This window comes from Trifolium pratense, linkage group LG1, assembly GCF_020283565.1.
Source record: "Trifolium pratense cultivar HEN17-A07 linkage group LG1, ARS_RC_1.1, whole genome shotgun sequence".
Taxonomy (NCBI): Eukaryota; Viridiplantae; Streptophyta; class Magnoliopsida; order Fabales; family Fabaceae; genus Trifolium; species Trifolium pratense.
The window spans coordinates 22207580-22351758 of NC_060059.1; the positions used below are offsets into that span (position 1 = coordinate 22207580).

Sequence of the window (144179 nt, forward strand, 5' to 3'; positions counted from 1 at the left end):
TGTAAGTCTTACGAGTTGGGTACGTCAGAAAAAGAAAAATTAAACAAGGTTGCAAGGCCTTGGCGTTACCTGTAAGTCTTACGAGTTGGGTGCGTCAGAAAAAGATACAGCAAAGAAAGGCGAGATTATCAACACCGCCAGAAGAAGCTTACACAACCAAAGCAAGGCGATTCATTATAACGCCAAATCATTTGCAACCACCAAAAGGCATAAGGTATAAAGTTATTCATAAATGATATATAATTATATTTAAGGTGCTAAAGACATTGCAGGTGCAAAGTCAAAAATTTCAAAGGCGAGATTATTTTCAACACCAAGCACAAAGTACAGTGGAAGGGCGACTCCAAGCAGCGCCAATTCTTTCTAAATCGCCAAGGAACATGAGTTACAAAATAAGGCGTGCAAGCCTGACAGTACGAAAATCAACTACAACAAAGAAGTTGCGAGACGGATTACGCCAGAAACAATGAAACAATGACAACAATATTCAAAGCCACAAATGGCGTACATCAAGATGGAAGGACAAGGCGACAAGCAAACAAATAGTATGAGTCAGCAACAAATAGGCGACATAGAACCACGCCGAGACATAATAATCGCCAAGTTACTTCATTCAAAAGCACTTCGCCTTCTTGAAGCCTCGTGCTTGGGGGGCTGTGTACCGGGCCATGGACCAGGGTGTGATTTGTTAAGGCCCAACACGAAAAAGCCCAATGGGAGCATCTAAAGGAGAAGCGTGAAAACAACCATGAAAAACACATGATAAGCATGATCCACCATGACTTGGAGAAGAAGGAAGAAACTTGGAGAAGAAGGAAGAAACTTGGAGAAGAAGGAAGAAACTTGGAGAAGAAGGAAGAAGCTTGGAAAAGAAGGAAAAGAAACCGCCCACTACCCATGAATTCCTCTCCAAGCAAGGCGGTTATCAAGCAACAAGAGGGAGATGTTTTGCCTATAAATAGGATCTTCTTCAAGAGAACAAGGGGGGGATTCTGATACTTTCATTCTTGTAAAGAGACTCTCATTCTGAGAAACCACCATACTTTCATTCTTGTAAAGACACAATTCTTTCAATCTTGTAAAGAGAAAATATTTTTCCTCTAATCATACTTGTATCCATTATCAATCTTGAATAATACAAACCCCCTTGTTTTTTACCAGAACACTTACTATATATAAAGATGATATAAAAAATTTTGGTGTGGATTTTTCATAATACCAACAATATCTTAATTTTTTTTTTTGAGATTGCAAAAATCTTTTATTAACAAACTCACCATTACTTAAAAAAAAAAAAACTCACCATAAGTCCATAACATAATATTTTTTTTTTCGCAACAAAAATCTTTTATTAATAAACTCACCATAAAACATATTTTTTTTTATAATTTTTTTTTGACATAAATTTATATAATATACACATACAGACGCGAAATGTTAGCTAGTAAAGTACAACAAGATACAATTAAGAAAAAAAATTAATGAAATCAAATTATTGTTATTAATAATAAATCCATAGACAAAACAGAAGAATGTTATGTACCCTTTGTCACGTTTCGGAGTCCTACCTAGTGGTTCCTCTCCTCTTCCTACTAATCCTATTTTGGAAACAATTCTGCAAAGAACATACAAAGATAAAAAAAAAAAAAATCCCTTATTTTTCGTACGAATTTGTTCTTGTCACTCTAATTACCTCTTTCTCCACGCAACCAAACATCAAAAACAAAACCTTGTTCTTCTTCTCCTTTTCCTCCTTTGTTTTCTCCTCTTATACTCAATCACTTTCTCAACTTGTTTCATTCTTTCAAATTCTTCAACTTTCCCTGCTTTTTCACCTAAATTCCTTTCTGGGTACCCTCAATTTTCATCCTTCCATGTTTTCTGCTTAGTCCAAGGTACCTTTTTTTACCCCTTTTCATCTCTCTTTTTGTTTTTGCTTCAAAACCCATCTTTTAATTTATTGTAATTTTAACATTTTTTTTTTGTTGAAAAGCGTTTTTTTTTTTAAATAAAAAAGTAACCTTTTTTTTTAGTTTTGTTTTGCTGTGTAGTTTACTTTAGTCATGAAATTCTGCTTAAAAGTGTTTTTTTTAGCAATACATTGTTTTGTAATGCAATTGTTATTTGATGCTTCATTGGATTATTCAGCTCAATGCCACAACCATAGCTTTTCATCATGGACTATTGTTTATTTTTAATGTGCAGACAAAAAAGTTCATTGCTTTTTCACATGTTTCTCTTAATGAAATATAAAAAGAAAAAGGAAAAATAAAATTTCATGTGCTTATACAGTTAAATTTGTTGCTTAGTGAAATTGAAATTTGAAATTTTTACCTGTTTCTTGAAGTTTGGTAGGGATATTGTCTTATTGATTTAGGTTTTATTTGGCATGTTGTATAGTTATGTTCCTTTGTAGTGGTTTGTGTGTCTCATCATGATATGTCAGAAGAGCATGTTATTGATTTTTAGACAATTTACTTGTTAGTAAGATGCTAGTATTGAACTATTCTTTGATAGATTGTGCATAGAAATCAATATCATTTGTTTTTGAGGCTTACTCGAACCACATGATATAAGTGTGTAACTTTCTAAGACCTTGTTGAGCTGAAGCTGATCATATTTAGCCAAGTTTGTAATTAGAAGCCACTTATGGTTTTAAATTACGGTTATGGTCGCGTTTATACTGTGAACCATTACACATTGCAGTAAAATGCAGGCAAATGTGATCAATACGCCCAGAATTGTAGTTGCAATGCCGTTGTGGAGACCTCTAAGACCATTACATCGTGGCTCACAATTTGGAACTATGCATTGATTATGACGTAAAGCTTTAAATTTTGTGATCTATGTTCAGTTTAATTGTTCATTAGGGTAAAATGTGAAATACTATCTCTTTCAATGCTGCCTATGGAAGATACTAAATATTGATTCTGTCGTGTCTGTAGAGCTTCTTCATAATATTTAGGTCTCTGGGGCATGGACTGGCTGTTTACGCCAATTTTCAGTGTCTGCAAACAATGTTTACAAGGTCAAGAGATGCTAGTGCTTTTAGTATATTCAAATGGAAACGTCATGGTGAATCACCGGTGACGGAAGGTTTACTTCAGAATGTTCATCAAGAAATTGAATTGTCTGATTATAGAAGGATCCCAAGTCCAGGTAGTGAGAGCCCTTCAGGGCTTCTTAATGGTGAGAGCCTAAATGTCGAGCCAATTGCTGACTTGGATCTCTTCTTCGAACGACTTTACATCTACTACTGTGAGAAAGGGCTGTGGTGCATCATCGTCAAGTGGATTGTTGAACTTCTTAGTCTAGGATTCATCATATGTTTTTCAGCATTTTTTTTACTATTTGTTGATTGGAATGGACTCCGTAATGCAAAATGTGGAATGGATGCAGTTGAATCTGGAATGAAGCCCTGCAATCTTGCTAAAGAAGCTCTTCATCAACATCCTTTAACACCGTTAACACTTAGCAAAGCTATTATTGTTGGATACTTAGGAATATTTTCTATCTATTGGATATTTTGCTTCTTAAGATTCTTTGCTCAACTGAAGTACACTCTGGAAATCCGAGAGTTTTACTACAATAGGTAAATGTGATAAAATGTATTGACGGTATTGATGAATTTATTCATGAGTTAAGCTTTTATCTGACTTGATTTACTTTGATCTTCTTGCAGTCTCCATGTTACTGACAGTGAAATTCAAACAATGCCCTGGGCTACAGTTCTTGAAAAGGTTGTTCTTGCGCAAAACTCAAGACAACTATGTGTGGTAAAGGATCTTAATGCTCATGACATCGTGATGAGGTTAATGCGGAAGGAGAACTACTTGATTGGAATGCTCAACAAGGGCGTGCTTGCTTTTCCCATTTCTAAGTGGGTTCCAGGTGCTGGTCCAACAGTGAAATCCAGAACTAATGGAACACAATATCGTCTAGTACTAACCAAGACTCTTGAGTGGACTTTGAATTGGTGCGTCCTGCAAAGCATGTTTGATCGGTATGTTAATTATTGTAAAATTACCAGTTCTTTTACAATCATTATATTCAGTATCATTAGGTCCTGTAACTAGTAAAGATGTGGCATTTCATCATCGTAGATGTAGTTATCAAATTTTCTTTTAAAACCAGTTTGAGAAAAATGATGTGTTGGGATGTAATGATCGTGTAGTTGTAGGATTGTGATTCACTTATATAAAACTATATAGTTTTTTAGGCTTGAAATTTTTCCGAGATATACGTTTCGTTTCTTCTGTGTATTTCATGTATGATAATGATAATCATAGTATCACAATTCCAATGAACATGTTTTCTCTGCAGAAATTTTCACCTGATAAGGGATTTTGTGTCAAATCCAAGGACATTAAAGAAAAGGCTTATGGTAGTTGGGCTTGCAATGCTTTTACTTTCTCCCTTTCTTGTCATATTCATGCTGGTATATCTCTTTCTTAGGCACGCCGAACAATTTTACAATCACCCAAGCACAGCATCATCTCGAAGATGGTCAAATTTGTCGAGATGGGTCTTTAGGGGTTTCAATGAGGTATATCATTACTCCTTTCTTGGTCAGTTTTTGGCTGCTCATTTACTATTTGCACTGGTTTCATGTTAGCATCTTAATTAATCATAATGCAAGAAAGATTTAAAGTTATAAGTGACTATTGCTGAATGCTCTGGCTTTCCATGCGCGCCTTGCCAATGGCAAAATTCTAGCACAAGCCATCATAATAACAAACCTTAATAGAAAGTTATGAGATATCACTGATAGAATAATGATATTATTAATTTCTTCTAGTTATCGGTCCACTTGTCCTTGCATATATTTTGAATCTGGCATTTACTTCAAGAAATATTAATGGATGAAATGTCATTTCAGTTTCTTTAACAGAATTGTTTTACTTGTTTATCACAAGTTATTCAAAGAAATCAATATATTATTAACTATACGACATTATTTAAATGTTGTACATGCTACGGAGATTGATGAAAATATATTAATGGAATAAAAAAGACCTACACATGGTTTTTGTTGATTGGAAAAGGCATAAGATAGTCTCTATAGGTTTTGTGGGAGCCTCTAGAGAATAAAGGAATTTTGATTGGTTACATTTGAACAATAAAAATATGTTTAAGGAGGTCATTATTAGTGTGACATCACATGGTGATATGTTGAATATTTTTCTATAATAACTAAACTTTGGCCCTTATCTTTGTATCCTAGTTCTAGATGAGGTTACCGAACATGATGGTGTCACAAGGCATTTCTTGTAAATGATACTGTATATTTATAGAAAATAATAAGTGAATACTGTTGTATGTTATTCCTCAGCACAAGGCTGGTTTAAATAGGAAGAGTACAAACATAAAAGGAAATAATAGATAAGCTTAGAATCTCCTAGAAATAACAAACTAGGAAACTAAATATTTTCCAACACCCCCCCTCAAGTTGGTGCATAGATATCTATCATGCCCAACTTGCCGATCAAATGCTCAAAGGTGGGTCTTGCTAAGCTTTTGGTCAAGATATCTGCAGTTTGCTGACTCGAAGTTACAAAAGGTAGACATATGATCCCGGCATCTAACTTCTCTTTTATAAAATGTCGATCGATCTCAATATGCTTGGTTCTGTCATGTTGAACTGGGTTATGAGCTATGCTAATAGCGGCTTTACTGTCAGAGGATAATTTCAATGGAAGCTCAATTTTCATCTTAAGCTCTTCTAGGACTCTGTGGATCCATAATACTTCACAAATACCTTGAGCCATAGCTCTAAACTCAGCTTCTGCACTACTTCTTGCTACAACTCCTTGTTTCTTGCTCCTCCATGTCACAAGATTACCCTAAACATAGGTACAATATCCGGAGGTTGATCTTCTGTCAGTGACTGAACCTGCCCAATCAGCATCGGTAAAGATAGACACATTTCTTTCACTAGTCTTCTTAAAAAATAATCCCTTTCCAGGATTTGCTTTCAAATATCGCAGTATCCTATAGACTGCCTCAAGATGTTCCTCAAAAGGAGAATGCATAAACTGACTTACTGCACTAACCGAGAAAGCAATGTCAGGTCTAGTGTGTGACAAATAAATCAGTTTCCCAACCAATCTCTGGTACCTTCCAGTATCAACAGGAACACTACCTTCTTCCCAAAGTTTTGCATTAGGATCCATGGGAGTATCTGCTGGTCGACATCCACTCATTCCTGTTTCTTTCAATAAATCTAGAATGTATTTTTGCTGGGAAACTACAATACCATCTTTTGATCGAGCAACCTCCGTACCAAGAAAATATCTCATGGATCCCAAGTCCTTGATTTCAAAGTCTAATGCTAATTTTTCTTTTACTCTTGCCATTTCAACTATATCATCTCCAGTAAGGACGATATCATCAACATAAACAATTAGGACAACAATTTTTCCATCTAGGGAGAACTTTGTGAACAAGGTGTGGTCAGCTTCTCCTTGAATGTACCCTTGTTTCTTCATGGAATAAGTGAATTTTTCAAACCAAGCTCTAGGAGACTGCTTTAATCCATACAAAGACTTATTTAGTTTGCATACATTTGATCCAAACTTGTCTTCAAAGCCAGGAGGAATGTCCATATATACTTTTTCTTCTAAATCACCATTGAGAAAAGCATTCTTAACATCCAACTGATGTATGGGCCAATCTAAGTTAGCAGCAAGAGACAAGAGAATTTTGACAGTGTTCAATTTTGCAACAGGAGCAAAAGTCTCTGAGTAGTCTATACCATAGGTTTGAGTAAAACCCTTAGCCACCAATCGAGCCTTGTACCTTTCGATTGACCCATCTGAATTATACTTCACAGTAAACACCCATTTGCATCCAACCGTCTTCTTGCCATCCGGTAGTGTCATAACACTCTAGGTTTTGTTCTTTTCAAGAGCTTTCATCTCCTCAAGTACAACTTCCCTCCACTTTGGAATTTCTAGAGCAACCTGTACATTTTTTGGAATCTCTACACTAGACAATTTTGAGGTGAAGGCATAAAAAGACGAAGACAAATTTGAATATGATATAAAATTGGACAATGGGTATTTAGTGCAAGATCTAATAGGTTTTCTAACAGCCACAGGATCATCGATATCAGGATACAAAATACGACTCTCAGAAACAGAGATAGACTTACCTTTTCTTTTTTTAGGAAGTTGATCATCCCCGGTTCAGATTCATGACAGTGTTGAGATGTGGACTCATCACTTTCTTTGTGATTCTTTCTCACAAAAACCTTTCCTTTCCAAGTTTTGTTTCCTGCTTCAAACCTATTATCTTTATATGACTCATTATTTTGTGGCATTTCAATTAGATCATCATTATCATTGTTTTCAAGATTCTCATTGTTTTCTTCATGAGAAAATGTAGGCTCGGATTCACCAAGTTCACTACTCATAACAGGAGTAGGATTAGATAAAGAATCATGGCCATTTTTCGTTGGTGCAGAAGTATAAGTCTTAGAACTTTGTGATACCGACAAAGATAAATTATTAAAAAAACTCATGTCCTCAGTTTGAAACGAATCTTCATTTAAATTTCCCCCCTGAAGATGCGTGTCAAAAAAAGGTTTGTTTTCAAAGAATGTAACATCCATGGTGACAAACATTTTCTGGTTTTTTGGATCAAAACATTTATATCCCTTCTGGGTTGGAGAATACCCAACCAAAACACATTTTATAGTACGCGGTTCGAGTTTGCTAATATTCTTATGTTCATGAACAAATGCAGTGCAACCAAATATTTTTAAGGTCAAATCGTTTGAAACACGATCATTAGGAAAACATTCTTTGAAAATATGAATTGGAGTTTTAAAATTAAGAACTTTGGAGGGCACTCTGTTAATTAAGCATGCAGCAGTTAAAACTGCTTCACCCCACAAATAATTTGGTACTTTATTTGCGAAAAGTAAAGCTCTAGCCACCTCCAACAAGTGCCTAATTTTTCTTTCTGCAACTCCATTTTGTTGGGGAGTGTCCTAACACTCAACATTGTGTTAAAATATTCTTTGCCGTTATCACTTCTAAATACTTGAATATTTGTTTGAAATTGATTTTGCACCATTTTATTAAAATCTTTTACGGCCTGACAAACGTCAAATTTCCCCTTTAACAAGTACACCCAACAAACTCTTGAGTGATCATCTATAAATGTGATAAACCATTTTTTATGAGAAAGTGTACTCGTTCGGTTAGGGCCCCAAACATCACTGTGAATAACAGAAAAAGGTTTTGATGGTTTGTAGGGCTGTAATGGAAAATGAGAACGATGATGTTTTGCAAATTCACATGCTTCACATTTAAACAAAGACAAATCCTTATTACGAAATAACTCAGGAAATAAGTGTTTTAAATAAGGAAAATTAGGATGACCTAATCGTGAATGCCATAACATAACATCATTATTATTATTATTATTCAGAACTAAAAAAGATTCAAAGCATGAACTTATTGGTTTGGAAGGTAGTTGTGATTCAGGTTCAATGTCGAAGTAGTAGAGTCCTTCACTCTCCTTAGCACTACCAATCATCTTCCCCGAGTTCAAATCCTGAAAACACAATGAGTACGGAAAAAATTAGTTTGACAATTTCTATCTTAGGCTAATTTACTGACAGACATGAGACTACAAGATAGATTTGGGACATGAAGAACATCATTAAGGGTTAGACTTGGAGATAACACAACCGAACCTTTACCCGCAATGGCTGAAAAGGATCCATCCGCAATTTTTATTTTATGGTTACCTGCACATGGACTATAAGAAGAAAACAGAGTAGAATCACCTGTCATGTGATCACTTGCACCCGAATCTACTATCCAAGCATGACTGGGACTGACACTAAAAAGGACAGAAGTACCTTTGGGGGCAACAGAGCCAGAAAGAGTGTTAGATTCAAGAATTTTGTATAGTCTGTCTAGTTGTTCCATCGTGAATGAAAGCTGAATTGAAGAAGACTGATGCTCTTGATCAGAATTACTGGCTTGGAATGTATGACCCTCACCTCCACCTTTGTTCTTCTGATTTGAAGGTCGCAGAAGACCATGTAATTTCCAACATTGAAAAATAGTATGTCCCAAACGATGACAATATTTGCATTCACGACGGTATTTGAAAGTGGATGATCGTCGTCGAGAATAAAAAAACGTCATAATTAATAATCTTAGCCAAGTAGTACCGGAAGCAGCAAAGAAAAAGTAACGCCGGTGAACAGTACACGTGAACAGTAATCCATTAAACAGTACGCGTGAACAGTACCGGTGAATGAACAGTGCGTGTGAACAATACCATGAGTGAACAGTGCCGCACACAAAATCAGTTGTCGTGGTCAGATTGTAAACACGATGGCGGCTAGGGTTTTGCGGAAGCGAGACCCCCAAAATCGGGAGCTCTCGATACCATATAGAAAATAATAAGTGAATACTGTTGTATGTTATTCCTCAGCTCAAGGCTGATTTAAATAGGAAGAGTACAAACATAAAAGGAAATAATAGATAAGCTTAGAATCTCCTAGAAATAACAAACTAGGAAACTAAATATTTTCCAACAATATTCTTAGTTGGAAAATCGAGAGAAGAAATAAATGGGAGTTTGAAATATGAACACTAGCCTTGGAACTTACAACTTTTGCTTAAGTAGAAGTAAAATAAGTATATGAGATGCCAAGTTTAGCTAGAAACCTAAATCCTAGCCTAGCGGTGAAAAATGGACAACATACAGAACTAGAAGTCTCACATTTGAAGCACCTTGAATCCATCATAAAATCACACGGGGAGATAAAGTTGTCAACCATAGGATATAAGTTAGGTGGATGAAGACTCAACAAGAGTAGTTAGTGGACTTGGTGTTGCACAAATGAAGAGTATTGCAATGAATGATGGATAACTAGTTTCACAAGACACGGTAGGATTAGAAATTGATACATGTGATCCCACGCAATGGAAAAGACTTGGTTGTTGTAACTATCACTATATGATTGTTTTAAATTGTATCATATATTAACTATAATAAATAGTTGAGACCAGCACCTAGTTATATTTTTAGCATAATGTCATTGTATTTCTTTTGATTTTGTGCTCAAGGCTGAAGCTTACAAATAAAATTTGTTTTATAGGTGGACCATCTCTTCAAGCATCGGATTAATAGCAGTGTATTGCATGCTTCTGATTATCTCAAGCAATTTCCTTCACCAATCATATCTATCATTGCAAAATTCATCTCATTTGTATCAGGTGGCTTTGCTGCAATTCTGATCATCATTGCTTTTCTAGAGGAATCTCTGCTAGAGGGCCATGTAATGGTTTTTCTATGCCTCCGTTAAAGATAAATTAAACAGACACGTTATAATAATCATTAGCGAAATATATCTTTTTTTTCTTTCTTTCCTAATATTTTATACAAAAATCAATGCAGATATTTGGTCGGAACTTGTTGTGGTATGCTGCTGTTTTTGGAACTATAACTGCCATCAGCCGGGCTGCAATTGTGAACGAACTTCTGGTCATAGACCCTGAAGGAGCAATGTCTATGGTAGTTCAGCATACACATTATATGCCAAAGAGATGGCGTGGAAAAGAAAGTAATGAAATGGTTCGAATTGAGTTTGAAACCTTATTCCAGGTACCTCTTAGGTGTTGATGTAATATAACTACATTAAAATTGCCCTACCGTTACGCTCTTCAATGTTTTCATGATAGTAAAAGGTTTGAATACTACATCTTATGCTAATCGGTTTTTGGTTGTGCAGTATACTGGGATGATGTTACTTGAGGAGATGGCCTCAATTTTCCTTACTCCATACTTACTCCTGTTTGTTGTCCCAAAGGTCATTTGCTGTATTTTGACGTTACTATATTTATACGGTATCTTTATATATATCTATAGTGTAATTTATTATGTTTCTTTTCATTTTGCAGCGGGTTGATGATATCTTGCAGTTCATCAAAGATTTTACGACGGATGTTGAAGGTGTTGGTGATGTATGCAGGTTAGAATTGATTGTTATAAATTATAATATTCATATTTTTTAAGTTGAATCCTTTGTCTCGCAATTCTTTGGACCATAATAATTATGCTTTGTTGTATGATACTATTACAGTTTTAGTGTCTTTGATTTTCAAAAGCATGGCAACAGTAGTTATGGTTCACCATTCGATTCACCTCACAACAAAAGGAGTTGCCAGGGGAAGTTAGAGAAATCATTTTTGAGGTATGTTCATGACAGATATCATCATAGTTTTGAGGCTGATCTTATGAAGTTTTATTTCAGTTTATTTTCTTTGTACTTGTTTTGAACCTCTCAGGTCTGACATATGGGTGTGCAAAAGAAAAGCATGTAATAATTTTTAAAAGGGTTAAATAAGTTTTTAGTCCCTACAAATATCTCAAATTTTGTTTTTAGTCCCTATAAAAAATTTCATCAAGTTTTGGTCCCTTAAATATTTTCTGTCATGACTTTTTGGTCCCTGCTTTTAGTTAAATTAATCACTTAGTGTTGCCTTCATGATTTTTTTTTGATCTAACATCTATTATCATTACAGCTTCCAAAGTAGCTACCTTTCATGGGAACCAAATGCTGAAGGGAAGCAGTTTTTGCTAAATCTGAGAACATTCAGAGAGCAAAAGTTATCATCAAGACGTGTAAACAGACAAGGATATTCCCCTCTCAGAATGTGGAGAGGCAGTCCCAACATTAACACAAGAACCAACGGAGACAACAGAAGTCGGTTCACCTCCAGAGAAATGTCGAACAGCACTTTTGTAACCGGCAATCACTTAGGTTCATTGTGGTTAATTGAAGCCAACAATCAAAACAATCATCCATATCTTCTCGACTGGTACTATACTTCCGGACCACATGATGCGACTTCAAGATATGTTCCAACAGATCCGTTTGAAGAAACTCGGCATCACTCTAGAGATTGGATGCCCTCCAATAATTTAACACGGAATGAACCTGAGTACGAAGAATACATAAATGAATATCACGACGATCGCACCGCCTCCAATCTCGGGGCTTCCACGTCTGCTCCCATCTTCAGGGAAAGCATAATTCAAGATCAATATTCCAATGATCATCTAAACCACCCTACCAGAAGTCATTGGTGGGCTAGAAGTCATCATCAACAAGGTGGACATGATCAAACAAGCTTTTTCGAGCCTCCGAATTTCAATCACGAAATAGCATACAATAATTACAATGATAAATTATCTGATATAGGGTCAGAGAATCAAGAACAGGAACAACAGTTGTACTGGAGAGAATCAGGAGAATCATTTCATACAGCACATATAGATGACTTAGAATCAGGAGAATATAATCTTCATTTTGATGATATTTATAGCAGACCTTCTCCAGAAAATTCCACTGTAAATCCAAACACTAGAATCTTTTGAGTGATGAATTTTTTTTTCTTTTCATTAATTGTTTGGGAGGGTAATGATTTCAAGGATCTAAATTGCATGTGTTTCCTAGTCATGATTGTCCCTTCTATATTGTGGAAAGTGGAAACTCTATTCTTTTGTTGTATATAGATTCATTGACACGTCTTTAGTTTGATGATGACCCTCAGCATGAGGTTGAAGGGCAGATATAGATTTTCACTTTGGTGTCTTTTAAACTTAGCATTATACTTATGCCTACCCATGGGTCGCGGCATTGTCGCGTAATTTTGTAATTTTTTTTTTTTTTATGATAGAGCAATATTATGGTAAGTAGAAATAAAGATTAATGTTATATTATATAATTTAATTTTGTTTTTCACTTTTCTTTTATTAAGATAATGCAAAATAATATTTAATAAATTATAATAGGTTGAATATTGTATGTGCAAAATTAGTTCCATTATAAAATTATTCGTTAGTGAAGATTGTTGTTATGTCTATGATAATTACTCGTAAGGGCCGTTTCTCTGTGCTTGAAAACTATTTTTATATAATTTTAAAATAGAGGGAGTAGTAATTTGGGTTCCTACTACATCTTGCAAATTTTTACAAAATAAAAAAATTCATTAGCAACAACTCGTGTATAATAGTTAGTTTAAATTTTTATTAATAATATTTGCATAGTATATTAAACATGGTGGTCCTCGTAGGTTTTTGTTTTTTGTTTTTGGTACATGGCTTTGTTTTTCTTCTCTATTGTAACCAAAACGACAGCGTTTACATTGTGTTTATTTCAGTGTTTACCATGAAAGAGGGTTTTGGAAAGGTTTAACCCAAAATTGAAAACGAAGCAAAATCAACATGAGAAAACTCTTGAAATCGATCGCGTTGTTCTCTCACATCGCTCGTCGATCTTCACCTTCTTTCTCTTCTCTTCGTGATGCATCTTTCAACCCAATTATCATCCCCAACAAATTCGTATCCATCCCATTTCAACGAAAATTCTCCTCCAGACAACAAAAAATCGCTGAAAAATCACATCTTGAAGAAGCTTTTGAGTCTGCAGAAACCACCGAAGAAATGCTCAAAGCGTTCAGTGATATGGAAGTTGCATTCAATGAGAAAGAGCTTGGTTTAGCTTCTTTGAAAATTGGACTTAAACTTGATCGAGACGGCGAAGATCCTGAAAAAGCTCTTTCCTTTGCTAATAGAGCTTTGAGAGCTTTTGATAATGATAATAAACCTTCTTTGCCTTTTGCAATGACTTTGCAATTAATGGGTTCTGTTAATTATGGTTTGAATAGGTTTAGTGATAGTTTAGGGTATCTTAATAGGGCTAATAGGGTTTTGGGTTGGTTGGAGAACGAGGGTGTTAGTGCTGATGATGTTAGGCCTGTGCTTCATGCTGTGCAACTTGAGCTGGCTAATGTTAAGACTGCTATGGGAAGGAGGGAAGAGGCTCTTGAGAATCTTAGGAAGTGTTTGGAGATTAAAGAGATGACTTTTGAGGAAGATAGTAAGGAATTAGGTAAAGGGAATCGTGACTTAGCAGAAGCTTATGCTGCGGTTTTGAGCTTTAAGGAGGCGCTTCCTTATTGTTTGAAGGCGTTGGATATACATACCAAATGTTTGGGGACGAATTCTGTGGAGGTTGCGCATGATAGGAAACTTCTTGGGATTGTGTATTGTGGGTTGGAGGAACATGAGAAGGCGTTGGAGCAGAATGTTTTGGCGCAAAGGATTTTGAAGAATTGGAATCTTAATTCTGATTTGTTGCGCGCTGAAGTTGATGCTGCTAATATGATGATTGCTTTGGGGAGATACGATGAGGCTGTCGGTGCTTTGAGGAATATTGTATATCAGACTGAAGAGGACAGTGAGACTCGAGCTCTTGTGCTCATATCAATGGCGAAAGCATTGTGTAATCAGGAAAAGTTTGCAGACTGCAAAAGGTGTTTAGAGACTTCTCTTGGGGTTCTCGACAAAAGAGAACAGGTTGCGCCGGTGGAAGTTGCTGAGGCGTACTCGGAGATATCCATGCTATATGAAACCATGAATGAGTTCGAAACTGCAATTTCATTGCTGAAGAGGGCACTGGCTTTGCTTGAGAAACTCCCGCAAGAGCAGCACTCTGAGGGAAATGTATCTGCAAGAATCGGATGGTTATTGTTGCTCACAGGTAAGGTGAAACAGGCTATTCCTTATTTGGAAAGTGCCGCTGAAAGGTTGAAAGATAGCTTTGGTCCCAAGCATTTTGGAGTGGGTTATATCTACAACAATTTGGGGGCAGCATATTTAGAGTTGGATAGACCTCAGTCAGCAGCGCAGATGTTCGCGGTAGCAAAAGATATCATGGAGGTTTCTCTTGGTCCACACCATGCAGATACAATTGAAGCATGTCAGAACCTCTCGAAGGCTTATGGTGAAACGGGAAGGTATGTATTGTTTTATTGGTTTCACATCATACCATGATATTGTTTCTCTTGGTTTGTTGATTCTTAAAACAAATCCTTTTGGGCACACTTGTCATAATACATGATGCACTTCATTTTATGTAGCTCTAGCAGTTTAAAAATTTAACTTTATGGAACTATACCAATTGGATTGTGATCCAGATTCCATTGGAACAATTTTTGTGAAACTACTGAATTGCTTAATTCTCATGCATTCAACTTTAACAATTCTGACCTAAAAAAGAGTGCAGTGTATAATTAATATATCTGCTTTTTTGTTTCCTCATTATGTTGATTGGCTGCTTTCTAAAGAAAAATTAAGCCGTGTTTGGATAAACAACTTAATGAAGCGCTTATGTTTAAGCTACTTCTATAACAAAAAGTAAAATTAAGTTAAACCATTTTCATATCTTGGAGAGCTTATGGAAATAAGCTAAAAACTGTTTTAGACATCTCATAAGCTGTTTCCATAAGTTCTCCGAAACCGTTTCACCAGTGCTTAGACATCTCATAAGCCATCTGAACAGGCCATTATTCACGCTAGGCTCATAACCCTTTCGTTTTCCGTGTTTACTGCCTTCTAAGAATGAGTTAATTGTTAAACCACTATCTTCTCTTCTGTACTCACCAACAGAGTTCTGATTTGGTGACTGAAGTGTTGTACAATGCAGGTTTTTAATCTTCAGATATTAGATAAAATAATATGTATCTGAGTTGAATTCGAATTATAAAATTCTTGAGGGTAGATCTTGAGTATAGATAATTATGGCCATTACATATGATTACTGCTAATGTAGTCAGTCAGCCATCAATGTTTTGCTTATTTTTGGAACTTTATGCAAACTTATTTCATTATATAGATTGGTCCATTTTGAGCTCATTTGCAGATGTTATTTTGGCTGTAGTCTACACAAATTTTATTTGTGAAGTTACTGTATACATGATCTTATCTTAGGAGAGAAGTGCTAGCAACACCCACTCAAGTACTTTTTTCCCGACACTCTTTTATTGGTTGAAATTCATGTCCATTCCCGAAGGACTTGCATGAATTTTATCCAATAAACGGAATGTTAAAGACAGTGTTAGAGTGATATAGCCACATTTATCTAAAAGTTTGAATATTGTAATTGCAGCTATGCCCTTGCAGTTGAGTTTCAACAGCAAGTCATTGATGCGTGGGAAAGCCATGGAGCAAGTGCAGAAGAAGAACTTAGAGAAGCTTTACGACTTCTTGAACAATTAAAGAGCAAAGCCCGTGGCGCCTCTGCAAATGAGATTCCATTGAGGGCTCTTCCCTTACCTAATAATAAACCTGCAGCCTCTTCAAAAAAAAATAATAAACCTGCAGCATCCAATATCTCCCAGCCTGACATACCGTTACGTCAATCCCGGAAAGTTTAGCAGAACTCCTCTTTCACAACACCATTGCATATTTTAATGACTGTCTATGGTACTGATATAAAGTTTGTTTAACAACACCAATAAGATTGCTTATATAATTTATTTGACTAGTTTATAAGTTTTGTTTGACCGAATTGGTTGCTGGTTTTGAAATTTTCATACAGATTGTGTAAAATTACACCGTTGCTATACCAAAATCACATATTTTGGGTTTGTCATTATGTTATTTGTATTTTTTTTTGAAGAAGTGTTATTTGTATTTTATTTTCTTTTATATTCTAATTAACTACCCAAAAGTTTGTCATAATACATTAAAATGTAATTTCCTCTTCAGATAATATAATACTTCCCCTGGACTTACTGAAGTATAATAGGTTTATGCTTTTGGGAATAAAGAGAATTATTGCATGTATTGATGCACACATTATTCATAAAGAACCAACTTAAAACCTAAAATAAACGTAAGAGAGCAAAGACAATTAGTTCAGGCAAGGACCAACTGTATGGAGACTATGCTTTCTGTTAGAGAAGGGGATGCTTGCTGTCTTCTCTCTGCTCTAAGGTGGGGGTGTGGAGTTGGGACTGCAAAATCTTATTTTTGAGCTTGATTCACCAATAGTTGTAGACATTGTCAGCAGCAATAAGGACGATGTTACTTAGTTCGGAGAAATTATTAGAGGGTACCCCGGGGATTATTAATTTAAACAATAAGTCTTTAGTTACTTACTTTTGTATCATTAAACGACAACTGATATGGTTGCTCATGCTCACTTTTTATCTCAGATGTCTATATTTTCTTTGCTGCCATGATCTGGACTATGTTCCAAATTGTCCCAGTTACATTCTACAGAGGAAGAGGACATCAAATTTTAAATTATTTACTTATTAAAACTGTTATCTTGATTTGATTCTTGGCATCTCTACCATACACTATTGCCAGTACTCTTCACGAGTTATTTTGGCATTACAAAAGGTCTAATAATACTGTCTGACAGGGACATAGAGGTGAGGTACCGACTTTTGTGTAAGAGTATTGTCTGACTTTGAATTTTCTACCCATAGTAGGGACATATTTATTGCAGTTTTATTATGTTGTTGTCCAATATCTATAATATCATTGTCTTGGTCACTAAGCTCTTTGCTTCTAATATATAGCTTCTCCTAAGTGTCATGCTAACTAGTTAAGAACCTAAAATAGTAAACTTCACATTGAAAAAAACATGTTTTACATTTTAAAAAAGTTTACTACACAAGTTCCAAGACAATTTTACTACTTCTGGTTCCTTAACTAGTGCTACGTGTGCACTAGTTAGCATTTTTCAATTAATCTTACCCCACTTGCTCTGCAGTCGGGATATCCTGTATCCACCATCACTATATTGGTGGCCGTTGGATCAAGATCGTACAATTTAGAAAAATGTAGATTTTGATTTCTTTTCCAAAATCCAAAATATCGAACTTGAAATCTAAACTATGTGTTCTTGATCAAACATTTATCAATATATTGACCATGTGAATGCAGATATCGTGACGGCAGGGACCCCAGAAACATAATGTTCTACAACTTGTCAGTCAATTACTTGTTTGTTCCTAGTAAAAAGAAAGAAACATAGAAGAGATAATGTGTTGACAATCATTCATAATCATTTACATTCACCTTTGAGTAAAACAAAACTTCAGAAAGGTAAAGAACCACACACCCTGTAATTCAAGCAATGTCTAAAAGCATTTTTTTTCTAACAATAATCAGTGTCAGGCTCTCACTAAGTCACTTGCAGAAGTCTACATTCTGCATTTGCCTCTGCTGTTTATCACTGCTAAGATTCAATTCAAAGATCTAACTTCATTTGGATAATAACTGGAAATAAAGAAATAAAACAAAACAGAAAAAAAAGTGAAAATGGAAAATCATCTGACATTAAACATTAAACATCATTCACCTAAGGGAAGGAATGCATTTTTGGATTCCTTTCCATAACAAAATGGAAAGAATGCTCTTTTAGTTCTGCTATTACAATCCTCACTTGCACTAGCATCATTCTGGTTGTGCCTATTTTGTTGTATACTGGCTTGAACATCCGTAAAAACTTGTCTATCATTTGCAGAATCCATTGAGAAAGATCTTCGAATTGGCTGAATCGAAAACATGTCGTCTTTCTTTCTGATGATATCAATATACTCATCTCCCATGATGGAAATATGGTGACACTTAACTGGTTTCATTTTCCTTGTAGAGTGATAATTTCTACTATGTACTACGCTTCCCCTTGAATAATTTATTTCTTGTTGAACCTCATTTTCTCTTCCACCTAATTCAATGACCACAAACTCTTCATCATTACCTAAGTTAGAGAGCAACTGAGAATCCTGAGGAGAAGAACTTGGTGCTATGATAATGTCAAATGAAGTGTTTGTTGTGTTGCCTGAAATGCTTGATCTACAAAGAGGACAATTAGAATTGGTTTGAAGCCAAATATCAATGCAATCCAAGTGAAAAGCATGGTTGCAATTAGGGAGAATTTTTATCACGTCCTGTTCTTGAAACTCTGTCAAACAAACCACACAGCCATACACACTTTGATCCTCACATTCTTCTTTTATAAACTGAAAACTTGGGATTTCTCTGATGACTGCTTCGTCTAGTCCTCGGTTCCATATCGTAGGAGACAATGCTATGAAGTGATCTTCCTCGTTCTGTCGAGCTCGAAGTACCGAAGTCCATCTCATCGGGTTAACTTGATTCCAGTTTGAACAGCATTTGGTTACAAAAGTGAAGTAACTAAGGAGCAATAAAATGGTAGCCATGATGCTGAGAACAACAATGGCAAATATTGGAAAAGCATAGTCTGAAACAGGTTGTGGAGGGTGGTGATGAAGTGTACTAGCTTGAGTTATGATAGGTGGGAGAGCTTGATATCCAAGCTTGTAGAATTGGTTCTTGTTCATTGCCATTAGCAAAGCTGTAAATGTGAGATGTGGTATGGCCTTAAAAGGTTAGGTGCATGGAGGTTTGACTAATAGGGTTTGCTATGTAAAGAAATCATCTTGTATTGGACGGAAAAGGAGCCATTTAAGATAGGAAAGCACGAGATGATTCAGATCTCTTTTAACGTAAGTGGAGGTCTTGGATTCAAATTTAGCCCTGAATATGTAACAACGTAAAATCTCTCGAGGGAGAGTTTTGCAGTTGATTATGGTCATACCCGACTTGAGGGATTAGTGTCTATAGTTGCGCGTAGAGATATCTGATTTGCACAAAAAACCTATATTAATATGATAGTGATGTATTTGTTAGTCAAAGATGACTTGAGACTTGAGGAAAGTGAAAAACTTATGGATGAAATGGATTATTTCATAGTAAAAGATTGACATGTGCATGTGCTGATTACAAGGAAAAGGAAACACTTGAAGAGAAGCATATGGGGGGCCAAGATTTTTCTTAATGAAGAAGGATAAAAAAGGGTTTGGACTAATGTAATTGTACGTTGTTGTTTTTTTTTCCTTCTTTCTTATCTGAATATTGCCTTTTCCTCCACGATTCTAACTACTCAGTTCAATTCTGATATGTGTCTTTGATGGTCCTACCACTCTATGATAATCTCCAAACATGTGGTCAGATCACATTGATTATATTAGCATAAAACTAGATTATTTGTATAGTGGTCATCTCACATATTTAACTAGATTATTTGTATATGTGCCAAACTGTTTTGAGCCTTACAACATTTTGGGACCTAAAGCCTTGCTTGAGTTGCTTGATCCTTAGGCCGGCCCTAAAAGTGTCCAGTGTACATCATGGCCATTCAATTATCTTTTAATTAGGTTGACTATACATTCAAATGGAGAGGATATGCTCTCCTAATATATACATTCAAATGACATATGCAGGTTTTGTAGAAAAAGAGAGACACATGAGCAGGTTAAGCATAAAATAATATAATTGTTAGGTATTAGATAATGACCCCTTAAAAAAATTATTGTTATAGATATTGAAAATCTAGCAATCTTTTTTATCCTATTATTGGTTCAAAATTTTCACCGCCGTTAATAATGATTAATCTCTGTCAAAGAACTTTTTGGATACAAGGTGAATTCTCTTCTCGCAATAAAATTTTCTCGATACGTAAGTGTCAGAGATCAAACTCTTAACCACTTGTTTAAGGTCAAATCTCTTGCCACTTACATGAATTCATAGTTGGTAAAAGCAGCAACTTAACCAAGCAAGCCGGCAACTATATACTGATTAAAGATATGAAACATATATATAAAACAAACTGTGACTAGGCTGAAGCTTATAAAATAGAATGAAAAGATATTAACACTATCATGGTCCCAATTGTTAAAAGATATAAATATCTTAATCAAAAGATATACTAATGTACCACATTCATTACTCTTCTCCATCGAGATACACCCTTTAATCTCATTGTGTAACAATGGAGAAACTTATTACAAGTTGTTGGTCAAATTTCCAATCTGTCCCTGAGGACTACATATTCCCACCAGAATCAAGACCAGGGAATATCAGAATCCCATTCAACAGTAGCATCCCAGTGATTGATCTAAGTGAAGCACAGAAGGATGATAGAACCAATATAATTCACAAAATTATCAAAGCTGCTCAAGAGTTTGGATTCTTTCAGGTTCATAGTTCACACCAATTTTTTTTTAGTTAATACTAATTTTGTCCTGATTTTTTTTTTTAATCACAACTTTGTCTTTTTTAATCAGGTTATAAATCATGGAGTCTCAGTGAATCAAATGAAAGAAACAATGAATGTTTTCAAGGAGGTATTTCAGATGCCTGATGAGTATAAGCAAAACTTGTTTTCTAATGACCCTTCCAAGCCATGTAAGATGTTTACTAGCAGTATCAACTATGACACTGAAAAGGTTCATCTATGGCGAGACAATCTTCGCCACCATTGTTATCCCTTGGAGAAGTGGCAACACTTATGGCCTGAAAATCCAACTACATACAGGTAAACAATAAAGCACAAAATTTGACACAAACGCCTGATACTTTGACACTGCTAATATAAAAAACATAGGACACCGACCCCTTGGACGGTTTACAAATTGATATATTTTTATATAATTTCATATTATCATGTTTTCACTAATTGAAATTTACGATTTCTTCTTCTTTTGTCACATGTAATAGTTCATTCTAATAGACATTTTTTTTTTGCAGAGAGTGTGTTGGAGATTTCTCAACTGAAGTTAAGAAATTGGGTTCAAGGATCATGAATTTGATTGGTGAAGGACTTGGTCTGAAGTATGGATATTTTGATAATGATCTTACTGGATCAATTCTTTTGTCAGTTAATCATTATCCACCATGTTCTGAACCAAGTTTGACACTGGGAATTACCAAACACTCAGATCCTAATCTCATCACCATTTTACTACAAGATGATGTTTCTGGCCTTCAAGTATTCAAGGATGGAGAGTGGATTGCTGTTGAGGCTATTCCTCATGCTTTTGTCATTAATGTAGGCTATCAATTGCAGGTACGTTATCAATCACTCTCTCTAACACACTCTTTAGTCGGTTGAAATTCAAATGGTTCTCATTAAATCATGTAAGTTCGACATAAACTTAGTGAGACATATTTGAATTTCAACCAATTAGCGACGCTAAACTATATTTATTGATATATGTTAAGAGTCCCATATCGGTTGCGGAATGACCTGAATATATGTTTATATCTTACAAGTCGGTTTTATTGAGTTGAGTTAGGCCCAACTCCCAATTCTAAGATGGTATCAAAGTTTCCTCCACGATCTGTTGGCCCACCTATTATCGGGTTCTGATTGAGCCACCCACAATTTATATCAGTGCATCAAATCCAATAGTGCTAGGCGTGATCATTTAGTTTGGGATGTGCTATTTGAGTTTATCAGTAAAAATCGAATGAACCGATCTAATCCAAACCACAATTTTGATCGAATTGAATATTTTTCACAAGAGATCCAAAATTTTTGCATATATGTGTTTTGACAAATTTTGTTGACTTGTGGTTGGTTACAGATAATCAGCAATGGTAAGCTAAAAAGTGCAGAGCACAGGGCTGTGACAAATTCAGATCATGCTCGAACAACTGCTGCTTTTTTTGTAGCTCCTTCAGATGATTGTAAAGTAGAGCCAGCACAAGCTATCACTGATGAACAAAATCCACCAATATTTAAGTCTTTCAAATACAAGGAATTCAACTCTCACTACTTTAACAAATATGCTGACACAGATGTGGTGCTAAAATCATATGAGGCACCAAAGAATTAACTGTATTTTGAAAGGAAAAAACAGTTGTATTGATGGTGTAATGTTGGGACACTTCAAATCTTTCTAATTATAATTAAGGATTTTTCTTCCATGAAGAAAAATATCGTTGATAAAATAAATGAAGTTTCCCTCTTTTGTCTTTTTGGTACACCAATTCTACAAACTTGTAATAATGGTATTACAGCATTTACAACGGTGGTGCTTTATCTATTTAGCACTAAGCTAAGTAGGAGAATGGATTCTCTGTTTGAAAAATAAATTGAGGAAATAATGTTTGTATATAAATAATTGGATTAAAAATATGTGTTAATATTTTAATTATAAATAAATAAAGAAAAGTTGATCAATGGTTAAGAATGATGTATAAATTAAGGGAAATTGAGGAAAAAAAATTGAAGATCCTTTTTTGCTAAATAGATACCTATCGTGAACAAATTTGAGGGCTTATAAAAATGGTGGTTATGAAAGTAACTAAACTAGGCTTTGGCTAATGTGCATAAGTTTGATAGGTCTTTCATTGTGCAAGACCTTTTTAATCTCTTAGATTAAAAAACTCCACAATAAAATTTAATACACCCTCTATAGCATAATTTATTCTCTTTCCTCTCTCCCCACTACACTCTCTTTCCTCTCTTTCCTCAACCGTAACTCTATTCTCATGTTCCTTGTATGTTATCTTCTACCTTCACCTCTACATCAAAATCTTCATCTTCTAAATAAAATATAACATCCTTAAATTCTAGGATCAAAGCCACAAATAAAACACAACACCCTTAAATATTGATAATATAATTAATAATAATGTACAATCCAAATGGTCATTTTCTTCTCCATTTCAATGTCTATCACCATTGAAGCTTTCTCCATCTTCAACAATTTTTGGTGTTTTAAGAGATTTTTTTATCTATCAAACACACAAAGCCAGAAAATTGTGTTGCAATTCTTTTCAAGAACCCTACAAATATTAAAATTGATTACTCCCTACTCGATTTTTTAAAATAAAAGTTGGGTTAGGGTTTTTGTGCTTCGGATCTAAACGGAAAAAAAAAATCAAATTATAGATCCAATAGTAAAGCCATATCTGGGAAAAATGTTTTGATGTATCTGTCGCACGTGATATAATAATTAATAAAACAATTTTTTCTTGCTCTCATGTTCCAATGTTTTTTGTAAGCTTTGTTTGTTCCATTTAATCTGGATTCATGTTGTTCGGGGAAAGTAATGCTATTTGTCGTGATTTTTCGTGATTTGTTACCCAGCGATGAGGAAGAAAGGGGATCTAGTGGAAAATTAAAGTTGATGAAGGAGACAAGGAGTGATTAGGTGCAGAAGGTGTACTGTATTATTATGAGGAAGCAATAATCCAATGAATAAAAATGCTTATGCACCGTGAAAGATACGAGTAGCTCTTGCACGGTAGAATCCGCCACTAAACTAAGCGTGTGTTTGGTTCTGCGGCGGAGAGAATTGATTTTGGCAGAATTGATTTTGTAAAATTGATTCTGGCCAAAATTGATTTTAAGCTGAAGTGGTTTATGTTTGGATATATTCATGAAAAAGTGAGTTGAACAAAAAATTTGAGTGTAAAAATCAATTCTAGAATCAGAAGCTACGATTTCTAGCTTCAAGTAGAATCAATTCTGGAGGCAGAATCAATTTTACTTTTGAGAAACCAAACAAGTCAGAATCAATTCTACACGTTCAGAATCAATTCTGGATGCTCCAGAATTGAAACCAAACATACACTAAATAAATAGAACGAGAAATGTGCCAATTTTTTTTTAAGAGACCATTTTTACTAATTAAGCCAACTATATATTATGTTACATCGTTAGTTGGTATTAAAATATCGTTGATAAAGGTACGAAGTTCTCACAAAAAGAATATGGTACTTTTGTTTTTTTCGTTTACTATGATTTTTTCCCACACAAGAGAGAAAATTCGAATAAAACTAAAAAAGTGTGTGGATATCATTAGTTTAAATAAAATGAAATAAAAAAAGGTCTTGTTAACATGTGCATATAAGACACATGATAAGATATCTTAATATAGAAATTTAACATTTAATGATACAAGACATTTAATATTTAAAAAGTTAAAATGCACAAATTTTAAAGCATAATTTTTATTTTTATTCCCTTAACATGTGCCATATATGCACATGTTAACATTCTCCAATAAAAAATAATAAAAAGGGGTGATTACGGATCAAAATTGATCCTAAACCGCCCCTCTCTAATCGATAAAAAAAATCAACTAAGAAGGGTCCAAATATCATTTATATATATTCAAAAACATTTAACTTTTTTTTTTTTTTTATCGAAAAAATATTTAACTTTGATAATGGAAGAAATGTAAACAATAGAAAATGTAGAGGATCCCAACTCCACTATTTGGAGAAACTCTCACTCCAACCCAACGACGGTTTCAGAAAGACGATTCCACCGCCGCGGATCGGAAATTTCTCCGCCGGAATCACAACTCACAACTCGATCCAATCCCTGCCTCCATGAACAATCCTGGCACCTCTTATCACTACTACTCCAGATCGGTTACCCCGTCGACGCCGATTATCTATCCCCCCGTTTCCGATTATTCAACGCTTCTCCCCGATGTCGTCCGTTCAGTTACATCGTTCTCTGATTCTCCTCTCTCCGTTAACGGTAACTCCTAAATCCTTCTGTTACAGTAGTTACATTGCTAGGTTTTTCTCATTTCACTTCAACAATTCAACTCCATCTAACTCCCGAAAACGCAAGTATATTTTGTCAATTATAGAAGGTGCACGAATTTTCTGTATAATTTAACTATTTAATTATTTATTTATCTAATTTGATTTTGTGTGTGTTTTTCCGGTTGTTGATTTGAGATTTTGGTGATAACATGTGGAAGAGATTCAAAACGAGTTGCAATTGGTGATAAAGTTCCGGAAAATTTGGTCAAGGTATTGTTCTTTATTAACTGTTTCTAGTCCGCAATTGAATCATAGGAATTTGGTGTTGATGAACTTGATTGATACATGACACTGATAGTGACAGTGCGTTATGAGTTGCAGAATTACACTGTTTTTTTGTTATTTTGAACGTTTTTGAACTTGATTTCATTCTGGGTTTTATATTGTGTTTAGTTGAATATTTTGTGCATTATGCGCGTAGAATCATAGGAATTTGGTGTTGATTTTGAATGTTAATAAACTGGATTGCCTTGTGTATGTGGTACTGTATTTGATATGTAAGATTGTCAGTAACAGTAACGTTCACTTGATTTAGTGTGATCATCATTTTTTTGCATTTAGAATGATGATAAAAATGAAAGAAAAATGCAGCCATTTAGTTTGACTGATCATTGTTCGTAAACATCTATTTCTTGTAGTACAATTTATTCCTTTCGTTTTTCTTCAAAAGCTTTGTATCAGTGATGTGGTATATGTCTTTTATTTGTCAATTATTGTATTTCATGTTGAGTTAAGGTTTATTTTTTACAGACTTTTGTTCTCCGACTAATATTTGAAGACATGTGGTCTAATAATTGATCTACGAAATTCCCTAGGTATATGACTTTGTTAAAAATTCTGCTCTGTAATGAAAAAAATTAATGCCTAAGAAATGTCTTTGACATAGCATGAAGTTGTTTGTTTAGTTTCTCTCTTTTATTTTCTATTTCATATATGGTGATATGGTCTAAGGCGCACTGTTTATCCAATATATAAGCTGAGATTTGTTGAACTATGCTTTAAGAGTCAGGGTAGTGTGACCTCTTCCACATTTTGTACACTTCTTGTTAACTTAAGCTTTGTAACTCACTAGTGGCAGTGTGGTCGTATGGTATTTCATACAAGGTTATAATTATCTGTAGAGATTTATGTGTGTATAGGCTTGTATCTCTATTTTAAAAATTGCGTATGACCTTAGCATTTAAACGGATGCAACTTCTGGAATCTTATTATATTGGATAGAGTGCTAACTTGATTAAAAATGATTTGTTATGAACTCAAACTCATATAGGTTGTATAGCATCAAGTGCAGACCCAAATGTTGTTCTAGATGTTTCTGAATATTTTGTTGTCTGATAAGGTAATATAATTTTCTCATGCAATTTCTGGTTATAAGCAAAAGATGAAATGAAATTGTTTCTCATTTGACCTTTGTTTAATGAAACAATTTTTAGATTAGATGAATATAATAAGCTTAGAAGGCAGTGGAGCTGCAGTCAGATGGTTGAAGGTATGCGCATAATCTGTTAGCAAAATCGTATAATTTGCTGAGATAGCATTGACTCCCAAATTGCTTTGTGTATGTTTCCTGGAGTGTTTTCTGATATTTTGGTTTCATAAAGTGTAATAGTATATCTGATCTTTGATATGAACTAGACTGTACATGAATAGAAGTTGATCACTCTTAACACAACTTATTTGACAGAAGCTAATAAAGATTACAATTTCCCCGAATATTTGGAGTCAATTCATGAATAGAAGTTGATCACTCTTAACACAACTTATTTGACAGAAGCTAATAAAGATTACAATTTCCCCGAATATTTGGAGTCAATTCATGAATAGAAGTCAATCACTCTAAACACAACTTCCAAAATCTAGTTAGGGTTTAACCCATATTGCAGACCAAAGTCTTGTATGAATATGATGACATTGTAAATTAATCTGCAGACCAGAATCTAGTTAGTGAGTACTTGAGGGTTGTACATTTTAATTTTAGCTTAATTAAGTTTGTTCAGTATCGAGTAATTATTACTTTAAAATTGCTTTCTAGGTTTGTTCTCATTTTATTCACGTACTTAGTTCTTTACCATATAGTTTAATCAGTTTTGATTAGGAAGGTTTTTTTTATATAATTATATAAAATAAATAAAAAATACCAAAATGCTTGGACATTGCTGCGATATTGCTAGGATATTTAGCTAGTGTGAAATCGTTGTTACAATGTACTAGCGATTTAGTTAGGAAACACAAACTTTTGAACATTATTTAACTAGGTATTAATTGGGAACTAGCTAGGATATTCTTTATATTAGTTGCAAATTAGCTAGGAAATTTTTTGATAGATGATTTGCCGCCCAAACCATGCTACGCCCTATACGACATCAAATTCACAACAAATCGGTAGCTAAGTCCTTTTCACTAGAGATTAGCTAAGAATTAGCTACAAATGCGGTTAGGGATGTCAACAAAGCGGGGAATGTGAGGAGGAAGTTTCTCCGTTCCTCGTCCCGAAGTGCCTGCGGGGGAGTTTTTGCCTCCATCCCCGTCCCCACGGGGGAAATATTTGTCTTCATCCCCACAGATCTCCACGTACCCGCGGAGATCCACGGATATCGAATATTAACAAAATTTCTATATTTTTTGGTCAAAATTACGACAGTAGTATGACGTTATTTTTTCCTATTTTATTTATAAAAACAAATATTTTGCATCTTTCTTTTTTGAAAAATAAAAACACCACATAATGCATTCATAACCAAAAAACATTGCAAAAATATTTGACTACTAATAATCATACAAAACCTATTAGTCAAAATATTCCATAATGTATAGCAAAATATGCATAATCATACAAAAATTCATAACCAAAATATCTCAAAACTGTTGATAATTGGTAAATATCAAACTAAATTAGACAAATAAAGTTTTTTTTAACAAAATATTAAGCAATTATCCAAAAAATCATGTCCATCTTTCTGAGTTAAGTATATATGACCGGATTTAGGGAATACGCGGGGACGGATGCATCTTCCCCGATCCCCGCCCCGAAGTGTCCGTGGGGGAGTTTTTGTCTCCATCCCTGTCCCCACGGGGAAAAAATCTCTGTTTTCGGATCTCCGAACGGGGCAATCCCCGCGGGGATCCACTCTGACGAATGTAAATTGACATCCCTGAATGCGGTCGTAGCAAATCCCATATTTTCTTGTAGTGAGATATGGTTGAATCGAAATCTTAAAAGGGAAGAGCATGTTATACAGTTGATATGTTTCCTTTAGATAGTATCTTTTGTGTAATAGTTGTTGCTTGGCCAGATATCCATTATATTGATGTTCCCATGTTAAATGTTAATGTACTGGTTTTTGTTACAGGAGTGCATCACAAATAATTTGGTTTGTCCCAAGCGACGGTATGGATTGACCAGTTGCCAACTCTGTGGAAAGGGAACCGGTAAGTTCACTTTCTTGTAAAAGTAAAATGTAAAAGTGCATTATAGTTTCATGTTAATTAATCAAAACTTGCCACATCTTAGATTGGTCATATGGTTCAAATATAGAAACATAACATCATTAACTGGGTTACTGCTTCCAGAAGGGTATTTCAGCAGTCCAACCAGGGACGGATCCGGACCGAATATATTGGTGTGGCTAAAAAAATTATGTTCACAAACTTTATAGTTAAAAAAAAATGTTTGCAGATTAGTTGAAGAAATAGTTTTATCTCTAGAAAACACATTAAAAAATAACAAAATAACAAACAAAAAAAATCATATTTGTAGTTGTAGAGTTGAGAGGAAAGTAAAAGAATAAAATTTAATATGTTATTGAGATCGATTAAAGTTAACAGTATTATCAATAAAAGTGTATAAACCTTTAATGATAAATTTTAAATTATCCGATAAATTTAAAATTAAAACTTTAATGTTGGTGAATTTCAATAACATATCAAATTATTTTAAATTTCTGTAAAATTTTACATGAATTATCTAGATGATATGAATTTTAAATTTAACGATAAATTTTATAAATTTTATATTCGTTAAAATGTTACCGGTATAATTTAATTTCTCTAATACTGATCACTTCTTTATAAAATTTTTTTTATATATATTGATCACTTCTTTATAAAAAAAATTACCACAACTATTATTCTTGATTCTTTTTAGTTAACTAGCAACAAAGCAGCAATTTCTTTGTAAGAAAAAGAAATTAAAAGCCAAAAAGCAACCTATATAGGACTTGAACTCAGGACCCTTGAGTAAATGGGGGATACATAACCACTAAGCCAAAAGAATAACTGTGATAATATTAGTAGTTATACATATATATATACAATAATTCTGGTGTGGCTATAGCCACAGCCAGCCCCTACATGCATCCGTCCCTGAGTCCAACTCATGTTATTTTTAATTTCCTTTATTATTTTATATGCTCAAGTATAAGAAAGGATGGGAGCCATCATGTCTAAATAGGTGAAGAAATTAGTTCATTGATATGATTAAATAAGTTTTACTTAATAATGTTCGTGTGTCACTGTAATCATTTATATTATTTATTTAGTTTTTGAATTGATGTTGTGGTTATTGAATGATGAATTTTTTGGGAAGGGTTCTTGAATTGATGTTCTTAATAATGTTGATGCATGAATCAAATATAATTGTTGAAACTATGTTTCTTCAGACATGGATATATAATTTACACATTCTTTTCTTTTATGGTAAGTTTTACTTAGTTGAGAGATGCTTTCATATAAAAAACAAATGATGCTACGATATATCAATTGTTTGGCTTTAGCATCATACAAACATGTCATTCCAATATTGTTAGAAACTGACTATTGTGAAAAAATAGTGGTGAGGATCAAAATCATAGTGGCGAGCATCTGGAAACCTTATTTGTAAATATTTTATTGATCTCCTTCTCGATTTTGTCTTTGATTTTTCCTTCCTCTTGATTGCTTTTATAAGTTTGCTTCAGAATTAGCCTATTGATGGCGCAGCAGACAATCTCTAACGGAAGCCAAAAATGTAAAGAAATCCTATCTCAACTTAGGTAAGAATGCTATTCATTACTAGATTACTTTTCACATGTGAGGGTTTAGTGCCACGTATGAACGTGAATCCTTATCTTGTCTCATGTTTTGGTTTTCTCTGGTATAGCGTACTGTTTTTCATTAGGTTGCAGTTTTGGTGGGTATAGGGCCGGTCTCGAGTATTTGGAGGACCTTTTGAAAATTAAAAATCGATCTTTAATAAAAATATAATTTTTTAAGAAAGTCATTCTCTATTTAAATTGTGCATAACATAAAAAATAGTCGTCATAGTAAATAACATCTAAAAGCGATATATTTTAATCATTGACATTAAAATACATATTCAATATGATATCATTATGAACTTTACATTTCCTTCGGGGGGAAAAAACTTTTTTGTAATATTGCTTCTTTTTTTACAATCAGCCGCAAATTACTTATATTTTTTATTTTTTTATTTGAAAAGAAGTTACTTAGGGGGCCAATAAGTAGTAATAAAGTCATTACTTTTTTTACATATATAAATTTTTTAATAGACCGATATAAACAATTACAGGCCCCTAAATGTTTGAGGCCCTGCGCGATGGCTCACCTTGCATGCCCACAAGGCCGGCCATGTGGGTATGGTTTCATTCTAATATATAGTTTCATGAAATAAAACACTATATAAGCTACAGACATACCTATTAGCCTTATAGGTTCATTTGTTCATTGATTCACATAATCTCTGTAAACTTTAGTCAGTTTTAGTAGTGATATTCATTAAATGACCTTTAAGAAACATCCAAATTGTTTGATGGACCATTAGGGTATTGGTGTGTAGTTATCTTTCCAATATTATTTCTGTTTGGTTCATCATCATTTACTTGGTTTTTAAAGTTATTTTTAGGAGAATTTAGTTTATCTTTTTACTATGTTTAAAAAAAATTGGATCAGAAGGATATTGTGGGATATTGTGGTTTATGATATTGTAGTTTATCTTTTTACTATGTTTAAAAAACAATTGGATGTGTTTTTTTCTGTTTGTATGAAATTTTTTATGTGTTTGTCTTACTCGAATTGAATGTGTTTTATGTGAATACTTCTTTACAAACTAGCCTAATTAGATTTGATTAGAAAGGCTTTTTATTATTATAAAATATAATTATAAAAAAAATTCTTTAAAAGTTTGGATATGGCTGCGAATTTGCTAGGAATATGTAGCTAGAGATTTATTGCGAAATTGTTGTGATAATATCCTAGTGATTTTGTAACCCAAAAAAAAAAATCCTAGTGATTTAGTTAGGAAACACAAACTTTTGAACTTTATTTAACTAGGTATTAATTGGAAACCAGCTAGGATATTCAATATATTAGTTGCAAATTAGCTAGGAAATTTTTTGATAGATGATTTGCCGCTCAATCCGTGCTACGCCCTATATACGACAGCTAATCAACAACAAATCTGTAGCTAATGCCGTCGTAGCTAATCGCGTATTTTCTTGTAGTATTATAATTTGGGACGAATGGAGTACAAATATTTTTTATTGGTTATTGCTTATTGATAAAAGTGGAGAGAGAAAATTAAATGTAATTTGCATTTAATTTTATGAGAATAAGTAAAAATAAATAATTCTTGGAAAAGAGAATTTTTGGTTTTTCTCTTATAATTTGAGACAAAAAAATTAAGTTTTTTTTTTCCCTTATAATTTGGGACGGAGGAAGTACACTATAAAAATCATTTTAAATAAAAGTTAAAACAAACGCACTCAGCAATGATTTTTAGTGTATGAACATATCTAAAATTTCATAAATAGAGGGACTTGTAAAAATATCATTGACCTTGAATTTTCTTGGCATTGAAGCAACGTCTCTAATCTCTATTTCCAACGGTAGATTCTTGTGTACCATACGCAACTCAAGTTGTTGCTTATGCTGGTGAACTAGTTTGTTTTTTTCTATTTAGTAGAATCCCAAAATATATGAAATGTAGATTTAAGCCAACAAAACTCCAAAGGGCAAAGTCCCCAACGGCACACTAACTTTCATCCACACACAGAATCAAACAAATTGGTAAGCCAATATCGTAGTACTATTTTGGCGGATGGTGTTGGCATTGATATCGAATGCAGAAGCTCACTCACAAGTCACAAGTTTGTGGCAGTGATATGATGGACCCAATTGTAAAGATAAAGTTCCTTGCTTGAGTGGTGACCATCAAGAAATCTCTTTTTGTCATTTTGATTTGAACATTACTACTCAATACATAGTCTTTTAAAAAATAATATAAAGTTAAATTAGACAAGCTAGAAAGATACAAAATATAATTGTGGTTGTTTGGTTTTAGGGGCGTAGCTATGTGTTAGGATGGGGTTTCTTCAGGATTTGGCCCGAACTGTTCCACAGATTCCATGAAACATCAATTTCCTTTTTGTAGGATACCCACTTTGTAAATACATAAATATGACACTAAACTTATTAAAATGTATTCCCTCTTGTCTTTATTATAAGAAAAAATCCACCTTTTAAATTTATAGGATAGGATGTTAGATATATCTGGTTCATATTATAGGATAGGGGAATATCTTTTTATATATCTTGATCGGTTGAAATTGAATGCCAGCAGTAAAGAAAAGTTTGAAATATTTTGAAAGAATCGTTGGCATGTACTATATATTACTTGTTCTTTTATGCATATATTGTCACAAACTTAATATTCTCACGAGGAAAGCGTGCTCTTTTCCCTTGATATTTTATTATTATTTATTATTATTATTAAGTAAGCAGTGGTATGCTTAGCCTCTCATGTCTATAACAATCTCTCATATATAACAAACTCTACATTCTATAACGTCTCTATTAGGTATGAGGTACTCTAACATATATACTATAATATAATGCAAAAATTATTTTAATTTCATATATTCTATCAATGTTCCTACATAATTTGGACATTTTTTTTTGGAGTCTAGGAGGCACTAAGAGAAATTAATAACATGCCAACGCTCATACCACAAGGTTAAAAGACAGAAAGACACCATATCTTCACTTATGTATACGAGTCACTTCTCTTATATTTAATATTTTGCTCATTCATATATAGATGATACAAGACTAACAACTCACATTTGAGTTCTGAGCTCTATACTTGACCCAAAATCATACCCACTTCCGTTCTCTCACTAAACTGAATGAGAGCCTTGATATCACTTGTTGAAAAGTTCGGAAAAGCGCCGAAAACAACAAAAAATCAATGCTCCAAGATTACAAAAAAAAGGGATACCGCATTTTTATTCAAAACTTTAAGTCATTAGGTATATGAATCACCTCTATTATACATCCAATATTTTGCTATGATACCCAATTTTTATCTTTTGATTTTAAAGTTTCTACAATTTTCTTAATTAATAATGATGTCATTCCACTTCCTATTTGGTTAATTAAAACAAAGTAGTATAGAGGTACACGTACACCCGTGATAAACAGTACTATATTGGTTAATAAAAACAATGCATACGCAGGAACCCGTGAAAAACCATACAATGTATGTAATGCACCAAACCAACACACCATGAGAAAAAAAATAAATTACAATTTTCAGTCACTGTCTCTTTTTGTTTTACTCACGTTCTCTTGTAAAATAATAATAATAAAAAAAACAGAATCATTTTTACTTAAATAGATATAAATGCACCACATTTTTGCTCAACTTCTTAGCCTTTAAAATCCCATTGCGTGGAAGTGGAGTCATTCTATACTACTAACAAAAAACAATGGAGAAACTTATTACAAGTTGTTGGTCAAATTTTCAATCTGTTCCTGGGAACTACATATTTCCACCAGAATCAAGACCAGGGAATGTCAAAGTCCCATTCAGCAATAGCATTCCGGTGATTGATCTAAGTGAAGCACATAAGGGTGATAGGACCAATACTATTCAGAAAATTATAAAAGCTGCTGAGGAGTTTGGATTCTTTCAGGTAAATATCTCTTCCCAATTTTTACTGTCTTGTTTTTAATACATTCTTGTTGTTGGTTAAGGGCTAAATTAAGATTTTTTATGTAAGACAAGAAAAAGAGGAACAACATAAAATGTCCCCAATTAAATTTGGGGACAAAACCGACTTGTATGGTCAAGACTCTTAACACACCTTCATACACAACATTATTGGTTTTGGTTTATAGGAAGAATAGGAAATAGCTCCTCTTTTACTTTTTCTGACTAGTGTAATGCTACGTTAGGTTGTTTACAAAGCATCTAATGAGGCTCTTTTGAATTGTAAGGGTTGAGTACATAAGTACTCCTTATAATTCAATTTTTGTTTATAAAAAAAAAATGAAAACATTTTTCTTAATTACAGTTAGTAGACTAATTAAATAAAGTTAAATTTAATAAATAACAATATAATAGTAGATTAAAATAATAAATATAGCATTAATATTTTAAAGTTACAATTATTTAGAGACACAAAAAAAATACAAATAAGAAAATGAGACACTTTTTATGAGAAATAAGGAATATTAAATAATAGTGTAATTTTTGTTCAGAGGTCTAAAGATTTAAAAAGATGTCAAAAACAGAGGTTTTCAATCATTGGATGTTCCTAGATTGGTTAAACAATAATATTTTCAATGCACAAGTTAAATATTTATATATGCTATGGAGTTTGTTTTATACTTGATTACTTGAATAATGTTCAAATGGAAATTAAAGTGGGATTGAAACAGGTTATTAATCATGGAGTTTCAGTAAATGAAATGAAGGAAGCAATGAGCGTCTTTAAGGAGATTTTTCAGATGCCTGAAGAGTACAAGAAAAAGTTGTGTACTAATGATCCTTCCAAGCCATGTAAGATGTTTACTAGCAGTTTTAACTACGCAACGGAAAAGGTTCATCTTTGGAGGGACAGTCTTAGGCACCCATGTTATCCTTTGGAGCAATGGCAACACTTATGGCCTGAAAATCCAACTACTTACAGGTAAGCAAAAATGGAGAAACACTTATTTAGGCACAATTACAAATTAAATATATTTAAACATACATACAAAAATTAACTATAATTTTTTTCTTCATTTTTTAGTATACCAAACTAATTTTTTTTCTTCATTTTTGGAGGTCCGAAACTTCAATCTCCAACGGTGATGCATATGCTACTCCTTGAAGGATTGTGAATAATTTACCTAACGATTATTAAGAATTAGCTACATAAGCAAATTTGCTTATGTGGCTAACTTTTATCGCTTGTTGCCTAACATGATTTTGGGTGTGCAATCTGCACATTAGCATAATTTGTTTCTAATAGACCTTTTCTTGCAGAGAGTGTGTAGGGAATTTCTCAAATGAAGTTAAGGAATTGGGTTCAAGGATCATGAATTTAATAAGTGAAGGACTTGGTCTTAAATGTGGATATTTTGACAATGATCTTACAGGGTCGATGATTTTATCAGTTAATCATTATCCATCATGCCCTGAACCAAGTTTGACATTGGGAATGAGCAAACACTCAGATCCTAACCTCATCACTATTTTAATGCAAGATGATGTATCTGGCCTTCAAGTATTAAAGGATGGAAAATGGATTGCTGTTGAGGTTCTTCCTCATTCCTTTGTTATAAATATAGGCTACGCATTGCAGGTATTGTTTCAGCTAGAATTTGAATTTAGACTTTTCGATTCGCCCTTATACTACATGGACAATGGATCATATGCAGTCACTTTTCTCTGTGCAGTCACACAGTCATGACATTTGTGGATCAAACCAAATACAAAAAATTATTTTATTTTATTTAATAATTTCAAAAATAAAAATACTTAAATCAGGATCGTTCGATTTTGATCGGACGGACAGTCAACGATGTTTGACTGCATGACTGCACCTAAACCTGGTCCGAAAATAGGTGTTTTTTACTTTTATGTATTTTGGATTTTTTTTTTTGACTTGTGGTTGGTTAAAATATTGGTTACAGATAATCAGTAATGGTAAGCTAAAAAGTGTGGAGCATAGAGTTGTGACAAATTCAAGTCAAGGTCGCACAACTGCTGCTTTTTGCTTAGCTCCTTCAGATGATTGTACTGTAGAGCCAGCTGAAGCTATCACTGATGAACACAATCCACCAATTTTCAAGTCTTTCAAATATAAGGATTTCATCTCCCACTACTTTAACAAATATGGAGACACTGTAGTTCTAAAATCGTTTGTGGCACCAAAGAATTAACTGAGATAATATTTTGGAAAGTAAAAGTGTTGTATTGATTGTGTAATGTTGGTACACTTACAGTTTGTTTGAGTGCTATGACTTTTCATTTTGATAGTAGATTTTGTGTTGGTTTGGTGTTAGGCTGTTAGCTTATTTTTTGTTATGCTTTAGCTATGGTTTAATTTTTATTTTGTGATTTGTAATTGTAGTGTGTATCTTTAGCACACCTTGTGCTTCAGATATCTTTCATCAGTATGGTTTAGTAAATAAATAAATGCTATATGAAGCACCGACACATATACGGACATCTGACACTACACAGACACTGATACGTCTGTTAAACAATGGTGAACATATAGAAATAAAGAAGAACAATAAAGGAGAAGAGAACACCTTTTAGCTTAGGGTTTCAATCATATGAGCAAAGCTTAATGAAACAATAGTACAATAGAGTATATAAACTAGAAATTAGAAAAGACTAAACTACCCTATATAATAATATAATAATAATAATAATAATATAATTATTATCTAACATCTCCCCTCAAACTCACGATGCATTAACAGAGAGCATCGAGAGTTTGTCAATCAAGAAACGAAAACGTTTAATAGAATGTGTCTTCGTGAACAAATAAGCAATCTGCAAGGAAGAAGAAATAAACGGCAAAGTAATGGTGTCATGCTGAAGATGGTGACGTGTGAAGTGACAATCAATCTCAATATGTTTTGTACTTTCATGGAAGACTGAGTTGTGGGCAATTTGAATTGCACTCTTGTTATCACAATACATAGGAGTTGGTTGAGAAAGAGAGATACCCATATAAGAAAGTAGCCAACGCAACCAAACTATTTCAGTGGTGGTGGATGCCATAGCACGATACTCAGCTTATGTAGAAGAGTGGGAAACAATGTCCTGTTTTTTACTCTTCTAAGAGATGAGAGACTCTCCAAGAAAAATACAAAATCCTGTGGTAGATTTGCGGTCAGTAGGATCACCAGCCCAATCAGCATCAGAGTAAGCACATAACTCCAAGGAAGAAGATGAGGGGAATAAAAGGCTCTAAAACTGAGTTCCCCGAAGATAACGCAAAATACGAAGCACAGCTGTCCAATGTACTGTAGTGGGAGAAACAACAAACTGACTAACAACATGCACTGCATAAGCAATATCAGGTCTAGTAATAGTAAGATACATCAGGCTTCCAATCAAAGTACGATATAAAGTGGGGTCTGCTAGAGGAACCCCATAAGAGGGAGCATATTTCACATTCAGCTCAAGCAGACTATCTATTGCTCGATTATCAGAGAGGCGAGCTTGTTCTAGAATGTTGTCAATGTACTTGCTTTGAGATAGAAGATAACCTTTACGAGAGTAGGCAACTTCAATCCCCAATAAATATCGAAGAGGGCCCAAATCCTTCATCTCAAATCTTTCAGCTAACTGTAATTTTACCTCATCAATTCCATCAACATCATCACCTGTAATAATCATATCATCAACATATAAAGATAGTATGATACGTCCATGAGAAGTTATCCTAACAAATAAACCAGAATCATAATCACTAGAGCGAAATCGAAGAGATGAAATCACACTTGAGAACTTTTCAAACCAAGCTCGCGGAGCTTGTTTCAAACCATATAAAGCTTTCTTCAACTTACAAATTTCCCCCTGATTATGAAAAACACCTGATGGAGGTACCATATAAACTTCTTCTTTAAGATCACCATTTAAAAAAGCATTTTTAACGTCCAATTGAGATATATGCCACTGACGAACAGACGCAACAACAATAAGAGTGCGAATGGTAGTCATCTTGGCCACAGGAGCAAATGTTTCTTCATAATCCATACCATATTGTTGTGAGAATCCCTTAGCCACAAGACGGGCTTTGTAACGCTCAACTGACCCATCAGATTTGGTTTTAATCTTATATACCCAACGAGACCCAATAGCACGTTTTCCTGGTGGAAGAGGTACTAAGTCCCAAGTATTTGTCTTGTGCAAAGCAACAAGTTCCTCTGCCATAGCCTTTTGCCAAAGAGGATCAAGACTAGCTTCTTTATAGGAGGACGGTTCAGACAAACTATGAATAGAGGTTAAAAAAGAAGCAAAAGTAGCAGAATAATTTGAATAAACAAATCAGGCAATCGAGTAGACTTACGTTCACGAAGAGGGTAACAAGGAGGTGGGGGAGGTGGTGGTGGAGGAGGAGGAGGTGTAGGAGGGACAACAATCATAGGAGGTTGTTGAGTGGCCATTGGGACAGAAGGGACATCTGCATCTGGAGTAGCACTAATATCATCGCTAGAGTTCTCAATATTAGTTAGTTCAGACCTGCTAGGAGTATGAGAAAATGAGGAAAGAGAGTAATATGAAATATGCTCAAGAAACACAACATGCCGAGAAACATACAATTTGTCACTTGAAGGATCATAACAGCGATAACCCTTTTGACCAACTTCATAATAACCAAGAAAAACACATATTGTAGAACGATGAGACAATTTATTACGATCTACTTGAGGACGAAGTACAAAGCAAGTAGAACCAAAGACCTTAAAAGAAGAATAATCAGGACAAGAACCATACAATTTTTCAAAGGGAGACAAACCTGAGGTGACAGATGACGAAATTCTATTAATGGCATGAACGACGGTGAGAATTGCTTCGCCCCAAAATTCACGTGGAACAGAAGCAGACAACAAAAGGGAACGAACAGTCTCAACAATATGACGATGCTTCCTTTCAGCAATGCCATTTTGTTGAGGAGTATCAGTACAAGAAGTCTGGTGAATAGTACCATCATAAGCAAGTAACTCAGAGAATTTATTAGAAGTATATTCACCACCTAGATCAGAACGGAAACATTTTATAGTAGCATTATGTTGGGTTTTAACCATAGCACGGAACATATGATAAATGCTAAAAAACTTTGAACGATTTTTCATAAGATAAACCCAACAATAACGAGTATGATCATCAATAAAAGAGACATAATATTTAGATCCACCTTTAGTAAGAATCGATGATGGACCCCAGACATCAGAATGAACCAAGTCAAAAGGTGCACTGGACACATAAACACTTTTATTAAATGGCAAGACAGAAAATTTAGCAAGTTTGCATCCACAACAATCAGAAATATCACTAATTTGCAACTTTCCTAAAGCTCTAGTAGAGACTAAGTATTTTAATCTAGATGCAAAAACATGACCAAAACGAGAATGCCACAAATAAAAGTTAGAAGATGATAAATTGAAACGAAAAGACGATAAATCAACATTGGAAATTGAAGTTGATGCTGCAGTATCTGGAACTCTCAACTCATCCAGAACATAAAGCCCCCCTTGTCTATGACCTGTCCCAATCAACCTCCCAGATTGTGGATCCTGCACATAACAATGAGTGGAAGAAAACATAACCGAGTAACCAGAATCACATAGTTGACTAATAGAAACAAGGCTCATGGTGAGATTAGGAATATAATAAACATCAGAAAAAGACAAATTAGATGTGGACACTGACCCTATTCCTGCTAACGACATAGGAGTGCCATCAGCAGTCATAACCGACATAGATGATGTAGGATTTAAAGACAAAAAAGACTTACAATCATACGACATATGATGTGATGCTCCAGAATCAAATATCCATATAGAAGAAGATATACTTGACAAGGTAGAGGGATTCAAACCTTTAACATAAGAGACAGATGTGGCATGAGGCTGAGCAGCAAGAAAATTTTGGAACTTCTCAGCAATATCAAACACTAGTGAAGTAGTCTCGTGTGAGTATATAAGACCAATACCATAACTAACAGGGAGAGGAGCAATAGAAGCAGCCATATCAAATACAAGAATTCACAATTTTTCAATCCGATGTCTTAGAACAAAATAAAGTAGTGCTTAATTGCTAACCAACAATAAGCCTTCAAACAAATCAGCCTTCAAACAAAATCAGCCAAAGGAGTTTAACATCACCCACCAAGTTTTCAATTCCAATTGAAACAATTAAACAAACACTTCATAGGCAAGACAAATGATGTAGTGGGGTTACCAAGTTTTCACAAACAAATCGAATTGAAACAAGAAAATAAATTCTTCACCAAATTGAGTGGAATTACCAAGTCTTCACAAAAAAAAAATCCAATTGAAACTACAAAACAAATTCTTCACAACAATCAGTGATTTGGGATTCTCATACTATCATGCTCTATTTTTTTTATTGCATATTTTTTTAACACATCACTTTATGAGACAATCAACCAAGCTCTTTGATACCATGTAACGGTGAACATATAGAAATAAAGAAGAAGAACAACAAAGGAGAAGAGAACACCCTTTAGCTTAGGGTTTCAATCATATGAGCAAAGCTTAATGAAACAATAGTACAATAGAGTATATAAACTAGAAATTAGAAAAGAATAAACTACCCTAATAATAATATAATTATTATCTAACAAAGTCGACATCAATAATAATTTAAAAAATGACATAATTCAGTGTAATCATAAAAATCGATGTTGTGTCAGTGTCTAACATGGGACACGACTAATATAAAGAGTGTCCGTGGTTCGTAAATGTAGTTTTCCTCTTTGGTCCTATAAACCTCTATGTATTTAAAGCACTAATTTTACAAGTAGTTTTATGAGTGTATTAAGTATAAGTTGGAACTTGGAAGTACTACATTGAATAAAAAGGAAAAAGTCTAGCAAAATATAAGTGATAGATGAAGATGTGATGTTGCATTTACTTGTATGGTTGTTCAAATGTCAATATGATGATCCTTATACTCTGATGAATATGGGAGGAGATTGTCTCCATTGAAATTATTCTCCCATGAAATCAGAGCCATTGATTTTATTTTTTCAAGTTTGTTATTAATTAAAAAAAATAAAAATAAATGGCAAAGATCATAACTTTATTCCCTCCAGCGGAATACTCACGGAGACAATCCATACCCTATGAATATGGATCACAACGACACCAATTTTTCTTCTTCTTTCCAATGGATCATTACGAAAGGGGATGAATCAATGATATAATGATTACCTCTTGAAGTGCATTACAAAAATGGATTTTAATTTTTGTTTCTTCCATAATTTTGTACATAATTATAACTAAAACATAGTTTCATCGCAACCATACACTAATCAAATATTTCATACACAACCATTAATACAAAATATCATAAAAAGTATGATGGAATTAAATATCTCTCGGCAAATTGAAACAATATTACCTACCAAAACACTAACAATATATAACGAGACACTTGTTAATAAATATATTGTTGGTGTAAGCCCTATAGGCCAATTATTTATGATTGCATGATACTTGTATTGAATAATTCATTTATTAAATAAAGGCTCTTTTTTATTATGTTTATGTGTTAAAATAATAAAGTCCCTAGAATAGTTAGTTCGTTAAGTGGAACGTTAAGTATGACTTAATCGTGAGAATTCATTAAACATAAGAACACAATTCTTAAAGCATCCGTAGTCAAGCTTTAAAGTGAAATGGGATAACATTAAAGCATAGAGGCTATTATGTTGGTAGACTGATGATCACATCTCACGGATCATAGATAAAGAGTTATCAAGTCTTCACATAGATATAAATGTTAAGGGTAACATTTGTATCGGATTGACCCACCGTGAGAATACTACATAGTGTGTTATGAAATGTCATAAGATATTCTCATAGTGATAAGTGGTGTATTCCACCCTTCGACCTGAAATCACTATGTACCCTAGATGTAGGAGTGTATTACCTTGTTGTCATTCAAACGTTATCCGTAACAGGATGACTATAAAGTTGGTTGATGGGTATTCCACGAATCATGCTGAGGGACATGAGTGACCTAGATGAAATTTGCCCCTCCTACATAACAGGAGATATGTCTATGGGCCCAATATTGAACTTAGCAAGGGTGACATACTATGCCTTGTGTTCAATATAGACATAGGGTAAAAGGGTAATTATACACAAGATATTTATCACGGAAAGGTTTGTCAGATCACGTGAAATTCTTGTGACTTGGGTAGCAGTGATGTGTTGCTAGATACCGCTCACTGTTTATAATATTGAGATTAATATTATTGCCAATGTCATAGGAACCTACATGGTCACACACATAAGGACAGTTAATGACGGGAGAAATAAGTATGACTTATTAGTGGGGTGCGATTAGTAACAGTAGGTTATTGGGCTTGCGAAGTCCAATAACCGCTTTGGCCTGAAGACAACATAAGAAGCTCTATAAATAGAGCCTTATGCAATTCAGTCTTTGTGTTACACACATAATCCGAATTTTGGAGAAACCCTAAAATTCTCTAAAACCCTAACTGCACTAAATCTCCCTCTACCGTCGTCTTGCAGCTAGCACTAAGAGGTGAACGAAAACTGTTCGTGTGGACCGGCTAGAGGTGCTGCGATCGTGCGGTGCTTATGATCAACTCAGAATCGAGGAATTTGTTCTTCAAAGGTAATAACCGAAACCCTGATCATGTCCATTCGCAAGGATCCATCGAAGGAAAATTTTAATTTCCGCTGCGTTTTACATCTCTGTTTTGCTACGATTTTCCTTCAGTGGTATCAGAGCCACTTGTGAAACCATGAATCGGTTTGTTGCTTATTACTGTTTTATTAATATGGTTTTGAATCGGTATTAATAATAATAATAACAAGGATTAATAAAATTTGATTGATCGGTTTTAAAATATATATGTGATATATAATTCTGATACGACGCGTCGGTGTATGTGATACACTGATCGTGTCATTCATTTGAATGTTTAAGTGATTGGCGTTTAATTTGGATGATTGTGAGCGTGAGCTTCGGAACCGTTCACGGTGAAGCATCATATATCCGATCGTCCATCTAGAACTAGCAGTCCTGAAACGTTTTGATGTATGACCGTTGTATTAGGGTTCATAACAATGTAAGTGTTATGTTGTTATGAAAACAGAAACGGCTAGGGTTCATATCCGAGCATCAAACGTTGATGCAATTAGGGTTTGTATCCTGAAACAGAATACAAGTGTTGTGCTCATTAAGTGATCAATCATGGTATTTTATTAATTGGGCTGATTTAATGATAATAACTATGTGTTTATTGTTATTGAATTGCATGATGAATGGTTATGGCCTTAGTCCTTTTATTTTGTTTTGTTTGGGATTTTAAATACGGCCTGCGTGTCGTGCCTCTCTTATATCTCTTGATGTAATTCTCTTCTCATCTCATACTCACTCGCATGTAACGCGAGTATTCTTATAGTAATGTAATATAAAATTAGTAAACAGGACAGGAAGGACAGCCATGGAGATCTAACTCGGAGAAGCATAGATCGTTCTTAGGAATAGCATAGGTTCTCTCATTGGCTTGAGGGAACAACATTTCGCTAGGGGCCATAACCATGTCATTTTATTATATTATGTATGTTGATGCATGTTATGATTGGAGTGACGTTATTGTATGTAAGCCGTGGTGAGGTGAGATCTAATTAAATAAAAACCCTCAAAAGAATCTATATTAAGTTTTATGCTTTCCAAATAATAGCACCCTTCAAGATCAATATCGATCAATGTAGGTTTTGCCAACGTAAAGTGCATTGTCTATATTGATAAGTTGCGGTGAGGTAACCAGTTTACCAGATTGCTATTCATTGGGTCTAACTTAACTAAAAGAAATATAATATGATTATATGATTTTAGAAGCAAGTGTTAGGTTACTCCATATGATGGATTAAAATAAGTGTTATTCACCCAACGGAAAGGATATGTGAGTTGTATGAGATACAATTGGAAATGAGTTTCCTACCTAAAATAACTATGTTTTGTGTAATCAGTCCAACGCTGACTTAGAACATAGTAAAATATGGATCTTATTCCCACTAGAAAATCTTCCAACGGGATTTTCCGAATCAAATGTCGAGGGTCATTTGTTTTGAGTAAAATAGTGGGAGGCGCATGTTTAATTAAAGGCCTAATTAAATATGACTTAAAATTATTTAATACTTATATATTCACTTTCTTATAATGTAGATCACCATGACAAACAACAACACATCAAACAGTATTATGCGAAGCATTCTTGACAAAGAGAAATTGTCTGGGACAAATTTTCTCGATTGGCATCGTAACTTGAGGATAGTCCTCATGCACGAGAAAAAACTGTATGCTATAGAGGAACCTCAGCCTGACCCTGAGGAGGAACCTGCTGCCAATGCTCCTAAGACTCAAAGGGACGCTTATCAGAAGCGTGTTGATGATGCCTTGGATGCAAAATGTCTCATGCTGGCTACCATGACCTCAGAGCTTCAGAAGCAACATGAGGAAATGAATACGTTCGATATGATCGAACACTTGAAAACGCTTTACCAAGAGCAAGCCAGAATTGAGAGGTTTGAGGTTTCCAAAGCCCTTTTTCAAGCTAAGCTAGCTGAAGGATCTCCTGTAAGTCCACACGTGCTCAAGATGATTGGGTACGTGGGGAACTTGGCAAAATTGGGATTTCCACTCGGTGATGAGCTTGCAACTGATCTCATCCTGCAATCGTTGCCGGAGAGCTTTAATCAGTTTGTGCTGAACTTCACCATGTCAGACATGGAGAAAACTCTACCACAACTATTAAACATGTTGAGACAAGCTGAACAAAACATGAGATCAAAAGGGAAGTCGAATCAAGTTCTAATGATCGGCAATGGGAATCACAAGAAGGGCAACAAAGGAAAGGGCGGAAAAGGGAAGGGCAAGGAAGTTGCCAAACCTAAACCTAACCCTAAAGCTTTGAAGCCTAATGGTGGCATTGCAAAGGAGAGTAAGTGCTTCCACTGTAACAAGACTGGACATTGGAAGAGGAACTGCCCAAAATATCTGGAGGACAAGAAGAATGGAATAGAGAGTTCCAACTCAGCAGGTATCTTTGTTATTGAAATTAATTTATCTACTTCTTCTACATGGGTATTAGATACCGGATGTGGTTCTCACATTTGTACTAATGTGCAGGGGCTGCAAAGGAGTAGAGATTTGACTAAAGGAGAAGTCGACCTACGAGTGAGAAATGGAGCAAGAGTTGCCGCATTAGCTGTAGGAGTTTTTAATTTGACTTTACCTTCTGGTTTAATAATACAGTTAGAGAACTGTAACATCCCAATATTTTTATACTTATATGTCCTTTTGGTAACTTTTATTAAAGAAATATAGTCTATGAATTTTAACTAATTTTAAGTCTATTCTATTCTAATATATCTTATTCATTTATTTATTTAGGCTTAATTAATAAAATGGTCCCTTAAAGACATTTTTGGTTTCAAATTGGTCCCTTAAAGAAAAAAAGGTCCAAATAGGTCCCTTAAAGAAAAAAAAGTCCGAATAGGTCCCTTAAAGACATCTCCGTTAATCAGTTTGGTCCCTAAAAAGAGGTCTAAATAGGACCAAACTGATTAACGGATATGTCTTTAAGGGACCTATTCGGACTTTTTTTTCTTTAAGGGACCTATTTGGACCTTTTTTTCTTTAAGGGACCAATATGAAACCAAAAATGTCTTTAAGGGACCATTTTACTAATTAAGCCATTTATTTATTTATATATGCTTCTCCAAACAAGTCCATTCACGGTATACCCTCTTCTAGATTGCATCTAACATCTTAAGAAAAAGAAGAGACTAATCTCTTTCATTGTATCCATAAAAAAATAAATAATTGGTACTATTTAAATTCTTTTTAATTGCTTTCATCCCTCATAATACAGTCAACATATATAGCAATTACCTCCTCACACTTGATGACAATTATTTTCCTTATTTCCGCAATCGCAATTACAAGTCATGAATCATTTATTCATTTAACGTTTTTTTGGGCAATGGTTTTAAAGAGCATTTGTTACCTCAATTAATTATTTTAATCACTCTTCCTTACACAGCTTTCACATATTCAAAGTCTACCTACTTCCTCTAATTTAAATAGCATAGGATATATCATGTGAGCATTAAGCCATGCTCAAACCCCTTGTACGCATAAACTCTTTCTTTCTAAGTCCATCGGTTCTTCTTAAACAGAGAAAACCAATCCCTTTGATTCCCATATATTTTTGGGTACCAAACTAAAGGTTAAACCGTTCTTTGTACAAGCAACGCGTGGAATGCCAAAGAGTTTTGTGTTAGACTAGGAAAACACCTAAGGTAAGGGCAGTTTCCTCCATACAAGTTACTATGCATGAATTTGGTTGTATTGAAATATTGTATGATGATAGCCATGTGTGTGTGTTTTTTTTCTTTCAAATATTTGTGAATACATGATTTTTGGAATATTAGTGATGGTGTGAGTAGACATGACATGAACATTCATTTTTGTATGTGGTGCTCCAGCCTTGTGCGTAAGGGGGTACGTGATTATCTTATTTTTTGTGGTGCTCCAGCCTTGTGCGTAAGGGGGTACGTGATTATCTAATTTTTGTGGTGCTCCAGCCTTGTGTGTAAGGGGGTACGTGATTTTCCCCATTGGTATGGGTGACTATATCCGGATCATTTAGAATAAGAGCATGCATTGTGTTATTCTTTTTCAATGGCGTTTATGTGTGCTTTGATTTATGCTCTATTTTATACAGCTAAGTTGTGTTTGGTTTTCTTGATATGGGCGATGGGAAAAGAATACTGACCCTTACCACTACAGGTACAAAGCTTGAAGATGAGTATTGTTGGTGTGACGAATCGTTGCGTGCGCGGGGAAACAAAAGAGGGTTTTTAATTAAATGTAATATAAATATTTGACGTTGATGACTTGTAATATTTTTGTATCCAATAAATATTCTTTACTTTTAATTCAATAATTTTGATATCTCTAATTTTTTAATAAAATATTACTGCTTTGTTTTGTGATAAATTATAAATATGGTTAAAAGAAAAGTAGTATTTTTTTTGAAATAATATGATTAGACGTAATGTCTTGGATCAAAATCCGGGGCGTTACAAGAACTGTTTTTATGTACCTGTCATTAGCAGGAATATTATCTCTGTTTCTTGTTTGGATAAACTTGACTTTTCATTTATAATAAAGAACAATTGTTGCTCTATTTATTTAAATGATATCTTTTATGCCACGGAACAAATGAGTAATGGATTATATATTCTTGATCTTGAAATGCCAATTTATAACATTGATACAAAAAGGATTAAACCTAATGAGTTAAATCCTACATACCTTTGGCACTGTCGTTTAGGCCATATAAATGAGAAACGCATTTCCAAGCTCCATAAAGATGGGCTCTTGGATTCATTTGATTATGAATCTTTTGAATCATGCAGATCTTGCTTATTGGGAAAAATGACAAAGACCCCATTCACTGGTAAAGGTGAAAGGGCAAGTGATCTCTTGGCTCTCATACATACTGATGTATGTGGACCATTGAACACACATGCTAGAGGAGGTTTTCAATACTTCATCACATTTACTGATGACTACAGTAGATATGGATATGTGTATCTAATGAAGCATAAATCCGAATCCTTTGAAAAGTTCAAAGAATTTAAAAATGAAGTACAAAACCAACTAGGAAAGAAAATCAAAACCCTTCGATCAGATCGAGGAGGTGAGTATTTAAACCTAGAGTTTCATGACCATCTAAAAGAGTGTGAGATCCTATCCCAACTCACTCCTCCTGGAACACCACAATGGAATGTTGTATCTGAGAGAAGAAACCGAACCCTTTTGGACATGGTACGGTTAATGATGAGTCACGCTGATCTTCCAATCTCCTTTTGGGGACATGCTCTATTAACAGCAGCTTATACACTTAACCGTGTTCCTTCTAAAACGGTTGAAAAGACACCATATGAGATATGGAGTGGCAAGAAACCACATATGTCTTACTTAAAGATTTGGGGTTGCGAAGTTTATGTAAAACGTCAAATTTCTACTAAACTTGAACCTAAATCTGTCAAGTGCTTCTTTGTGGGATATCCAAAAGAGACGAAAGGATATCACTTCTACAATCCTTCTGAGGGCAAAGTGTTTGTCGCTCGAACAGGAGTATTCCTAGAAAAGGACTTTGTTTCCAAAGGAATCAGTGGGAGGAAAGTAGATCTTGAAGAAATTCACGATCCACAAAGTAATGACACACCAATGGAGGAACAAGAGCAGGATGCACAAGATGTTGTGACAGAGAATCCTGCTCATGTAACACAAGAACCACGTAGGTCCAACAAGATACGTCAAGAACCTGAAAGATATGGACATCTCATATCGGAACAAGGTGATGTATTACTCATGGATCAAAATGAGCATGTGACTTACCAAGAGGCCATTACTGGCCCTGAATCTGAGAAGTGGCTTGAAGCCATGAAATCTGAAATGGATTCCATGTACACAAACCAAGTTTGGAACTTGGTGGAAGCTCCTGATGGGGTCAAGCCCATAGGATGCAAATGGGTCTTCAAGAAGAAGACGAACATGGATGGAAAGGTACAGACCTATAAAGCGCGATTGGTTGCTAAAGGTTTCAAACAAATTCATGGCGTAGACTATGATGAAACCTTTTCACCAGTCGTGATGATTAAATCCATTCAGATCTTACTTGCCATCGCCGCATACTATGATTATGAAATTTGGCAGATGGATGTAAAAATTGTCTTCCTTAATGAGAGTCTCCTTGAGGATGTGTACATGACACAACCTGAAGATTTTTGCATTCCAGGTGAAGCCAAATAGATATGCAAATTACAGCGATCAATCTACGGATTCAAGCAAGCTTCCAGAAGTTGGAATCTTCGTTTTGATGAAACTGTGAAACAGTTTGGATTCATCAAGAATGAAGATGAACCTTGTGTTTACAAGAAGGTTAGTGGGAGCATAGTCGTGTTCCTAGTATTGTATGTAGATGACATATTACTTATAGGAAACGACATCCCTACATTGCAACAAGTTAAAACTTGGTTAGGGAATTGCTTTTCTATGAAAGATCTGGGTGAAGCAGCCTATATATTAGGAATAAGAATATATAGAGATAGATCTCAGAAACTGCTTGGCTTAAGTCAGAGTACATACATAGATAAAGTGCTAAGACGCTTTAATATGCATGATTCCAAGAAAGGATTCATTCCTATGCCGCATGGCTTGTGTCTTTCGAAAACACAATCCCCTTCGTCTAAGGAAGAAAGGGATCGCATGAGTAAGATTCCTTATGCATCGGCTATAGGATCTATCATGTATGCCATGATATGTACTCGTCCAGATGTTTCATATGCCTTAAGCGCAACGAGCCGATATCAGTCTGATCCTGGTAAGGCTCATTGGGTAGCTGTCAAGAATATCCTTAAGTACTTAAGAAGGACTAAGGACTCATTCCTAATATATGGAGGTCAAGAAGAGCTAAATGTAATTGGTTACACTGATGCTAGCTTCCAGACAGATAGAGATGATTTTAGATCGCAGTCTGGCTTTGTGTTTTGCATAAATGGTGGCGCTGTGAGTTGGAAGAGTTCAAAGCAAGATACAGTTGCTGATTCTACAACGGAAGCTGAGTACATTGCCGCATCAAATGCAGCAAATGAAGCTGTTTGGATAAAGAAGTTCATTACTGAACTTGGCATATTCCCTAGCATTGTGGATCCCATTGATCTGTTTTGTGATAACAACGACGCAATCGCACAAGCTAAGGAGCATAGATCTCACCAAAAGTCCAAACATATACTCAGGCGCTATCATCTTATTCGAGAAATAATTGATAGAGGAGATGTGAAGATATGCAGAGTACCAACACTCGACAATGCTGCTGACCCACTTACAAAACCTCTTGCTCAGCCGAAGCATGAGGGCCATACTAGGAGCATAGGTATTAGGAGTATGCCTGATTGGCTCTAGTGCTAGTGGGAGATTGTTGGTGTAAGCCCTAGAGGCCAATTATTTATGATTGCATGATACTTGTATTGAATAATTCATTTATTAAATAAAGGCTCTTCTTTATTATGTTTATGTGTTAAAATAATAAAGTCCCTAGAATAGTTAGTTCGTTAAGTGGAACGTTAAGTATGACTTAATCGTGAGAATCCATTAAACATAAGAACACTATTCTTAAAGCATCCGTAGTCAAGCTTTAAAGTGAAATGGGATAACATTAAAGCATAGAGGCTATTATGTTGGTAGACTGATGATCACATCTCACGGATCATAGATAAAGAGTTATCAAGTCTTCACATAGATATAAATGTTAAGGGTAACATTTGTATCGGATTGACCCACCGTGAGAATACTACATAGTGTGTTATGAAATGTCATAAGATATTCTCATAGTGATAAGTGGTGTATTCCACCCTTCGACCTGAAATCACTATGTACCCTAGATGTAGGAGTGTATTACCTTGTTGCCATTCAAACGTTATCCGTAACAGGATGACTATAAAGTTGGTTGATGGGTATTCCACGAATCATGCTGAGGGACATGAGTGACCTAGATGGAATTTGTCCCTCCTACATAACAGGAGATATGTCTATGGGCCCAATATTGAACTTAGCAAGGATGACATACTATGCCTTGTGTTCAATATAGATGATAGAAATTTAGCAAGTGTACTAAATAGTCGTCAAGTAGTATAATAAAATCGTTCTTTCCGCAGGGATTGTTGTAAATCAATTGTAAATTGAAGACATACTCATGTAAATTGACATAAATTGTAAAAGGGGGGTCTTGTTTGGTTTCAAGTTTAAATTTTTAAACTTTGGAGTTGCTTTGGTGTTTAGATTGATGTAAGAAAAACGATTGGTCCTTTTTGGGTCATCTAATTACTATTTCTCTTGGTAGTGTCATGTATGATAACGAATTATTCAAATTAGTTTCATGATTTGATTAAAACATAATTGATTATGCCCAATGTCTTGGTAACATAATCCTCTCTCATGATCATCAATCCCTAATTTCTTAGTAAGACCTATGATCATGTGAGGAAGAAAAACTTTAATCTTTTAATCTCAATTAACAATCCGAAATGTCTTAAGTGAAAGTTAATTGATTAATCATTCATAGATCGATGATTTATTCCTATTGTCATAGTAAAACAAATCATTGCAATCATCATATAAGTCGCGAATTCATACAAAGCATTAAGCACAAAGAACAATCAATAGAAACTAACTTCGTAATTCATTAATCATATCATATGACAATCACATAATTCAAGATCAAAAGTAATTAGAATCACCTAAGGACCAATCATGAGAATTTAGCTAGACATTGCAAATTCAAAAATTACATCAATTAAAATGAAAGAAAGCATGATTACAAGAAGAATCTTGATGTGTTTCCACACTGGAATCCTTGCTTGGTCGCTCTTGATCCTCCAAAATCGCTCCAAATGCTGTTCTTAGTGTCAAAAATTCGATAATGATCCAGATCTGATGTTTCCCTTTTATAAAACTGATCAAAAATAACGTTTTCCGCTTGAGGCACAGAATTTCCGCCCCAGGCGTAAGAAGTTTCGTTTTAGGCACAAGAAATTCGCCTGAAACGGCAAAACAGTGAGCAAACCAGCTTCTTCAGCAAAATTTCCGCCCCAGGCGCAAAAATTTCCGCCCTAGGCGTAAAAGTACTATAAAATCCACCAATTTTCATTTGCTATCTTCCTTCGCATGTAGCTTTGAGTCAATGTCTTATTCTTCATGATTTAAGTCAAAAACCTCTAAAAACACTTGAAAATGGTCTTTATTTCCATGTAATGACTAACGTCATCACAACCCCAAACTTGAACTTTTCCTTGTCCTCAAGGAATATCTCAATCTCTAGGAAAACAAAACACTACCTCAATCCATTTGGCTAGACAAACTCAAACCCAATCAAGTTAGACGTAATTTGCATGATATTTCAATGATCAATTTCGTCATGATTCAAATACACACAGTTTCAAATTTAGGCAAAACAAAGAGCATCAAACAAAGATTGACCATACTTAATTTCTTCACACCCTCACCGACTCTCCTGTTTAAGGGTAATATAATCACTCAATCAACACATCATAACTAGACTACTATAAATTTGCAGACATTCTCAAAAATCAATCACCATGTCATGAGCACACACATTAGAGGACTTTTAAAGGTTATAACGTGGCCTGGTTAAAAGGTGGATGGTGGCATTTCTGGTAAGTGAGTAAAAAAACTTGAAGTTAGATACCACTAAATTGAATAGATACACACCCCACCCTACTTTGTAAGAATTGATACTAGAGAACAATTTTCTTTCACAAAATTTTCTTTCAAGGAATTCTTTTTGTTTTCAAGAAGATCACCATGATTATTATTATTATTATTATTTTTTTTTTTCGAACTTCTTTTCTCGGTGAACTTTTGAATTTTTTTCTTTCATAATAATTTTTTTTTAGTTCTCTAGTATACCCACCCCAAACTTAAATTGTTGCTAGTTCCAAAAGCAACCCCAAACTTAGTGACATGCATTGTGCAAAAACCACTAAAGGTATCTAATTCTCCAAGAAAATCATTTTTTTTATTTTTTATATTATTTTGATAACTTGGGTCAGATAACAAACAAACATTTTTCTTTAAGCTCAAAAGGGGTTAAACAAAGGATAAGCAATGATAAGGGTGGCTAGAACAGGCTCAAGGTACCAAACAACTTGCCTCGTGTGTACATCACAACAATAAATCAATTAAAGAGAACATGCGCAAATTCTAGAGACATAGCTAAGTGTGGAATTCTCATAATCATCAAAAGAAATCAGTGTTTGGGCTCAAAATCTCACGGTTTTGCTGAATTAAACTATGGTCAAAATTTGTGAGAGTCCCTAAGTCTTGCCTAAATTATCACTATGATGCATCAGAAACAATCAAAAACATCACAAATTCATATCACGCATTTGGTCAACAATTTTGAATCTAAGATGATAGCCAAACAAATTTCAAATAGTGTGAGGTTTTCAGAAAGACTAAGACATTCAAGGAAAACAAAACGACTAGCTCAAGTACTTATTATAGACCAAAATCAATTATGCAACAATTTCAACAAAAGAATCATAACACACAGGCCAAAAAGAATTCATAGAGGAGGAGAAGGAAAGTAAAGGTGAATGGCACAAAACCTCAATCCTGCTCAGGCATGTTATGATCATGATCAAAACGAGGCAGATTTCCAGGAAATTGCATTGATGAAGACCCTCCTTCATCTGGAAGGCCAGCTGCCCTCCTTTGGCGAATGTAGGTAGCACGGTTCATTTCATGTGTAGCCGCCATGCTCCTAACTCTTTGATTGTAGGCTTCATTAAAATCATGCATTGTTGGATATCTCGGATAGAAATATGCCGGACCTTGCTCTCGGTAACACATGGATTCTTGCCATAAGGCGGATGAAGTGTCATAGTGGTCCGCCATATCAATGCCCTGTTGAGTACTCATATCCATCTTCCACACCATATCAGCAATAACATTCGCATCAAATTGCGGAGCTGGAAAACTCTCCATTTCCGGAGCTTGTGGCATGTCATGGTGCATCATATTTTCAACATTCTCCTCCCTTTCTTCACCTCCTCCCTCAACCGTGTAATCCATCACATCATCCACATCAGCAAATGGAATAAATATCTTCCCGAAAGTTTTTCTTCTAACATCTCTCACAAAAGCCGTAGTGACTTTTCTAGGTTCTTCAATATGATCATCATTAAAAACAGCAACATTTTGATCAAGACAAAGTTTTGTGATCAAACAGAGATGTGTCAGACTATATGAACCGGGATCTTTCTGGATAAGTGAAGCCAAATCATCACTCAAAATTGTGCCCAAATCTATGTCTTCACCTAGCAAGATAGCTTGAAGTGCTAGTCCTACATCCATAGCAATCTCAGAATTGTTCCCACTTGGCTCCACGTTGTTTAGCCAAAATTCAGCCCAAATCCGTGGAATATCCAACAAATGAGCGGTTTTAAACCGCTGGGGTGGGAGCTGTCTAGATGGTCTCACCCATATACTTCCAGGTGCAGTCAACTGAGATTTTAATGCCTCACGTTTATCCGATGCCATGGTTGCCCTATTCTCACGTCTATGTTTCAAAACACAAAATTCAGGAACAACAAAATTAAACACCCTATTGATAGCTTCCGGGGAATAGTCTACATCTACCCCGCGTACTTTAGCAATTCGCGGTGAGACATTTTTCACTCGCCATGCATTACTCAGAAATTCTAATGCCATAGTACGATTCCCAGACCTAAGACAAAAATTAAATTCATACCAATGCCTGTTGCGGAATTCTGCTTCAATTAACCGATATGCTAACACTTCATCCGTGAGGCGCCTTTCGGGTTTAAAATCCTTACTTTGGAGAGTCTGATACCGATTGAATGCCGTTTGACGAATAAAGCGTGACCGAGGAATTTCAGTCACAACCGGTGGTGGAGGAGGCGGTGATTGCTCTCTAGGCGGTGACGGTGGAGGAGAAGGTGAAGGTGACGGTGTAGGAGTTCGGGCTACTCTCCTTTTTTTCACCACCTTTGATCTTGATTTTGAAGACCCAACTTCAACTTCTTTGTCTTTTGAAGATTTTTTGAATATGTTCTTCATGGTGAGAAAGGTAAAGATTGAGAAGGGTAATGGTTTATGGGTGATTGATGGAAAAGATGAAGATTTATGGTGGTTTTGGGTGAATTTTCGTGTAGGGTTTTGAAGGGTATTTTATGGTGAAATTTTGGGAATTATGGTTTTAGGGTGAAAGATGTAAGGATTGGTGAGGGTAGTGGTTGTTAGATGAGGTTTGTGGTGGTTATTGATGAAAAAGATGAAGATTTATGGTGGTTTTGGATGGAATTTGATATAGATTTAATGGTGGGTTTTTGGTTTTGGGTTTTGGAAAAAAAAATCGAAGAATTGGTTGTTGTTGATGATGGGTTTTGGAGAATAGAGTTGGATGGAAGAAATTTTCGTGGGTTTGGTGTTATGGGTGTGAGAGAGGTTGTTGTTTTAATGGGGTTTTGAAGGATTTGGGAGGTTTGGGTTCAAGAGGGTTTTGAGATTTGAGGGTAGAATTTGTGAAAAAGAATAGGTGAATTTGTTGTGGTTGTTGTTTTAATGAAGGATTTGTGTTGGGTTTGAAGGTTTGGATGGTTGTTAATGGAGGATTTGTGTGAGGAAGAAGATGAAGTTTTGTGAGAAAGGATAAGATTTGTTGAAGGAGATGATGTTTGAGAGAAAGAAAGAGGGTTTCACGTTTCCTTTTCGCCTAAAACGAAGCTTTTTACGCCCCAAACACAACTTCTTCCGCCCCAAACGGCAAAACAGTGAGCAAATGATTTTTCTTCAGAATTTTTACGCCTGAGGCGTAACTCTTTCCGCCCCAAACGGCAAAACAGTGAGCACCACTTTTTATTCATTATTTTTGCGCCTTAGGCGTAATTTTTTTCGCCCCAAACGTAAATCACTCAGGATTTGAATTTTTCTGCTCCTTTCTTACACCTTAGGCGAAATTTTTGAGTCCCAAGCGTAAATTCCTGATTGTGACACTTTTCACACTCCTCTTTTTTTCAATTTGACCTGCAAAACACAAAATTTCAAAAGAAAAACTATTACGATTAAATAAAACCTTGGGTTGCCTCCCAAGCAGCGCTACTTTTAGCGTCATTAGCTTGACGGTCTCGAAACCTCAAGGGTCTTCGAAAAGTACTGCCACCTTGTGGCGATTAAAATCTCCTCCCTTATAAAACTTGAGTCTTTGTCCATTTACTTTGAAAGATTTCTCCTCCTCTCCTGGTGTAAAAATTTCCACAGCCCCGTGTGGAAAAACTTCCTTAATGACAAATGGACCAGACCACCGAGACATCAGCTTACCCGGGAACAACCTTAAACGAGAATTGAACAACAAGACTTGCTGTCCTTTCTTAAACTCCTTTCTTACCAACCCTTTATCATGATACTTCTTTGTTCTTGCTTTAAAAATCACGGCATTTTCATACGCTTGCATCCGCCATTCTTCAAGTTCATTCAGCTTAAGCAATCTTTTCTCACCTGCAAGACCTGCATCAAAATTTAAAAATTTCACAGCCCAATATGCCTTGTGTTCTAGCTCAACCGGTAGATGACATGATTTGCCATAAACTAGTTGGTACGGAGAGAACCCCAAGTGTGTCTTGAACGCGGTTCTATAAGCCCAAAGTGTATCATTAAGCTTCATTGACCAGTCTTTCCTTGAAGTAGAAACCGTTTTTTCCAGAATTTGTTTCAGTTACCGGTTAGATACTTCAACTTGTCCACTTGTCTGAGGATGGTATGGAGTAGCCACCTTGTGCTTGACATTGTATTTCTCCAGGACATTCTCCAAGTATTTGTTACAAAAATGTTTGCCTCCATCACTAATTAGAATTCTAGGAACCCCAAACCGAGTAAAAATATTTTCTTTCAGGAACTTCACCACGGTATGAGAATCATTTGCTTGGCAAGGAATAGCTTCCACCCATTTTGTAACATAATCTACACACACCAATATATGAAGGTTAGACCGTGAAGATGGAAAAGGTCTCATGAAATCAATCCCCCAACAATCAAAAGGTTCTACTTCGAGCATTTGGTTTAGAGGCATCTCATCCCGCTTTGAAACATTGCCGGTCCTCTGGCAATTATCACATCTTCTAGCAAACTCTACACAATCCGCAAACAGTGTTGGCCAAAAGAAACCACTTTGAAGAACCTTTGCTGCTGTTCGTGGACCACTGTGATGACCACCATATGGAGAACTGTGGCAATGCCACATTATGCTTTGCGCCTCTTCTTCATCAACACATCTATGGATTAAGCCATCTTGTCCCACCTTAAATAGGTATGGATCATCCCAAAAATAGAAGTTAGCATCTCTAAAGAATTTCTTCTTTTGTTGATAGGAATAGTCCTCCGGAATTTCATTTCCTGCTTTGAAATTAGCCATGTCAGCAAACCAAGGCCTTTTAGAAACCATCAGCAATTTTTCATCCGGGAACTCTTCGTTAATGCACTTCTCTTTTGTGGTCACCATTGGATTTTCTAACCTTGACAAATGGTCAGCGACCATATTCTCCACACCTTTCTTGTCTTTTATCTCCAAATCAAATTCCTGCAAAAGTAGTACCCACCTCAAGAGTCTAGGCTTTGAGTCGCCTTTTGTGAGGAGGTACTTAAGTGCCGAGTGATCTGAAAAAACAACAACTTTCGATCCAATCAGATAAGAGTGAAATTTTTCCAAAGCAAATACTATTGCAAGCAACTCTTTTTCAGTAGTTGTGTAATTGATTTGGTTTTCATTCAAAACCTTGCTTGCATAATATATAGCATGGGAAAATTTCGCATGTCGTTGGCCAAGCACCGCTCCAACCGCATAATCACTTGCATCACACATTAATTCAAAAGGGAGATCCCAATTAGGTGCAACGATTATGGGCGCGGTGACCAACTTTTCTTTAATTACAACAAAAGCATTCAGACATTCATCATCAAATTTAAATTCATTTTCCTTCACAAGGAGGTTACTTAAAGGCTTTGCTATTTTCGAAAAGTCTTTGATGAAACGCCGATAGAAACCGGCATGACCCAAAAAACTTCTCACTCCCTTAACATTAACGGGAGGGGGAAATTCCTTAATAACCTCTATCTTTGCTTGGTCAACTTGAATGCCCTTTGAAGAGATTTTGTGTCCAAGCACAATACCTTCTTTAACCATAAAATGACATTTTTCCCAATTTAAAACTAAATTGGTACTTATGCATCTCTTCAATACAGCATTCAAATTGGCTAAACATTTATCAAAAGACTTACCAAACACAGAAAAATCATCCATAAATACCTCGATTGTGTCCTCCATCATATCAGCAAAAATAGAAAGCATACACCGCTGGAATGTGGCCGGTGCATTGCACAACCCGAAAGGCATCTTCCGGTAAGCGAATACTCCAAAAGGGCAAGTAAAAGCTGTTTTCTCCTGATCCTCTAGGTCTACCACAACCTGATTGTACCCAGAATATCCATCCAAAAAGCAATAATAGGTCTGCCCTGCAAGCCTTTCCAACATTTGGTCCATGAATGGAAGAGGAAAATGGTCCTTCCTTGTTGCTGAATTCAACCGCCTGTAGTCTATACACATCCGCCACCTAGTGACGGTGCAAGTGGGTATCAGTTCATTTTTTTCGTTTCTCACGACTGTCATACCACCTTTTTTCGGGACCACATGGACAGGACTTACCCAAGCACTATCCGAGATTGGATAAATCATACCAGCTTCTAGAAGTTTAAGAACCTCTTTCTTTACCACCTGTTTCATGGTTGGATTTAGTCTTCTTTGAGGTTGCACCACAGGTTTGTATTCATCTTCCATTTTTATTTTATGCATGCAGAATCCGGGACTAATCCCTTTCAAATCAGAGATGCTCCAACCCATGGCTTCTTTATTTTCTCGCAAGACTCTAGTTAGTTTCTCTGCTTCCAAAGAACTCAACCTGCTGCTTATGATTGCCGGTTGTGAAGCATCTTCTCCTAAGAAAACATATTTTAAGTGAGGGGGAAGCTCCTTCAACTCCGGAATAGTAACTTTTAGGTCCTCCTTACCACTAGCTTTCTCTTCCACAGCATACACATTTTCAAAATCTTTTTGTGCTTCTTCTTCTTTACATGCTTCAAGTTGACGGAGACATATTTCGATCTCTTTGTCCCATTCCTCCTCTAGATCATCAATAGAATTTACAATTACTCTTTCTAAAGGAAAGGAAGGTGTTTCTTCAATTAGCACATCTTCAACCACCTCCTCTATCACATCAATCTTAAAACATTGTGGTTCATCATCATGATGCTTCATGGCTTTGAACACGTTAAACATCACATGTTCTCCATGTGTCCTTAACATAAGCTCTCCCATTTCCACATCAATCAACGCTCTCCCGGTAGCAAGAAATGGTCTACCCAACAACAATGGTTCTACATCTGCATCATCTTCCATATCAAGGATGACGAAATCAGCCGGAAAAACAAACTCAGCAACTCTTACCAAAACATCATGAAGTACGCCGTAAGGATGTACAATAGAACGATCAGCTAAAGAGAGCTGCATCTTTGTGGGTTTTGCAACAGCTCCGGGTATCTTCTTCATCATTGACAATGGCATTAGGTTGATGCTAGCTCCTAAATCACATAGAGCTCGACCAACGGAGATGTTACCTATTGAACATGGTATGGTAAAGCTTCCAGGATCCTTCTTCTTTTGAGGAAGTTTCTTTTGGATTATGGCACTACATTCCTCTGTCATTTCTACTGTGTCATCATCAAGAGGTTTCCGCTTCTTTGTCATAAGTTCTTTCATGAATTTGGCATAGACAGGCATCTGTTCCAACACTTCAGCAAAAGGAATGTTAATTTGGAGATCATGAAGCATCTTCATAAACTTTTTGAATTGTTGGTGATCATTAGCCTTTGCCTTCTTCTTGCGCGGATATGGCAATTTGGCATTGACAGAACTTTCTTTCTCCTCTACACCCTTGCCTCTCTTTTCAACTAACTTCTCCTCATTCTCTTTTTCAATTTTTTTGTCTTTCTCATCTTCAACTAACTCCTCTTTCTCAATCTCAATCATTTTCTCTAAGTCATTCTCAACTTCTCCCTCATTCTCATTTTCAACTTCTCCCTCAACATTATTTTTTTCTTTCACTCCCTCAACGCTAGACTCACTCTTTTTCTTCGTTACAATCTCAGGTGAAGGAACCACTCTATTTCTCAAGTTAATTGCCTTGCAACTTTCATTCCTCGGATTATCCTTTGTAGAACCTTCAAACCCATTATTTTGAGTAGCCGCGAATTGCCTTGACAATTGCCCAACTTGAGTTTCCAAGTTCTTAACTGAAGCTTCATGATTCTTGTTGGCAATATCTTGGTTGGCTTTCATTTGATCTTGGCTAACCTTCATAGCTTCGAAGTTCCCTTGAGTCACCTTTATGAATTGAGTAAGTGTATCCTCTAATTGAGAAGGTCTCCTTTGTTGAGAGTTTTGTGAAGAAGATTGTTGTTGAGATTGATTTGAGTTTTGATTTCCTCCCCAACCAAAGTTTGGATGATCTCTCCAACCTGGGTTTTAAGTGTTTGAATATGGATCGTACTTTGGGTTGTTCCTTTTGAAGTTGGCTAGGTACTTTGCCTCTTCTGACCCTTCAGGAAAACATTGGCCATTAGCATGCCCTTGTCCACAAAAATCACATTTCACTTCATTAGCTGCCATGACTGGCATTTGGGATATGGGAGTGCTAGTGAGGTGTTTCAACACAGCTGCCATTTGAGAATTCATCAATGTAGATTGGGCCAAAAGAGCAGTTTGAGTATCAAGCTCTAGCATGCCTGCCTTCTTCTTTGCACCACGGTCATTTTCAACTCTGTATTCATTTTGAGCCATGGATTCCACCAACTCTCTAGCTTGAGTTTGATTTTTATTTTTCAAAGATCCACCTGCCGATGCATCTAGAAACATTCTAGTTTGAGCTCTCAATCCTTGTGTGAAATGCTGCATTTGAGTATGACTATCGAGCCCATGCTTAGGACACTTCTTCAGGCACAGTTTGAATCTTTCCCAGGCATCATACAATGTTTCAGAGTCTCCTTGCTCGAAACTTGTAATGTCAGCTCTTCTTTCAAGATACTTATGAATTGGAAAGTACCTATCCATGAATTTCATCTCTAGCTCTTGCCAAGTAGTGATGATGTTAGGTGGTATTGTGTCCAGCCAGTCTTTAGCTCTTCCAGTTAGCGAGTACTTGAAAAGCCTTAATCTCTTATCTGATTCAGATACTCCTGGTGGGTCTGTGTAGTCACAAGCTTCATAGAAATGCTCCAGGTGGAGATTTGGACATTGTGTTTCTGCCCCTGAGTATTGATTCTCTTTGAGGGCGGTGAGCACTGAATTCTTGATATCAAATGACACATGATTCCTAGGTTGAAAACCCAAATTGGCAAGCTCTCCATTGTTTCTTTGCCCATAGTCACCTAACGTCCTTTCAGGCACAACTGGTGGAGGTGGTGGTGGATTTCCAGCCATGATGTTGGCTTCGTTGTCCGATGTGTCTGGACTAGAAACCACTTCTTCACTACTTTCTTGTGCAACACCTGCTAACCGGGCAACCTCTCGGGCTAACCGAACTGCTTTTCTGTTTGCTTTAGCTGTTTTCTCTATTTCAGGATCAAAGATAAGTTCTCTTGCTGCTTTCCTACCTTGCATAAACAACCAGAAAATACCTTAAGAAGCAACTGCACTACACAAGAATGAAAAAGAAAATAAAATTCAGAACTAATTTTTGTATAGATATTCTTTTATAATTACATAAACAAAAACTTCAGTAAAGATAAAACAATAAAATTTAAAAGGTATGAATCAATTGCCTTGTTGATTTAATCAACAATCCCCGGCAACGGCGCCAAAAACTTGATAGAAATTTAGCAAGTGTACTAAATAGTCGTCAAGTAGTATAATAAAATCGTTCTTTCCGCAGGGATTGTTGTAAATCAATTGTAAATTGAAGACATACTCATGTAAATTGACATAAATTGTAAAAGGGGGGTCTTGTTTGGTTTCAAGTTTAAATTTTTAAACTTTGGAATTGCTTTGGTGTTTAGATTGATGTAAGAAAAACGATTGGTCCTTTTTGGGTCATCTAATTACTATTTCTCTTGGTAGTGTCATGTATGATAACGAATTATTCAAATTAGTTTCATGATTTGATTAAAACATAATTGATTATGCCCAATGTCTTGGTAACATAATCCTCTCTCATGATCATCAATCCCTAATTTCTTAGTAAGACCTATGATCATGTGAGGAAGAAAAACTTTAATCTTTTAATCTCAATTAACAATCCGAAATGTCTTAAGTGAAAGTTAATTGATTAATCATTCCTAGATCGATGATTTATTCCTATTGTCATAGTAAAACAAATCATTGCAATCATCATATAAGTCGCGAATTCATACAAAGCATTAAGCACAAAGAACAATCAATAGAAACTAACTTCGTAATTCATTAATCATATCATATGACAATCACATAATTCAAGATCAAAAGTAATTAGAATCACCTAAGGACCAATCATGAGAATTTAGCTAGACATTGCAAATTCAAAAATTACATCAATTAAAATGAAAGAAAGCATGATTACAAGAAGAATCTTGATGTGTTTCCACACTGGAATCCTTGCTTGGTCGCTCTTGATCCTCCAAAATCGCTCCAAATGCTGTTCTTAGTGTCAAAAATTCGATAATGATCCAGATCTGATGTTTCCCTTTTATAAAACTGATCAAAAATAACGTTTTCCGCCTGAGGCACAGAATTTCCGCCCCAGGCGTAAGAAGTTTCGTTTTAGGCACAAGAAATTCGCCTGAAACGGTAAAACAGTGAGCAAACCAGCTTCTTCAGCAAAATTTCCGCCCCAGGCGCAAAAATTTCTGCCCCAGGCGTAAAAGTACTATAAAATCCACCAATTTTCATTTGCTATCTTCCTCCGCATGTAGCTTCGAGTCAATGTCTTATTCTTCATGATTTAAGTCAAAAACCTCTAAAAACACTTGAAAATGGTCTTTATTTCCATGTAATGACTAACGTCATCAATAGACATAGGGTAAAAGGGTAATTATACACAAGATATTTATCACGGAAAGATTTGTCATATCACGTGACATTCTTGTGACTTGGGTAGCAGTGATGTGTTGCTAGATACCGCTCACTGTTTATAATATTGAGATTAATATTATTGCCAACGTCATAGGAACCTACAGGGTCACACACATAAGGACAGTTAATGACGGGAGAAATAAGTATGACTTATTAATGGGGTGCGATTAGTAACAGTAGGTTATTGGGCTTGCGAAGTCCAATAACCGCTTTGGCCTAAAGACAACATAAGAAGCTCTATAAATAGAGCCTTATGCAATTCAGTGTTTGTGTTACACACATAATCCGAATTTTGGAGAAACCCTAAAATTCTCTAAAACCCTAACCGCACTAAATCTCCCTCTACCGTCGTCTTGCAGCTAGCACTAAGAGGTGAACGGAAACTGTTCGTGTGGACCGGCTAGAGGTGCTGCGATCGTGCAGTGCTTGTGATCAACTCAGAATCGAGGAATTTGTTCTTCAAAGGTAATAACTGAAACCCTGATCATGTCCATTCACAAGGATCCATCGAAGGAAAATTTTAATTTCCGCTGCGTTTTACATCTCTGTTTTGCTACGATTTTCCTTCATATATTGTTCTATAAACATGACCCATATTGCAATATAAAGAGATACTTGTGAAGAGAATAATACAAGATATTCTTTTATTCTGTCTTTCATCTCTATTATATGTCTTGCTCTTATTTTGGTTTTACACAACAATTCTACTAATAACAAATATTTGCGTATAAGATAATGCTGAATTTATTTTGATGAATATTTTTAAAATATCAACTTTCTATAATTTCTACCGATAAATAATAAAAAATATTGATAGACAAAATTATACATTAACATATATTTAAAAGTGAATTGTACCAGTGGAACAGATAGCAATCAGAGATGAATTAAACCATCGGTACGGATAATTAAATGTAACGTAGATGCGGTGTGTTATGCGGAACAAAATTTCTATTGCATAAGGGCATGTCTTTGTGATGATAAAAGCCAATTTGTTGCTGCGTTCGCAAAGAGAGATTCGAAGGCCATCCTGCTATTGATGAGGTAGAAGCTATATGAGTCTTGGAAGCACTCAAATGGATTCAAAATTCACATAATGCAGCAAGCCATATTGAATCAGACACTTTGCATGTGGCGCAAGCTCTTGGTAACAATGCCAAAATAATTTAGAGTTTGGTTTTGTCATTGAATTATGTAGAAGTTTATTAAATTTAAATAAGAACTGTAGAGTCAGTTATGTTAGACGACAAGATAATCGAGTGACTCATGACTTAGTTCAGACAACTCGTTTTACAACTAGTCCTCAAATTTATAATTATTGTCCACCTTATATTGAAACAATGATTATGAATGAAATGCATTAAGTTTGTTTGTGTAAAAAAAACTGAATAACTTAATATTGGAGAATTTGTCAAAAAAAAAACTTAATATTAATGGACAAAGGGAGTATATCCCCTGTTTTGAAAATGTGCATAAACAGAGAACTCCATATAAGATAAACCATGCATAACATATGATGCACGTGAACCAACTCTTAATGGGAAAGAATACTCTAGCAAGTAATTTGCTAGTCAACATATGTAAACAACGTGACGTGTGGAAGCTATCTTGCGATTAATTAAATACAACAAGATCAACTATATACACGTTCATAACATATGATGCATTGCACGTGTCCAGATTTCTTAAAAACAAACTAGTCCCACACCTGTACGATGTACATGTGTTATGTGGTATTTTATATTATAATGTTGAAAAATTATTCGTATAAATTGTAACAATAAGTATTGTGAAAATAAAAATAAAAATAAAAATAATAATAATAATAATAATAATAAAAGTGATGTACTTATCACTTCCTTTAACCAATATATTTTCAACCTTATATGTTGATCATTCTTCAACCAATTTTTTTTATCTTTGAAACCAAACCCTTTCTCACAGTAGCAAGAATCTTATCACATTGGATGATCAAAGTAAAAAAAAGGGAAAAAGTCAATAATAATAAAAAAAAAACATCAATAGAGATTTTGTGAAAATGTGAGAAGTATATCAAGATAATACATCACATCACCTTTTCATCAACAAACAACATATTCATAGACATAACCTCAGTTTGGTTTGTATTTGTCTGTTACATTGCACACATGAGCTATTCGAACTTTCAACTTTAGATTTGCTTTTCCAGCTATGGTTTGAAAGAATGATTTTTTTTTTTTAACTAAAAACTAAACTCAATAGAAATGTATGCATGGATAAAGAAGTAACTGTTATACTAATTATATATACCTATATGTATAGAGAATGAGTAGGGACCATCAAAATTGAATGAAATATGATAATGATAATGGTTATATATTTCAATCTCATAACCTAACTTTTTGCATAACCTTCACTCTTCTCTACAATTATAATGTAATTATAAGTCAATAATGTATACACTCTTCGTATTTTTGTGTGTGACTAAATTATAAACTCTTTGTTGTTTTTATGAAAACGGTTGACATTTAAAAATGGGATAAATGTTGAAAGAGAATCCAACTATGCTCATCTTCATCGTCACTAAGTAATGTTATAATAATGTAGAAAAGTGTAACATCTTGTGACATCAATTTTTGGATAATTGGAGATGTATAATTCAATAATAATGTAGAAAACTGTAACATCTTGTGACATCAATTTTTGGATAATTGGAGAAACATAATTCTTTATTATTTATTATGAGATTTGTATAATATAAAAAAAATAGAGATGAGAATGATATAATATAAGGAAGTGATGTGACATTATTGTGTGACTTAATTGGATGTAAGTGGGTGATGTGGATTAGGGTTAAAATGGATAGTAAGAGAACTATCTAAGAATTATATATATAGATATATATACTCAGATGATTATTATGATTATTATTATTATTATTATAAAGAGCTATTTAAGTGGTACATTATGCCGTAGTATTTTATAAACATAGGTCATTTTATGACTCGATGAAAGAACATTCCAATCTAAACACACAGTTTAAAATATTATCCTAACTTATGCATCATCCCCTAATTAAACCACTTTTTATATTATAGATAACTAAGTAAGAGTTGGTCTTCGAGAAATATAATAATACCGCACATGACCACAATTAGCTGTCAAAAAAAGATAGGCTTAAATGTAGTTTTGATCCCCTTATTTTGAATTTTTTGAAGTGTTGGTCCCCCTATTTCAAAAACCAATTTTTTAGTCCCCCTATTTTAGATTTTTTGTACTTTTGGTCCTCCACTTCATTTTGAGTCAATTTTCATGATGTGGCAGATGACACATGGAAACTACAATTACACGTGACATTATTGTTTATTTTATTTCAATAAATCATTTCATGAAAATTTATTTTGATTAATAAAATATTAAATAAATAAATTAATTAAAAGAGATTAATTACAAAAATCCCTAATTTTCCCAGATTTCTTCATCTACGATCATCATCTCATCTCAAATCTAGATTTCTTCCTCATCCCATCTTCAAAATTAGAGAATGCTTTGTTGAGTTGGTTTCCCTTTAGGTCTGGAGTTTTATGCTATGAGGAAAGTTATAGAACAAATAAACTTGTACAGTAAATAGGTAATTTTATTGATATTGGGAAACAATGAACGATTTCCTAATTGAAAAATATGAAAAAATTTCTTGTTCACATTAGTTAGATTTTTGGTTACGAGGAGTTAAGTGGACGAAACGGAGGAAAATTTTGGTGGGGTTGGTGATGAAGTTGAATAACTTTGGATTTTTGTTGTTGTTGATAGACGAATAAATTTGGATTTGGAGATGAGAGGATGAACACAACTATGATGGCAAAGAATTCTAGGAAAATTAGGGATTTTTGAGATTAATCTCTTTTAATTTATTTATTTAATATTTTATTAATCAAAATAATTATTTTTTTACTGTAATCAAAATAATTTTTAATAATATGATTTATTGAAATAAAATAAATAATAATGTCACGTGTAATTGTAGTGTCCATGTGTCATCTGCCGCATCATGAAAATTGACTCAAAATGAAGTGGGGGAGCAAAAGTACAAAAAATATAAAATAGGGGACTGAAAAATTAGTTTTTGAAATAGGGGGACCAAAACTTCAAAAAAATTCAAAATAGGGGGATCAAAACTGAATTTAAACCAAAAAGATATAATATGCACATTATTAATTTATTGCTCTTCTCTCTCTCCATCATCATATATATATACACCCTTGACCCCTCCTCATTTTTACCATTCAAATCATTGTGTATGAAACATAATCAAGATAGTACTTAAAAAGGATCAAATGGAGAAACTTATTTCAAACTGGTCAAATATAAAATCTGTACCAGAAAACTACATATTCCCACTAGAATCAAGACCTGGGGATCTCAAAATCCCAACAAGCAACAGCATCCCAATAATTGATCTCAATGAAGCACAAAAGGATGATAGTGATAGAGCTAACACAATTCACCAAATTATCAAGGCTGCTCAGGAGTTTGGATTCTTTCAGGTTCATACTAAATGCTCTATTTTTCATCTATATAAATATATCAATTTTCTAGACAAAAAAATATATCAATTTTTTTTTAAAGTCTCAGCACAAAATTTCTTCATACTTTTGTCCCCACATTTTTGCCGTTACCAATTTTAATTCTTATAAGTGACACATGTTTAACATAAGTCGAGGTGACATTTCTTTCGAAACAGATTGCGAGTTGTTAATGTGTTAATTAATGCAGTTATAGTATTAACCGTCCGATTTAAACCAATGGTCAAGATCATTTTAATGTATATGTATTATAACTGTCTGATGTGAAATCAATGGACGAGATCGATTAGTGCATGTTACTGTGTTATTTGTTTACTGCAGCAAAGCCTGATCTCATTTCTTTGGTTGAAACAGGTTATTAATCATGGAATCTTGGAGAATGAAATGAAGGAAACAATGAGTGTTTTTAAGGAGGTGTTTCAGATGTCTGATGAATACAAGCAAAAGTTGTATCTTGATGATGATTTGAAGACATGTAAGAGGTTTACTAGCAGTCTAAGATATGAAACTGAAAATGTTCATTTATGGAGGGATAGTCTTAGACACCCAGCTCATCCTTTGGAGGATTGGCAACACTTGTGGCCTGAAAATCCAACTGAGTACAGGTAAAATAATGGTGTATAATTAGAACTTGGTGACAAAATAAACTCATTTGTCCACATCCATCTAACTTATCAAAGAATGGTGTTTAATTAAACTATTTTCCAACTACTCATTTGTCTAAGTGGTAAGGATTTTAAACTCTTAAATAAATGGTTAAGGTATCAATGACATTCGCTAATAGAGAAAATTTGGTTTGGAGACGGAGAGGATATTCATCTTGCATGTTTATTAAGTTCTTTGATGAAGATTAACCACTACTAAAACGACCATGAAACTCCGTACCTATAACATAATTAAAATAAAATAATTGAACTATTTTCTATTTTCCTAAATCCATTAGATCGCCTTGAATGAATTGCCCTCACTTATAAACACATATTTAGATCATCTCGCAACCGACGTGAGACGTCTTAACGCCACTACTCCAACCGGCGATGGATAAAAAAAAATTAAAATAACTTTATTTCCTATTTAAATAGATGATAGATATCAATTTGATTTTGTAGTAGTTCAATTCTATTGGATTGTAAAAAGATTAATAGTCCTTGAGTCCTTCCATAGGCCAAGTTAAATTTGCATTCAATCTATTTCATATTATCAATCTCACCCTAATTTGCAAATGTAATTTTTAAGGAAAAAAAAAAGAAGCTTTTCTTAACCCTTCTGGTTTTAGAGAAAGGGGTTTGATAATCCCGACTTAAACTCGATTGCAAGGTAATTAAAATATGACTAAAAATTATTCTTCACAAAATTAAACTCAAAATTTTTAAACAATCCATCTTAAAGAGAGATTATTTAACTTGATCCCAATGACTTAATTAAGAAAAAAAAAAGATTATGTTTTTGTACATTTAGTTATAGATTCTAATAATCGATATTTTTTCTTGCAGAGACCAGAGAGTGTGTTGGGAATTTCTCGGTTAAAATTAAGGAGTTAGGTTCAAGGATCATGGATTTGATTAGTGAAGGCCTTGGTCTAAAGTGTGGATATTTTGACAATGATCTTACCGGATCATTGATTATCTCAATTAATCATTATCCACCATGCCCTGAACCAAGTTTAACACTAGGTTTAAGCAAACACAAAGATCCTTACCTAATAACCATTTTAATGCAAGATGGTGTAAGTGGCCTTCAAGTGTTAAAGGATGGAAAGTGGATTACTGTTGAGCCTCTTCCTCATGCATTTGTTATCAACATAGGCCATCTATTGGAGGTACACTTAATTGATTTTCTAATTCATAATATGGATCAGATACATCTGTTAATAAACTTGAAAAAAGATTTTTTGCTTATATATATGAGACCGGATTAAATACATTTTAGAATTATTTGGTTTAATAACTAATTATAAAATGAAAACAATGTTTCTTTTCTTTTCTTTTCATTCTATTATATATATATGTCTCTTTGTGATCATTTATGTAACTAACTTGCCATGTTTTTGTTGATTTGTGGTGTATTACAATATTTGAGGGTACAGATAATAAGTAAAGGTAAGCTAAAAAGCGCTGAGCATAGAGCTGTGACCAATTCAAGTCAAACTCGCACAAGTGCTGCCTTTTTCATAGCTCCATCAGATGATTGTCTCATTGAGCCAGCACAAGATCTCACTCATTATGAGAACAACCAACCTATTTTAAGGTCTTTTAAATACAAGGAGTTCCTCAAGAATTTCTTTGACACACTTGGTGATACAGACCTAATTCTCAAATCATTCGAGCCACCAAAGAATTGAATGAAATTTTGTGGAAGGCAAAATGTATCATTTAATAATGATGTAATAATGGGACACCTTCAATCTTTGTATAATTAATTACAATTAATTAAAGGTTTACTTAAATGAAGAAAATATTCTTCCAAATATAAATAAAGTTGAACAATTTGGTTCTATACATTCATTTATGAGTAATAGTTATTGCTACGAAAGGATGAAACGAAAACCACAATCATTTAAGTTGAACAATTTGGTTCTATACATTCATTTATGAGTAATATTCTTCCAAACCTCTCGATGTGACTGAGATTCATTTAAGGGGTTGACCTCTCCCAACAAATATTTCTCCATATGCAAGGATCATGATAATTTAGAGAAGTGGTTACATTTTTTTGTGTTTTATCCCTCAAATTTGGAGAAAATTTGGAGATATGTGCAGCGAGAAGTGAAAGAGGAAATTACGGGGTTAAACATGAAAATAAGATAGATGGTTACGTTACGAATAACGTGTTTTTAGAACAGCCAAAGAAATGTCATTGACTCATTAAGTGACTATCTTGAGAAGAGTAGTGGTTGATCAGAATCTTGAACCTGTTAAATGTTATTATGATTGGAATTGGTTTGATTGGGAGAATGTACCACATCCATTGTTTTGGCCTCTGGAAAAGATGCTTAAAGGAGGCTTTTGATCCTTTTCCTCTTTTATTTTATTATGTGGTTTGGATTTGTTTGTTTTTTTTTACATGGCTTGGAAACGGGGAGTAATTTATTACTTCTTCACCATCTTAAAATGTTTCTCATCTTTATTCTCATTTTATGTTTTGGAGAATATTATTTCTTCATTCTCATGTATTTTCATAATTTCTGCAGAGATTAACAACATTAAAAAAAATTATGAAATTTCAATTATTTTCGATCAAGCTAGTTGTAAAACAAATGAAGTTTAATTATAAAACAAATAAAAAATTAAGATATTATTATGAGTTTTGTGAAAATAATAAACATAACACATATAAATAAATTTATAATATATAAAGTATTAAAATACACACACATATAAATATTATTTTAATAAAGTATTTGGGTTCAGAGTCTCTAATATTAGTGTTTCTAATATTGTTGTAACTTATAAGTTGTAAGTAGTAAATAAATAAAAAAATTACAAATGATATCCGTTTCATATTAATTATATAATTTTTTTATTTAGCATATATATGCACCAAAAATAATAATTTTGGTGTCCCTAGATATTTGATGTCTTGTGCGATCGTTCTTTTCGAACACCCATCAAAAACCCGTTCCCAAGAACCGGAGAGTTAAAAAAAATTCGTGGAAAATGACTTTGGTCATAATAATGGGCTCAATTGTATCTTCTGGCCCAAGTCTTTCGGTGTCATTCATTGATGGGCTAATTAACAAACGTATTATTCAGGCAATATTGAAACATTATCTAAACATATACTTATCTTTCATAATCTCTTGTTTATTTGATATATTCGAAATTTAGATACGACTAATTCTATGATGTAAGACATGATGCTACAGCTACTGAGGTTCAATGTTTCATGTGTGTGGTGAATGTAAGACAATGTTTTAGGTCCAATTTGAATTAATCTTGTTTTTTAGTCCATAAAAAAATATTCCATTAGTAATTTATAAAAAAGAATCCCATTTATTATTACCTATGTCTTCACCTTGTATCTGGAATTGAGAACCAAGATACCAATGTAGTGACATTATATATGAATAATTCCAAACAAAAACTTATTGGGTTGACCCTACTCATGCAATTTTATAGCCATCACCAAATTAAACTTGTGATCCACATACTTTGAACTGACCTAGAAAACAATCTCCATCAAGTGGTCTCAGCAAAACTACTAATTTTTCTCAATCCATTGAATCTATTAAGAATCTGACACTACAATTTCACTAGCCAATGAAATCACATAGGTACATTGGTATAACAGGTATAAATTGCATAATGTAGCTATAAGGTTGTTAATAAAATGGCACTATAGTATTAGTAAGTTACAAAATAATTAATGGAAGAGGAAATTTCAAAGGAGAAGAATGACAAACAAGAGTCACCAAAAGAAATCCGATACCGAGGAGTGAGGCGGCGTCCATGGGGAAAATATGCGGCCGAGATTCGCGACCCAGCTCGAAAAGGTACCCGTGTATGGCTAGGGACATTTCTCACGGCGGAAGAAGCTGCGAGAGCTTATGATCGTGCCGCCTTTGAAATGAGAGGTTCTTTAGCCATTCTCAATTTTCCACATGAGTATCCATTTCTCAACTCCTCTTCTTCATCATCATCGTTAGCACCCAATCCACATTTATCTTCTAGCTCGGAATCATTATTGCCTTCAAATTACCAAAATGAGCATGGAAAAGAAGTCATTGAGTTTGAATGTTTGGATGATAAATTGTTAGAGGAACTTCTTGATTGTGATGAGAGTGAAACTACCACTCACAAAAACTTGCCAAAGTAGGTTAATTAGAAGTGAGAACTCAACATTTGGATTGGGAGTTTCTAGTGAAAAATGAAATGTGTTTTAAAATGTGAATTGGATAAGGTCATAACGGTTGCATTTTATATTAGTTAATTAATTGGTTTCCTTGTACCGGAAGGAACAGCTTATATTCCTTTTGTGTTGTTCTAAAATTATTTAAATATGGTAAAAAAGTGTTGGATTTGACAAAGTAGTTTATCTTGTTCTATATGCACAATTAAAGTTATATGATGTTGATTATTATGTTATAAATTATAATGTAATTATATTTCGGGAGAACCCGGATTCGATTTCTGGATGGAACAATTTCTTGGCCAGACTTTAGTTATCTCGCGGTCGAACTCTGGATTAATAGGGACCCTTTTCCCTAGGAACCAGATGATTATAAAAAAAAAATTATGATGTAATTATATTAAGAAATACAAATATTTGAAATAAATAGATAAACCAAGGATATCAAAACCGGACCGGACCGGCCGGTCGGACCGTGAACTGATCATGAAAACGGTTCGGTTTTGAGCAAAAAATGGATAGGAAACCGACCGGCAAAAAAACGCGTGAACCAGGGTCGAACCGGCCGGGCGGTTCAAGCGGTTTTGCAGATTTTTTTTTTTTATAAAAAAAACAGAGCAAGACGACGTCGTTTTAACCTTTTTTTAAAAAAAAAAAACTGAAACAAAACAACGACGTCATAGGAATAGGAAATGTTTTTGTTTTTCATTTGGTTTGAATTATAAATTTTATTTTATTTTGACTTGTGATATTTTATCTTTTTAATATGTGAAATTATGAAATATTGAGCAATTATTCATATATTTTTATTTATATATTAATTAAAATATGTATATTTAATTAAAAACAGTTCGACCCCGATTGAACCCGGTCCGACCAATTGAACCTTGAACCGGTGAGCTCGCCGGTTCGATGACCGGTCCAATTCTGACAACCTTGAGATAAACCATAAGGTGTAATGCGAACTGACTAATCCCAAATATGGCGAACAAAGATTAATTAGTGCATTTAGCTACAGTCTTTTATAAATATTGATATTGAAGATCCGGATCTTAATTTTAGAGTGTCACGGACAGTGGCAGAATCAGGAATTAAAATTTGAGGGGGTCGCTAAAAAATTTATGATACATAAAATAATAAAAAATTATATTTCTGTTTGGCATAAATTTGGTATTTATCAATTAAATATAATTGGTGGGTCCAATATTTATTTGAAGGTTAGGTTGTTAAAACAAAACTTTCAAATATTGTGTCGAAGCTTCAACTATGTCGAAACGGGAAAGAGTTTCGAATGCGTCGAAGTTAATGCTTGTAGGTTAGTCCGCCAAGGAGCGTGTCGAAACGGCGAAACAAATCAAAGGGCCAGTTGGTCCAGGCCCAAAAGAAACAACAACGGCCCAATAGAGTATTGGCTCGCACTGAAGAAAGAAGAGTCAAAAGTGGAGAACGTGGGTCGATGTGGCAAATCGAAGAGCGTCCAGATGATCAAGAAGCAGTTACCACTTCGCCATAGTATTTATAGTAGTTTTTCATTCAGAACAAATGTCACAAAATTTCATACAAAACTTTCTCTGAAAATTCTAAGTACTCAGCGATCGAACGAAATGAATATCGAGGAGAAGATGTATGTTTTGTGAACCATTTACTTTGTAATTGCTTTTCATTTAATGCAATTTACTTTCCAGCAATGTTCTTTAGTTTTATTTAATGTTTGTTTATGAAGTTGCTGTTTCGAGGCGATTCGAACTAGCTCTTTCTTTCATCGTTTGCAAAAGATTTAATTCTTAAGTGTTTGTTATACCTTTTAGACGAACACTCAAACATTTTTCTAAGTAAACAAAACACAAAATTGTCCTGAGATTTACTAGTTGATCTCGCGAGTTTAAATACTTAAACTAGCGGTTGTTTACCAAATTCCTACGTAAACAAATTGGCACACCCGGTGGGACGGGTTTTGTGTTTGTTTAAAAAATATTTGTGTCGTGGAATGAGAAACTTGTTGTCTGTTCTTAACTTTCGATAGGTTATGGTTAGAACTACTCAAAGATATAACTCTAGTAAAAACCAAAGTTCTAGCGCAATGAGTGGTGAGGCAAGTTCGAGTGGAGGAATCGATCCACCCACACAGAGTTCGAGCACGACTAGTATAGTAACTGCTTCGGCGGTTTCTAGTCCTGTAATCTCGAACGTTCACGATGTCATTCCAACTATTCCAATAACAACTATGGCATTCCCATTTGTAACCGCCGATTATGGACGTCCAAAAGTATCTTCAGGGTTTAATCCTATGTATGGGCCTCCCCCTACACTTGGCCTTGGAATGCCAGTATTCGAACCTGATAGGTACACTTCGGCTAGGGTAACATCCACACCCTTAACTACTGCGTCTGTGTTGTCACTAAGACAACAAATGGATGAGAGTAATCATGAAACGGTTAACCTCTTGACGCAACAAATTGGTACTGTGTTTAATCCATTAATTCAAAATACCAATGACAGTTACCAAATGTTAGCATTTCAAATGAGTCGAATTGCTGATTTTTTTGGTACACCCCCTCCACCACCAAGAGTAAATCCTGTTACTCCACAAGTAATATTACCCTTACGAGGTTAATCAAAATCCTCAAGTGATAAATCAAAATCCTCAAGTGGTTAATCAAAACCCTCCAGTGGTGATGGTTAGGAGAAACTAAGATGCTGATGAGGTGGTTCGAGAGGTTCAGAACAATAACTTACTTGGCCAAAATAACTTAACTAACATAGTCGAAACGATTCTGGCCCAAAATGGTCTGAACACAGGTTGTCGAAGGCCAAATTTTGTCTCTGCATTCAATGAGTATGTGTTGCAAACAGAGTTGCCAAGGGGTTGGAAAGTCCCAAAGTATACTAAGTTTGCTGGGGATACTAGTGAATCGACTGTGGAACACATTGCTAGGTACTTAGCTAAATCTGGGAATTTGGCAAATAATGAAAATCTGCGAATGAAGTACTTCCCCAATTCGCTTACCAAGAACGCTTTTACTTGGTTCACAACCTTGCCTCCCAATTCGATTCATAGTTGGGCCCAATTGGAAAGAGTTTTCCATGAACAATTCTATATAGGCCAAACCAAAATAAGTCTCAAAGAACTAGCCAGTGTCAAACGAAAAAACCAAGAATCAATTGACGATTACTTAAACAGGTTTCGTTTGCTTAAGGCCAGGTGTTTTACCCAAGTGCCTGAACATGAGCTAGTCGAAATGGCCGTTGGTGGCCTAGATTATTCGATCAGGAAGAAATTAGATACACAATACCTTCGAGACATGTCACAATTAGCTGATAGAGTGAGACAGATCGAAAGGTTAAAAGCTGAAAAAGTTAGAAATTCTAAGTTTCAGAAAAAGAAAGAAATTAGTTTTATTGACTCTTATGACAATGAAATTGATTATGAAATTGATGACGAATACTTGGAACTTGAGGACAGTGATGTCAATGTGGCTGAATTAAAGCCTGGGCCTCCTTACAAATGTAAATTGTTGAGGCCTTAGAATGGAAAAAATCCAGTCGAACCCAAAAATGATAAGTTTGTCACAAAAACCTATACCTTTGATATTACAAAGTGTGATGAAATTTTTGATTTGTTGGTGGCTGAAATATGCTGATAAGGCAAAGTCTCCATTGAAGGTGGACGCAGATCCTCTGCTAACTGCTGATGCCACCTATGTCGAAGTTTACGACTGCAACATAGTTGAAGTTGTAGATGCTGCTGCTCAGATTGAGGCTGTACCTGAAGAAGAGTATGAGAAGAGGGTGCGTGAAGTGTATCCCAATGCTGAGGAAGAATTGGTGGACTTCCTGAATAGGTGCAAACTCAAGAATTCTGAAGTGATGCTTTGCCCCAGGTGCAGCGCTGTATGTGATAAAGAGGCCACTGCAGGCCTTCAAAGTGTTGTGCCTTATGCTGAAAGCAAAAGAAAATGGTCAAAGACTAAGCCAAATCAAAAAGCTTGGCCATACAAAGGAGCAAATTGGGGAAAACCTATTACCAAAGGCCTCTCAATTCAGCAGAGGCTAGGCCCCCAAAACACTTTCAAGCCATCTGGAAGAGCACCCATTAACCAGTGGGTAAGTGGGCAGTATGTGACTTTCAATAAGAGAATGATGGAGAGTGGAAGTTCTAGCAATGTTAATGTTAACATTGTTTCTGAGCCTAAGGGTTCAAAAGTGGTAGCTGGAAAAGAAAAGGTGAATGCTGCCACAGAAGCCAATAAGTACTCTTATAGAAACAATTATAAGGGGAAAAATCCTATGACTCGCACTCAGTGGCGAAGGTTTCAAAGGAAGAAGAAATTGGCAAGTAAAGATGCTGAGGCTGGGGGCAAGCCCACTGTAGTTCAGCAGGTTGAAGTGGCCAAGAGGCCAATGAAAGAGAGGCTTTCCATAATAGTGGAAGAGCCAAAAGCTGAAAATACCAAAGAGATGGTAGAAGGCGAAGATGACATGGATGATGATGACCTCTTAGATGATGGATCATATTTCGACGTAATGGTTAATGTTGTGTCCATCTTGCCTTTGGAATATGACATTCCTACAGAAGTCAATGAGGTAGAAGAAGACTTCGAGGCTCTCGATTTGGCTGATCATAAGCCAATGTGTTACTATGTTATGCAAAATGGCTGTGTCGAGGAACAGAAAGCTGTTTTCGAAAAGCCAGATTTGGGGATGCAAAACCACTTGAAGACTTTGTTCATTAGAGCATGAAGGTGTGAAAACACAAGAAGGGGGGGGGGGGGGGGGTTGAATTGTGTTTTAGCTAAGTTAAAACTTTTTCAAGTTCTTAACTCAACTACGTTCGCAGCGGATAAATAACACAAATAATAACAAGAGAGAGAGAGAGATCACACAAGCAATTTATACTGGTTCCTCTCACAAAACGAGAGTAGTCCAGTCCCCTTGCACTTCCAAGGGAGTTCACTATAATCACACAAGATTACACCTGCTCAAGCACACAAGCAAGAGACTTCTCAACAATGCTCAAGCACACAAGCAAGAGACTTCACACTTAAGCACACAAGCTTAAGTTTCACACTTAAGCACACAAGCTTAAGTTTCCTCAAGTAATAGTAAAGTATATAAAAATATACAAGAGCTCTTAGATGAACCTAAAGAGAGCAAATACAGATAGTACAAAGTATTTGGCTAAAGTGCAAAAACACTTAATGAGAGGTTCAGAGCTTGTATACACAGAGTTCAGAGTTTGTTCAGCGCACGTTCAATTCTTGATCATAGTTTTTTTTTTTGAAGCTGAATCTTCTAGTATATATACCACTAGAAAGGAGTCGTTGCAAAAAGAGCCGTTGGAGTTGATAATCTTTTGTCTTCAAGCAGCCTGTCTTGATGCAGTTTGATTGTATCCAAAACTAAGAAAGAGTTTCAGGTACTTTGACTACTGCAGAGTGGACTTTCCTTATTCAGCTAACAAAACTGAAGACCCACGTTCTCAAGATAGGACAGACAAAACAGAGGTAGCTGAACTGATCAGGCTTGAAAGGTCCTTTTCTTCATTGGTAGAAGAGTTGACTAGTAAAGAGAATCTTCACATCTTTCAAAGAGATCTTCAGAGTTTGATGAAGCTTGTAGACAGACAAGAAGTTCTGAAGTCTTCATCCTCTGAACGTTGTAACCTCTGAAGTCCAACATCTTCTGAGCGCTTGTGAACTTCTGAATTCACATCCTCTGAACTTCACTCAGAGCTTATATGATGCTTATATCTGCGCACTTAAAATAAATTTTTAGTCCTTCCAATTTGTTAATTAATACTTTGTTATCATCAAAACCTTTATAGATTTAGGGGCAAACATTTTCAAATCAATTTTGTTCCAACAATCTCCCCCTTTTTGATGATGACAAACAACAGTATTAATTGACAATTGTTGTTAAATTAACTTATCATGTTTTTCTTAGGTTTATGAGGTTTGCAAGCTCCCCCTAAGATTGATACTTCATAAAGTCTGAACTTTATGTTTTATCCATGATATTTTAATTTAGTATAAGATTAAGATGGTTTGAAATAAAACAAATTTCATATCTTTCTTCAGAGTGAGAGGTTTGCAAGCTCTCCCCCTAAGTCTCATAAGGCTAAGTTAAAATTGCACTCTTAACTTATCCTTACTTATGAAATTTATTTTAGTTTCAACTAACTTAGTCTCCGTATTAAAGTACGTAAAACAACTTAAAAGTAGCAACTTAAAAGTAACTTAAAACTAACGGATAAAAGCGAGATAAAAGGATAAACACGTGGTTTCAGTTTGAACTTATCACTTATCAATTAATGCGTAACTACTCCCCCTTTTGTCATTATCAAAAAGTAAAAAAATTTTATAAAATCAAGACAGTCAAAGAAGAAGAGTGGTTGTTACAAAGGTGAATTAATTTCAAAAACGAAAACCAACGCGCTCAAAGGTTTATAAAAAGGAACAAGTTAACATGCCTGCTTCACGTAAAAACAAGAATAAACAAGTGAAGCAAGAGAAGGTAGGAATAATGAAAAGATGTAGTTTACGCATCGCTGAGTTTAAGAGAAAGAAGAACGAAGAGAAACGCGAAGACGAAGAGAAAGATAAAGAAGACAACAAGAAACCACAAGAGGCTGAGATAATAATCATCTCATCAGATTCTGAAACTGAGGAGAATGAAGATGATGCTGACTATGTTGAGTTCTTGGCTAGCTATGTTCCAGAAGAGGAACAAGAAGAAGAAGAACAAGAGCAAAACCCAGATCCCATAGAAATTGAAATCTGGCACGCAGTGAACACAATGCTGCACAAGATGCTATAGCACACGTTGCAGCAAGACAGTCGCAGAACACAGTAAATAAATAAATAAATTGCAGAACAATAAATAAGACAGGAAATTGTTAACCCAGTTCAGTGCAACGTCACCTACTCTGGGGGATACCAATCCAGGAATGAATCCACTATAATAGCTCTAGTTCAAAGCCCTCGACCAACACCCGGTACTTGACTTATCACCTAGACACTACCCGTGCAATCCTACCTAAGAACCTCTTAGATAATGAGACCCCGTCCCAAATTCCCTCTAACAACACGTACCATGTTGCTGTCAATAATAATAATCAAGATGGAGACACTCTCCTAGAAACTAGACCACACTCTTGCTTAAAAGCTTATGAGTGAATCACACACACTAACTCCGTGCTTAAAAGCTTAGGAGCAGCTTACAATAAACAACACAAACCCAGTCCTAAACTTGCATCAAAACGATACAAGAAAGGCTCACAAAAGACACACACACTAAACCTCAAAAACGCACACTTTAGTAATACAAGGTTTAGAAATCTCAAGTTCAATAGCCTTGAGGCTTCACATATTTATAGTCTTCAATTGTCTTGATGTCCAAGTTAGGTCTTCAGTCTTGTACAGCTGTGAGAATTGCGGCCCAACCCTAAATTAATTTCAAAAATATAATTTGTTTGTTTCATGTTGTACCAAACAAAAAAAAGCCAAAAATATAATATAATTATATTTTTGTTTTAAATCACTTTCCTTTGACCGACTTCAATAAAACTTGCTGAGTAAGTCTCGTCTTGCCTAGACGCACGTGCCTGAATATATAATTGAAGCAAATCTTGACTCAGATTTGAAATAAAAATTCTGCACGAAAACAGAGCTTCAGTATGATGTACTATAATGCTACAGCATCTCAGTTCAGCATCTGGCTGGTTGGCTTTTGCAAAATGTAGCCAATCAAAACACCAACAATCTCCCCCTTTGGCAAATTTTGGCTAAAACAACCTTAGGCCAGTGCATAGAGAGATACAGTCTACACTTTCCTTCGAGTCAACATAAGCACACAACTAGGAAAGAAAGTAGAACGATGCTAAGCTATTTTAAACTTTCCTTCGAGTCAACATAAGCACACCACTAAGAAAGAAAGTAGGAAATTCATCAGATGAAAAGATAGCTAGCACGTAAGCATCAGAGGCATGCAACAGCGGAACATAACACATCTTAGCCTCAAAGTACAGATAGAGAGAAATAAACTCTCACATAGTGGATTCAAGATCGGAGAAATAAACTCCTTAAAATTTAAGCAACGCCACAGAGAATAGGAAAAATAAATTCCTATATAAGCATGCATATTAAAAGTAGTAGAAAAATAAATTCTACCTACTCCCCCTCAATTTATGCATAAACATTCACTCCCCCTCAAAACATGCATATCACATAAAACATGCTATACTCCCCCTCAAAACATGCATATCACATAAAACATGCTATACTAGATGCTATAGCATTTTTCATCACATCATGCACAACAGATATTACTCCCCCTTTTTAGCCATAAATTCTGACAAATAAAGTCAGTATCACACAGTAGGAGCAGAACTTCCACAGAGTTATCAGATCATAGAGAAACATAGAGTGCAGAGAGAATCAGAGCATAAGAACTCATAAAGTGCATATACAAACCATCAGGGCATAGAAAACCTGGAGTATCGAACCCAAAGACATGGATTTATGCATGTTACAATCCAGAGAGCATCAGGGCGTAGCCCACAAATTAAAATCCAAAAGGACATGCAAATAAAGCATAAGCAGGTCACATAGAAGGACTTGCGTCAGAGTCCTCCTCCTCTACCTCAGTATCACCACCTGCAATATCATTAAGAACACCAGGATTGACATTGAAAAAACACCTTGAGGTCAACAATCATTTGCTTCCTAGGCAAAACATCAGTTGACTGATTGACAGATGATGCAGCACAGTCTGCAGCATGTGTACCCTCAAACAGTCTAAAATCAAAAGATAAATCACAACCTCTCTTACTAGAAACACCAGCCTCAGTACAAATGCCAGGATGTTGAGCTAGAATAAAATCACACATCAGTGTAGGGAAAACTATAGGCATTTTCACAGCACATGACTTACCATGCAGAACAGTTTCATCAAGAATATGGAAACCAAGGTCAAGAGGTGATCTGGTCCCTACAACATTTATAAACCGAGCCAAACCTGTAGTCAGAGTATTGGAATGAGTAGTTGAAGCCGATTGCAGTTTTCTGCTTTAATCAAATCAACAAGCTTTTAGCATTGTAAAAAATCTTCACTTAAATTCCTTTCCACATCAAGCCTTCTTTAACCTCCTAGTACTAGAAGCAGGAGTCCTCTCAGTAAGGTTGAGATTGTCCACATAAATAACATTTGAATCTTTCTCAGCAGATTCATCAACATTCAAAGGAACAGACATAGTTTTACCACTATCATCAACATAAGGGATCACATAGATATCATGAACTAAAACATTATCAGTAGTAGTTGCTTCAGAACCCTTTTCTTTGTCAGGAACAATAACATCATCTGGAGACTCGGGTATCAAGATGTTATCCAAATTTTCCCGTGCTGCAGATGTTGTAGCATCATGTGCAACATCTTTCTCAGGAACACTCTTCTTGACATGTTCCAACACAGAGTCATCTTTGACCTCAATTGGAGCGCTAATATCATTACCAACAAATGTTAAACACAGTAGGGGAGAACACCACATAACTTTCTCTGACAAATACTTTCTCACCACAAGAAACATCCTTATTATCAACAAACACACAATTCTTACCAAATCTTCAGATGTTTCAACATTACCCATAACAGCGTGCATTACTAAATAAGTTGAAGAGAAAACTGCACGCCACACTTGCAATAATTGCTATAACTCTTCAGATAGGCAAATCCCAAGTTTGCCTCGCAATTTTTCAAATTGGACCGCATCTAGAGCCTTAGTAAAAATATCAGCCAGTTGTTCTTCAGTGGCAATATGCTCAAGAGTCACAATACCTTCTTCAACTAGGTCTCTAATAAAGTGGTGTCTAATATCAATATGCTTCGTCCTGCTATGTTGGATAGGATTCTTTGAAATATTGATGGCACTAAGATTGTCACAGTACAATGCCATAGCATCTTGTACCACATTGTACTCCAGCAACATTTGTTTCATCCATAATAGCTGGGAGCAGCTGCTACCAGCAGCTATGTACTCTGCTTCAGCTGTAGATAAGGATACACAATTCTGTTTCTTGCTGAACCAAGATATAAGGTTGTTGCCCAAAAAGAAACAAGCTCCTGAGGTGCTTTTTCTATCATCTGCACAACCTGCCCAATCAGCATCACAATATCCTACTAGCATAGAGTTCTCACCATGAGTATACAAGATCCCATAATCACATGTACCATTCACATACTTCAAAATTCTTTTCACTTGAGCAAGATGACTCATCTTTGGCTCAGCTTGGTACCTAGCACATACTCCTACAGCAAAAGTAATATCAGGCCTGCTGGCTGTAAGGTATAATAAGCTTCCTATCATGCTTCTATAAAGACTTTGATCTACATCAACTCCCTTTTCATCTTTGGTAAGCTTTAAATGGGTTGCTGCAGGTGTTCTTTTATGAGCAGCACTTTCCATACCAAACTTTTTCACTATATTTCTTGCATACTTGCTTTGGGAGATAAAAATAGTATCTTCCATCTGCTTTACTTGGAGCCCAAGAAAGTAGGTTAGTTCACCTACAAGACTCATCTCAAACTCAGACTGCATTTGCTGCACGAAATGCTGTACCATCTCACTAGACATTCCTCCAAAGACAATGTCATCAACATAGATTTGTGCTATTAGAAATTTGCCTTGATCTTCTTTCACAAATAGAGTCTTGTCATTTCCTCCTTTCCTGTAGCCTTGACTAGTAAGGAACTCAGTCAATCTTTCATACCATGCTCGAGGTGCTTGTTTTAATCCATAAAGAGCTTTCTTTAATTTGTAAACATGATTTGGAAAGCTTGGATCAACAAACCCCTTTGGTTGTTCCACATATACTTCTTCATTTAAGTACCCATTGAGGAAGGCACTTTTCACATCCATTTGGAATAACTTGAATTTTAGAATGCATGCCACTCCTAGAAGTAATCTAATGGATTCAAGACGAGCAACCGGAGCAAAAGTCTCATCAAAATCTATCCCTTCAATCTGTGAATATCCTTGTGCAACCAGCCTTGCCTTGTTTCTGGTCACAGTTCCACTTTCATCAGACTTGTTCTTGTAGACCCATTTGGTACCAATTACATTTGCATTTTCAGGTCTAGGAACCAAGTCCCAAACTTCATTCCTCTTGAACTGATTTAGCTCTTCTTGCATAGCATTTATCCAGAACTCATCAGTCAGAGCTTCCTTCACATTTTTTGGCTCAAATTTAGACACAAAACAAGCATTAGAAACTATGTCAAGTGTCCTTCTAGTAGTAATTCCTTGATTGGGATTACCAATAATCAGGTCTGTAGGATGATTCTTTTGAGTACGAGTAGAAGGTCCTTTCTTTGGAGTAGCAGAGATTTGGTCAGATGCAGTAACCTCTGTATCATTCTTTGATTCATTAGTAGTTTCACAATCTACATCACCTGGTATAGATGCTGTAGCATCTTCTGCATCATCTTCAGCAGTTTCACTTGAGGTGTCATCTATTACCACATTTATAGACTCCATCATGGTTTTGGTTCTATTATTATATACTCTGTAGGCTCTACTATTTGTTGAGTATCCCAAGAATATGCCCTCATCACTTTTAGGATCCATTTTGGTTCTTGGTTCTCTATCAGACAAGATGTAGCATTTACTGCCAAACACATGGAAGTGCTTAACAGTAGGTTTCCTCTCCTTCCATAATTCGTATAGAGTAGTTGTTGTTCCAGATCTCAAGGTGACACGATTATGAATATAGCAGGCAGTATTCATAGCTTCTGCCCAAAAACCATGTGAAAGCTTCTTTGCATGTAACATTACCCTTGCAGACTCTTGTATAGTTCTATTTTTCCTTTCTACTACACCATTTTGTTGTGGTGTAATGGGAGATGAGAATTCATGTATGATGCCTTCAGAGGCACAGAAGTCAGAGAAACTGGAGTTCTCAAACTCCTTACCATGATCACTTCTGATCCTTAACACCACATTGTTTTTCTCCCTTTGAAGTTGAATACATAGATCTTTGAACACATCAAAGGTTTCTGATTTCTTTCTAATAAAATTTATCCAGGTGTATCTAGAAAAGTCATCAACAACAACATATGCGTACCTTTTTCCTCCCAAGCTTTCAGTTTGCATAGGACCCATCAAGTCCATGTGTAGAAGTTCAAGAACTCTGGTAGTGGTAAGATGCTGCAGCTTTGGATGTGGCATCTTGGTTTGCTTTCCAATCTGACAATCTCCACATATGCTACCTTCTTCAATTTTGAGATTTGGCAGTCCTCTGATGGCTTCTTTAGATATTGCTTTCTTCATGCTTCTTAGATTAAGATGACCAAGCTTTTGGTGCCATAGTTTTACTTCATCTTCTTTAGTGATTAAGCATGTTGACATATTTGCTTCTTCTTGGGGAACCCATAGATAGCAGTTGTCTTTTGATCTGACACCTTTCATCAAAATCTCACCTTTGTTATTTGTAACCAGACATTCAGATTTGGTGAAGTTTACTTTCATTCCTTGGTCGCATAGTTGACTAATACTTATCAAATTTGCAGTCAATCCTCTTACTAACAGTACATTGTTTAGTTTAGGCAAGCTATTACTTCTGAGCTCCCCTATCCCAACAATTTCTCCTTTTGCACCATCACCAAAGGTAACAAAGCTAGCTGAATAAGACTTTATTCCAACAAGAAATTTACTTATTCCGGTCATGTGTCTTGAACAGCCACTATCGAAATACCAGTCTTCCCTTGATGAAGCTCTAAGTGATGTGTGAGCAATCAGAGCAGTAATCTCTTCTTCAGGTTGAGTTGTATCACTTTTCTTCTCATTTTCTCCTTTAGGTTTCCATTCTTGTTGAGTAGGAGCAGTTGTGGAAACAGGTTTGTGCTGAGGACGTCTGTTAGGGTACCCATATAGCTTGTAGCAGTAAGGCCTTATGTGCCCTTTTCTACCACAATAATGACATCTCCAAGCGTGGTGCTTTCTTCTATTTCTTGACATGGGATGCTGCTGATGATGCTGCGGCTTCTGATAAGGCATCCTTTGCTTTTGAGTTTCTTTAGGCTCCATGTACATGAGGTTAGGACTGTAATTTTTGAATTTGTTGACATTTTCATAGCTAAGCCCAATATTTCTAGGCTTTCGAACATTTTTCTCTAAGATTTCCTCCAGTTGTCCATCAGCCTTATGAAGTTTGTCAAGATGCTCATCATCTTTATACAACATGTCAGAGAATTTTCTCAGCCGCCAAATGTCAGTATTTAATTTTTCAATGACTTCTTTAGCTTCTTCAAGATCAGAGGATAGATAGTTTACCTTCTTTTGAAGTTCCTCCATCTTTGAGGTATTCTCAAACTTTTCTGCTTTTAACTCATTGATGGTTACCTTTTGTTTCTCAATAACCCTGCAGATCTCAAGATCAGAGGATAGAAAATTTACCTTCTTTTGAAGTTCCTCTATTTTTGAGATATTCTCAGATTTTTCTGCTTTTAACTCATTGATGGTTACCTTTTGTTTCTCAATAACCCTGCAGATTTCTTCACTTTTAAGACAAAGTTCCTTGTAGGATGCAGCAAGCTCTTCATAGGTTACCTCTCCATCATCAGATTTTGTATCAGATGTAACAATACCTGTTAAGACTGAGATATGTTTAGCAGTTACAGATGCTGTATCATCTTCTGAGTCATCATCCTCAGACCAACTGACAGTTAGTCCTTTCTTTGCTCTCTTCTGATATGTTGGGCACTCAGGTCTGATGTGACCATATCCTTCACATTCGTGACATCGAATGTTTCTGTTTAAGTTTGATTTTTCATCACCCTTTGGTTTTCCTTGACTCTCATTGCTGCGCATAGTGCTTGGAGCATTGTTTTTGAAATTTGATCTGGGTCTCTTATCCATTCGTTTCAGAACTTTGTTGAATTGTTTTCCCAATAACACCATGGCCTCAGAGATACTCTCATTAGATTCTTCTTCATCCTCCAGTTCTTCTTCATTATTTTTAGATGAGAAGGCAATGCTCTTATTTTTCTTTTCACTTCTTCCATTTGCAACACTTTCATAAGTTTGGAGTGATCCAACCAGTTCATCCAGCTTCATCTCAGATATGTTTTTGGCTTCTTCCATAGCTGTGACTTTCATATCAAATTTCTTTGGAAGTGATCTAAGCATTTTTCTTACTAACTTTTCTTCGGGAATTTTCTCCCCCAAAGCATCAAATTGATTATCATAGTCTAGAATAGTCATATGAAAATCTTGAATTGTTTCCTCCTCCTTCATACGTAAATTTTCAAACTGAGTAGTAAGAATCTGTAATTTAGACATTTTTACCTGAGGAGTACCTTCATGAACAGTTTCAAGAATCTTCCAAGCTTCCTTTGCTGAGACACATTTTTTGATTAGTTTGAAGATGTGTTTATCTACCCCATTGTATAATGCATATAATGCTTTTGAGTTTCCCAAAGCAAGCTCATCCTCTTCTTTAGACCAGTCCTCCTCAGCTTTTAGTTTAAGTGTTGGCTTTCCATCCTTGTCAATGACCACGGGGGGGTCCCATCCTTTCAGAACAGCCTTCCAAGTTTTGCTATCCATAGATTTTAGGAAAGCAATCATGCGCGATTTCCAATAATCATAGTTGGAGACACCAACTAGAAGCGGTGGTCTGCTTACAAGCCCTCCTTCCTTTTCAATGTTGCCAGACATTTTCCCTGGAGCTCACCCTATAACCAGAAAGGGTGCCTGCTCTGATGCCAATTGAAATCTGGCACGCAGTGAACACAATGCTGCACAAGATGCTATAGCACACGTTGCAGCAAGACAGTCGCAGAACACAGTAAATAAATAAATAAATTGCAGAACAATAAATAAGACAGGAAATTGTTAACCCAGTTCAGTGCAACGTCACCTACTCTGGGGGATACCAATCCAGGAATGAATCCACTATAATAGCTCTAGTTCAAAGCCCTCGACCAACACCCGGTACTTGACTTATCACCTAGACACTACCCGTGCAATCCTACCTAAGAACCTCTTAGATAATGAGACCCCGTCCCAAATTCCCTCTAACAACACGTACCATGTTGCTGTCAATAATAATAATCAAGATGGAGACACTCTCCTAGAAACTAGACCACACTCTTGCTTAAAAGCTTATGAGTGAATCACACACACTAACTCCGTGCTTAAAAGCTTAGGAGCAGCTTACAATAAACAACACAAACCCAGTCCTAAACTTGCATCAAAACGATACAAGAAAGGCTCACAAAAGACACACACACTAAACCTCAAAAACGCACACTTTAGTAATACAAGGTTTAGAAATCTCAAGTTCAATAGCCTTGAGGCTTCACATATTTATAGTCTTCAATTGTCTTGATGTCCAAGTTAGGTCTTCAGTCTTGTACAGCTGTGAGAATTGCGGCCCAACCCTAAATTAATTTCAAAAATATAATTTGTTTGTTTCATGTTGTACCAAACAAAAAAAAGCCAAAAATATAATATAATTATATTTTTGTTTTAAATCACTTTCCTTTGACCGACTTCAATAAAACTTGCTGAGTAAGTCTCGTCTTGCCTAGACGCACGTGCCTGAATATATAATTGAAGCAAATCTTGACTCAGATTTGAAATAAAAATTCTGCACGAAAACAGAGCTTCAGTATGATGTACTATAATGCTACAGCATCTCAGTTCAGCATCTGGCTGGTTGGCTTTTGCAAAATGTAGCCAATCAAAACACCAACAGAAATTTCATCAGAGGATGCTGAGGAGAAATCTGAGATTTCTTCTGAGTATTATCCATCTGATTAGGATTAGGTTGTCTTTTTCTTTTTCTTTTTACCAATGTACTCAACATGGTTAGAGCATTAATAAAAAATTTCCGTTTTAAAAAGCATCTTGTGTTCTTATGTTCTTATTTATCAAGACAATAAAAATAGCACAAGCAAAACAAACAAAACAAATGACAAACCACATAATCAAGAAAAGCAAACATAGCTTAAAAAAAAAAATTGTTCAGAGGATAAACAGAAAATAAAAAGAAAACTTAAAACAAGTGCAGAGAATCCTAGGGTTTCTTAAGAAAGGCTAAGAGCTGGTCGAATTTGTCATTCAAGGATCCCACATTGGAAACTAAACCATCCACCTTGGTTTCCAATGTCTCTTGAGCAGCTCTTTGACGTTCTAAACCTTCTTGCTGTTCCCTCAGGGCTTCTTGAAATATCTGCAATTGATCAGCCACAACAGGAGCTTGATCTTCAACCATAGGTGCCTTGCCTTTATCAGAGGGTTCACCTTCCTCTGGATAATCAATCATCAGGACATCATCCTGGTTCAGCACATTCAGTACATCCTCTTCTGTGGCATCCTCATTATGTAGCTCATTTGCCAAGTCGGCAACTCTAGCAGCAGCTTCTTCTAACCTTTCAGACTCAGACCTCTGAGCTTCAAGACTCTGAAACAGCTTGGAGTCTATCCAGATGACTTTGAAAGCGTTCAGACGGTGTTCAACAGCAGCAATTGCTTCCAGCTTAGCAAGTTCAAATCCAGCATGATTGAACATGGTTAACCTTTTCAATTCAGCCCTAGCCATACTTTCCCTCAGGAAGCTTATCACATCCAAGTCTCTTCTTCCAATCACAGCCTTAATCTCTGCAGCAGCAACATCCAAAGCATTGCAAATCCTTGCCTTAATGCTTGAAACCTCTAGGTCCACATCAGAAGGACAAACTAGAAACCTGTCCTTAAGCGAAGATAATCTAACTAAGTCTTGATGAAACTGAGCGGATAGATTACCAAAAGGGTTGGATGATGATGGTGAAGGATTGGGAATGGTAGAGAGAGTAGGTGTTTCAGTAGCAGGGTTGTCAATAATCACAACTTCTGCGTCTGAAGGCTTGGGAGCACAAGTGTGAATATGCTCAGGAGAAGCATGTTCAGTACTTGGATTAGGATGGGGTTCAGGGGTTGGTTCAGATGATGAGATGTCAGAAGTGGATTCAGGGTAAATATGCTCAGGAGATGGTTCAGGAGATTTATGGTCAGGTGTTGGTTCAGGAGCAATGTGTTCAGGGGTGGTGTTAGGAGATCTAAGTGGAGAAGGTTGTTTGATAGGAGAGGTTGGTTCAGCATTTGGAATATCTGGTTGAGGTTCAGATGGTAGAATGTCAGGTTGAGGTTGAGGTTGAGGTGATTTAGGTTTAGGAGGTGAGCTAGAATGTCTAGATTTGTGTTGAGTTTCATGAGAAGGAGGGTGATTATTGAGAGGGTCAGGGCTCAGATGTTTTTCAAGTTCAGATAGGGGGTTATCAGAGGTTGGATTATCAGAGGTTGGTAAAATAGTTCTGAGAGGTTTGGTGTAACCTATTCCAATCTCATTTTCATTGAAGACATACTTAGTAGACTTACCTTTATCTTTGGAACTAGGAGCAGGTCTTTTCCTCAAACGAGCAGCCAGAGTCTCTTCATCAGATTCAGTCTCATCTTCTGACGTAGATCCTTCAGATGAACTGTCTTCCTCAACAACAATAGGCTGTTTGGAAGCTCCCTCAGCAGCCTTGTTTGCAGTTTCTTCATGCTTCCTCTTAGTCCTTTGCTCAGCCATAGATTGTTCAACTTTGACTTTCTTCTGAGCCAAAAGATCTGGCTTAGGTAGAACATCTTGAGCTTCAGCCTTTCTCTTTGGTTTCCTCTTAGGGTTATACAGATTTACAGGGGCAGGAGGAACCATACTCCTGTCAACAACAAAACCTTCTTGTCTGAGCACTTCCAAGTAGTCCTGAATTACATGCTCAGCATCAGCTTCAGATATAACTGGGTAGCCTTCTACATACAGACGATCTTCAAGCCTAACAGAGAACTCTTGTGGGGGAGCAACAGGCTTAGATGCAATCAAACGCATCTTGGACAGAAAACTGGCGTTCAGAATCTCTGGATAAAACTTCTTCTGAACCAATTCTGGGTGGAATTTCCTTAAGTTCTGAACAACATGACCTTGATGCAGAAGGTCTGACAACAACCTAGGATAAACTATAGTAGTTTTCCTCTGAGATTTACTTGCAAAAATGGCTTCACAAATCCTTTCAAAAAAGTAATCTCCAAGATTAACCTTCTTTCCTGTCAGAAGGAAATACAGCAGATGACGATGAGTCCAGGAGATTGTATCAGTCCCACCAACCCTTGGACTGATAGCTGCTAAGATGATCTTGAAAAGAACTCTACATTCATCAGTCAAACCCTTGACTTTCCCTTTTAAGGAGAAGTCTGTGCAAATGAGATGCAGAAGATCATCTCTGTATCTTGTATCCTTTTCAAACACATCTAACTCTATCCCAGAGTTAGGTAGACCAAGAAGCGCATTGAAATGGATAGGCGAGAGAGCCATATTCATCCCACAGATATTTGACCTAATCTGTACACCTGTATAATCCAGCAAACCCATTTCCTTCCTAGTTTTACCCTTCAGACTAGGATTCCTTTCTATTGCAGCAAGCTCTTCCTTCTTAGCTTCATGCTTATCAAACACCTTTGCTTTCATCCAGAATTTCTTCAACAAATCTGGATAAATGGGACCATTAAGCATGTCGAAGTACTTATCCCATCCCTGAGTGATAAAGTACTTTTTAACATCAAACCCATTAGCTTGTAGACCGTCGAAATCAACCATCTTCTCTGAAAGAAAAGAGAGTTCAGATTCTGGAAACTCCATCTCGTTCCCAACGATCTGAAGATTTTTGAATATAAACGGTGGAATCCTTTTTGACGAAGAAGACGAAGCACCAGCCATTGTTGGAGATTAGGGTAAGGTTTGGAAAAACTAACGAGAGAGAAAGAAAGTTTGTTGGAGGTTTAGAGAGAATATGAAAGTGTAGGTTGTGAAAGTGAATAGTGTGCAAGTGTATTGTGTAAGTTTTATTTAAATGCACACAGTTAACACGAAAATAGCAAATTTGGGAAGTTACGCTAATTGACAGAAAGTTGAATACCAAAAATCATCATTAACCACCCACTACCTGACACACGTAGACCACGTGCAGAAATTTACTTGGTAACTGCTATTTTAATGGACAACTGTTCAGCAGTGAATACTAAACGTTTCCCACTTAAATAGTTCAGAGCCTCTGAGTTATTTAAAATTCTCTATCAGAGTTAAGTACTTCAGAGCTTATGTATCAGATGTTCTGAATCATAAGTTCTGATATACATAACCTCTTACACTTTAATTGCCAAAAAAATTTTTATTCAGAGATTGAAAACATGTTCAGATGTTTCTTTATAAAATCAAATCTTTCAACAGATAAAGCTTTAGTAAATATATCAGCCCATTGATTTTCAGTATCAACAAACTTGATATCTATAATGCCTCTCTGAACATAATCTCTGATAAAATGGTGTTTAATTTCAATATGTTTGGCTCTAGAGTGTAGAATAGGATTTTTAGATAAATGAATGGCTGCAGTATTATCACAATATAAAGGAATATTGTTACTGCTTACCTGATAATCTTCTAACTGATATTTTAGCCAGAGTAGTTGTGTACAACACTTAGCTGCTGAAATGTATTCTGCTTCTGCTGTAGACAAAGCTATAGTAGTTTGTCTCTTACTAGCCCAGGAGATAAGGTTTTCACCAACAAATTGACAATTGCCACTTGTGGATTTTCTTTCAATTTTATCTCCAGCATAGTCAGCATCACAGAATCCATTTAGCACATAATCATTGGATTTCTTATAGAGAAGTCCAAGATTAGTTGTTCCTTTCAGATACCTGAAGATTCTCTTTACAGCTGTAAGATGAGATTCTCTAGGATCTGACTGGAATCTTGCACATAAGCATACACTGAATAAAATATCTGGTCTAGAGGCTGTCAGATAGAGTAAGGAACCAATCATACCTCTGTAGACCTTTTGATCTACCTTTCCTTCATCATCTGACTTGCCCATGTTGGTAGTTGGATGCATAGGAGTATTCATTATCTTGCAGTCATCTAGATTGAATTTCTTCAGAAGTTCTTTAGTGTATTTTGATTGATGAACATAAGTTCCTTCCTTCTTCTGATTGATTTGAATTCCAAGAAAGAACTTCAACTCTCCCATCATGCTCATTTCAAATTCATCCTGCATTATCTTAGAAAAATTCTTGCACAGAGCAGCATTAGTTGAACCAAAAATAATATCATCGACATAAATTTGAATGATTAAAATGTCTTCTTTGGTTGTTTTTCTAAAGAGTGTGCAGCCAACCTTTCCTTTTTCAAAACCTTTTTCAAGAAGGAAATTACTGAGTCTATCATACCAAGCTCTTGGAGCTTGTTTCAGACCATACAGTGATTTCTTCAGTTTAAAAACATGTTCTGGGTTTGAGACATCTTCAAAACCAGGAGGTTGCTTAACATACACTTCTTCAGAAATGAAACCATTTAAGAAGGCACTTTTAACATCCATCTGATACAAGGTTATTCCATGATTAACAGCATAAGATAGAAGTAACCTGATTGCTTCAAGTCTAGCAACTGGTGCAAAGGTTTCAGTATAGTCAATCCCCTCTTGTTGACTATAACCTTGTGCAACCAATCTAGCCTTGTTTCTTACCACTTCACCTTGTTCATTCAGCTTGTTTCTGAATACCCATTTTGTTCCAATAATGTTCTTGTGTGAAGGCTTAGGCACTAGAGTCCACACATCATTCCTTTGAAATTGATTCAGCTCTTCTTGCATTGCTACAATCCAAGCATCATCTTTCAGAGCTTCATCAATCTTTGATGGTTCCATCATTGAGATAAGACCAACTAATGATTCCTCATTTCTCAGTTGAGATCTTGTCTTCCTTGGACTATCCTTGTTGCCTAAGATCAGTTCCTCTGGATGTGATGATTTGTATTTGAAGGTATTTCTTGGAGGCTCATCATCTTCAGACTCATCAACATCAGGTTCAGCAGTTGCTTCAGTTCTTTGTTGTACAGAGTCTGTAGGAACTGTTGTATTCAGAGGTTCTTCAGAAAATGGATGTTCTGAGTAGTTTGGAATATCTGAATATTGATCCTCTGATACCTGAAATCTAGACAAACCTTCCACAAGCTCTGACACTTGGTCAGGCTCTTTGTCATCAAATTTGACATGCATACTTTCTTCCACAGTGTGTGTTTCAGAAATATACAGTCTGTATGCTTTTGAGCGTTCAGAGTATCCTATAAAAATACCCTTATAACCTCTAGCATCAAATTTCTTTAGATGGACTTTGTTGTTCAAGATATAACATGTACATCCAAACTGATGAAAATAAGAAATATCAGGCTTCCTTCCTTTGAACAATTCATAAGCAGTTTTGTTCAACTTAGATCTGATATAGATTCTATTTTGAACATAACATGCTGTGTTTACAGCTTCTGCCCATAAAAACTTTGCTACATTTGTTTCATGCATCATGGTTCTGGCCATTTCTTGCAGAGTTCTATTCTTCCTTTCTACAACCCCATTTTGTTGAGGCGTTCTAGGAGAAGAGAATTCATGCAGAATGCCATATTTTTCACAAAAGTTTTCAAAAGGTTCATTTTCAAATTCTCCACCATGATCACTTCTAACTTTTAAAATAGTGTAGCCTTTTTCATTTTGAATTTGTTTGCAGAAGATGCTAAACTCATCATAAGCTTCATCCTTTGTTCTAAGGAATTTTACCCAAGTCCATCTACTGTAATCATCAACAATTACTAATCCATACTTCTTTCCATTGATAGAGGCAGTTTGAACTGGCCCAAAAAGATCAATGTGAAGAAGTTCCAATGGTCTTGAGGTAGAGACAATGTTCTTAGGTTTAAAAGAAGATTTTGTAATCTTTCCTTTTTGACATGAACCACAAAGTGTATTTGAGTGATATTTGATTTTAGGTAAACCTCTGACAAGGTCAAGCTTGCTAAGCTTAGAGATTAACCTCCAGTTAGCATGGCCTAACCTCTTATGCCAGATCCATTTTTCTTCACTCAAGGTCAAAAGACACATCACTTTTTGTTCATTCAAATCAGAAAGATTAATTTTATAAACATTGTTCTTTCTAAGACCTTTGAATATAATGGAGTTATCAGATTGTTTGGTTACAGTACATGATTCCTTATTAAAAATGACTACATAACCATTGTCACAAAATTGACTTATGCTCAATAGATTATGCTTAAGTCCATCAACTAACCAAACATCATTAATAGATAGGGAAGAATTACCTACTGTACCTGTACCTATTATCTTTCCTTTCTGATTTCCTCCAAAGCCAACAGAACCTCCTTCTTTCATGGTTAGCTTGGAAAACAGTTGTTTGTCACCAGTCATGTGCCTTGAACACCCACTATCCAGATACCATGAGTGTTTCATGATATTTCTTTGAGTGGCAGGCTGTATGAGAAACAACTTTAATCACTAAGATGGAACTCTTTATCACAGTTAATGATAAAGTCATCCCAATATTCTTCCTCTTCATTTATCAAGTTCTGATTGTTAACTTGAGAACTTGTCAGCCATTGGTCTAGGACATAAGCCCTTCTTCCTTTGCATAGGACTTGTTTCCATACTCTAGGTAGGACATATCCTTTCCTAGTTGGTAAATCTGAATGATACATAATTTCAGCTTTTGGTACCCATCTTCTGGGTCCACGCTTGTTAGTCCACAAATGTTTACTGTGTTGTTGAGTGTGAGAGAAAGATTTTGGTTTGGAATAATAACTCTTTTGAAAATGTTTCTTAGTTTGAGTTCTGTTATTATTCCAGGACTTGGATTGTTTATGCTTCCAGAGTTTGTATTTATCACCAGTCCATTGATTTGACTGGTTATATTTACTGACTCTAGAATCATAAATAACCTTAGTCCTATGTTGCCTCTGAGGTTTGAGATTTGACTTTCTTTTAAGAATTTCTGAGCCTTTAGGTTGACTTTTCTCATGAACTAGAATTCCTCTGGTTCCAGAAGTTGAAGCCTCAGATTTTGAAACTTTCAGAACATCTGAACTAATACTGTCAAGTTCTGAATAGTTTTTATCTTCTGAGCTTTTCTTCCCAGATCCTGAGGAACTTGGTTCCTCTGAGTTGTCATTTCCCAAGTCTCTCAGATTATTGTCCTCATCTTCCAGAGTACCAAATTTCTTTCCTTCTTCACTCTGAGGTACAACATAGTAAACCCAAGATTTTCCAACCTTTTTGGGATAGGTCTTTAGCTTTGAATATGTTCTACCATATTCATAGCCAACTCCCTCTCCTCTATGTCTCATGACATTATAAACAAGATTAGCAGCTTTGCTCTTACCAAGGTTGAGATGCACAAACTGTTGAAGAGCTATTTCCTGCTCATCAATAGGTTTGTGACAAACAGCACAACCCTTTTCAAAGTCATTTACTCTATTCAGAGTTTCTTGATATAGACCTTGAAAATGTTCTGCTTGTTCAGTCAGAGTGTTAAGCTTTTCTTGTAAAACTTTTTGTTTACTTAACACTCTGAGATGTTTCTCAATGACCTTGTTAAGTGCAGTTATAAGTTGAGATTTAGAGCAGTCAGAAAATACCTCATCAGTTACTTCAGAATCTGATTCTGATTCTGATTCTGATTCATCGTCTGAGTCTATATCTGAGTCAGTTGAAGCCATCAGGGCTAGATTTGCCTCTTCTTCTTCCTCAACTTCTTCCTCAGATGATAGCTCTTCAAAGGTAGCCATCAGACTCTTTCTCAATTTACTCTTGAATTGTTGCTTCTTTGAGCTGTATCTTTTGCTTTTGTCTTTAGCAGACATTTCTGGACAGTCAGCAATAAAGTGTCCTGGCTTCTTACAGTTGAAGCAGTTCTTCTGATCATCCTTTTTGCTGACAAAATTTCTGGAGCTGTTACCTCCTCTGAAATTTCTTTTGTTAAATCTGTTCCATTGCTGAAACTTGGTGAATAAAGCAAACTCATCCTCATTCATCTCATCCTCTTGACCATCAGCAGAAGATTCTTCTTCAATATCAAGAAGCTGAGTCTTAAGAGCCTTAGAAGTAGTCTTAGTTGACTGTAAAGCCACTGACTTGGACTTCTTCTTAGTTTCTGAGTCAGCATCCAGAACCATCTCATGGCTTCTGAGATTGCTTATCAGAGCTTCAAGACTCAGAGTCTTGAGATTTTGAGCTTCCTCTATTGCAGTGACCTTGGGTCTCCAAGCAATAGGAAGACTTCTCAGAATCTTCTGAACATGATCATAGGTGGAATAACTTCTCTTGAGAGCTTTAAGACCAGATACAAGGATTTGAAACCTTGTAAACATAGTCTCAATGTTTTCATCTTGTTGCATAGTGAATAGTTCATATTGCCTTATCAAAAGACTAGCTTTAGCCTCTTGAACCTTTTCATTACCATCATAGGTAGCACACATAGAATCAAAGATAGATTTAGCAGTAGACTTGTCCTCTATTCTGACATAATCTTCATGTCTAATAGCACCAACAACAATGTCCTTTACTCTATGATGCTTAGTGTAGGTTTTTAAGTTAGCTGGTGTGAGTAACTTTCTATGCTCAATGGACAATCTTCCATGTTCATTTAAGTTTTCAAAAGTTACTCCCAACTCAACCAAATCCCACAACTCATGATCAATAGCAGTAATATTGCTATACAATCTCTCTTTCCACCACTCAAATAATGAAGCATCACCATTGAATATAGGGGCTTTTCTGTTGCCACTATGTTCATGTGATTCATTACTTAAGTAGTCATAACCAAAAGCATTTCTAGGACCACCACCAGCACCACTGACCTCACCGGTTCTAGTGCTACTATCGTCTCCTCCAGACATAGTGTTCTCACAAGATCTTTACTGTCTCACTGTTAAGTGAAAGTAACAGACCAGGTGCTCTGATGCCAATTGAAGGTGTGAAAACACAAGAAGGGGGGGGGGGGGGTTGAATTGTGTTTTAGCTAAGTTAAAACTTTTTCAAGTTCTTAACTCAACTACGTTCGCAGCGGATAAATAACACAAATAATAACAAGAGAGAGAGAGAGATCACACAAGCAATTTATACTGGTTCCTCTCACAAAACGAGAGTAGTCCAGTCCCCTTGCACTTCCAAGGGAGTTCACTATAATCACACAAGATTACACCTGCTCAAGCACACAAGCAAGAGACTTCTCAACAATGCTCAAGCACACAAGCAAGAGACTTCACACTTAAGCACACAAGCTTAAGTTTCACACTTAAGCACACAAGCTTAAGTTTCCTCAAGTAATAGTAAAGTATATAAAAATATACAAGAGCTCTTAGATGAACCTAAAGAGAGCAAATACAGATAGTACAAAGTATTTGGCTAAAGTGCAAAAACACTTAATGAGAGGTTCAGAGCTTGTATACACAGAGTTCAGAGTTTGTTCAGCGCACGTTCAATTCTTGATCATAGTTTTTTTTTTTGAAGCTGAATCTTCTAGTATATATACCACTAGAAAGGAGTCGTTGCAAAAAGAGCCGTTGGAGTTGATAATCTTTTGTCTTCAAGCAGCCTGTCTTGATGCAGTTTGATTGTATCCAAAACTAAGAAAGAGTTTCAGGTACTTTGACTACTGCAGAGTGGACTTTCCTTATTCAGCTAACAAAACTGAAGACCCACGTTCTCAAGATAGGACAGACAAAACAGAGGTAGCTGAACTGATCAGGCTTGAAAGGTCCTTTTCTTCATTGGTAGAAGAGTTGACTAGTAAAGAGAATCTTCACATCTTTCAAAGAGATCTTCAGAGTTTGATGAAGCTTGTAGACAGACAAGAAGTTCTGAAGTCTTCATCCTCTGAACGTTGTAACCTCTGAAGTCCAACATCTTCTGAGCGCTTGTGAACTTCTGAATTCACATCCTCTGAACTTCACTCAGAGCTTATATGATGCTTATATCTGCGCACTTAAAATAAATTTTTAGTCCTTCCAATTTGTTAATTAATACTTTGTTATCATCAAAACCTTTATAGATTTAGGGGCAAACATTTTCAAATCAATTTTGTTCCAACAGAGCAAAGGTGAATGATGTGGGGGTAAATAAGGTCCTGGTTGATGGTGGGACTGTAGTTAATATCATGCCTCACTTCATGTTGAAGAAGTTAGGTCTTTATGATACAGACCTTCATTCTCACAATGTGGTGTTAGCAAATTACGAGGGTAAAACTGGTCACTCTCTAGGGGCAGTGCTGTTGGAGGTTTGTGTTGGAAGCACAGTTCGAAAAACCCTCTTTATGGTCATTGCTGCCAGACCTAATTACAACTTGTTATTAGGAAGGGAATGGATTCATGGCATTGGGGTCGTTCCCTCAACTATGCATCAAAGATTAATCATTTGGAGAGAGGATGGTTTAGTCGAAAATGTAGAGGCAGATCAAAGTGCATACGTTTCAGAAACAGGCACTGTGACTCTCCAGAATTTTGATAAGAATTTGGCTTCGATTGCTCCTTGTGGTGAGCAAGATGCTGCCTTCGATCCAAATGAGGTGGTGTCGAAAAATGTATACCACTCAGTCAAGCTGCATCCAACCCATGACCTTTGTTGGGAAAGGGAAGACAATGAAAAGCCCTTGTCTGAGGATGCCTACCCACCAGCTTCTGGATGGGTCAACTTCAATGAATATGATGATTAAGTCCCCAGCATGGGATCGAATTACGGCTTATGCAGCTGAAAATAGAATGAAAATGGCATTAGAGGCCATTAATTTACAAGAAAATATGGCTGTTGAAGCCAATGTCGACTCAGGAAATGAAGTGGCCATAGAGGCTAGTGATTTGAATAATGGTGAGAAGCAAAGGTTGGATTGCATTTATGATGATGAACCTTTGGGTTTTGAAAAAGATCCACATAGTTCGACTCAAAGAATGCAAGCCCAAGATCCTTTGCAGGAAATTGATATTGGAGATGGCTCTATTAAAAGGCCAACTTATATTAGAGCCAATATTGATCCAAGCTTAAGAGATAGAATGGTCGAATTGCTTAAACACTACAGAGATTGCTTTGCATGGGATTATAGTGAGATGCCCGGGCTAAGCAGAAACTTGGTAGAACATAGGTTTCCACTTCGACCAGACAAGAAACCTGTGAAGCAGCTTCCAAGGAGGTTTGCACCAGAAATCATGACAAAGATCAAGGCAGAAATTGAAAGGTTGCTCAAGTGCAAGTTCGTTCGAACAGCCAGGTATGTAGAATGGTTAGCAAATATTGTTCCTGTTATTAAGAAGAATGGATCACTTAGAGTTTGTATAGACTTTAGGGATTTAAACAATGCTACACCAAAAGATGAATATTCCATGCCTGTAGCAGAAATGCTAGTTGATTCAGCAGCAGGGCATGAATATTTGAGCATGTTAGATGGCTATTCAGGCTATAATCAAATTTTCATTGATGAAGATGATGTGTCAAAAACTGCATTTCGTTGCCCTGGTGCCTTAGGCACTTATGAATGGGTAGTAATGCCCTTTGGTTTAAAAAATGCTGGCGCAACATATCAAAGAGCCATGAATTTAATTTTTCATGACTTTATTGAGATTTTTATGCAATTTTACATTGATGACATTGTTGTGAAATCCTCATCGCAGGATGAACACATAGATCATCTTAGAAAATCATTTGAAAGGATGAGGAAATGTGGATTAAAAATGAATCCACTAAAATGTGCTTTTTGTGTACGTGCAAGAGATTTCCTTAGCTTTGTTGTGCATAAAAAGGGCATAGAAATCAATCAAAACAAGACAAAGGCTATCATGGAGACAAAGCCTCCGGGAACAAAGAAACAACTTCAATCTTTGCTAGGTAAAATCATTTTTTTGAGAAGGTTTATTTCCAACCTAAGTGGTAAGGCTCAACCGTTCTCTCCACTGCTAAAGCTCAAAAAAGATGATGTATTCGAATGGGGAATAGAACATCAAAAGGCATTTGATGAGATTAAGATATATTTGTCGAAGCCTCCTACCTTAATGCCTCCTATTCGAGATAAGGCAATGAAGTTGTATATTTCAGCATCAGATTCAACTATTGGAAGCATGCTCGCTCAAGAGTATGAAAGTGGCGTAGAAAAAGCTATTTATTATCTAAGTAGAATTTTAAATGATGTAGAAACTAGATGTAGTTCAATTGAAAAGCTTTGTCTATGTTTGTATTTTTCTTGTACCAAACTTAAGCAATATATTAAGCCAGTTGATGTTTATGTCTATTCTCACTTTGACATTATTAAGCATATGTTATTGAAACCAATTTTGCATAGTAGAATTGGAAAGTGGGCTTTGGCTTTAACAGAGTATTCACTAACTTATCAACCTTTGAGGGTTGTCAAAGGCCAAATAGTTGTTGATTTCCTTGCTGATCATTCAGTAGTCGAAGTTCCAGTAACTTATGTAGATTTTGAGCCCTGGATTTTATATTTCGACGGCTCAAGGCATAAACATGGTACGGGAATTGGAATCTTGATTATTTCTCCATTGAGAATTCCAACAAAGTTTAGGTATAAGATTAATGGGTCTTGATCCAACAATGAGGCTGAGTATGAGGCTTTAATTGCAGGCCTAAAGATTCTTTTAGACCTGGGGGAAAAACATGTTAAAATAAGAGGTGATTCTGAATTAGTAATAAAGCAATTAACAAAGGAGTATAAATGCATTCAAGAGCATTTGATGAAGTACTTTGTTATTGCATTTTCTTTGCTAAAACGTTTCGATTCATGTGATATTCAGCATGTACCTCGAATTGAGAATCAAGAGGCAAATAATTTAGCTCAAATTGCTTCTGGTTATAAGATGACAAAAGAAAAACTAGAGGAATTAGTTGAGATTAAAGAGAAACTAATTTCATGTGAGCCAATGCCCAATGTGTCGACAGCATTTGAACAGCTGGGGGCAAACGAGCAAAGTGTCGAAGGAAACCTTGAAGTAGTAGATTCGCACTTTGATGAGGTGATGGCTGAAATTTTTGTCATTGATAACTTAATTGATAATGATTGGAGGAAACCCTTTGTCAACTACTTGGAGAATCCAATAGGTACAACTGAAAGAAAGGTTAAGTATAGAGCCTTAAGCTACACAATCATTGAGAATGAATTATTTAAGAAAACACCTGAAGGAGTTTTGTTGAAATGTCTTAATGAAAATGAGGCATATGTAGCGACTTCCAATGTGCATAGTGGGGCCTATGGCGCCCATCAAGCAGGCCACAAAATGAAATGGCTTTTGTTTCGACAAGGGTTATATTGGCCTTCCATGCTTAAGGATTGTATAGAGTATGCAAAAGGGTGTCAAGAATGTCAAAAACATGCAGGGATACAACATGTTCCTGCAAGTGAATTACATTCGATTGTCAAGCCTTGGCCTTTCAGGGGTTGGGCCTTAGATTTAATTGGCGAAATCAGGCCAGCTTCATCAAAAAATAAGCGCTATATACTGGTTGGAATTGATTATTTCACTAAGTGGATAGAGGCTGTGGCTTTAACAAATGTGGATCAGGAGGCTGTGATTAATTTCATCCAAAACCACATTATTTATAGGTTTGGGCTTCCTGAAACTATTACTACAGACCAAGGGACAGTGTTTCTGGGACGAAAAATGCAAGACTTTGCTGAACAAGCAGGTTTTAGGTTGACGACTTCGACACCTTACTATGCTCAAGCAAATGGTCAAGTCGAAGCAGCTAACAAGGTCATAATTGGTCTAATCAAAAAACATATTGCTCAAAAGCCAAAGAATTGGCACAGGACTTTGGATCAAGTTCTATGGGCATGTAGAAATTCTCCTAAGGAATCAATAGGTTCAACTCCTTTTCGACTGACTTATGGTCATGATGCTGTATTGCCTGTGGAGGTTATGATGCAATCAATTCGAGTGCAAAGGCAATTGGAACTACCTACTGACCATTATTGGAACTTGATGTTAGATGAGTTGGTAGATGTAGATGAGGAGAGATTGCAAGCATTAGATGCATTAGTTCGACAAAAAGAAAGAATTGCCAAAGCTTACAATAAAAAAGTTAAACCTAAAGCCTTTAACTTAGGAGATTTGGTTTGGAAAGTTATTCTTCCCATGGATAGAAGAGATAGAGTCTTTGGGAAATGGTCACCTAATTGGGAAGGACCATTCAAGATCTCCCAGGTATTATCCAATGGGGCTTATGAAATTGAAGAATTAACTCCTGAACAACGCTCAGTGAACATGAATGGCAAATATTTGAAGAAATATAAGCCAACGTTACAAGAAATACGCATAAAGAACGAGTAGTTCAGAATTAAAGATGCGAAATGGTAAAGAAAACTGCCAAGAAAATAAAATTTTATTCATTAAAAATAAAACATTACAACCAATCATTCAAGAATGATTCAAGAAAATACAAGAATGGTTGAATGTTGCAGGATCACCACTTAGGGTTTATCCTGGTCCTCAGTTTCTTCTTCCTTAGAATCAGAACTGGAGTGCTCAGATGCCTGAGAATCCTCTTTCTCAGAAGAAAGAGATCCTGGAAACTGCTCATCAGGCTCCCAGGTGCTGAGGATTTCAGCATAGTCTGAGTCAGTATCGTCTGAGCTAAAGGAATCAGAGGAGAGGATGATGGTTTCCACTTCCTTATCTTTTACCCTCCTAGGGTGAGGAAATCTGGTGCGTGGAGGTTTGAAGGCTGGTTTCTTGATTCTTCCCCTCCCAAGGGGACGTTGAATTTTGGAGTCTTTGGTGGTAAGAGATTGATCTTTCTCCCTATTCATTTTCAAAGAATTGTTTTCTTTTGGTTTGATTGATTGTGAGAATGGAATAGAGAGACTCTAAATGAGGTATTTATAGAAGGAGCCACAAGGGTTAAATAGCGCGCTTTAAATGCATAAATGGTTACAATTAGGATTATGCAATAGAACAAGACTTATTATTACAAGATTGAGAAAACGTGCTCTCGAAGGAAAAATTATTTCAGGAAGTAATATTGGTGATCAGGTTTTCATACCTAGATTTTCCCTGACACCATCTGACGTAAGAATTCATTTTAAATTTCAACGGAGACAATTTCCTTTAATGATTTCTTTTGCGATGACTATTAATAAGAGCTAGGGACAATCTATAAAGCATGTTGGGATATATCTTCTGTCGCCAGTGTTTTCACATGGTCAGCTGTATGTTACGATTTCAAGAGTTACTTCTAGAGAAGGATTAAAAATATTAATCATCGACGATGAAGGAGAAGATACGACTAAAACTTCAAATGTGGTCTATAAGAAAGTCTTCCGTAATATACATTCCTCTGTATGAATATTTATCAAAAATTATTGTTGAACTATCGTTTAATGTTACTCAAAAAATTTCATAGTTTATTGTTGCAATTATCATATCGTAATTTATAATTACATATCTTACAACTAATTAGACCTGTGCACCGCACGGGTCGATGTTCTAGTTTATAAAACATATAAATTGAGAATCAAAATATATACAACTAAATCTAATTTGAGCAAGTTATTTTTTTAAAAAAATTTTAAAACAAGATATGATAGTATTTTACCTTTATTTATCCATCTACGATTGAAAAAACTAAAGATATCGTAATCAAAATGTAATGTCTTCAATCCCTCGTTGATCAATATTGTTGTTTCTACACATCTTTAACTCTTGTAGAAATGTTTGATATGTGCCTAAGGAGAGTATAAGCATAAAAAAAAAATTATTTTTGGGATACTTGTCCGACACGTGTCATACGAGTGTCTTACAAGTGTCAGACACCGATCAAAGAAGTGTCAAACTAAAGGAAAAATTAAATTTTTTCCGACACTGGTATGAGCTATTCGACAAGTGTCAAACGAGTGTCATACGAGTGTCGGACACCGACACGTGTCGGCGGACACCGACACGTGTCGGACACCGCGACACGCCTAATATAGAGGTGTCATACTTCCTAGGTGATATGTGCTTTGTTTGGATCTAAATTCTGTCTTTTGTCAACTTAATTTGAAGGCGGCGGGGCTATTATTGTCCGTTGAGGTTTTAAATATATTTTAGTGACATCATTATTGAGGTCGGTTTTAGTGATGATAGATACTTTTTTGGCGTATGCCTCATTCATTTTAATAATTATTTCTTAGATTTATAGCTGTTTTATTATGAATATGTGATGGTGTATTTTCTCACGAGCAAGTGTTTTATGCTTGAGATTGAGAATTTACAACATTTTCACACATTGTACCCCAAACAAAATGTTATTGGAACACACATTTTTGCATAAATTACTTGCATCACGTCTTCTTCATCATATTTTTTTATAAATAATTGATCCAAGCAGTAAGATAATTGGACCTAAATAAGTGGTCAGAAGATGATTGTTGTGTAAAAAGAAAATTCGGTTGAGATGTAGATAATTTATCTTGTGTGTCCATCAAATTCCGTAATAGATATTAGACATCGCCCCTTTTCAAAAAAAGATATTAGACAATCGTAAAACAGAAGTAGAAACTTCGTAAGTAAGTCAAAAATATTAGGATATAGGCTAGACTATAAGCCATGAATTTTATAAATTAGATTCTCTCAAACAACAATCAATAATCAAAATTGACATTATCTAATAACAAACTCCGCAGGAGTTGGTATTCGAGGCAAATTATAATCAAAGAGTAGTGGAAGACAGAAGAACAAAGAACCAAACAGAAAGCAGTTTCTCATCTTTACGGCACAAGAACCAATTATAAAACAAGTTTGCAGAAAAAAAATAATAATAAGATGGATCAGAAGTCATATATAGGTGTAAGAAAAAGACCTTGGGGGAAATATGCAGCAGAGATCAGAGATACAACAAGAGGAGGAAGAAGAGTATGGCTTGGAACATTTGATAGTGCTGAAGATGCTGCTTTAGCTTATGATCAAGCTGCATTTTCAATGAGAGGTAATAATGCTCTCATCAATTTTTCTGTTCAAAGGGTTAAAGAATCTTTGCAAGAGATTCAATATGATTGTAGAAAAGGGTCTTCACCTGCACTTGCACTAAAAGAGAGACACTATCAACAGAGAATGTTGTCATCAAAAGTAAGAAAAAATAATAAAGCAGGGAAATCAGAAGAAGGATCTTCATCAAGTGTATTGGTGTTTGAAGATTTGGGAGCTGAATATCTTGAGCAACTTCTTGCCATGTCTGATAATCAAACTACTAGCAGCAACAACTAGTTCGAATCAACTTATTAACTTTTCAATAATTCTATTTTTGTTTTTTTTTTTTTGTTCGTGAGCTAGGGCATTGAATAGAAGTAGAACAATGTGCTTGTTTCTTTCATGTTCTACGATATCTAGCTGCACTTTCTTTGATTCACTATAAATAAAATTGTTCTCAGATCTGACCTCAATCTATTCGTACCTTAGTAATTGAGAATCATCTTCTGAGCTTGATTCAAAAAAAATCTTCCGAGCTTTTTACCTTAACATACAAATATTTTAGATTTTGACAGGATCTCTAACAAACTAACTATACAAAGAATAGAAATGATGCACATGTTGAGGTAAGACTATATATTTTGTGTAAACCTCTTATGATGTATGATTAAAATTGACACCATAAATATGAGTCTCTTACACCACTATATATATACTTACACGGTAGTTATTCTTCCGTAGAATAGTTGTCTTATACCTTCATCAGAAAGGCTTTTGATACAATGACTCATAATCATATAGATCCAGAGGAGTATCGGCAGCAACATATAATAGCTAATGAGCATAGATCATTTAAGTATTGTGTTTGAAGTGTTTTCTGAATATAATGATGTTTTACTGAGAATATATTCTTAGCCATTTGGAACATATTTTTAGTTTTGAATGACTCCAACCATGTATAGGGCCAATATTTCAAATATCACTCCAATTTGGTATGATATTATTCAGCGGTTGAATGTGGAGCTAGTACCTCCTCGTGGTGTTTTAGAGTTTTTTAAGGCTTTCTTGAGCATGGACGTGAGTAGAAAAAATAGATTAGGATGGTTGTTAATCTGCATACTATTGTGTGGATTACCTGAAAATCTCGCAATGACGTTTTCTTTTCGAAAATGACGTTTTCTATGTATGGTTGATAGAGTGAAACTTTTATCTTGAAAGTGGTTTCTAGGTAATCTTGACTCCCCCTATTCCTTTTACTAGTGAGGTATCCTCCTTACTTTATGCTGGAAACTGGTAGTTTTTGTTTGGGTGTCGTGTTGGGTCTCGACAGGTTATGAGGGATTTAAGGCCCTCTTGTTGTTTTATCATACCTATGGTTGATCCCTGTCTCTCTCTTCCTGAGAGATATTCTTCTTTTCGTGGTGGTGCCTTTGAGGAGTTCTAGTTTGTTAGTGGTGTGTCTTCTTGTTTCCTTGTAGTTTTATTTTCCTATATGTTGTCATGTCTTACATTAGAGATTGTTAGGTTAGTAGGGTTCATTTTTTATACCTATTTGTTTTACTGAATTGTCTCTTATATTTTTTTCTAATATATTTGCCATTGATCATAAAAAAATATTTCTATAATACTACTCCATTAGAAAAATGCATATATAGGAAATCTTAAATTTTTACTTGAACAAACAATTAATATATGAAAATTAATTCTGAATGGTATTTACCATATGCATTTTGCTCCAACAAAAACTTGAACTAAACTAATTATTGACATATAATTCAATAGGGATATTTCATATCATAAAAGGATGTCATAATTGGTAAGAACTGGGTATCTATAAAAACCATACAAAATAAAATATTTTTTAGAAACAAATTATAAATTTTCTTTTCTTGCATGCTAAACAAAATTAATTATTAGTCTTTTTTTTAACAAGCTTTTTATTGTAAAACTATAATGCACAAACAATGAATTTGTTTCAAATTGAAAAATATAAAAAGAATAACTAGTGTCCAACACTTCAAATATAAATTGCAAAATATAAATAAAAATAGACTTCAAGAATAAAACACAAGATTGGGTAAAAAAGAATAAAACATAAGATAAAAGGAAGAAACTACAAGCTGTATGGGAACCATATTCTCAAATTAGAAATAAATTTATGGAACAAAATGCCTTTAGAAGAATTGTAAAAGATCAAATATATATATATCTTCTTTTTTAAACTGCAAATAATTTTATTGAATACTAAAAACACTAAACAAGATCAAATATATCTGAAACACAAATTTCATGTTCAATCTCTACACACCTAGTAATAATAACACAATTATCTTTTTTTCTTAATTCCAAAAATATGTCTAAGAGCTAGTATATGAAATTTTTATCAAATTAAAAGAAAAAAAGATTTTTGTTTTAAAAAAAAAAAGATTTAAATGATGAAATGATATAAATACCTCTCTTATGATATAATGCTTTGGTCCTCCACCTCCACCTCCACCGTGGATCTTTCCATGAAATTAAATTATACTCCAGTCCAGGATAAACATGTAAGAGGTAATGAAAATGTGTAGCAACCATATTAAAGGCACACAAAAAGGGGGGCTGAGTGAAAGTTTAAGATAGGTTAAAGACTGGGGCGCGAGGGCCGGCTAATTTGTGTCCAATCCCAAAAATGGGACATATATTTGTCCAAATATAAAATTTAACCAGTTTTTATTTGAAGAAACTTCTTTTGTTTTTTTTAATCAATTAAGAAACTTTCTTTGCAGTACCGGCTATTGCATTAATCGATAATATATATATATATATATATATATATATATATATATATATATATATATATATATATATATATATATATATATAAGCATGCATTTGAAAAATAATTTACTATTTTATAAGAGGAGGGATCCGTTGACTCCAGGAGTAAGTCTCCATTGACTTACTCCGCTTAATAACTCGATATCGGCATTATATTTTTTCAATCCAACCGTTGAATTTAAAGATCAACTCCAGAAATTTTTATAAAAATTCAAAAAATGTAGTTATGTATTCAGACTATTGAAATTCAACGGTTTTTTTAAAAGTTTGTCGTACGTTCAATTGAAATTATCAGAAAAAGTGTTAAATGACTTTCAATTTTTAGAAAAATTTGTGGAGTTGATCTACTCGATGAGATATTTGAATTCAACGGTTGGATTGAAGAAATATAATACCGATATCGAGTTGATCCCTCTTAATTTTTTTTATAATACTATTTAATATGGGTTTAATTTGTATATACTGTCTGTATAAATTTATTTTACATTCATTCAATTAAATCATACCATATAAATATTTGTTGAGATATTTTAAGAACTATGATGAGATTTTTCTAATTTATCAATCTAAAAGTAAATATAGGAGATGAAAAAAAAGAAAGATAAGTTTTTTTTTACTATAATTTTTTGTTCAGGACATATTTTATTTTTAACATTAAAAAATTTAGAAAATACGTTATGAGAAAATATAAATTTAGGGGTGGTTTATCTACATATATATTTGGTTATCCATTAAGTTGGGCCTAATTAATTTAGCTGCAAAGCTATTACTATTGTGTTAAAGGTTAATTTCTTTTGTAACCCTACCTATGTTTTCATGGATCCTACAAATTTATTAAAATACTTATTTCCCCTTCTTAAAGACCTCCTACTAATTTTATTTTATAACGTCTTCTATTTAGTAGCGGACAACATATTCAAAATTTCTCAAAAATTAACATAAAAATTAAATGAGCCCATATATGTAATTAATTAGTACTTACATGTATGTATAGCCGTCCAGTGCTTCAAAAGTGCCGCAATTCCTTGTGTTCTTGACATAAATTAAGCCTGCAAAGTTTTTTTATTTAAAATGATATTGGGGAAGGAAATTTTTCTAATAATCCAAATGACACTATTGGTCATTTTACAAACTATCTCTAATGAAATTTAAACTCGTCACCTTGATATATGATAAGACTAAGGCTCTTACCTTACAAAGTAAAAATTATGTAATACTAATGAACACAAAGGCTATGAGGATGTTGCAATGTGAGATTATATACACATTACTCGCACCTTAATCCAAAGTCAAAAAGCGAGTGGGAACATATTTAGAAGAAAGAATATAGTCAAATTATGTAACTCAATTGCTTAATTAGAACATGAACGAGCTCATTTTAATTGGCAATTTTATATACAAGTGATTGTCTCATATCTCATATATACAAGTGGAATTAAATCAGAAAAGTTTCATGAACCTGAAAATGATGAGAGGCTGCGCTGCGCTTGTGTTAAAAATAATATTGTGTATTTGTCTCGCGTGGTTAATGTATTTAAGCTTCAAAGTTTAATTAAGCCGTACACAGATTCATTTTGCTTTTCGTACAAAAGACAAATTGCAGTTGGAATAATATATATATATATATTGATGGATAATTTTCGCAAGTGAACGAAATACCACGTAGTAATAAAATATCGATCCACAGAGATTGTGTGATTAAACTAGTCTAATAGTGTTCATAAACATTATGCAAGAAATACACATAAATTGGGGGTATGTTGAGTGATGAATTGTTAGAAAACGTGCTTTTTGATAAGTGGAAAAGCGAGGTAGAATCATCGGAATCACCTAGTCTATAGCTAAATCACATGCAATTTACCGTATCATACGAATTTACTCAAGTGTTCACAACTGGATCAACAAATTAGTGAATCGCAATCTCTTGTCAAAATCCACTCTATTCATTGTCGATACTCCCCCGATCTCTCGGGCGGAAGCTACCTACTGTTAAGAAAATAGTTAATTCATCTTGAAGTTTGTTTTGTTTGATCCTAGGTAGTTAGTTGGTTAGTCTAACTACCAAAAGTTGTTAGGAATTAGTTAGGCCAAAGGTAGTTACTTGTAGCTTAAGTAACAAGTATAAATACACCTTAGTGTATCAATTGTAAATCAACTTTTTGGCCCATTAAGGATGAATAAAATTTCTATTTTTCTCTAAGCTTTCATAATCAGTTTTTCACCAAAATCATCAAGAAACGTTTCATCTTGTTAAACACAGTTTTTGCAAAACTGTGTGTGTGTGCTCAAGCTCAAGCCTTCCTCGCCTATGAGCTTGCCTGCAGTGTGCGTGCCTGTGCCTGCAATCCATCCTCTGAAGAACATCAGAGTCAGAGGCAACACAACCTCTGAACCTTGCATCCTCTGAACCAAGCAAACTCTTGCTTCTGCTGCGCCAACAATTGGCATCAAGAGCCTGGTTCAATCACAGGTAACAAGAGTGAATTGTGAAGGAATCAAGTGGAGAAACACAAAGTGAGCTGTGTAGATTGATTTCTTGAAGATTCAAGATGAACACCCAAGGTTTTGGTACAAACATTCTGATTCTTGATGGAAAGAATTGGGATAGATGGAGTGCAGTGATGAAATCCTTATCTGGAGCACAAGAGTGTCTTGAGGTAGTGGTGAATGGATACGATGAGTTGGGAGCAAATCCAACCAATGATCAGAGAAATACCTACAAAGAAAACAAGAAAAAAGACTGCAAGGCTTTGTTCTATATCCAACAGAATTGTGATGCACAGCATTTTGAAAAGATTTCAAAATCAACTAAGTCCAAAGAAGCTTGGGATATACTCGAGGGTTACCATGATGGTGGAACCAAGGTCAAGAAGGTGAAATTACAGGCCTTTAGGAGGCAATATGAGTCTATGGTGATGGAAGAGGATCAAAAAGTAAGTGATTTCTTCTCAAAACTTCTTGCACTTGTTCATCAAATGCAAAATTGTGGAGAGACTGTCACTGATGAAATGGTAGTAGAGAAAGTGCTTAGATCCTTAACTCCAAACTTTGATAATGTGGTAATAGCTATAGAGTATGTGAAAGATACAGCTACTATGAAAATTGAAGAATTACAAAGTGCTTTGGAAGCACATGAGATTAAAGTTCTCAGTAGAGGTTCAGAAAAGAAAGAACAACAAGCCTTGCAAGCTCAAACCAACAAGAAAGAAGATAATGGCAAGAACTACAAAAAGAAAGGCAAAGATAAACCAAAGTGGCTTAAAGATCAGAGTTCAAAAACTGATGACAAAGCTGAATCCTCTAAAGGAGGAGGTTTTGCCAAAGGTAAAAACAAAAAGAAGAACTTTGATAAAAGCAAGGTGAAATGCTACAATTGTGAGAAGCTTGGCCATTTTGCAGATGAGTGTTGGTACAAGAAAGATCAACAAGAGGCTAATGTTGCAGAAGAAAGTGATGTAAAGTCAGTCTTGATGATGGCTACTATAGGGGATGAGTGTGAGAAGAATGAAGAATGGTTTCTTGATTCAGGGTGTTCAAATCATATGACACCACATAGAGAATGGTTAACCAATTTTGATGCAAGCAAAAGGTCTAGTATAAAACTAGCAGATGGGAGAAAACTTGCTGCTGAAGGTATTGGTAACATAGTGATCAAAAGTAAGAAGGGAGGTAAAGTGATCATCTCTGAAGTGTTATATGTCCCTAGTATGAATTGCAATTTGCTCAGTTTAGGTCAATTAGTGCAAAGAGGGTTCTCTGTACGTATGGAGGACAATGCACTGAAGCTGTTTGACAAAATGAAGAACTTGGTTCTGATGTGCAGCTTGTCAAATAACAGGACCTACAGGTGTAAAATCTCAAGTGTAGATATGATGTGCATGTCTACCACAGTGATTGATGAGGTTGAAGCACTTTGGCACAAAAGGTATGGACACTTGAACTATAGAAGCCTCAGTGATTTAAATTCTAAGGAATTGGTGTATGGCCTGCCTAAGTTTAAGACTAAGAAGTCCATATGTGAGATATGTGTGAAGAGTAAGCACAGTAGAAAACCTTTTGTAGCTGAAATGCCCAAGAGAGCTAGTGGTGTATTGCAATTGATTCATAGTGACATCTGTGGTCCATTTGAAGTTGCTTCATTAGGGGGAAGCAAGTATTTCATTACATTTGTTGATGAATATAGCAGAATGATCTGGTTATACACTTTGAAGCTAAAGAGTGAAGCTTTAGAAGTGTTTAAGAAGTTTAAAGTCTTGATTGAAAAAGAAAGTGAGAAGGCAATTAAGATTCTGAGAACAGATGGTGGTGGAGAGTACAACTCAAGAGAGTTTGAGAACTTCTGTACTAATCAAGGCATTACACATGAAGTTACTGCTCCATACACACCACAGCACAATGGACTAGCTGAAAGAAGAAACAGAACATTGTTAGATATGGCAAGAAGCATGATTAAGCAGAAGAATTTGCCACACATGTTCTGGGGTGAAGCAGTACTTACTGCAGCCTACATTCTGAACAAATGTCCAACTAAGAAACTGAAAGTTGTGCCAGAGGAAGCTTGGTGTGGGAGGAAGCCAAGTGTGAAACACCTCAAGGTTTTTGGCTCATTATGCTATAAACATGTACCAGATGCTAGAAGAACCAAACTTGAGGATAAAAGTGAAATAATGATACTCATAGGATATCATCCAACTGGTGCCTACAAGCTATACAATCCAGTTACTCAGAAGGTTCACATTAGCAGAGATGTAATTGTGAATGAAGAAGAGAAATGGAAATGGGGGAAGGAACCAGTGTACAATAGTGAATTGCAGTCAACTTTCATCTATCCAAGTTCAAGTGATGAATCTGATGGAGGTGATGAAGGTGAACCTGCTGCTGAAACTATTCAGAATCAAGGTACTGATAGTGATGGTAATATGAATTTATCAAGTGATGATGATGATAGAATTCATATGATTGCAAGGACTCAAAGAACCAAACGTGTACCAGCTAGATTGAATGATTGTGAAGTTACTCAAGACAATGCAGTGAATGATGAGGGTGATCTCATTCACTTTGCATTACTAGCTGATTCTGAACCATTAAACTACAGAGATGCTTTGAAAAGTAATGTGTGGAAGAGGGCAATGGAAGAAGAGCTGAAGTCAATTGAGAAAAATCAGACTTGGAAGCTAGTTGACTTGCCAGACAAGAAAAAGAAAATTGATGTGAAATGGGTGTTCAAAGTGAAATTGAACCCTGATGGCACAATTTCAAAGCATAAAGCAAGGTTAGTTGCTAGAGGATTCTTACAGAAACATGGAATTGACTACAATGAAGTGTTTGCACCAGTTGCTAGAATAGAGACTGTGAGGTTGGTTGTAGCATTGGCCTGTAAGAACAAATGGAGCCTGTACCATCTGGATGTGAAATCAGCATTTCTGAATGGTCCACTTGATGAGGAAGTGTATGTGTCACAGCCTCCAGGTTTTGAAATAAAAGGAAAAGAATCAATGGTGTATAAGCTGTATAAGGCACTATATGGCTTGAAACAGGCTCCTAGAGCATGGAACAAAAGGATTGATGACTTTCTGATTCAGATAGGGTTTAAAAAGTGTGCTGCTGAGTTTGGTGTATATGTACATTGCCCTAAAGATGAAGATATTGTCATAATCTGCTTATATGTTGATGATTTGCTCATAACTGGAAGTAGAATTGCAGAAATTGCAAAAGTGAAAGATAAGCTCAAAAGTGAATTTGAAATGTCTGATCTTGGTGAACTTTCATTCTTTCTAGGAATGGAATTTATGAGAAGAGAAGATGGTATAGTAATGCACCAGCAGAAGTACATTGGTGAATTGCTTGAAAAATTTGAAATGGAAAGCTGCAATCCATTGACGAATCCATCAGAGACAAATACAAAAATTGATGAGTGCTCAGATGAAGAGAAGGTTGATCCAACTGTGTTCAGACAAATAGTTGGCTCATTGAGGTATGTGTGCAACAGTAGGCCTGATATATGCTATGCTGTGAGTGTTATCAGCAGATTTATGCATGATCCAAGGAAGTCACACATGATAGCTGCTAAGAGAATCCTCAGATATCTCAAAGGTACTTTGGAAATTGGCTTGCTATTCCCTATTGGTACAAACAGTGCAGGGAGTACTTTGATAGGGTATTCTGATAGTGATTGGTGTGGAGACATAACTGATAGGAGGAGCACATCAGGGTATGTTTTCAAGTTCAATAATGCTGCAATCTCTTGGTGTACAAAGAAACAAGCTGTGACTGCTCTCTCATCTTGTGAAGCTGAGTATATAGCAGGCACCTTTGCAGCATGTCAAGCAATTTGGTTGAATTCAGTGATGATAGAAATCAAGTGTGAACCAGTGAAGCCTCTAATTCTAAGGATTGATAACAAGTCTGCTATAAGCCTTGCTAAAAATCCAATTTCACATGGCAGGAGCAAGCACATTGCTACCAGATTTCATTTCATTAGGGAACAAGTGACAAATGGAATGATTGAAGTGCAGTATTGTCCAACTGAAGTACAGCTTGCAGATGGTTTTACAAAGGCTGTGAAGCTTGACAGGTTTGAGTTTTTAAGGAGGAGCTTAGGACTGGTTGTTTGCAATTCAAGCATGAATTAAGGAGGAGTGTTAAGAAAATAGTTAATTCATCTTGAAGTTTGTTTTGTTTGATCCTAGGTAGTTAGTTGGTTAGTCTAACTACCAAAAGTTGTTAGGAATTAGTTAGGCCAAAGGTAGTTACTTGTAGCTTAAGTAACAAGTATAAATACACCTTAGTGTATCAATTGTAAATCAACTTTTTGGCCCATTAAGGATGAATAAAATTTCTATTTTTCTCTAAGCTTTCATAATCAGTTTTTCACCAAAATCATCAAGAAACGTTTCATCTTGTTAAACACAGTTTTTGCAAAACTGTGTGTGTGTGCTCAAGCTCAAGCCTTCCTCGCCTATGAGCTTGCCTGCAGTGTGCGTGCCTGTGCCTGCAATCCATCCTCTGAAGAACATCAGAGTCAGAGGCAACACAACCTCTGAACCTTGCATCCTCTGAACCAAGCAAACTCTTGCTTCTGCTGCGCCAACACCTACAACGAATGATATGAAAGCGCGTCGATCGTTCGCTACACTCTATGTTTCAATCTCTCGACCGGAAACACTCAAGTGCTCAATGCAATTCAGTTCAGACATTAAATCAATATTCTCATACGTGACTTAACTCAAAATCATTACAACACTAATGAAGGATCATAAAGCATTAAGAGAAGAATAGCATTAAGTAAACACTGTTAACAGAGTAAATCCTTACAATTAAGCAGATTACATGAGATTCAACTACATCCTAAGCTATCCTAGATCCTACCTCCACAAGGAATTTAGCTCCTCATGTTGCTTCGATCGCGTCCTAGCTTCGACTTCATGGCTTTAGATTCCATGCTATTGAGGAGCTTGAAGCTATCCTATGAAGGTCTGGATCCAACTCTTAAAGCTTCCAAAACCAGAAAGTAGATGAATGTAGCAGATTTTCCAACCCCTTTCACAGAAAATGCAGAATCCTTATATAATAATCGCAACCACGCCGCGCGCCAGATCTATCACGCCGCGCGTGGTTGCAAATCCTTCAACTACGCCGCGCGTGTAACGGTATCACGCGGCGCGTGATCAAATTTGAGGTCTCTGATCTTCAACTCTGCAATCTTCACGCCGCGCGTGATAGCTCCACGCCCCCGGCGCAGTTGTCCTTCCTTCCTTCACGCCGCGCGTGGTCAGTGCTACGCCGCGCGTGATCAAGTCAGAGAGCAATCCAATTCTGATCAAAGCTTCACGCCGCGCGTGGTCAGGCATCACGCCGCGCGTGATCATGGTGAAAAACTTGGCTCCCTGTGAACTCCATCACGCAGCGCGTGATGGGCTACGCCCACAGCGTAGTGAAAATCAGCAATTTTCTGCAATTTTTCCTGTTTTCTTGCAAAACAAGTAATCATGCTTATGAATAGATTTCTCTTACATTTATTGCTTAAAACCTACTAAAATGCATTTAATGTTGCTAAAATAGGCATGGATTAGAGAGTGTGACGATCCGTCATCACAACCCCAAACTTAAACCTTTCCTTGTCCTCAAGGAAACAACTTTTACCTCAAGCTTTTGTGTCAAGACCTTGGCATTTTCCTTAGATTACTCGAATCATACATGCGTGAGACTTACCTGATGATCAATGGTCCACTCGCAAGCAACACTCAATTGCATAATAGTTCCCGCAAGACATTTTCAAGTAACTCACACTTTTCAACCAATGCTCTATGATTTTATCACAATCCTCACATGCACTCTTCAATCATGGTAAATCACTCAAATCAACACATCAAGCAAGTCAGCAATAATTTTGCAAGTAGTCTAGAAATTCATTCGGTTCACTTTGCGCACACACATTAGAGGTCTTTAAGGGTTATAACGTGGCTTGGTTAGGGTGGATGGTGACTTTTTAGGATAAGTGGTAGAAAAACTTGGAGTTAGATCTTCCTAAAGTCAAAGAAAAATTTATAAACCAAAATCCTTTTCTTTTGAACTATAGTGGACTAGAGAACTTTTTCAATTCATCAAACAAAGTTTTGCAATTCTTTTGAATTCAAGGCTATCACTTCTTTTTGTACTTCTTTTCTATTTTTTTCACATTCATCTCTTTTTTCATTTTTTCATTTCTTTTCAACATATCTTTCTCTAAAGCCTTGGATCTTTGAAAAATTTTCAATTTTTTCAACCAAAAACTTTTTGTAAGTTCTCTAGTACCCTCACCCCAAACTTCATTGTTTGCTAATTCCAAAGAGCAACCCCAAACTTAGTGGTGAGCATTGCGAATCAACCATTAATTAGGTGCCTAACCTCCAAGAAAGTCATTCCTTTTTTTTTTCAAAAATTTCTTAAGGTTTTGCAAAAATAACATATTTTCTTTCAGCTCAAATTGGTTAAGCAAATGATATATATGTAAGGGTGGATAGAAAGGCTCAAAGGTACCAAAACAACATGCCTCGTGTGTGCGACAAAATTACCAATCAAATAAAGAGACGACAAGCAAAATTGAGAGACAATACAAGAGTGGATATCACATAGAAAGAATGAGAAGTGTTTGGCTCAATACCTCACGGTTAGGTCGAATCAAAAAGTCGGTCAAAAAGTGTGCATTCCCTTCCTTTGCCTCTTGATCACATGAGTGCAACAAGCAATTGCACTGAAAGTATCACAAATCACACACGGATAGAATCAAGCAATTGATACTCAAGTAAATAAAAAGAACATGCCAAGATATCGAAACAAATTCCAAAGGTAAAAGAAATTCCACAATCAAACATAAAAAGATTCAAATTCAGAGTTTAAAATACATTCATCCAGCCAATTCAAAGGAACATCAAACAATTATTCATAAAGTAGCATAAGAGTGAAAGGGAAGAAAGGACCGTAAACTCATGGGTTGCCTCCCATGAAGCGCTTCTTTCTCGTCATTAGCTTGACGCTTCATCATCACAAGTTAGGGAGGATACTTCAACTTTGATTTAACTCGGCTCCTCTTGTTCTCTTCATTCAAAGGAGCAATATTAATATCAATAGGTAATGATTTCACACTTCCCGAATCACTCTTGAGATCTTCCCCTTTGGTCTTCAAATTGGTTCTTTCCTTCTTACTAGACCGTGATGGAGATTTCTTAGAGCCTTTCTTCACCGAAGCTTTCAATGTTGAAGTGGAAGACTTTTGAGGATTGACAACCGGATTGGGCTCTTCTTCTTTGGCCACCTTGTGCAAACAATAGATAGGAACCACACCATCCAAGTCCCATCCTAGGTCGTCATTCACTTTCTCCGCTTCTTTTAACAAGTCATTCTCTTCTAGTGGAGTGAGCAAATCACTTATGATCATGGGTTTCCTAGAGTCGCCACCCAAAAACACATATTTCCATTTAGGAGGAAGTTCTTTCAATTCCGGTGGCTTTTTTATCGCCTTTGGCTCTTTCTCCTCTTCTAGGGGGTTATCCAAGTTTTGAAGAAAAATTTCAATCTCATGATCCCACTCTTCTTCTTTCCCATCTTTTACCACTTCCTCTAGCACTTCCACTTTGAAACATTCGGATACCACTCCACAAAATTCAAGGTCTTGGTTCTTGACCTTCTTCAACCTAGGATAAGGCATTCTAGCATATGGTGAAGGAACTTGAAACTTGGGGCCCTTCACAAGAGGTTTCTTGCCTTTCTTGGCACTAGACTCATTCTCCACTCTCTTTTCAACTTCACCCTCATAAGCTTTTTCTTCCTTATTTTTTTCTTCTTTCTTATTTTCTTTTCTATCTTCAATTACACCATCCCTCATCTTTTCAACTACACCATTTTTACTCTCATCCTTCTTAGGACTCTCCACTACTTCCGGTGGTGAAACTTCTATATTCCTCAAATTAATGGAATTACAACTTTCATTACGAGGATCCGTGGTGTTTCCACAAAAACCACTTTGAGTTTGTAGAGAAGAGACTTGCCTTGCTAGTTGACCCATTTGGTTTTCGAGATGTTTGATGGAGGCTTCATGACGTTCGCTTGACACTTCTTGGTTTGCCTTCATCACCTCAAAATTGTTTTGAGTCATCTTCATGGCCAAGATAAGAGTATCTTCAAAAGATTCAAGGTGATCTTCAAAATGTTGATTTTGAGGAAATGCTTGATTCGGATTAGCTCCATAAGAACAATTCATGTGATTCTTCACTCCAAGATTGTAGGTGTTGAAATGAGGATTATTTTGAAAGGTTGCTTGCACCATACATCTGGCTTCTAGTTGTTTGGTAATGATTTGTAGAAACACATTATTGAACTTGCAACTAGTTAAAAGTGCCTCTTGATTGTATGATTCAAACATGTCTTCCTTCCACTTTACGATTTGCTCGTGCTGCTTTCTCAATTTCAGGATCGAAATCCAGCTCAATTGGACCTGTTCTCCGCATGCACAAGGAAACACACAAGTAGAACGCTCTCGACAGAAAAATGTAAAAACAGAAAAATCAAAGAAAACACAGAAAATATAAACACTATTGCCATGACGAATCGATCACAATCCCCGGCAACGGCGCCAAAAACTTGATGGATAATTTTCGCAAGTGAACGAAATACCACGTAGTAATAAAATATCGATCCACAGGGATTGTGTGATTAAACTAGTCTAATAGTGTTCATAAACATTATGCAAGAAATACACATAAATTGGGGGTATGTTGAGTGATGAATTGTTATAAAACGTGCTTTGTGATAAGTGGAAAAGCGAGGTAGAATCATCGGAATCACCTAGTCTATAGCTAAATCACATGCAATCTACCGTATCATACGAATTTACTCAAGTGTTCACAACTGGATCAACAAATTAGTGAATCGCAATCTCTTTTCAAAATCCACTCTATTCGTTGTCGATACTCCCCCGATCTCTCGGGCGGAAGCTACCTACAACGAATGATATGAAAGCGCGTCGATCGTTCGCTACACTCTATGTTTCAATCTCTCGACCGGAAACACTCAAGTGCTCAATGCAATTCAGTTCAGACATTAAATCAATATTCTCATACGTGACTTAACTCAAAATCATTACAACACTAATGAAGGATCATAAAGCATTAAGAGAAGAATCGCATTAAGTAAACACTGTTAACAGAGTAAATCCTTACAATTAAGCAGATTACATGAGATTCAACTACATCCTAAGCTATCCTAGATCCTACCTCCACAAGGAATTTAGCTCCTCATGTTGCTTCGATCGCGTCCTAGCTTCAACTTCATGGCTTTAGATTCCATGCTATTGAGGAGCTTGAAGCTATCCTATGAAGGTCTGGATCCAACTCTTAAAGCTTCCAAAACCAGAAAGTAGATGAATGTAGCAGATTTTCCAACCCCTTTCACAGAAAATGCAGAATCTTTATATAATAATCGCAACCACGCCGCGCGCCAGATCTATCACGCCGCGCGTGGTTGCAAATCCTTCAACTACGCCGCGCGTGTAACGGTATCACGCGGCGCGTGATCAAATCTGAGGTCTCTAATCTTCAACTCTGCAATCTTCACGCCGCGCGTGATAGCTCCACGCCCCCGGCGCAGTTGTCCTTCCTTCCTTCACGCCGCGCGTGGTCAGTGCTACGCCGCGCGTGATCAAGTCAGAGAGCAATCCAATTCTGATCAAAGCTTCACGCAGCGCGTGGTCAGGCATCACGCCGCGCGTGATCATGGTGAAAAACTTGGCTCCCTGTGAACTCCATCACGCAGCGCGTGATGGGCTACGCCCCCAGCGTAGTGAAAATCAGCAATTTCCTGCAATTTTTCCTGTTTTCTTGCAAAACAAGTAATCATGCTTATGAATAGATTTCTCTTACATTTATTGCTTAAAACCTACTAAAATGCATTTAATGTTGCTAAAATAGGCATGGATTAGAGAGTGTGACGATCCGTCATCATATATATATATATATAACAATGGAACCAGAAAAGATCGAACATAGGACCTCCTGCATACTACTCAAACACCTCACCATTAGACCAAATCTAGTAACTTGCAATTGGAATAATATTGTTGTTGCGATAACATGTGCAATGACTTTGCACTTTAATTACCATATCATATTCAATCATGTTTGGCCGCATTGTAACTAAATCAAATATTGCATCATACGATTTTTGCCATGTTGGTACAAATTTTTTAAATAAAAATAAAATATTTAGATAAAATATTATATAAACATTTGTAAATCTCTTGTAATATATATCATAAATAAAAAGTTTATTTATGATAAATATGGATAATTATATAATTTATGAACTTTTTTAATTATTCCACATTGAAATACTCGTAATGTACATTGCAATAACCGCACTACAACTACAATTTAAAAAAAAAATATGATCAGAAGAAAAGCCAGAGTGAAAGTTCAGACTAAGTATAGACAGAGATGAGCCTGGTCAAATAGAGCTATACTTGATATAAATATTACATGTTGGGGCGTTATTAATTTCTAATTGTTTAATTAAGTACTAGGATTCATTCATTCCAGTACTAGCATTCATTCATTCCACTAAAATAAGGAAATAAGGAACACCGGTTAAGAATTCAAAATTATAAAAAATCTTTTTGAAAATCGTGTAGTGAATATAATAAAAGTTTAAATTTTGGCGTCGAACTCTTATACCCAAGACTCTCCTCTCCTGGGCACTAATTAACAACACTACAAAAAAAAATATTCCGTCCGTCCCAAATTATAAGAGAAAAAAGTCCATTTTTTTGTCCCAAATTATAAGGGAAAAAGTCATTTTCAAGAATGTTTTTTTTCTTATTCTCATAAAATTAAATGCAAATTACATTTAATTATTTCTCTCTACCATTTTCTCAATAAACAACAACCAATAAAAATTGTTTTTACATGCAACTTAATCCATGGAAAACCCACAAAAACATATTTCAAATTTTCATGTTTTACTTTTTCTTAATAAGTGTGATTTTTTTATTTTCTCTTATAATTCGGGACGGAGGGAGTATCCAATTAGCTACCAAAATATTGTTACAATATACTATTGTTCTAGCTAGGGAGTGTATCCGGTGAAAACTAATAATTATTATGAGAAACGATAACTATTAATAATAACCATCAGATTAAATTGATGCATTAGATTTAAATTCTCACACTCACATAAAACCTCATGTGATCCAATTTATGCATATTGAAAAATCTTTCTAGCTATGTATATATAATTTTTCCTAATTTATTCGTATAATCTTTATTAATTTATTAGTCTATTCAAAATCGCATATGGGGACTCCAATTTATTAGCACCACTCTAGAGACTCCAATTCACTTACAATCGCATATGGGGATCCAAGCACACATCCCTTACAAACTCACATAGCCTGAAAGTATTGCTAAGAGATTCATATCGCCTTGTGCGCCTTTACTTCACCTTCCATGGCACCGTTGCCAACAAAATTATATATGTTTTATTCTTTTGTATTTAAGTTGAGATATTAGTGCCAGTTTTGCTTTTGTTGCTACCTGCAACTTTTGAGATTATTGATTATTAGAAAATTAAATTTAGCCTCATTTTTACCGGAAGCATGAAAACCATTAATCTAAGTAGGGCAATGCAGAGCAAGAGATGAAGAACAGGTTTGTGTTAGCATGATATAAAAGCATTAATAAATTAATAAATTAGGAAAGATTATAGGAATAAATTAGGAAATATTGTATATAGAAAGATTTTTCAATCTGCATAAATAGGATTACATGAGGGTTTAAGTGAGTGTGAGAATTTTAATCTGAAGCGTCAATTAAATCTGATGATTATTATTAATAGTTCTCATTTCTCATAATAATTATCAGTTCTCACTGGATACAATATATATATATATATGAGGAGGGATCAAATTACACCGGTGTAATATTTGAGTAATGTTACACCGCTCAATAACGCTTTAACGAATTCAAATTTTACAAAATTCACCGTTGGATTGAAAGCTTATATCGTATAGATCATCCATGTTAATTTTACAAAAATCTAAAATCGTTTGATATGTTATTGAGACCGATGAAGATTAATGATTTATGCGTGTTTATTGAATACCGTTAATCTTGATCTATCTCAAAAACATATCAAACGATTTTAAATTTTTATACAATTCAACATATATGATCTATACGATATAAGTTTTCAATCCAACGGTGAATTTTGTAAAATTTGTATTCGTTAAAGCGTTATTGAGCGGTGAAACATTACTCAAATGTTACGCCGGTATAATTTGATCTCTCCCATATATATATATACATGTCTCTCAGTGATTTGATACTTCAATATTCAAGAAAATACACCTGCGTAAATTTGAAGAAAATTTATGAGATTTGAAAATAAATAAATTACATTTTCACATTTGAAAATAAGATCTAAATCGTGGAATAAAAGTGTTTTTAAAATTAGTATGAATGTTACAAAATTAGAAATTCGTTTTTTGTGATAAAAGGGTTTTTTATTTTTAACTACACCAGCCTACCAGGCCAGAGTATCCTTTTGAAAAGGACCTTTTCTTGTATAGTGTACTGTATACGGGTTCAATATGTGTGTACGGACGTGCAGTTCAACCCCATATTGAAATGTTTTTCTTTTGGTTCCGGAAGGGTTATTTTGTATAAATAAAATAATTATTATGTTGTGTCAAAAAATATATTATTATCTTATAAAAAAAAATATTATTATGTTTTTTTTCGATACAAAAAAATATTATTATGTTATGACATACATGAGACACGCACAGGTGTAGGGACATGTGATATGTTTGGATCTAAATTATTTTGGTTAGTTTAATTAGGTCAAGGTTCTATTCTAGATTGTCATGCTATAGAGTACTATTGCCAAACAACATTGAATATATATACTCCCTCCGTCCAAAAATAATTGTCGCTTTAAAAATAAAATTTTATCTCAAAATAATAGTTATTTTCACTTTTCAATGTAATATTTTTTATTTGTACCCCTAATAATTACTATATGCATTATTCCCCTAGTAATTTAGTAATAATATTATTTATTTTAACATCATTACATTTCTTAATGGTGTTTCTTAGGTTCTGTTTGGTAAAAATAAGCTATAAGCTAGCTGATAGCTGATAAGCTAGCTTATAGCTGAAAAACTAGCTTATAGCTGATAGCTGATGACTGGTAGCTTATAGCTGAAAAGCTAGTAGAATAAAATTAAAGTGTTTGGCAAATTTAGCTGTTATAAGTACAAAATGACATAAAAATACATGGTTAGTGGGTAGTTTTTTTTTTGTAAGTGTTAGTGGGTAGTTATTATAATTTTTAAAAAATAAATAAATAAAATTAATGAGGGTAAATATGGAATAAAATGAAAAAGCTATAAGCTATAAGCTCATACGCTACTTGAAATAGCATCTCAAAAAATGCTATAAGCTAGTTAGAGAAGCTCGTTACCAAACACTTCACATTTTTTTCAAACAAGCTTATAAGCTAATTCAATAAGCTATAAACTAGCTTATTGGACTTACCAAACAGTGACTTAATATGTATGAAAAAACCTTAAAGGTCTGTTTGGTTCAACATGGGGGGAGGGGAGGGGAGATATTTTAATAAAGGGGAAGGGAGGTGAGGGGAGGGGAGGTGAAATTTGTAGTTACACACACTACAAGAAAACATGCATTTACTGAGGGCCAAAGGCCCTCAGTAATGCACAAATTTCGTCTAAAATGCATGCATTACTGACGGCCTTGGGCCCTCAGTAATTAGCTCGCCAGTAATGGTTACTGACGGCCCAGGACCGTCAATAACGTTACTGACGGCCTGGAGCCGTCAATAATACACACTGGTCAATTCAAAAGGACACGCAATTGTGACGGCCTGGAGCCGTCAGTATTACATTTTCTGTTACACATTGTGACGGCCTAGAGCCGTCAGTAATGCTTGACGATTTAAAAAAAAAATTAATAATTTAATTATTTAAAAATCAGTTTGATTTTTAAATAATTAAATTATTAATTTTTTTAAAAAAAAATTAATATTAATTTTTTAAAATAAAAAATATACTGCATAATAACGATTTTTAAAAAAATTAATAATTTAATTATTTAAAAATCAGTATTTGATTTTTAAATAATTAAATTATTAATTTTTTTAAAAAAAATTAATATTAATTTTTTAAAATAAAAAATATACTGCATAATAAATAATTAAAAAATATTAAAATTAAAATTTAATAAAAAGCATAATAAAAATACTTAACATAAGTATAATTAAATATAATGATAATATTGTCATTACAAAAAGAAAACAATTAAACAAATAATAATCAACAACAGATTATTAAAATTACACATCAACGTTGGTCAGGCGGCTGATATAGTGGTCGCTTCCCCTTGCCAGTGTCTGTTGGCTGACGCGACCTTCCTCGGCCTCGGCCTCGGCCTCTACCTTCCTCGTGTATTACGACTCCGGGGAGTGACGTTCGCGAAGGAGGTCGTGCCACAGGCCTATGAACGAAGTTAATTGGGGCTTGATTTGGGAAGAAGTTGCCTTGGGGTTGATTTGGGTTTTCATATGGGATTATGAAGTCTTGTTGTGGATTTAATGATCTCTGGTATTCGGTGAAAGCAGTTTGTTGATTATTTCTACCGCTTCCGCCACTACTGCTTCCACTTGTTTGCCCAGTAGGATCAAAAAATTGTAAATGAACTGGTTCATTAAGCATCTGACTCATATCCTCTATGCTCATACTCAGTACTGGATCACCCTCTCGGTACTCCGGCAGCTGATTCAAATTAACCATGCTACTCAAATCCGGTCGATATTCTTGTTCACCGGCATTTTGATTTTGTCGTGCCGAAGCCTGAGATGATGATCCAACCCCCCCCCCCCGCCGGCGCCGGCGCCCTCTGCTGTGCAAAGAATTCCTGCAATATATGTTGGACCCGTACGTCCACCCGGTCATCAAATGATGCTTCGAACTCATCGCGGAATTCTTCTCTATACGTGGCCCTCATTCGCGCTTCATACTCATCATCGGTTTCCTCTCTTTGAGTTGGACGAGAGCGTCCTGTACTCGATGAAGATGAAGATGTGTAAGTGACATCTCTCAAACCAGTTGGGTCACTTGCATATAGAGAAGATGTACACCCAGCAGCGAATTTGCGACCTCGAGTCGCACCACCAGCATTCTTAACAAAAGCCAACGACATCTTGTTTCGACGAACATCCTCATTATCTCGCCTATGAGGTGGTAGTCGTAGTTGGCTTGCATTATATTCTTCAACCCAAATTTGCGTCAACCTCTACAATAAATTAAAAAAAAATTATAATTAATTAATTATAATGTTTAGATATAATTATATAATGTTTAAAAAATAATGTTATACGAAATAAATAATAAATAATATATATAATTAAATACTTACCGACACTTCTTGCGCCCTTGCCCCCGTCCACTCACCGGAATCTGCATACCGGTGCATCATGTCATTCATCTCCATAAAGGTGGGTGGACGACCAAATTGTTGGATGAACTCAAGACGAAGCGTTCCGGCAGATTTAGACCCTCCAGAGTGTACGCACGCACGATTGGCTTCATCAGTATTTCTGTTGGCTTTGTTCTTTATACACTTTGCAATATACTCTTCCTCTTCCCATCTGCGGCAGAGCATAGGGTATGAATTGCCAGCGAGCCAAAGTGGTGGTTTTGAAGGATCCTTTTTAATCTTTTTCCGCGCTTCAAAAAGTAAGGTCGACAGACGCTTGGTGGCTTTTTTGTTGAATATACGCTCAATAGCCGCTGTGTGGTGATTCAGCCAAGTTACTTGCGACTACGAAAAATAAAGAAAAATTGTTAATAAATTAGTAAATATATGTTTAGTAACAAAATTGATTGGATAAAAAAGTAATTATAAATAAAAACGTACCCTGAAGCCATTCCAAAATTGTTGATATCCACGCTCATCTGCCCTGACCTCCGTCCAGTTGAGATATGGAGCCTGGAATTTGGATTTCAATGCATTATTGATTGCCTTATTCGCCGGATTTTGGGGTTGCAAACTGCACAATATATATATATATATATTAGTTAAGAATAATTATCATATATATCCAATTAATTTATTAAACACAAATTCTTAATAATAATTAACTTACTCTGTGGCGGTATATGGCATGATGATGGGTCTACCATGCCGGTCAATCAACAATTCATTTTGAGGAGCTAAAAGTGCAATATCGGCTATTTCCTCGTCCTCGTGGTCATCATCGTCGTCGTAGGAGTCGTACTCCTCTTCCACACCGTCTACGGTTCGAGACTTGGGCATACCCTCCAACCATCGATTCCGAACAACGCGGCGGGGTAAAGCACGTCTACGTGGAGCGCGTCCGCGTCCGCGTCCGACACCCGGTGCTGGTGGAATATCATCAATGTCATCATCGACATTGTCATCATCAAAATTTTCTTCATCTGGATTCATCTATAATAAAAAAATATATGATAAATATATTTATATAATTAAGAAATACATGACAAATATATATATAATTAAGAAATACATGACAAATATATATATAATTAAGAAATACATGACAAATATATATATAATTAATTAAGAAATACATGACAAATATATATATAATTAATTAAGAAATACATGACATATATTGTTTTATAATTCATCATCATTAAACGATAAACAAATGCAACCAAAAACAAATATTCAAGTACAACGATTAATATTATTACAACGCGGATAACTATATTATAAAATTAATTGTCATCCCAATCTGATACATCTTCATCTTCGCCATGACTTGACCAAACCCAATAATTAGGTTGGAATCCCTTTTTATATAAATGAGACCTAATTTCATCTTCGCTATGTATTCTTGTACATCGACAAAGTACACACGGACATCTAATTCCCCCTTCACGTATCACAATGTCATTATATTTTACTGTATTGATAAACATTTCGACCCCTATTTTAAATTCCTCTTTAACCCGGCCCCTCTTTCCATGATTATGTCTATCGTACATCCAATTACGATTGCTAAAATCCATATCTGTGTAGTTTAATTAATATATAATTAGATCGATATATGTATTAAATTTATTACTTTATTTTTCAAAAGTATTTTGGACATATATATATATATATATATATATGTCTACTCAACAATAACATATAAACTTTTAACATTTTATTTTTAAAGTTTATGGTTTATTAAATCTAAAAAATACTAAGTTTTCTAGTTGACAAAACTACCGACTTTTTAACATATATATTATAATTTTTTAAAATATAATTGTTTTTCTTTTTTTAAATACATAGTAATAATAAAATGCTAGTAACTATTTCTAAGTGTACGGTAAAAATAAAACTATCACTAAATATTATAAATTAAAATTACATATATTACTTACTTGGGTGCCGGGTAGAGTCTTACTTGGCGCGCGCTCCTAACCACAAACTCCGCTCCTAACCCACGACCTCCGATGACCACGAGAATTTGCTAATAAAAATTGTAAATAAATTATTAGAACATATACATTTAAATAACAAAGTAAAAATTTTAACTTTAAAAGTAAAACACAAACACTTACAACTTTTTAGATGGAGATATGAAAATTACATCACTTTTTTAAAAATACACAAACTGTTAAAAAATTTCTTTTATAAATTTTTTTTAAAAAAATTTCGTTTTTAAATAAAAATATTATAAATATACTGTTTTTTTGAAAAAAAAAATACTTATTTAAAAAAAATAATTCTGTTTTCGAAATAAACAAAAATATTAGAACACATACATTTAAATAACAAAGTAAAAATTTTAACTTTAAAAGTAAAACACAAACACTTACCACTTTTTAGATGGAGATATGAAAATTACATCACTTTTTTAAAAATACAAAAACTGTTAAAAAATTTCTTTTATAAATTTTTTAAAAAAAAATTTCGTTTTTTTAAAAATTAATATAAATATACTGTTTTTTTGAAAAAAAAAAATACTTATTTAAAAATAATAATTCTGTTTTCGAAATAAACAAAATTAAATATATTTTTTTAATTTTTTTACAAAAACAATAACTTTTATACATAGTGATAAGAAAATATTAGTAAAAAATTACAAAGTATTAATTAATAACTATTACTAAGTATACGGTAAAAAAAAACTATCACTATATAAATTAAAATTACGTTACTTACTTGTGTGCCGAGTAGATTCTTACTTGGCGCGCTCCTTACCCACAAACTCCGCTCCTCACGAGAATAAAACTTGCTATTAAAAATGGTAAACAACAAATATTAGAACATATACATTTAAATAACAAAACAAAAATTTTAAATTCGTAATAGTAAAACACAAACACTTACCACTTTTTGTATGAAGATTAAATTAGAGAAAATTAGAGAAGTTAGAAAAAGTATGAAATTAGAGAAAATTTAAGAGAGAAGTTAGAGAAAATTTAGAGAGAGAATGGAAATGAAAAAATGAAATGAAAGAGTGGTAATATATAGAGTGTTCTTTGGACCGTTGAGGGTTTGAAATTCAAATATATGCGTTACAGACGGCCAATAGCCGTCATAATGTACCAACGGTTACCTCCTTACAGACGGCCTGGGACCGTCATAAAGCACATGCATTACTGACGGCCCAGGACCGTCATAATGCACCAACGTCTAGCAACATACTGACGGCCTGGGACCGTCTGCAATACCCATTGCTTTACTGACGGCCCAGGACCGTCAGTAATTCTTAATATTTCAATTTTAAATTTATTCCGTTCTCCAAGACTACATACTGACGGCCTGGGACCTTCAATATTGCACAAATGCATTACTGAGGGCTTTTAGCCCTCAATAAGTTTGGTCAGTAATATAATGTTTTCTTGTAGTGACATATGTTTGGTTCAAAAGAAGGAAGAGGAGGGGAGGTGAGGGATTTTAATTATATATATGTTTGGTTGAAGAGGGGAGGGGAGGGATTTTAAAACTAATTTACTTTTTTATCCTTATATATTTATGTTTTAAAAATATGTATCTTTTATGAAAAAATAGACGTCGGTGTAAAATTAATTTACACCGACAGAACAAACATATACATTAATCTCTGTTTTTAATATCATTTTAATCTATCATCTCGTGAAATTCTCGAATTTTACTTTGTAACAATTTGTCCTGTAATTTTAATTTATCCATATAATTCAGATATATATTGGCAATTAACTTCAACATCATAGAATAAGCATGCTGCTTGTAAAAAAAAGAAGAATAAACATGTTGTATTAGTGCCCAGGAAGAAATTAGTTTAAATAAACAAAACAAAACATAGCCTAATGTTAGGAAGAAACGAGACGAGAGGAAAAAATTAGTAGGAAAGAAGAAAAATGTTTAGGAACACGTACGGGTAAAAAATAACAAAAAGAGATAATTTAATCAATAAGGACAGTTTTGGAATTTTAATATAAAATTGAGGATAATTTTGTAAATGTAATAAAAATATAAACACCTCTCCTCCCCTCCCCTCCAAATCCCTCCAATTTGGGGGGAGCAAAAATTGACTCTCGGAGGGATTTTGCTCACCTCCTCACCCCTCCCCTCCCCTCCTAAAAATTGAACCAAACACAAATACTTAAAATTATTACCTCCCCTCCCCTCACCTCCCCTCCATTTACCTTGAACCAAACAGACCCTAAAAACAATTTTTTTGAGACAAAGGGAGTACATGGATATTACTATTGCCATACACTATTTGCGGCGGTGATATGCCACATTTCTTCTTTGTAGTTTTGTTTGTATGTTTCTTTTTCTATCTTACAGTAGAGATTATTAGGTTCTGATAAATTGTACTTCTGGTACCTTTTTATTTTTCTGAACTTTCTCTTGTATTTTTTTTTGTTTTTATATTTATATATAATGTATTTGTCATTAAAAAAAAGTAAAATAGCAACGGTGGATGCACATAAATTGCGTTGTTATTCTGCCGCAATCTCACAATAATTTTGGAGTTTAATTTGTATGCACGGTCCGTATAATTTTTTTTTACACATGCATCCAATGTGTTGTCACATCATTTAATGAATGTGACACATAATGCGTTTTTAAACATCGTACATGATGCGTCGGTATATTATTGAACGAATGTGTAAAATAATTTTACACTGACTGACAGTGTATATAAATTAAATTCATAATTTTGTAGTGACAATGTATTTCATTGCAAAATTCAAATATTAGTTAATGAAATATTTATTAAAATGGCATAAATTTAATCACAAGAAAAAAAATGGCATAAATTTTATATGAAAAAATAAAAACAAGTTGCACATAATTTCTTGTATTGTCCCTGATACTATCTTATTATATTTATTGTATCATCATTCCTTGAATTTTAGTCTAATCCCCAAGGTTCCTTTAATTGTATCATCATTCTTATTTTATTTATTTAATATATTTTTCATTAGGTAGATGGCTTATTTGGGATGCCAACATAGCTGAGATTCCATAGATGTCATCTTTGTACTCTTTTGGCTTTTTATAAAAAAAAAAATATAATCTAATTAAAAAAAAGTTAAGATGCAAAAATATTAGGAAAACAGTACACCGATTCGTAATCAAACAATAGCACCCAACAACAAACTATATTTTCTACATAGGGATGCAGCTTATATGATTCATATGCACTCTCTCGAGCAAAATCTTGATCCAGTTAAACTATTGTGAACAGAAAAAAATGTTGAAACAAAGTGATTTCATTGAAATTCTTTTGTTGAAATTAATCTTTAATAAAACTAGTATATTTTTGCACGTATCATACACATAAGATATAGTATTATAAAACTGATTCACACGTACATCTATTAAAGAGAAGTATAGAACAAACAATGAGACGACTTGCGTTGTATTCAAATAAAAAATTTAGAAAAAGTATAAGAGTAATTTCAAAACATAAGTACATTCTACCATAATCCAACTATTTTTAAGGTAAGACAAAAACAAATAGGCAAATAAAACTAATATGAAACAAGAACCCCTCAACAAATTAGAACCCCTCAAAGATACCACAACGAGAAGAAAAATACCCTTCATGATGAAAGAGGATAACCACATGTAGGACAAAGCAACAAGAGGGCCTCTAATCCCCTTGATCCATCGAGATCCAACACGACACCCCAACAAACTCTACCAATTCCAAGGTAAAGTAAAGTGGACACCCTACTCGTAAAAGGAACAAGGGTAGCCAGAATTTTTACCTAGAAACCACTTCAAAAATAAAAGTTTTACCCTATATATATATATATATATATCGACCAGATACACGATAGAAAAGTTTCCTTCTGTCATTTCGAAATTTCCAAAATAGTCCACACAATAGTATGTAAAATTATCAATCACCTCAATCTATTTTTTTCTACTCATGCCAATGGGTTATATTGGGTATGTTTGGTAAAAATAAGCTATATGCTAGCTGATAGCTGAAAAGCTAGCTAATTAAAATTAAAGTGTTTGGTAAAATTAACTTTTAAAATGGTTAATAAATATAAAATGACATAATTGATAGTGGGTAGTTTCTTTTTTAGAGTGGGTAGTTATTAAATTAAAGGGTAAAAATGAAATAAAGTGTAAAAAGCTATAAGCTCAAACGCTATCTGAAATAGCATCTAAAAAAAAGTTATAAGCTAGTAAAAAAAACTTGTTACCAAACAACTCTAATTTTTTTTAAACAAGCTTATAAACTTATAGAATAAGCTATAAGCTAGCTTATTTGTGTTACCAAACATACTCATTATCTCTATTCTTAAACATAAGAAACATTTTAGGAAAAAGTATTCTTACAGTTTTCCACTATACCCGTTATTTGTGTGAACACTGTTTTATACTAAATTAGACACTTGTTAGTTGTTATAGCAATGCATAGATTAAATTTTATTTTGGTTTGTAAATGAGCATGAGAAAACTAAAAATGTTTTCTATAATAATGAAAAAAGTAAGGTAAATATTTCTAAATTGATATAGTATATATACACTACTTGCATGTATGTGTCTTGAGAAATGAATTTGTGGAGATAAAAACCATCACAACATTTCACCGAGAAAATGATGAATATCTATGCACCGTTTATATAGCCATATAGGTATAGAGTGCATAGGAATAATTTAAAAATAAAACTGATCAATTTAATAAAATATAAAGGATTTTTAATGCATTAACTATGAAGCATGCATGATGTAAATGGATGGTTTTTTTTTGCAACCGATGGAATATATGGTGAGTAAGTAGTAAAGTGTGGCTCTTTAGTATAAGTTCCTCATGTTTTAATGTGGACAATATGAAAAGTCATCTATATAAATATAGGTATATGCAAAGTAGATAGAGTCTAGAGATGATAATGATGTAAAGAGAAGTGATGTGGCATTGTAAGTGGCTGACGTGGCTAAATGAAAAAAATTGATTGGCTTAAGTGGATTAGGGTTTACATAAATAGTAGAAGAACTATCTAGGAATTATATATATATATATATATATATATATATATATATATATATATATATATATATATATATATATATATATATATATATATATATATATATATATATATCGTATATACTTCAAAAAAAATGTTGATTATATCTTTAACTTTTATACTCCTTCCGTACCACAATATATGTCACTTTGGAGAAAAAATTTGTACCACAATATATGTCGCTAGATATTACCAATGAAGCATTTAATGCTATTTTTTCTATTATACCCTTAACTATTTATTTCTCCATCTTCTTTCAATTCTTCAATTTATTTTTTCCATACCATAAATGAAGGATAATTTTGTAAATCAACTCACAATCTCTCTTTTCCATACAACATTAATTATCTTTTTTTAATATGTGTAAAAGTGTTAAAGCGACATATATTGTGGTACGAAGGGAGTATCAAATATGACTCTTTCGTTAACTTTATCTATTTTATTATTTTTATTATTATTATTATTATTATTATTATTATTTAACTCAAATTCTATCAATCTTTTAGAAAAATATTTTTTAAATTAATTAAAAATATAATAATAATAATAATAATTACCAAACAACTTTAAAGTAAATTTAAAATTTAAGATAAGCCGGACCAAATATAGTCATAAAAGTTATAACATAAGCTTCCTCGTACCAATAATGAATTAGTCAAAGTGGCAAGAGTAGTGGTCTCCTTAAACATGTGGTTAGGGATTCAACTTCTGGCTTATGTGTAAAGAGAAAATTCGGTTGGGGGGACAACCTATCACATATGCCCCACAGATTCTCCGACAAAGATTAGTCATCACTAACAACGTTGAAAACTTCGTACCAATATATAGTAACTAAAAAAAGACATAAGCGTCCTCATTAGATCTAGATTCTCATAATTATATTATTTATTTGACAGTAATGTTAACTAGTTATTTTTATAAGTGTACCAGATTCTCTTAATTAATAAATTTTTACTTATATTGTTAGCTAGCATTAGAATAATCCAAATCCATAATTCAACAAGTAACCAGCAGTGGGGTTTGACCATTTGAAGCCAATATAAATAACATCTATAGCCAAAAGGGAAGACAGTACAAGAAACCACATAAATTATTGCCTAATAAGAACATGAATCAGTCTTTTCTCCACAACCCAGATATGGAAATGTTGCAAGACCCTTCAGAAATTTTATTCGAATCATTTAATGTTCACGATTCTCTTTCCTTCGACATGGTCGATTCCTCATCAAGTTCACAGACACCAGTGTCTCCGAACTCGATGAAGCCATATGAAGCTAAAGAAGTATTGCAGAATAATAATAATAAGATGGATCAAAAGTCTTATATAGGTGTAAGAAAAAGACCTTGGGGAAAATTTGCAGCAGAGATCAGAGATACAACAAGAGGAGGAAGAAGGGTTTGGCTTGGAACATTTGATAGTGCTGAAGATGCTGCTTTAGCTTATGATCAAGCTGCATTTTCAATGAGAGGTAATAATGCTGTTATCAATTTTCCTGTTCAAAGGGTTAAAGAATCTTTGCAAGAGATTCAATATAAATGTATAAAAGGGTCTTCACCTGCACTTGCACTCAAAGAGAGACACTATGAACAGAGAAAGTTGTCATCAAAAGCAAGAAAGAATAATAAAGCAGAGAAACAAGAATCAGCAGAGGGATCATCATCAAGTGTGTTGGTGTTAGAAGATTTAGGAGCTGAATATCTTGAGCAACTTCTAAGTATGTCTGATACTGATAATCAAAGTACAAACACCAGCTTCTAATCAAATTGTTAATTTTAATAATTTTCTCTCTTAAAATTTTTGGTTCTTGTTTTTGCAGTTTTTACAACATAAATTATTGAGCTAGGGCAATTTTGCATAGAAAAATGTGGTTGCTTTCAAGTTCTAACTGAACTGTTTGATTCACTAGATATATTTTGTTCTCTCTGATTTCAATTTATTGGTACCTTAGTAATTGAGAATCATCATCATAGCTTGGTACCTTAAGTAACATACAAATATTTTTGGCAGGAACTTTTCATGTTGGATAGTATAAAAATTACTTTAATACCTAACATGCTGTATTATTAAAATACACATCATAAATACAATTAATGAATCAAATAAAGACATCAGATGTGAGTTGACCGGGACGTGAGTTTATAAGTAAGAGACAATTCTCACCATACAAACTGATCGATTTTGTAGCATTGAGTTAGACCAAATACTTAATTCTAAGATGGTATCAGAGTCTCTCCAAGATCTGGTGGGCCACCCGCTGTCGGGCCACCTATCATTTATATCCACACACTAAGTCTGATAGTGTTGTACGTGAGAGAGTGTGTTAAGAAGTCTCACACAGATGTGAGTTGGTCTGAACATGAATTTATAAGTAAGAGACAATCCTCACTTTACAAGATGATTTTGTAAGGTTAAGTTAGACTCAATACTCAATTCTAAGAGAAAATTTAAAAGATACATTTCCAGAGGTGAAGAGATGTGATCTAGAAATGAAAGACATTTTAATTTCCTATAGATAGAGGATGAAGATTCCGGTACACATATTATTTAATTATGTACCGAGGTGGATAATTCTTATAAATCCCAAATTGTGAACCTAGCAATTTACATATCCGATATACCAATACATATCAAAATAATACGTGTATAAAAAAATTCACCTAAATAGAGAAACTTGTCAAGAGGTGAAATATCATCAATCACAGAGAGAGTTGATATATCAAGGCAGGATATTATCAAATTAATAAGTCTTTATCAAATTAACAAGGCAGGATATTTACAAGGGAAATCCATAATTAACAAATTAATAGGAAGTCTTTATAGGCTGTGAAGTGAGAACATATATATTTGCAAATTAATAAGTCTTTAATTAACAAATCTAATCAACCGATTGTCAAAAAAAAAAAAAAAATTAACAAAACTAATTAACCTAAAAAATGAATCAAAGTAATAGGGATGTTTCTTGATCAGCAAAGTATACGATATTGTGTTCCCATTGACCATAGACAATATAATATTTTTTTAGACACAATATAAATTTTCTTCCATGGTAAACAAAATTACTTATACCATTCTTCTTATTATAAAACCATGAGGCACAAACAATGAATCTGTTAGTTGAATTAAAAAAAACTAAAAACTAGTTTCCAACACTTATTCAAATATGAATTGCAAAATTAAACTAAAAATAGACTTCAGGAATATTAAAACATAAGATTGAGTAAGAAAAAAAAAAGAATAAAACGTAAGATAAAAGGAAGAAATTATAGCAAAAATGTGAAGCATGGGAACCATATGCTCAAATTAGAATGGAATTTATGGAAATAATGCCTTTAAAAGAAATGTAAGAGATCAAATATATGAGATAAAATCCATGAATAATACACACAACACAAGTATAATATTTTTTTTATTTCAACAATATATCTAAGAGATAATAAATGAAATTTTCAACAAATTAAAATTAGTTGAAATGAAATCACATAAATACCTCTTTTATATAATGCATTGGTCCTCCTCCACCATGAAATTAAATTATTTCCCTATATATCCAGATAAATATGAAAGGGGTTAATTAAAATGTGTATAATCCCCATAGTATAGGAACCCAAGAGGCAGAGTAAGTGAAAGTGTAAGATAGATAGGTTAAATAGTGGCGTTCCAGGGCCGGCTAGCTTGTCTCCAATCCCCCAAAATGGGACATTCATTTGACCTAATATAAAGTTTAAGTAGTTTTGTATCTAAAAAATAGTTTACAGTATATAATTAATTTTTTTTTTTTTTTTTGATAACAGTATATAATTAATATTTATAAGCAAACACATACATTAGAAAATTAATTCAAAGGTTTATAATATAAATTTAATATATTTATACTCGAATATTTAATTTGCACACATACATCGAAAATATGACTTTTTAACATTTCTTCTAAATATAAATAAAGATTATTAATATTAATTAGTGTTCACTAGAAATACTTTTTCTTAAAAATAAACTATTTACCAAATATTTTGTTTATGTGAACTAAGAAGCAGATATCAAAAAGAGACTTAATTAGACATTCCGTTGACATCTCTAATAAACCTCTAATAATATTTTACTAAATATTGTATTATTGATTCATACACATTGAATGATTTATTAGGCTACCTTTTGTTTTGTACAAGGCAGCTACTTTTGCCACCCTACTGGTTATTCGCGCGTCCTATTGTTCACTACTTAAGTAGTGGATGTGTAAAAATCATAAATTTTGGGGAAAAAGTCGTCCGCTACTTAAGTAGCGGACAATGTTTGAGTAACCAGTAGGGCGGCAAAAATAACTCTCTTTATACAAATGATTTATTGGGCTCTATGATTGGCCCAATTGCTAGTTCACTGGATGAGCTAAAAACAGATAAGAAAATAAGGTTTTTTTACTTTTCTAATTTACCCATCAAAAGTATATGTGGGAGGTGGGAAAAGAAGGTCCACTTTACTACTAAGTCTTATGTTAATGTCAAAACTCTTTCTTTTACTTATTGGGCCTCTATATATATTTGGGTTACTTAATAACTTGGGCCTATATATAATAATAGCTACAAATTTATCATTTGTGTATGGTAAGGTCAATGATAAATAAATAAATAAAAAGTGTCTAAGACAACCTCCTTAATTATATTATGATAATTAGGCGTGTTCATGATTTAGTTTAGAGTAAAAATAGAACTGAACCGAACCAAATTATTTACATGTTCAGAAGAACTGAATTGGACCGTATAATTTTAGGCAAGCCAGCATTTGCAGCCTCTACCAACCAGTGAAACTTGAACCATGTTCCACCACTCTGATGCCCTCGCTTGAGTTACAAGTTGCGGAATTTTACTAATTTTGAGGTTTGAACCTATGTCACATAAATTATGAATTCTTCATCCTAATCAATTGAGTTAAGTAAACTTCTTAACAAAATTAATTAAGTTCTGAAACAAATAAATTAAACTAAACTATAAGTAATTAATTACTAGTACTTACATATGTGTAGCCATAATACTGTGCTTCAAGTCGTGTGATTCCTTGTGTGCTTGACATAAAGCCTGCCAAATGCAAATTATGAATGAATACTAAAGACATAGGCGATGAAGATGTTGTAATGTGAGATTAAATACACACACATACCATTTTTAATCTTGTTGTCCATGATGTCTTGTTCTCGTGTCAAAGTCAAAAAAGTAAGTGGGAACATATTAAGAAGAAGAAAAAAAAATAAAGTTATCAATTATCATATTATATATATGACTCAATTGGTTAATTAGTTGGTATAGCCAAAATGAGAACATGCTTGTAATATGCAATTTATATATGACACTTGAATCATATTTTGAAAACAAGTGGAATTAGAGCATAGATGTATACACATTCATGAACATTGAAAATGATGATATATAAGAGGCTGCGCTCCACCAATATATGTTAAAAATGTGTATTTTCCTCACGTGGTTCATGTATTTAAGCTTGTGAAAGTCTAATTAAGAGTTCAATTTTATTTTCTAATTTCATACATCTTACTTTTTTTTTAAGTAAATTTCATACATCATACTACCAAATACACTAACAAATATTGAAAGAAAAGCCACATTGTACTGTGAGTTCGGACAGAATTGGTCATACTTGATATAAATATTACATGTTGGGGCGTTATTAATTTCCATTATAGTTTAGTACTATGATTCATTCCTTCTTTCAGGGCACTTCTATCATGAACAAGTTCCTTAAGTAGTGTATGGTGCACCACTTCTCAATAACTCGATGATGAATATAAATTTTAGAAAATTCACCATCGGATTAAAAGTTTATATCACATAGATCATATATAAAAACTTTTAAAAAAATTGAAAATCATTTGATATGTAAATGAGACTCATCAAAATTAACGGTATTTAATAAAAACTCATAAACCGTTAATTTTGATAGATCTCAATACCACATCAAATGATTTTCAATTTTTAAAAAAATTTGTATGGATGATCTATGTGTTGGTTCTAAATGGTAGTCTCTAGTTTATTCATCACTTAGCAAGTCCTTATATAGGAGTACAAGTCACATAGGTGCTTACAAGTAAACACACACACACACAAGTACTTAACTTGCTAGCCAAGCTACTGCAGGCCTAAGCCAGCTCTTGCCTTGCGCGCACCAGGCCACGCTCATTGGCACGCCATGAGCCTAGTGAGCCTAACCACAATACTAACAACGCTAACATACACTCCCCTAAACTGAACATGTGTGATCAGTTTATACAAGAAGAACATACAACAATCATCCTAAGCTATGAACATCACATACACCTAGTTTATCTCTGAGATTACAAAAAGTTTCAAGCTTCAATGGCTTGGTCATGATATCAGCAATTTGTTCCATTGTGCTGTAGTGGCTGAGCTCTACCACACCTTCTCTAGTCAGATTCCTTAAGAAATGATACATGACATCAATATGCTTACACCTTCCATGCATCACAGGGTTCTTTGAAAGCTTAATTGATGAGCTGTTATCACACTTTATTGTAGTACATTCCTGCAATTGACCAAGTTCTTCAAGAATTCTTCTTAACCAGATACCTTGGCAAGCACATGAAGCAGCTGCTACAAATTCTGCTTCTTTGATGACCATGAAATTGCACTTGAACCAAGCATATAAACGTTTCCAGATGTGGACTTTCTATCATCTAGATCACCTGCATAGTCACTATCAGACCATCCAACCAATGTCAATTTCTCATTTCTTCTGTACCAAATACCAAGCTCCATTGTTCCTTTGAGGTACCTCATTATTCTTTTGATTGCAGTCAAGTGAATCTCAATAGGCCTCTCCATGTATCTAGCAACTAAACATACAGAAAATGTCAAGTCAGGCCTAGTTGCAAGTAAGTACATCAAGCATCCTGTCATTTGTCTGTAGTTAGTAGCATCAACCAGTTTTCCATTTTCATCTCTGATTAGTTTGTTCCCAGGCACCATAGGGCTTCACACTTTGTTACATTGATCCATTTTGAATCTCAAAAGAAGTTCTTTTGCATACTTCTGTTGGCAGATGAAGATTCCTTCATTAAACTATTTTACTTCTACTCCAAGAAAGTACCTCATCTTGCCTAAGTCTGTCATTGAAAATTTTCTTTTCATGGAAGTCTTGAATTCTTCAAACATAACTTCATTGCTACCAGTAAAAATCAAGTCATCCGCATACAAGCTCACAATCAATACATTCTTGTTACCATATTCCTTTATAAACAGTGTGTGTTCATGAGGGCACTTCTGAAACTTTTCTTGAGCAAAGTAAGATTCTATCTTACTGTACCATGCCCTTGGAGCTTGCTTAAGCCCATATAAGGCTTTCTTCAGCTTATACACTTTTCCCTCTTGCTTATTGTAGCCTGCTGGTTGATCAACATATACATCTTCAGCTAAATCACCATGTAAGAATGCACTTTTCACATCTAGCTGATATACATTCCAACCATGTGAGGCAGCCAATGCAAGAATAGTTCTAATTGTGTCTCATCTAGCTACAGGAGCAAATACTTCATTAAAATCAATGCCATACTGTTGAGTGTACCCTTTAGCTACCAGTCTAGCCTTATATTTTTCAACCTTGCCCTGTTCATTGTATTTGGTTTAATAAACCCATTTCACACCAATTTTCTTCATACCTTGAGGAAGATCTGTCAATTCCCAGGTTCTATTCCTTTCAATGGACTCAATTTCTTGATCCATTGCTTCTCTCCATACAGCCAACTTCACTGCTTCTTCAAAGCGGGTTGGATCTTCACTATTGCAGAATACTGCTAGATTTTGCAATTGTTCCTCCTCTTGTAATTCAGAACCAGTGACATAATCTCTCATCCAACCTGGAGGCTTTCTGGCTCTTTGCCCTACAACATTCTCAGTGTTGTCATAATCTTCTTCACTGGTAGTATCCATGTCACTGTCACTTTGAACAGCTGGTTCAGTGGTGACTTGATCTTCTGCAACTTGTTCAGCTTGTGCTGAATCTTCACCATCAGTATCTATTATCTGAATTTCTTTCTTGTCACTTGTTTCATTCCATTTCCATCCTTGCTTTTTCATCAAAAACAACATCTCTGCTAATGATTATCTTCTTTTGAATAGGGTCATAGAGCTTGTATGCATTTGATTCTTCACTAACTCCCAAGTGAATGCATTTGATACTTTTGGGATCTAGCTTCTTTCTATGAACATCAGGTACATGTGCATATGCTATGCAACCAAACACCTTGAAATGAGCTACTGAAGGCTTCATTTCACTCCATGCTTCTTCTAGTGTTCTATCTTTCACAGACAATGTTGGACTTCTATTAATGACATTTGTGGCCCAAACTACAGCCTCTGGCCAAAACCTTTTTGGCACATTCATCCCTGACATCATACTTCTCACCATATTTTTCAGAGTTCTATTCTTTATTTCTGAAACTCCATTTTGCTGAGGAGTATATGTTGCAGTTAGTTGTCTTTTAATTCCATGTTCACTGCAGAAATCATTGAATTGGCTTGAAGTGAACTCTCCACCTCTGTCAGTTCTAAGACATTTGATCTGATGATTGGATTCCTTCTCCACTAGTGCTTTGAATTTTCTGAATACTTCAAAAGCACTGGAATTATCTTTCAATGGATAGGTCCATGTCTTTCTACTGAAATCATCTGTGAAGGTAATGAAGTATTTGCAACCTCCATTAGAAGAGGGATTGATTGGTCCACATATATCATAGTGGATCAATTCTAACTTGTTTGAAGCTCTCCATGATGTTGTCTTAGGGATGGAATCTCTGTGATGCTTGCTAATCACACAATCAGGACACAATTCTGCTGAATCTTTCAACATAGGCATACCTTTCACCATTGTTCTCTTTGCAAGAGTCACCAAGCCTTTGGAATTAAGATGGTCATACCTGCAGTGCCATATATGTTCTATATTTTCATGTCTTACTGCAAGACATTGAGGCATGATAACTGGTGCAAGTAAAACATACATTCTATTGGCTGTCATAGGAGTTGAAATGATTAACCCTTTTTCTTCATTAAATATCTTGCAGGTGTTCTTGCTAAACACTATAGTAAGATTCTTCTATTGCAGCTGACCAATACTAAGCAAATTGTTCTTAAGGTTTGGAAGATAATACACATCACTAATCACACTTATCTTTCCTTCTAAATGCAGCTTTAGATTTCCCTTTCCCATTATAGACATAATAGAGTTATCACCAAGTTTCACTGTTTCTCTAAAATTTGGGTCGAAATCAAAGAGCCATTCTTTGTTACCTATCATGTGATTGCTACAGCTAGAGTCTAAGAACCAAACCTGATCACGTGTTTGAACTGTTGCTTCTTGTGCCATCATCAACAGTTCTTCATGTTCATTGAATTCTGCATAATTTGCACTTTCTTCCCATGATGGACACTCACTCTGATAGTGTCCCAGCTTGTGACATTTGTAACATTCAACAAATTCTTTAGAGATTGGATTGGATCTACCTCTTCCACGACCTCTAGAACCACGTCCTCTCCCTCTGGTATTGCTTGAATTGTTGTTACCCCTACCAAGATTTGAGACATTCAAAGCTTGTTCTTCATCTTTAGCTATGTGTCTTTTCATTCTTCCTTCGTGCACAAGAAGACTACTCTGTAATTCGTCAATAGTCATTGCAGTAATGTCTCTTGATTCTTCAATTGAACAGATAACATACTCAAACCTCTGAGTCATGGATCGTGTTATCTTTTCAACCCTGGTGGCTTGAGACATTGTTTCACCTTACGCTGTCATCTTGGTAGCAATTGCAAGAGTTCTTCGAAAGTAATCATCTACTGATTCATCCTCTTGCATTAATAGAAGTTCAAATTCACGCCTCAAAGATTGCAATTGAGCACGTTTCACCCTTGTTGAACGTTGATACTTCTGACGCATAGATTCCCAAATACTCTTTGAAGTGCTTCGATCAAGAATCGTTTCAAGAATTGCTCGATCAATGGATTGAAATAGATAATTCTTGACTTTGAGATCTTTCAATTTACTTTCTTCTGCAGCACGAATCTGTTCTTGCGTTGCATCAGCAGGAGCAACTGTAACACCATGCTCAATCAAACTCCAAAATTCTTTCGATCGCAGCAAATTTTCCATGAGTTCAGCCCAATGATCATAGAATCTTCGAATTTAGGAATAGATTGATGGAATGGTGTAGTGGAATCCGCCATTGATGAAGCTTGGTGAAGCTTTTCTTGGTGAAGAAAGAGAAGAGAAAGAAACGGTTACACCGTTGTAACTAACTTTTTGTGTTTTTGCAAAACTGGATCTTTAGGTCTCTTGATACCAATTGTTGGTTCCAAATGGTAGTCTCTAGTTTATTCATCACTTAGCAAGTCCTTATATAGGAGTACAAGTCACATATAGGTGCTTACAAGTAAACACACACACACAAGTACTTAACTTGCTAGCCAAGTTACTGCAGGCCTAAGCCAGCTCTTGCCTTGCGCGCACCAGGCCATGCTCATTGGCACGCCATGAGCCTAGTGAGCCTAACCACAATACTAACAACACTAACACTATGTAATATAAACTTTCAATCCAACAGTAGAATTTGTATTCGTCATAGGGTTATTGACAAGTGGTGCAACATGCACCACTTGATCAACTTGTTCGTATAACCAAAAAAGCCAAAAAGGTATAGTACTAGGATTCATCATCTTTCCTTTACAAAATAATATACTGCACTGTATTTTGTGACCGCATTCATGTTTATTAACATAAGACAAAAAGGAATTAATATAGATTGTTAAGGGTGCTCTATCGGCGGAAAGTGGACATTTTGTATCTAAACAACAAAAGAAGAAAGATAAACGCTTAACAAGAAGTGCTAGTCATATGTATCAC

At 35.0% G+C, this 144179-nt stretch overlaps 11 protein-coding genes, 1 long non-coding RNA gene and 1 pseudogene across 21 annotated transcripts; 8 read left to right on the forward strand and 5 right to left on the reverse strand.

The window, feature by feature from the left end:
- The first annotated feature begins 1527 nt into the window (after positions 1–1527).
- On the forward strand, positions 1528–12632 carry LOC123909253 (autophagy-related protein 9-like). Of its 4 annotated transcripts, none has more exons than XM_045960086.1 (11): positions 1535–1895; positions 2717–2822; positions 2946–3592; positions 3683–4003; positions 4324–4546; positions 10127–10306; positions 10426–10632; positions 10760–10837; positions 10929–10999; positions 11111–11221; positions 11553–12632. In XM_045960086.1, the coding sequence occupies exons 3-11, from the start codon at positions 3018–3020 to the stop codon at positions 12406–12408; spliced, it is 2622 nt and encodes an 873-aa protein (XP_045816042.1). In that variant the 5' UTR covers positions 1535–1895; positions 2717–2822; positions 2946–3017; the 3' UTR covers positions 12409–12632. The 4 variants fall into 4 exon arrangements, with proteins under 4 accessions (XP_045816034.1, XP_045816042.1, XP_045816027.1 ...); XM_045960071.1 differs by having other exon boundaries at positions 1546–1895; positions 2707–2822; XM_045960078.1 differs by lacking the exon at positions 2717–2822 and having other exon boundaries at positions 1528–1895.
- Positions 12633–13102: 470 nt separating this feature from the next.
- LOC123909278 (protein KINESIN LIGHT CHAIN-RELATED 2) lies at positions 13103–16468 on the forward strand. The gene is made up of 2 exons (XM_045960098.1): positions 13103–14831; positions 15983–16468. The coding sequence occupies exons 1-2, from the start codon at positions 13258–13260 to the stop codon at positions 16248–16250; spliced, it is 1842 nt and encodes a 613-aa protein (XP_045816054.1). The 5' UTR covers positions 13103–13257; the 3' UTR covers positions 16251–16468.
- Positions 16469–17856: 1388 nt separating this feature from the next.
- On the reverse strand, positions 17857–19743 carry LOC123883634 (RING-H2 finger protein ATL16-like). Of its 2 annotated transcripts, none has more exons than XM_045932537.1 (2): positions 18191–19743; positions 17857–18064 (listed from the first exon to the last, which is right to left on the reverse strand). In XM_045932537.1, the coding sequence occupies exons 1-2, from the start codon at positions 19200–19202 to the stop codon at positions 18033–18035; spliced, it is 1044 nt and encodes a 347-aa protein (XP_045788493.1). In that variant the 5' UTR covers positions 19203–19743; the 3' UTR covers positions 17857–18032. The 2 variants fall into 2 exon arrangements, with proteins under 2 accessions (XP_045788493.1, XP_045788485.1); XM_045932529.1 differs by having other exon boundaries at positions 17857–18067.
- Positions 19744–20491: 748 nt separating this feature from the next.
- Positions 20492–22683, forward strand: LOC123902836 (protein DOWNY MILDEW RESISTANCE 6-like). Its single transcript, XM_045952640.1, has 4 exons — positions 20492–20893; positions 20982–21232; positions 21445–21763; positions 22284–22683. The coding sequence occupies exons 1-4, from the start codon at positions 20687–20689 to the stop codon at positions 22533–22535; spliced, it is 1029 nt and encodes a 342-aa protein (XP_045808596.1). The 5' UTR covers positions 20492–20686; the 3' UTR covers positions 22536–22683.
- Positions 22684–24909: 2226 nt separating this feature from the next.
- On the forward strand, positions 24910–36596 carry LOC123922385 (flavanone 3-dioxygenase 2-like). Of its 6 annotated transcripts, XM_045975114.1 has the most exons (10): positions 24910–25198; positions 25405–25479; positions 26020–26084; positions 26540–26608; positions 26703–26758; positions 28620–28698; positions 34102–34238; positions 34987–35237; positions 35576–35894; positions 36226–36596. In XM_045975114.1, the coding sequence occupies exons 5-10, from the start codon at positions 26708–26710 to the stop codon at positions 36472–36474; spliced, it is 1086 nt and encodes a 361-aa protein (XP_045831070.1). In that variant the 5' UTR covers positions 24910–25198; positions 25405–25479; positions 26020–26084; positions 26540–26608; positions 26703–26707; the 3' UTR covers positions 36475–36596. The 6 variants fall into 6 exon arrangements, with proteins under 6 accessions (XP_045831070.1, XP_045831065.1, XP_045831077.1 ...); XM_045975109.1 differs by lacking the exon at positions 26020–26084; XM_045975121.1 differs by lacking the exons at positions 24910–25198; positions 25405–25479; positions 26020–26084; positions 26540–26608 and adding exons at positions 30215–30299; positions 32606–33276 and having other exon boundaries at positions 26701–26758.
- A 19446-nt stretch (positions 36597–56042) lies between these two features.
- Positions 56043–60365, reverse strand: LOC123890290 (annotated as a pseudogene).
- Positions 60366–67372: 7007 nt separating this feature from the next.
- On the forward strand, positions 67373–70233 carry LOC123881613 (protein DOWNY MILDEW RESISTANCE 6-like). Its single transcript, XM_045930338.1, has 4 exons — positions 67373–67633; positions 68027–68277; positions 69173–69491; positions 69759–70233. Exons 1-4 carry the CDS (start codon positions 67424–67426, stop codon positions 70011–70013), a joined length of 1035 nt encoding a protein of 344 aa, XP_045786294.1. The 5' UTR covers positions 67373–67423; the 3' UTR covers positions 70014–70233.
- Positions 70234–72002: 1769 nt separating this feature from the next.
- Positions 72003–72752, forward strand: LOC123887507 (ethylene-responsive transcription factor ERF098-like). The gene has a single exon (XM_045936835.1). The coding sequence runs from the start codon at positions 72038–72040 to the stop codon at positions 72485–72487; it is 450 nt and encodes a 149-aa protein (XP_045792791.1). The 5' UTR covers positions 72003–72037; the 3' UTR covers positions 72488–72752.
- A 32228-nt stretch (positions 72753–104980) lies between these two features.
- LOC123896545 (ethylene-responsive transcription factor 1B-like) lies at positions 104981–105719 on the forward strand. Its single transcript, XM_045946924.1, has one exon. It carries the CDS (start codon positions 105229–105231, stop codon positions 105667–105669), a length of 441 nt encoding a protein of 146 aa, XP_045802880.1. The 5' UTR covers positions 104981–105228; the 3' UTR covers positions 105670–105719.
- Positions 105720–125557: 19838 nt separating this feature from the next.
- Positions 125558–128215, reverse strand: LOC123902389. The gene is made up of 5 exons (XM_045952140.1): positions 128162–128215; positions 126889–127211; positions 126660–126792; positions 126159–126563; positions 125558–126035 (listed from the first exon to the last, which is right to left on the reverse strand). Exons 2-5 carry the CDS (start codon positions 127209–127211, stop codon positions 125562–125564), a joined length of 1335 nt encoding a protein of 444 aa, XP_045808096.1. The 5' UTR covers positions 128162–128215; the 3' UTR covers positions 125558–125561.
- Positions 128212–129141, reverse strand: LOC123902475. The gene is made up of 3 exons (XR_006807633.1): positions 129114–129141; positions 128946–129018; positions 128212–128250 (listed from the first exon to the last, which is right to left on the reverse strand). It is a non-coding gene; the product is annotated as an uncharacterized LOC123902475 (long non-coding RNA).
- A 4871-nt stretch (positions 129142–134012) lies between these two features.
- Positions 134013–135804, forward strand: LOC123884094 (ethylene-response factor C3-like). Its single transcript, XM_045933106.1, has one exon. The coding sequence runs from the start codon at positions 134376–134378 to the stop codon at positions 135024–135026; it is 651 nt and encodes a 216-aa protein (XP_045789062.1). The 5' UTR covers positions 134013–134375; the 3' UTR covers positions 135027–135804.
- Positions 135805–139882: 4078 nt separating this feature from the next.
- On the reverse strand, positions 139883–140257 carry LOC123890305 (secreted RxLR effector protein 161-like). The gene has a single exon (XM_045939887.1). It carries the CDS (start codon positions 140255–140257, stop codon positions 139883–139885), a length of 375 nt encoding a protein of 124 aa, XP_045795843.1.
- Positions 140258–144179: the final 3922 nt, after the last annotated feature.

Coding starts and splice junctions, on each gene's coding strand:
- LOC123902389 (XM_045952140.1), bottom strand. CDS start 127,211: ATGAATCCAGATGAAGAAAATTTTGATGATGACAATGTCGATGATGAC. Junction 126,793..126,888: donor ATGCCATATACCGCCACAGA/GTAAGTTAATTA, acceptor TATATTGTGCAG/TTTGCAACCCCAAAATCCGG. Junction 126,036..126,158: donor CAAGGGCGCAAGAAGTGTCG/GTAAGTATTTAA, acceptor AATTTATTGTAG/AGGTTGACGCAAATTTGGGT.
- LOC123909253 (XM_045960078.1), top strand. CDS start 3,018: ATGTTTACAAGGTCAAGAGATGCTAGTGCTTTTAGTATATTCAAATGG. Junction 3,593..3,682: donor CGAGAGTTTTACTACAATAG/GTAAATGTGATA, acceptor ATCTTCTTGCAG/TCTCCATGTTACTGACAGTG. Junction 4,004..4,323: donor CTGCAAAGCATGTTTGATCG/GTATGTTAATTA, acceptor TTTTCTCTGCAG/AAATTTTCACCTGATAAGGG.
- LOC123883634 (XM_045932529.1), bottom strand. CDS start 19,202: ATGGCAATGAACAAGAACCAATTCTACAAGCTTGGATATCAAGCTCTC. Junction 18,068..18,190: donor AAATGCATTCCTTCCCTTAG/GTGAATGATGTT, acceptor ATTGAATCTTAG/CAGTGATAAACAGCAGAGGC.
- LOC123922385 (XM_045975114.1), top strand. CDS start 26,708: ATGAATATAATAAGCTTAGAAGGCAGTGGAGCTGCAGTCAGATGGTTG. Junction 26,759..28,619: donor CTGCAGTCAGATGGTTGAAG/GTATGCGCATAA, acceptor TTTTTGTTACAG/GAGTGCATCACAAATAATTT. Junction 35,238..35,575: donor GAAAATCCAACTACTTACAG/GTAAGCAAAAAT, acceptor CTTTTCTTGCAG/AGAGTGTGTAGGGAATTTCT.
- LOC123890305 (XM_045939887.1), bottom strand. CDS start 140,257: ATGGTGCCTGGGAACAAACTAATCAGAGATGAAAATGGAAAACTGGTT.
- LOC123881613 (XM_045930338.1), top strand. CDS start 67,424: ATGGAGAAACTTATTTCAAACTGGTCAAATATAAAATCTGTACCAGAA. Junction 68,278..69,172: donor GAAAATCCAACTGAGTACAG/GTAAAATAATGG, acceptor TGCAGAGACCAG/AGAGTGTGTTGGGAATTTCT. Junction 69,492..69,758: donor ACATAGGCCATCTATTGGAG/GTACACTTAATT, acceptor TTGAGGGTACAG/ATAATAAGTAAAGGTAAGCT.
- LOC123884094 (XM_045933106.1), top strand. CDS start 134,376: ATGAATCAGTCTTTTCTCCACAACCCAGATATGGAAATGTTGCAAGAC.
- LOC123887507 (XM_045936835.1), top strand. CDS start 72,038: ATGGAAGAGGAAATTTCAAAGGAGAAGAATGACAAACAAGAGTCACCA.
- LOC123902836 (XM_045952640.1), top strand. CDS start 20,687: ATGGAGAAACTTATTACAAGTTGTTGGTCAAATTTCCAATCTGTCCCT. Junction 20,894..20,981: donor AAGAGTTTGGATTCTTTCAG/GTTCATAGTTCA, acceptor TTTTTTAATCAG/GTTATAAATCATGGAGTCTC. Junction 21,764..22,283: donor ATGTAGGCTATCAATTGCAG/GTACGTTATCAA, acceptor GGTTGGTTACAG/ATAATCAGCAATGGTAAGCT.
- LOC123909278 (XM_045960098.1), top strand. CDS start 13,258: ATGAGAAAACTCTTGAAATCGATCGCGTTGTTCTCTCACATCGCTCGT. Junction 14,832..15,982: donor GCTTATGGTGAAACGGGAAG/GTATGTATTGTT, acceptor TTGTAATTGCAG/CTATGCCCTTGCAGTTGAGT.
- LOC123896545 (XM_045946924.1), top strand. CDS start 105,229: ATGGATCAGAAGTCATATATAGGTGTAAGAAAAAGACCTTGGGGGAAA.